At 31.5% G+C, this 117,293-nt stretch overlaps 10 protein-coding genes across 18 annotated transcripts in view; 4 read left to right on the top strand and 6 right to left on the bottom strand.

Annotated features, from left to right (window-relative positions):
* Nucleotides 1–5,983: 5,983 nt before the first annotated feature.
* Nucleotides 5,984–9,871, bottom strand: LOC100805128 (uncharacterized). Its single transcript, XM_003531120.5, has 6 exons — nucleotides 9,531–9,871; nucleotides 8,755–8,926; nucleotides 7,934–8,620; nucleotides 6,953–7,400; nucleotides 6,719–6,800; nucleotides 5,984–6,422 (listed from the first exon to the last, which is right to left on the bottom strand). Exons 1-6 carry the CDS (start codon nucleotides 9,558–9,560, stop codon nucleotides 6,219–6,221), a joined length of 1,623 nt encoding a protein of 540 aa, XP_003531168.1. The 5' UTR covers nucleotides 9,561–9,871; the 3' UTR covers nucleotides 5,984–6,218.
* Nucleotides 9,872–26,875: 17,004 nt separating this feature from the next.
* LOC100804600 (uncharacterized) lies at nucleotides 26,876–29,696 on the bottom strand. Its single transcript, XM_003531119.5, has 3 exons — nucleotides 29,403–29,696; nucleotides 28,566–28,631; nucleotides 26,876–27,485 (listed from the first exon to the last, which is right to left on the bottom strand). The coding sequence occupies exons 1-3, from the start codon at nucleotides 29,577–29,579 to the stop codon at nucleotides 26,985–26,987; spliced, it is 744 nt and encodes a 247-aa protein (XP_003531167.2). The 5' UTR covers nucleotides 29,580–29,696; the 3' UTR covers nucleotides 26,876–26,984.
* Nucleotides 29,697–32,774: 3,078 nt separating this feature from the next.
* Nucleotides 32,775–38,427, bottom strand: LOC100804070 (putative hydrolase C777.06c). Of its 2 annotated transcripts, XM_014778828.2 has the most exons (9): nucleotides 38,245–38,427; nucleotides 37,701–37,839; nucleotides 37,371–37,504; nucleotides 36,618–36,765; nucleotides 36,423–36,528; nucleotides 35,485–35,552; nucleotides 34,246–34,281; nucleotides 34,052–34,161; nucleotides 32,775–33,124 (listed from the first exon to the last, which is right to left on the bottom strand). In XM_014778828.2, the coding sequence occupies exons 1-9, from the start codon at nucleotides 38,385–38,387 to the stop codon at nucleotides 33,067–33,069; spliced, it is 942 nt and encodes a 313-aa protein (XP_014634314.1). In that variant the 5' UTR covers nucleotides 38,388–38,427; the 3' UTR covers nucleotides 32,775–33,066. The 2 variants fall into 2 exon arrangements, with proteins under 2 accessions (XP_014634314.1, XP_014634312.1); XM_014778826.3 differs by having other exon boundaries at nucleotides 34,052–34,281.
* Nucleotides 38,428–46,095: 7,668 nt separating this feature from the next.
* Nucleotides 46,096–49,737, top strand: LOC100804267 (uncharacterized). The gene is made up of 6 exons (XM_003532658.5): nucleotides 46,096–46,696; nucleotides 47,752–48,296; nucleotides 48,390–48,448; nucleotides 48,805–48,903; nucleotides 49,035–49,211; nucleotides 49,332–49,737. The coding sequence occupies exons 1-6, from the start codon at nucleotides 46,224–46,226 to the stop codon at nucleotides 49,371–49,373; spliced, it is 1,395 nt and encodes a 464-aa protein (XP_003532706.1). The 5' UTR covers nucleotides 46,096–46,223; the 3' UTR covers nucleotides 49,374–49,737.
* A 1,412-nt stretch (nucleotides 49,738–51,149) lies between these two features.
* On the bottom strand, nucleotides 51,150–60,259 carry LOC100803736 (uncharacterized). 5 transcript variants are annotated; one of them, XM_041018032.1, is made up of 8 exons: nucleotides 60,105–60,259; nucleotides 59,384–59,633; nucleotides 58,589–58,712; nucleotides 57,352–57,698; nucleotides 55,475–57,248; nucleotides 54,358–54,605; nucleotides 51,646–51,785; nucleotides 51,150–51,436 (listed from the first exon to the last, which is right to left on the bottom strand). In XM_041018032.1, exons 1-7 carry the CDS (start codon nucleotides 60,158–60,160, stop codon nucleotides 51,729–51,731), a joined length of 2,856 nt encoding a protein of 951 aa, XP_040873966.1. In that variant the 5' UTR covers nucleotides 60,161–60,259; the 3' UTR covers nucleotides 51,150–51,436; nucleotides 51,646–51,728. The 5 variants fall into 5 exon arrangements, with proteins under 5 accessions (XP_040873966.1, XP_040873965.1, XP_040873967.1 ...); XM_041018031.1 differs by having other exon boundaries at nucleotides 51,675–51,785; XM_041018033.1 differs by having other exon boundaries at nucleotides 51,675–51,782.
* A 673-nt stretch (nucleotides 60,260–60,932) lies between these two features.
* LOC102667541 (CBL-interacting protein kinase 23) lies at nucleotides 60,933–68,413 on the bottom strand. Its single transcript, XM_041018432.1, has 16 exons — nucleotides 68,159–68,413; nucleotides 67,451–67,516; nucleotides 67,250–67,324; nucleotides 67,038–67,145; nucleotides 66,820–66,900; nucleotides 66,656–66,709; nucleotides 66,420–66,551; nucleotides 66,037–66,126; nucleotides 65,796–65,888; nucleotides 65,552–65,686; nucleotides 64,802–64,921; nucleotides 64,628–64,687; nucleotides 64,464–64,538; nucleotides 64,294–64,372; nucleotides 61,044–61,105; nucleotides 60,933–60,947 (listed from the first exon to the last, which is right to left on the bottom strand). Exons 1-16 carry the CDS (start codon nucleotides 68,411–68,413, stop codon nucleotides 60,933–60,935), a joined length of 1,500 nt encoding a protein of 499 aa, XP_040874366.1.
* Nucleotides 68,414–70,109: 1,696 nt separating this feature from the next.
* On the top strand, nucleotides 70,110–72,011 carry LOC100803202 (DEAD-box ATP-dependent RNA helicase 1). Of its 2 annotated transcripts, none has more exons than XR_005892534.1 (3): nucleotides 70,110–70,276; nucleotides 70,353–71,052; nucleotides 71,579–72,011. XR_005892534.1 is itself a non-coding variant. In XM_006585028.4 (3 exons), exons 1-3 carry the CDS (start codon nucleotides 70,173–70,175, stop codon nucleotides 71,658–71,660), a joined length of 714 nt encoding a protein of 237 aa, XP_006585091.2. In that variant the 5' UTR covers nucleotides 70,110–70,172; the 3' UTR covers nucleotides 71,661–72,011. The 2 variants fall into 2 exon arrangements, 1 of the variants encoding a protein (XP_006585091.2); XM_006585028.4 differs by having other exon boundaries at nucleotides 70,353–70,880.
* Nucleotides 72,012–72,451: 440 nt separating this feature from the next.
* On the bottom strand, nucleotides 72,452–82,841 carry LOC100802682 (uncharacterized). The gene is made up of 10 exons (XM_003532655.5): nucleotides 82,520–82,841; nucleotides 80,772–82,347; nucleotides 79,101–80,495; nucleotides 78,514–78,893; nucleotides 75,589–77,348; nucleotides 74,505–74,946; nucleotides 73,851–74,010; nucleotides 73,089–73,198; nucleotides 72,704–72,795; nucleotides 72,452–72,629 (listed from the first exon to the last, which is right to left on the bottom strand). Exons 1-10 carry the CDS (start codon nucleotides 82,657–82,659, stop codon nucleotides 72,556–72,558), a joined length of 6,129 nt encoding a protein of 2,042 aa, XP_003532703.2. The 5' UTR covers nucleotides 82,660–82,841; the 3' UTR covers nucleotides 72,452–72,555.
* An 18,470-nt stretch (nucleotides 82,842–101,311) lies between these two features.
* On the top strand, nucleotides 101,312–107,574 carry LOC100802149 (probable dolichyl pyrophosphate Glc1Man9GlcNAc2 alpha-1,3-glucosyltransferase). Of its 2 annotated transcripts, none has more exons than XM_003532654.5 (5): nucleotides 101,312–101,593; nucleotides 103,014–103,925; nucleotides 104,573–104,779; nucleotides 105,419–105,656; nucleotides 107,164–107,574. In XM_003532654.5, exons 2-5 carry the CDS (start codon nucleotides 103,173–103,175, stop codon nucleotides 107,571–107,573), a joined length of 1,608 nt encoding a protein of 535 aa, XP_003532702.1. In that variant the 5' UTR covers nucleotides 101,312–101,593; nucleotides 103,014–103,172; the 3' UTR covers nucleotide 107,574. The 2 variants fall into 2 exon arrangements, with proteins under 2 accessions (XP_003532702.1, XP_014634302.1); XM_014778816.3 differs by having other exon boundaries at nucleotides 101,326–101,593; nucleotides 102,955–103,925.
* A 5,546-nt stretch (nucleotides 107,575–113,120) lies between these two features.
* The window catches only part of LOC100803185 (probable inositol transporter 2), a 4,843-nt gene continuing 670 nt past the window's right edge, over nucleotides 113,121–117,293 (top strand). The window contains exons 1-6 of one of the 2 annotated variants that reach the window (XM_003531116.5): nucleotides 113,124–113,476; nucleotides 113,554–113,624; nucleotides 115,034–115,369; nucleotides 115,945–116,052; nucleotides 116,160–116,756; nucleotides 117,201–117,293. The exon at nucleotides 117,201–117,293 is cut by the window's right edge and continues 670 nt beyond it. In XM_003531116.5, the coding sequence (XP_003531164.1) occupies nucleotides 113,344–113,476; nucleotides 113,554–113,624; nucleotides 115,034–115,369; nucleotides 115,945–116,052; nucleotides 116,160–116,756; nucleotides 117,201–117,293 (1,338 nt within the window). In that variant the 5' untranslated portion in view covers nucleotides 113,124–113,343. Of the gene's footprint in view, nucleotides 113,477–113,553; nucleotides 113,625–115,033; nucleotides 115,370–115,944; nucleotides 116,053–116,159; nucleotides 116,757–117,200 lie in introns of both variants that reach the window. The other variant, XM_041018054.1, reaches the window with a different exon arrangement.

The following is a 117,293-nucleotide window of genomic DNA, read 5'->3' as shown; positions in this document are numbered from 1 at the left end:
TGTTGATTTAAGACTAAGCTGTTGGTAAATACTGTCTTTGGTGTACTTTTAATGGAATGAGGTGTAAGGCCTTTAGAATTTGGTTGACACTTTGATGAGGTTGAGTCCGTGAAAAAAAAAAGGTACATGTAAAAGGTACTTCCACACTCAAGTTAATAAAAATTTCATAAAGTGACTATGTATATTAAATATTTACCTGATTCAGTGACATTGGTGTTATATATAGTGGATAAAGATGAGCTTAATTCTGGCAGAGAGTCCAAGGCTTCTCATGGACAATAATACCTGACTTGGTGTAGCAACAGAAACAAGTATACTTCAAGATGTGATATGACCCACACTATTCCTGAGTGCATGTTAAGATTCTTGTTCTTGGTGTTGACTTGGTTAACACAAGCGATTTTTATTTTATTTTCTTGTTGTTAACACTTGTGATTTTAGACTGATAGACAAAGATTAGTCATCATATAGATTGAGTCTAAGCCCAACACATAACATGAACAAATACATGTATAATTGATTTTTAAAACATTGCCTATAATTGTTGAAAGTGTTTAGAACCGGAATGTAACTTAAAGAAAGCTACTCGTTTATTGTAAGGGAAAATTAAAATGAAATAAAGTAAAATTATATTATATAGGCTAAATTATAAAAATCATGAAACATGACTAGACATGTTATTTCTAGTGACTAGGATCCAAATATGTTTTTTTTCCTGTTAATGTGAATCCAAGTATGTTTTGGAGCATTGCAAATGTTGCTATGTAGGACTAGACCCCAACGCCCTACACCATAGGCAATTCTAATGAGATCATGATGAGATAACAGAATTTATGTGCAATTATGTGTAATTATTATCCTGTATTATTAGCATGTGATCATGTAAATCAATTTGTTTAGTCTAGACGTAATTTTAGGAGTTTTATTTGGAGAATCAATCTTTATAGCTCAATCTTAGGAGATCTTGTTGTAACTCTCTTGTATATATTTATGCCTTAGTAAAGCATGAAATACAAAACAAAATTATTATGCCATAGAATCCTTTATGGTATTAGAGCCAACAAGTTTTGTTTGAAATTTAGTGGCAATGAGTCATCATAAAGAGGAGGTTCCTAAGAATGAGTCCATAAGCAAGAAGAACATAAGATGGTGAAGAAGACTTCATCACCGTATGAATTGAATTTGAACGACAACCCGAAAATTGGACGAGAAAAAGGAGGAACAGTGTGTGCAAATGTTGTGTATAGTGGTGGAACAACATTTGCACACTATAGAGCAATGGCAAACGCTAGTAGAATTACTAAATGCTCAAAAAACAAATTCTAATTACAAGATGACAGGTGAGCGTGATACCAATACATGGATAATTGATACAGGGACTTCCAACCACATGACTAGAAACCTAAATCATATGTATGAACTACGAGATATTCAAAGTTTTCCAGTTGGACTTCCTAATGGACAACATACAACAACGATTAAAGAAGGAAGCGTGGTGCTATATGTAGGCTTAAAACTTACTAATGTTCTCTATGTGCCTAAATTGAATTGTAATTTGATATCTGTTTCATAGATCATGGATGAATTGAAATGTGTTGTTCAATTCATAGATAAGTTGTGTGTTGTGCAGGACCGTATTTTGAGGACACTGATTAGAGCAGGTGAGTGGAAGGATGGACTCTATTTCTTCAGAGGAGTTCGAAATGTGAGAGCTTACAAAACTGATGGTTTGCATTCCATGGACTTGTGGCAAAAACGATTGGGACATCCTTCCTTGAAGATCACTCAATTGATTCCTAAGATTAGAAACCACAAAGATAACAATGTAGTGAATAAAACATGTGAAGTCTTTTTTAGAGCCAAACTGACTAGATAGAAGTTTCCTTTGAGTGAACATAAAGCCAGTAATGCATTTGAATTAATTCATTGTGATTTATGGGGACCATATAGAACTCATTTTACTTGTGGTGCTTTTTATTTGATGACAATAGTTGATGATTATTCACGTGTTGTATGGGTACACCTATTTGTTGATAAACGAGAAGTATTGACAATGCTTCACAATTTTTTTGCTCTGCTTGAGAGACAGTTTCATAAACAAGTCAAAATATTCAGAAGTGATAATGAGACAAAATTCACATGCATGAAAAGATATTTTCTTGATTGTGGAATAATTTTTCAAACATCTTGCACCGAAACACCCCAACAAAATGGGAGAGTGGAATGAAAACATAGACATATTTTGAATGTGGCTCGAGCACTGCGATTTCAAGGTAATCCTCCTATTAAGTTCTGAGAGGAATGTATTTTAATTGCAGCATATATGATTAACCGAACTTCTTCCACTGTTTTGAATGGAAAAACTCCATATGAGATGCTACATGGGAAGCAACTTGCATATGAACATTTGAGAATATTTGGCTCCTTATGTTATGCCCATAATCAAAGAAGGAATGATGATAAATTTGCAAGTAAGAGTAAGAAGTGTGTGTTTATTGGCTACCCATATGGTAAGAAAGGGTGGAAGTTGTTTGACTTAGAAACAAAAGAGATTTTATTCTCTCGAGATGTTGAATTCGTTGAGACCAAGTATCCTTTTTCTATTAATGTTACTACCAGAAAAGATGTTCCTCCTAAAAATTGGAACTGTGAAGAAATTGTTGATGATGTGACTGATGGTGTAGAAGAAACGAATCACACAGGAGGTACTGAAGAAAGTGGTGATATGACAATGGATGATAGAGAGAGTGAGCCAGATGCGGGGTTCGATGAACAAGATGTTACTCTACAAAATATGGACACACAAGATATAGTATTTCCATCTATATCACCAACATAGCCATTATTGGGTAGAGGACATAGAACTAAACAATCTTCTACTCGATTGCAAGATTATGTGACAAATACCACCAAAAGATTGAGCCCATCCAACTATTCACCCTCTCCAAAGGAAGACTCAAGTGCACCCTATCCCATAACTGATTATGTGAATTGTGACCACTTTTCTCTTACACGTCGTGCTTTTCTTGCATCCATTTCACAGAAAAAGGAGTCTGTCACTTATACTGACGTGGTGAAAGACAGTCGATGAAGAGATGCAATGAAAAGTGAAATACATGCACTTGAGACCAATGGAACTTGGACAGTCACACAATTGCCTCCTAGAAAGAAAGTACTTGGCTACAAGTGGGTGTACAAAATAAAACATAAATCTGATGGAAGTGTAGAACGGTTTGAAGCATGGTTAGTAATTTTTGGCAATCATCAAAAGGAGGGGATCGACTACACAGAGACTTTTGCACCCGTTGTAAAAATGATAACGATACACACAGTGCTAGCCGTAGCAGCCACACGAGCTTAGGAATTACATCAGATGGATGTGCACAATGCATTTTTACACTGGGACCTTAAGGAGGTTGTGCACGTGAAGCTGCCTCCTGGATTTCTTCCTCAACAATATGGCATGGTGTGTAAAATTAACAAGTCCTTATATGGACTCAAACAAGTACCTCGTTGTTGGTTTGCCAAGTTGTCCACTGCACTAAAATACTACGGATTTCAATAATCTCTTTCTGATTATTCTCTTTTCGTCTTGCAAAGACCGGAGGTACATATTACAGTGTTGGTGTATGTGGATGACCTAATCATTTCGGGTGATAATCATGAAGCTATCACCGAATTAAAGCCTATTTACACAATTGCTTTCACATGAAAGACTTGAGGATCCTCAAATATTTATTGGGCATTGAAGTGACACGATCTTCCACGAGTATCTTTCTTTGTCAACGCAAATATGCTTTGGACATTATAGTTGAAGCTGGACTTCTGGGAGCTAAGCCATTAAAGGTGCCAATTGAACAGAATCATCGTCTGGCACTTGCAATGGCACTTGCAACATACTTGCCTTTTCCTTATCTTGATCAGTATAAGCAGTTGGTAGATCATCTCATTTACCTTTGTTTTACTAGACCCGAGCTTTCATACTGTGTGCATGTGCTATCTCAATTTATGCAGGCACCTAAAAAGGCCCATTGGGAGACTACTCTCCGTGTTGTTCGATACCTGAAAAGGAATCTAGGACAAGGCGTTTTGTTGCGTAAGGATTGCGACCTACAACTATCTGGTTGGTGTGATTCTGATTGGGCTGGATGTTTTTTAATTCATAGGCCCCTTACCAGATGGTTTGTTCTACTTGAATCTTCTTCAATTTCATGAAAAACTAAGAAACAACAAACAATATATCGCTCCTGTGCTGAGGCTGAGTAACGATCCATGGCAGATGTAATAGGAGAATTGAAATGCTTAAAAGGTCTTCTCCATAGTCTTGGTATCTCTCATTCTCAGCCTATGCGACTTCATTGTGACAGTCAAACAGCGCTTCATATTGTCAGGAACCCGATTTTTCATGAGCGCACCAAGCACATCGAAGTGGACTACCACTTCATTCGCAACAAGTATCTCACTGGCAATATTTCACCTACTTATGTTCCTACACATGCACAATTAGCTAACATTTTTTCTAAGGCTTTTTGTCACACTCAATTCACCTCTTTGCTATGCAAGTTGGGGATATGTAATTTACACGCTCCAACTTGAGGGGGATAATGAGATCATAATGAGATAACAGAATATGTGTGCAATTATGTGCAATTATTATCCCATATTATTAGCTTGTGATCATGTAAATCAATTTGTTTAGTTTAGACTTAATCTTAGGAGTTTTATTTGGAGAATCAATTTGTATAGCTTAATCTTAGAAGATTTTGCTGTAACTCTCTTATATATATTTATACCTTAGTAAAATATGAAATACAGAACAAAATTATTTTGTCATAGAATTCTTTAGATTCCCTAAATTTTTCATGCAATTCTTAGCCAATTTAAAGTCCAAACCTAGCGAGCATGTGATTGGGGCGTGGTCCCCCTAATTGTTTCTCCATTTGGGCAAGTTATAAGAGGCAACAAGTTCACCTTTTCAGCCATGTGGAAACTTGTGTCATGCTCAATACCAAACTCAGCCCAAGGCATGCAATTGGCCCATTACATAGGTTTCTTGTGGTGGCTAGTGAAAGGGTCGAGTCAATAAATAGAAAAAAAAAATGAACTTGCTTACTAAACAAACTTGTGCACATCTTTTTTCAATCCATGCCTATTTTATTCATAGGTTATTCTTTTCAAAATATTTAAGGTCTTCCTCTAAATGTTGTCAGATTCATGAAAGTGGAGCGCAATAGCAAGTTCTTTATGGGATTTGAAAGAGCCAAAAGAAAAATTGACGTACATATTTGTATATATGACTCCATTGAATCTTAAACACAACTCAGAGATGGTAGAAGTTTTAAACTAGCTGAAATTGGTCAGTACTTATTTATTGCGTGTTATGATTTATGAAAAGTAGTTTTGTTTGTTATTTATGTATTTATTCATCTTAATATATAGTGTGGTTCGTACAAACTTGACATAGCCTACTTTATTTTATTTTCATGAGACAGCCTACTTTATTGTTTATATATCATGTTACACGCACGCAAGCAACCACTTCACATTTAACTCTTGGTTGCATTTTGTAATAAAGCTCACAAAAGGGTTCAAAACATGCTTTTGAACATCACAGAAAAAGAGCCAACAAACTTTTACTGGTCCAAGTCTAACTTCGGTAAAAGAAATTTTTTGTAATGGAACACAATAAAGTCACTGAATCATTTATTAGGTGCTAAAAAGAGCTTATTTTCTTTACAATGCTGTAATAGTCAAATTTAATCCTCTAGAAAGCATGTCAACAAATGAGTGTTAAGTGTCTTATAGCACCAATATTCAAAGTATATGTTGTGATAGATACCAAACTCCGGATCTTGTTGAGATTTTCATAAAAGTTTGCAACTTGTTAATAAAGGAATAGAATTTGTATCAAAAAAATATGATAAACTGAAAGCAAGATCACATGAAAATTTACATTAGAGCAAAATAAAAAAGGCCAGGTACATCACAACAAACATTTCTTTCCTTTTTTTTTTGAAAAAAAAGACAGTTTTGTGACTTGTAAACATCACTCAGCAATCAATTTAATGTAGCACTCAGGTGTTTGAAAATTACAAGGTTTCAAGTAACGTATAAGATGATATGCCAAGTTTTGATGACCCATATCATCCACGGTAAGAAAGATTAGCAATCTTGTAGTAAGGTGCATTTTCTTCTAAAAGCAGTGTTTAAGGTATATATCACAGCCAACCACAACAAATGTAATTGGAAGAGGGCAATCGTCCTGTTTGGCGAATGTATTCTGTTTGAGCCACAGTTCTTTCTGCTTCTCGATTTTTTCTAGCTTCAGCTGCTGCACGTTTTTCTTCCGATCTTTGCCTCGCCATAGCAATCTTTTTTACCATTTTTGCATGTGTCTGGGCTCTCATTTGCTCAACTTTGGCCTAAAATGCATTTAGTTTCAATCAAAGGTAAAATATTAGTAAAGACTTTAGCTAAAGTATTTCTAAGGCCAGATTGCAATTAGATAATGATCAAGCATTTCATGCACTATATTCAAGTAGTTATAAGTAATAATCATAACAAAATTTATCATGCCTCTCTCTCTCCTTCCCTCTCCATATACTTGGTTTAAAATCCTCTGTAAATTGTAATCTCTTCAAACTATATTTAGGTTTCAACTTTTAAGCATGCAGTAACTTTGTTTCCAATGAATATAAGTATGTGAACAAATAACTACCTCAATTCTTCTCATTTCTGCTTCTAATTTTGCCTTTTGCTGACTTTCCCATGCTTGAATTTTGATTTCCTCTCGCTTAAATCTGCAAATGTCATAAATTATAATCACATTAGAAAGGATGAACAAATTACACGGTTCGATTATTATTTTTCATATTAGAAAGGATGAACAAATTACACGGTTCGATTATCATGATTTACATTAGTCTTATAGAGATGTGAGTAAAAATAAAACCTTGCAGTATGTTTAGATTTCTCAGCTTCCTCCCACAGAGCTGCACGTTTTTCAAATTCAATTCTCTCCTGTTCTTGCACACTCATGTCCCGGGGAGAAGATTTGTTCTTTTCCTGCTCATCTTTGCTTGCCCATGCAGCAATATTCATCTTACCAAGCTGCACCCCAAGGGCTGCAATCTCTCTCCTTGTCTTGATCTTCATTTCTTCTTCAGACAAATGCCTTTTGCCATTTTCAACTGGAAACTGGGAATCCTCATTGGTCGTGTTGTCCAAAGGTGTCGGAGCAGGTGCACCTCTCCTAGGAGTCGACGGCATTGAGGAAACAGGGCTCCGTAGTGGTGTCGCAGACCCAACAGGAGTAGCAGTCCGCGAAGGTTCTTGACTTGGCACAGGGGTCATTTCAGTTCCCATGTCTCTCATGGCAACAGATCTTATCCCAGGCATCACTGTATCATGAAAAACAAGTTAATCTTACTATCTACACACTGAGTATGTCACCTATGGAAAGAATCCGGCTTATAATAAGAACATGCACCAGGAAATTCAAATTGCACTTTTTATGTTTCAGTGTTTCACTCAAAATCTCAGATCATCCATCTACTAAATTAGGCAATATATTTTCTAAGGAAATTAATCTTTGTATAGAATCTAGAGCATGGGAAACACATCCATATGAATAAAAATTCCCTTAGATCAGCGGCAGCCACACTGACCCAATGAGTTGGGGGACACACATGGTCTCTGACATAGGGCAAAATAATAAACACATCCACACTCCAGTGCCCAAATAAACAGGTGTGTATATAAAAAATTTCAGCTAGCCATAATTGGCTCATATTCTCATTCTCCAGTTATGCAATGAGGTTGCCTTAAAGTTGCACGAATAATAATTACGCAAATGATTTGTATACTTTTTAATCTTCCAAAAAGAGGATATAAGAAAACCTATGTCATCAATACTGGGGGTCGAATAACATACCTGACTGATCATCTGTACTTCTTGAGCAACATAAACCCAATTCATTGACATCCTTTAGATCTTTGCTTTGGGGAAGAGACTCCACAACTGGATTTCTTCCGTGTGCTTGACCTGAAACCGAATGAGCATCGGAGGGAACAAAAGAGAATTTCTCAAATCCCATATGTGACGTAGGCTGACAGATATCGACTCGCTTTGTTTCTGTGGCCTTGCCTATTGGGAGTTTATGATCATAATTACCAGACTCTGGTGCAACCCTGCCCATATTTGTTGGCATGCGATTTGCTTGGTTATGTGCAGTATTCTTTTTCGAGTGATTAGCCTGTATGTTTTGCCTATTCATTATCCATTTCTCGGCGTCGTTCCACTTAGAAGGAATAGGTCTGAATAGGGATCTAGTGGCAGGATTGTTCCCTGGTCTCTCCCCTTTATCAAACTCAAAACTGGACGAGCTAGCATTGCTGTCATAATCAAGATTTTCATCTTCTATTGCTCTCACCGCATGAATTGCGCTTGAACTTCCCGTGTCAACCTTCTGAAAATGCTGCATCTTTACACGCCCCGTGTCGCTGTTTTCCTTAGGCATTGTCTCCTTTGGTTCATAGGAAATCTGGCCATTTTGTCTCCGGTCCAGCACAGCATCACTCGACGGCTTTAATGACAGAACATCCAAGCTTGGAGATGTAACTGAGAGGAACAAGTTTCCAATTAGTCAATATATATGAAGCTTTATATTCAATAGAAAAATAAATAAATACTGACTAACACATGATAAAAAATGCACATGCAAAAATTGATAAATTGCAATTGAAATTGCAGACCTTCATCATCAAGGTTGTCATTTTTTGAGCCAAGTAAGCTATTCACAAATTCAGCATCCTCAATCCTTGAAGGGGAAGTTCTGGATGAGTTACTGTTGGATCCATCTTTCTTCCTATGATGGAGAGGTCCTAATAACTTCATCCTCAGTTTACTGGGGGAAATTATTCCAGCCTGCAGAAAAAATGGCATACTTTTTCCTCGTCAACAAAATTCTAGAAGAACTCAATTAGCAAATTTCTGAATGAATCCATATTGCAGCACACTTCATAAACAATTATACCCAATACATGACCACTTTCTTCTTTTCCACCAAAAGGCCCTCCCCACCGTTTCGACCCACACCCTTTATTTACTCAGGAGAAAAATAAGCGCAAATCAATTCTACCCTTCTTTTTTTTTTCTTTCCCTTTTCAGCCTTTTTTCCCCCTCTCTTCCTCACCCACCCACCCACCAAATAATAATGGCAAGCCCCATCCTTCCATTCATTACAAAAGTAGAAAAAGCAAAAGCATGATTTTTGAAACCATGTTAAAAATTCACTTGGAGGGAATCAATGAAACCAAGCCCACAAAAATTAAAAAACAGAAGGGGGTGTGACCAAGTGTATTCGGAACTCCAAGAACAGAAACCTTTGAATCATATGGACCATTTTTCCACCAACCCAGTTTAAGAAACAAAATAAAGATTTAATTTTGATGAAAAAAACAACAACTATGAGGTTGAATGGAAGAGGAGAGGAGAAAAGAGATGGCAGCAGTGCGGCTAAATGCCAAACCTGAACTTTCTCTATCCTCTCGTACTCCATTAGATCTCTGACTGTCTAAGTTGGAAGGTAGTTCATGCAGAAGTGGAAGGGGAAAAAGTTGAATTTTGCAGCTTGGCTTGGAAGAAGTAGTTATGAGTGGTGAGTTGTGATTGTGAATGAGAGATAACGATAACACATGAGAGAGAAAGGGAGAGTGAGATTATGAATGAATGTTGATGCAGCCAGAACAAGAGCAGAAACAGGTGTTTGCTTGCTCAAGAAAGTGTTCAAGTTGGGTTCCTCTGCAGTACGGGAGATATTGTATCTATCTATCATCTCGCCACGCCATCACAGTGGCCCCTCCTGCTACAAATTCAATTCGCATTTAAATAATCTTTTATGAAACCTCGTGTATTTTTATAGGAGTCCATGATTCTAGATTCGTGGGTTATAAGTTTTTTTAGAAATTAAATATATGTTTCTTTTAGAAGTCACATGTATTCTTCTTTTTTTTAGAAAAAAATATACACTAATTTTATATTATTTTTTAATTATATTTTATCATGTATTATAAATTTATTAATTTTTATTATAATTATTTGAAATTCATATTAATAATAAATTATATCTAAACAATAAACAAAAATATTTTATACCGTTAATAGATACCATTAAACTCTATCTTTTTTAGAAAGATAATTCTGTTTCAATTAAATTTTAAATCAAATGGATACTATGTAGGAACTAGTATGGTTGTTTTCTACTTTTACTTTGACTTATGCTTTTTCCCCTTCCACCCGAGGATTTACCCATTTTAGTTACAACTTACACAGTTACAGTAACTTAAAAAAAAAATGCAAGGTTAAAGTAGAAGACAGAAAAAGTAATATTTATTTATTTTACTTTACAGGGATTCCCGATCTTACGGATAATCAACTTACGTAACGACGTCAATTGAATTCGATTTGAGAGTTTATATTTCGTGTTTCAATGGAGAATTTAAAATATTTTAAAGATTAAAATGTAAGAAATTAACTTGTTATGATCAATTCTTTCGATGTTGTTTTTTATTCTAACTGTTGTTGAATAATTAAATTTTCTAATATGATTTTTTGTGTGTGCATAAAAAAAATTTGAGTATATAGTTAAAAATTAATAATATCTGTTGAAATAAATAAATCATCAAAATAAATATTTCTCAAATAATTTTTTCGTAAAACAAAAATATAAAAAAAAGGATAAGAAGAGGAGCATAACAAATTGAGTAAAACTGACTGATAATTAATAATATTGTATAATCATTTAACCATTTTTTTCTATAAACACTTTTAAAATTTAGAAAAGAAATAAAAAAAACTTTAGGCCAATCTTTTCTTTCAATTCTTTTGTCTGCGTGTCAATTAACTAGCTTCATGAATTTATATTTGTTTTTCCATTGCAATATCTTTTTAACACATGTCAGTAATTTTAGGTCGGTCTTCGAGATCGAAACAGTGGGCATGATCATAAATCAGAAGTTTGCATTATCAATTTTCTCTGTATAGTAACTGTTTATAGTTGTAGGTCATAGACTCATAGTTCATCAAGCACGAAAAATTACTACATACGGAAAAGTAATAAATTAGAAAGGAATTTATTTTCACCCAAGGGTAAGAATACATGTTCAAGTAAAATACCACTCATCTACTGATACCTTTTAGGTCACAATAATTAATTGCAATCATTAGAATGAGATTAGAATTTAATATAACTATTAAATTTTTAAAAAATTTATTAAATAAAGTACTTCATAGAATATTTCAATTATCATTAATTCATTATTATTACTATAACTGTCACCACTCTTATTAACATGATATTGTTACCACTATGACTCTTGTCGTTGTCATCGTTGTTACCACCACTCTCTCGTTAACAATTATGATGCCGATGAATTAATTGAGATATTTAAGGGAGTGATAATTAAAATCTTTGTAGATTTTTTTATTGTTTAGTCAATCTTTTAGAGATTTTATGATATATTAAATTTTAATTTAAAATTTTAAATATTTTAATCTCAATCATTTATTATTTTTAACTTTAATCCAATAGTTGTTATTAGTTATTTTCGTGTTCTTACATAAGATAATGTTCTCACTCATGTCGTGCATGTATATATATATATATACACATGGTTGAAATTAAAATATATAAAAATTGAAATTAAAATCTAATATAACATTTAAATCTTAAAAAGATTCATCAAACAAATCACATCATAAAAATGTAACCATTATTGTCATCACCACCTCCATCGCCATGATCATCATTGCTATCACTATTGTTGTTGCCACCATTGTTGACGTAGGTGGTGGTGATGACAACAACGGTCATGGCGGCAACGACGATGGCAGTTGATGACAATAGTTGTGATTGCAATAGTGATCATGGTGATGATAACGACGATGAAGGTTATGACAACAAAGGTGGTGTTGATTGATGACGGTGATGATAATAGTTGATGATGATGGAAATAACAACGACAATTAATATGGTGGCTATAACGATAGTCATGGTGGTGACAACGACAACTATGATGGTGATAGACTAATTGACAGGTTTTAAGGAGTGATAATTGAAATTTTTATACATTTGTTTGTTGTTGTTTGATTAATCTTTTAGAGATTTAATGATATATTAAATTTTAATTTCAAACATTTATTATTTTTAATCTTAATATGATAATTATTATTAATTATTCTCATATAAAATAATGTTCTCAGACAAGTCGTACTCCATATATATATATATGAAATTGATTTCAATATATGTTTTTTTTAAAGTAAAAATTTAGATTTGAATTTTGTTTACGTAAAAAAAAATCATTGAAACAACTAATTTCACTATGCTAAGTGTAATTTTTAAACCAAATAGTATCCTCTAATTTGTAGAAAATATATACTAATGATCTAAATATTAAAAAAACCCAAAAAACTTGTATATCATTGTACACAAAATCATAATTGTTTAGTTCTACCAAAAATCATAAATGTTTGGACAAAATTCTCCAATACCGAAGCAAACTCACCCCCTTTAACCTCGTTGACTTTAGTTTATATTGAAATTTAAAAAGTGATCATATGTTGGATTCTCTCTCCAGAGAGGAGGAATTTAGTTATTTCAACAATAACTCTTTTAGGGTTATTCTCTTATCTTCATCCTTTATTTTTATAAAATATAATGATTATAATAAGTAATTAATTTTAATTATTAAATTTTACGGAGATAAAAGATAAAGATAAAAAGTAACTCTAAAATTACTCATAAAATAAGTAGATTTCTTCTCATATATATATATGCACACATTAAGTTTATGTTTTAGATAATTATTTTATAAAAATTAGTCATGTAAAATAATTCGAAGTTCAAATAGTATAAGATGCATGAACACCAGCTTAAGATTTTTTATAGAAACGAAAAGTTAATCTCAAAGTATGCCCAAATTATATATTTTGCAAGCAACATTTTTTACTAACTAACATAAGTCCACATGTATTAAAAAAAGAACTCCACAACAACACTCAAAAGGTAAAATGAAGTTATGAAATTTAGTATTCAATTTCTATATCACACCGTATTATTCATGTAAAGGTGAAGCATATATCATAATATTAGAGTTTTTATTTTCCAATATGAAAACATTTTTTTATAAGCTAAATATTTCATTAATAAAAAACAATTAAATCGAGCACAAGATATGTCCAACTCAAGGTGTCAAAATGATACTAGTTAGGGAAAAAAAAAAGAAGCAAGTAGCATAGTGCCATTGTTTAGGACAAAAATCCAAAAGACACGCCCCAATTGAAAACTACAACGAAAACATTTTTTTTTTGTTTGTTATATTTTACGTCTCTGTGGCGTGCATATTCATTATTACTTAGCAATTTTTATATTTTAAAAAATTATTAATTATTTTATTAAAAAAACATGCTATTATTTTTCTTTAACTTTCAACTTTAACTACTTCTAAATGTTTGTATCGAAATATTTTTTTTTCATTTTTTTTCTTATTTCAAATCTCACTTAATTTTATTTTTAAAAGTAACTATTTTTAATTTTCAATTTTCAATTTATATTTTTATCTTAAATTAAATTTTGTATTTCTTATTTACTTGTTTGAATTAATTATATATTTATATCAAATAACTTTAAATTTTTGTTCTACATTTTAAAAAGTAAAAAAAATCATGCATTGATGTTTTTTAATTATAACATCTTTAATGAAATTCTTGAGTTTAAGAATCCTTATCCACCCATCTATTATTATTCTTGCTAAAAAAATTCTACACGGTGGACGTTGAGTTTCAAGGAAATAACTCTCAAAACTCTTTTTTTTTTCAAATAAAATTCAATAACTTAAAAATTTGATTCTACCATTAGAAAAAAATATAAAAATTCTAGGGTGAACCTTTTTTTTCCATATTTTTTTATGTTATATTTATAATATTAATAAATCATATTTTATTTGTTTGTTTCAACAAATTTAATTATAACAAATTTTTGGTTATAGTAAAACTGATTTTAAGAAATTAATTGGTAAGAAATAAGTGTAATTTATATTATTATAATAAATCTCTTTGAAAAATATTTTATTTTAGTTTATTTTAAAATATTATATTTATGATGTTAAATGAATCAATTTTATTATTTTTAGACATTTGATAATATTGTGTTGATTATATTGAATATTCAGATGAATTATGATATAAAATAATAGTTTTAAGAAAAAAAAATATATCAAATTTAAATGGATAATCTGGTTTGAATCGAAACAAATTATTTATGAATAAATTGAGTTGGGTTAGGTTTAAAAAAAATTATAAAAATTAAATCAAACTAAACTAAACTAATTAAATTTGATTAGATTAAATCTTAAATTTAATTAAAATTAATCTCAACAGGCTCATCAACAACCATGCTCCAGATAACTTGAACTTATTGCCAAGAGGGATATATATTTGCCCGTATGTGAATTACACAGAATTTTCTACTTGTAAGATCTAAATTTAATTGTTAATGATACTAATAAATTTTAAGTCATTTATCAGTATTAAATTTTGGTTGAGACTTGGAAATATAATGTCGTCTTAAAATGAGATAGCATATCATTTGGAAATTATTTAAAAAAATTACATTTGCTGAAAAATATTAGTCGGTGTTCAACGTTAACAGAACAAAACACACGTGAAGTGCCTCTCATCACCAATTATCAAACCCGTGGATGCCGACATAGTAGCTAACTAATTATTCCGATAATCTCGGCTCCGACTACCTTTCTTATCCTTAGTAGGAAAAAAATATTAGTACGAGAAAATATTAGTACAATAAAGAGAACGTGGTTTGAATTGAATTCCTCGAGGAGGAGCTAACAATTGTTCGGATACTTTTGATTGGATAGAAAATATTACCTTTTCTTTTCTCTTAAAAGTACGAGAAAAAAATATACACCAATGTAAAATTTTATACAAAACCATTTAGTTATAATTTATTGTATATAATAAATTTATTAACTTTAAAAATAATTATTTTAAACTGATTCAAATAGTAATTTGTAATTAAATAATAATATAAAATTATTTTATACTATAAGACATAATCAATAAATTCATTATTTTAAGGATTTCAACTTTTTTTATGTATACATTAAAAAACATACTCTCTTCAAGATTCAATTAACTAATTAATCAAGATAAAAAAAATAGCTAATGTTATTTAGATTATTAAATACATTTTAAATTGGTATTTTAAAAAATTATCCATGAGAATAAACTATCAAACATTAATAAATTGTACACCACTATAATACTTTTAATTACTAATATACCAATTAAATATCTATGATATCAATAAATCTTTGGTTCAAGTGGTATTTGACTTTCTCCTTTTAAGTAAAATCTTATATTTAAGTTTTGTTGATGAAAAAAATATAATTAAAAAAAAAGAGTCTCACAAAAAGTGGTAAGTTAAATTCTTTGATGAAGATTAATTCTCATCAAAATTAGTAGATACTTCGCATCAAGAATATTGTCATCCAAAAATACTTGTAATGAGTACTAATGTACCAATTATGTCTTTTTTCCCTACTCATAAAACCTTTTTTTTTATAATTTTATTTGTCTATTTTTATAAGATTATTTTCTAATTTTTAGATATATTAATTATTTTTCCTACATATTTTTACTTAATTTTTCTCTTTCCAAACATTGATGAAAAATAATTAAGTAAATAAAAATATAAGAAAAATTTATTTTAAAATGATGCTACAAATAATCAACAATTTTAATATGATTAACTAAATTAACTATTTTTTAAGGTATATGAATTAGTGGAAAGAATCATCATGTTAGTACTCTCTCAAATGTCAAGAACAGATATTCTAACACATTTTTTTATTGTTAAAATTTTATTAAAAATGAAAAAATATTATAAATCTCATCATTTTTAATAAATTTCTCTCTAATTTTATAGATTTTAATATATTTTAATCAACAAAAAATATTTACAGAAAAATATGTTAGAGAGGGTCATTCTAATTCATCGGTAATATTCATCTTCATAAATAAATACTTCTTTTGGTCTAGAATATAAAAAATCATCTTTTTTCTTAATTTTAAATATAAAAAAATTTAATTAACTTTATCTTATTTAATATAATTATTTTTAAAATACTTTTCATTTAATAAATATGTCAATTTTAATTATTTTATTTATCATTCATGTCAAATTTTAATAAATAATATAATTAACTAATTTTTTAAATTAATGTGTCATTTTTTTTTTCATTCTTATATTTAAGAACAATAGATGACAAAGAAAGCATGAATATATTCCCTGGTCGGTCAAAGATACTTCTGGGAACACATCCACGAACGCAGGCTCATAGTTACAGATTTTAATTTATTTGACAGAGGAATTAAATTAATTAGGGCGTCAGAAGACAGAAGCCCAAAGATCAGAGTTCGGAATTCTATAATGTGACTTCTCCTTTCACTCTGCCCTATCTCTATTTGACCACAGTCATCACCCTATCAATTCCACACGCCCACACCATTTCAACTTTCAAAAAACTCACGTTTTTGCTATGCTGCCAAAATTCTACAAATTTATTTTAGTGCTAGTACTTATCAAACAATACAAAATAAGAATTAAATTAAAGATTTAAAAATTTCATATATTTTTAAGAATTATTATTTTTTCCTAAGTCAAAAAGATCATTTTTCAATTTATTAAGTCGGAAATTAATGATACCTATGATACATAAAAATAACTGATTTAAATGAATTTTACACACAGTAATAATTAATTTAAAACACTTTTACATCTTCTGCTTTCAATAAATAATAAGTATAATATATTAATATTTTAAACTCTCTGGAGTTTAACTTTGTTTTGTAAAAAGAGTATTTAAAAAATTTGATTTGATTTGATTTTCCTTTTCTTTCTTTTTATTTTGAATATTTCCTTCTCCCCTTGCATCCATGCTCATATATTAGGCATAAAACTTGATTTTCAAATGCATTTACTCATTAACATTCTAAAATAATTAAGGATCTTGGGTAACAAAATCTTGTTTCAACACTTTCACAACACAACTTGAAAACTTATTTTTTAATTAGTTATTTTATAAAATAAGCATGGAACATATGAATTAGTTAGCACAAGATTATTTAATCAATTGTCTCAAGTTTAAGTCCTTAAAATGTAACTATAAAAGTATCTCTAACATAATATATATATATATATATATATATATATATATATATATATATATATATATATATATATATATATAAATCTTTTAATAAAACACTTCAATATAATATTATATATCTTGCATTTGTTTCACTTGATCGAAACTACTGTCAACTGAATAAAAAATTTAGACAGTAACTTTTGATGCTCATAACTTGATCCACAGATTCTTACTCAGAAGTTTCACACGTAAACTTCATGATCAATAATTAATACTCTGCACTCAAATAGCATAGTACTATACCATTCAATATAGGCCAATATTGTTTAGTTTAGTACATTAACAAACTTTTTTGTTACATCTTTATTAAAACTAATCTCTAATTGATACTACTTGGAAGCCAGGTCTTTTGAGCCTGCCAAACACTTTCTAAACAACCTTCTAAGCAACTCAATTCTTAACTTAATTAAGAATAAACACAAAAGGGCTTTTAGTTTTCAGGTTCGAAATTTTGTAAAGCTTGCAATTCAACGTCTCTTGTTGTGATTAAAATATTTTCTTTATTGATTTTTTATGCATTTCTTTATTGATTTTGTTGTGTCATGAATGTGACCTACAGGCTGCAACTCTATGGATGATTGATTCAATCCAAAATAGACTAGTTTCCATTTAACTCAGAATTTCCTCGCAAGTTGGTGTGTATTTTTAGGAGATTCTCCGTTCTTTTTGAAGATTAAAAAAGCAGTAGACAGATGATATCACAATCATAAAAAAAGTTCAATATCAATAAATGATAAAAACAACATGTGAATTAAAAGTGGTTGAAAGAGATTTTATCCAGTTGATACATGCGCTATAATCAAAAGTCATACAATTTTATTTTCATAATCAAAGCAGTATTGCAAATAGCCAAATAGCAAAGAGCATAGTATTTTATGAGTGGATGAAACATACTGAAAAACATTATTTATGCAACTTATATTCCTTCTCATATAGTCATTCTCAATTAGTTGATATCTTCTTCAAGACCTTAGACAAATTTGATATAGATATATACTGGAAAATTTGATAGATTGAAATATTAATTTCGTTTTATTATGCAATGTACTCTTGTATCAGTTGTGTGTGTGTCAGTGGGTGTGTGTTTTATAAATAAACTATATGTAACTTTTTGTGAAATATGTTTACAAAGTAATGTTATTTAAATTTATCAATCATTCATGTGTGTGCAAAACATATAAACAATTTTCTTTATATTTCTTTTTTAAATTATAAGCTTTTTGATGCAACAAACTAAGAAAGTTAGAAAAAGAGTAATGGTGGAATAAGTTGGAGTAATTTGTACACAATCTTATACTCAAATTTATTATCGTTACATAACAAAAAAGAAAAGAAATAGAACATGCAAACATACTTCAATGGAGGGGAAAAAGAAGAAGACAAAACTCATCTTGCATGTTATCAAGTCTAAATAAATAACTTAAAAAGGACGGATGGTAAAATAATAAAATAAAAAATTAAAATTTTAAATGAATATAAAGAACCATAAGTATAATTATACATTCAAAGATGTCGTTGAGATCTTATTTCAGATTGTCGACAAGCCGTAACTTCCTTTGACTAATTTGAAAGTGCAAATGAGCTACACTTAGTAGTCAAATAAGGAAGAGAAGTAGATATAAGTCCTTTTATGACGTACATGCACGATCCAAATCAGTTTTAGCTATCATTTTACAAATACTCTATCTATATTTTTAAGGTTCTGATAACATTTGATTAAGAAAAAACTGATTGATAAGGTGAAGAGTATTAATAATATTAACTACTTTTTTCACAATTTACTATTTATAATTTATTGATTAGAAAAACTGATTAGCCCTCTTTTTACCTCCTTAATAATCCCTCACTTCTATTCTTTGGCTCATTAATTAAGATGCCATTTAGAAACGTAGCTAGGAGACCGTTGCCAATGAATAATTGAATAGTAAGTACTCCTCATTCTTTTAACTCTATTTGCAAATATATTAACTTCCCGTATCGGTCTAAGAAAACATTATTTTAAAGGCGGTCTAAGAAAACATAATTAACATTATCCAAGATCTAAATAAAATTTTTAAAGCTCAAAACCCAATGGGAAAAGTAGGGAGGTTATACTACGCTTTTTGTTTGCCTTTCATTAAGGTATATGGTCCTATAAAATGCTTCTATTTAAGTAACGTTACACTTTTATATTGTTTACTCCTATTAGGAGCTCAAGAAACATTATTTTATTAGTGTTAATTTCATCAATTCATTAACCAAAAGTTAATGAAAGAAGAGAGAATTCCGGTCATAGACGCCTACTACTTCACACTTCACATGGTGTGTTCTCATTTTGTGTGGGGCCCATTCTCTTTTGAAGATTTTGGTATGAGGTGTATTATGGTTTTATGCCCTTCAAAGGGGCTTTGACCAATTTGTCTTATATATTTTGCATTCGTTTTGGTATGTGAACTCATTGATTCGCCTACACGTTTGACCACCTTCAAATTCCACACTTGAATTCAGGTACAGATCGAAAATGACTCCATAGTCCATACTAAATGTTTTATATATTTTTCTGCTCATTTTTTTTTTGTTGAAACATATTGGGATTAATAGAGGTGGGGAAGAAGTGAAGAGTATCTCTTTCACATTTTTCAAAAATAATTCTTATAACTTGTTAAAAAAAGGAATTTTAGATCGCAATATATTTTTAAATTGAAAAAATATAGCCACTTGTTTTATTTTATACTTTTATCACATAAGTATATCTTCGTAAAGTTTTGTAAGCTAATACAGTTCACCGCTGTATTGACTTTTTTAAATGGAAGAAAATCCACCAATGAAAAGGATGATAGATTTTTCAAAACTAGAGAAATATGCAGCGAAGCAAATAATAAATGTAGAAAAATAAGCCACAATGAAGAACAAAACAACCGATATGATGTGTCATAGTTAGCAAATAAGTTTGTCCTTGATTAGTAATTCAATCTTTAGATTCATGCATTGAAAACGTATTTGTTGTAAGATTCATTAAATGAATTTTAGAAATTAAAGGAATTAGTTTTTAACAGAGTTGACAAAATGAATTCGGTGAATTGGATAAACCCAAATCTGTCTGATAAGATAAAATGTAGAAGAACTTAAATTTTTTAGTCTAAATATATGATGACTTAATACGGGTTAAGCCACAAAAAGTCCATTAAAAGCCCAACAAAATAGACTTTTTATAAAGTTAAGTTTTATTTTTAGGCCTAAATTAAATTTGATCTTTTTTTACCCGACCCATTATAACATGCAACCTGCATTGGATTAACTTGTAATGAGTTGGATAACTTGTTTTACCACCTATAAGCTTTAATTATATCATGGATTTAAAAAAACGAATAAAATAAAATCAATGAAGATCAAGATACTAAAATTTTATGTGATTTACTCAATGTGCCACATCATGGGTACTACGAGAATATATAAAGATTAAGGCTCAACAAAAACCATCTCATAACTTTTTTCGGTAATAAAAGAAGAAATCCTATTTTTTATATTTTTTTAAGAAGATGACGCTAATGATTTTCTCCTCCTATCAAGTTAATTTATTTATTTTAGGTTAAACAACATAAATGTCTTCAATTAATTGGATCAGAGATTAATCCTGTTTGGAGTGTGTAATTATCGTTGACTCAAAAAAATTTCACACATAATAATAAAAAAAAATCTCCTACTAAATAAATTATTTTCACTTACGTAAATAAAATAGAATTTTACACTATTACATTAATCTTTTGAGTTTAAGTTAATTCATTTTGAAGTAAAGTATTCCTTTGAAATTTCATTCTCAAGTTTGGAAAGATCAAATCTTGTTTTAAGAAACCAGATGTTGATCCATATGCAATGTAAACCACTTTTGGTAATATGAACTCTTATTCCTTGTGAATTTTCAGGCCTAACATATTTGCGAATTTTCAATGTTGATATAACAGAAGTCCTTTTGAACTTTGAAGTGAAGGTATATTAATTATAACAATTAAAATTGTAAATTTAATTGCAAAATATTATCCAAAGGTAAAGGTCTATAAATTTGAAAAATAAATCTAATGAATATATTATCACATATAGCATAAAGGATCCTTTTAGTATCAGACTTTCAGTTGTCTTTCTAATTGAAGAACACTTCGCTTACAAGTTACATCCCAACTACGAACATTAAAATAGGTACAATTTCCTTTAAGAAGCTAGGAAAAACAAAGATGTTAACCTATTTTATTGTTTTCGTTGTTTTTTTTTCCTTGGCCCAAATTATTTTTTTGAAAGCACAAAAGCTTGACCAGAGACTCTAGTCAGAGTGTGTTTTGACTAAATTGTGTAAAATTAAATTTACTCACATGATTTATAACAATTTATGTTTTAAAAGCATACATTAATTGGATAAATTTGGATTTGGAAACAAAATCAACTTTAATACATTCCACCATGACATCAAGCAACACTTGTATTCCAAACTAAGCGACAAAAGCTACAGTCATATTTATTTCATCTTTAATGATAACTCTCTATCTTAGAGATAAAAGCAAACACTACATTAACAGACTTTTTAATGGCTTTATGAGGACAATGACCAATGATAGTATCAAAGCAACAATTAAACAAGGGAGGTAATGAGCAGAAGAAACACGAGTGGGTGGGAATCTACTGATAGTTTTATTTGTGTGGTCGCCATTCCAACATGCAGATAGAAATGGTTCCACTTCCAGCTCTTAGTCAAAACAAAAGAACCCTTTTAGTTATAGGGTCGCATTATCCCATCTTTATTAATGCTAAACTAAATCACTTATCTTATTTATTAACTATTTATTTAATTACTTTAGAAACTAATTTAATTAGTTAACTCTTTTTTTAATAATAAACATGTTTAAAACATTTGATAATCAGTTAAAAAAATATTTTTTTGATATATTAAATACTTTATTTTTTATTTAATATTTAATATTTTCAATTTGTTTAACAAGTTTCTTTAATTTTATTTTTTATGGCATTGATTAAAAATACCAAAATGCTTACAAGTAGGTTAGAATCTCCCGTACTCAGTATTCAGCTTGGACTGTACTTGCTTTGGAGAGAATCATTGAGTATCTTTCCAAATACTGTGTATCGATCTTATCGTGAAGCAATGCAAATTTGTCAGCACTATCATATAACCAATGGCAAGTCGTTTTCTCACATTAGATTCAGGCACATGGTCTGGGCATTTGCGTTGTTAGTTTGCAATATAACGTACCAAAACTATTGTTTTTTTTTTCTTTCTTTCTTTCTTTCTATTTTCTAGGTTAATTTATAATTACTAAGTATATTTCTGATTTCTCCAATCTCCATGGCATAATTTTAATGGCACAGGATAAATATCTTTTTGAAGTAAACACTCGATCAACTTGTTCTTAATTTTTTTTAATAAATTGATTTAGTTTCTGATTAAAAAAAATATTCTCATTATTATTTGAGGAATCAGTTTGAGTATTCGCCTAAAATAATAGAAACGGAACTTGGATCTCCTTTGTTTTACATATTATTTTACACGAAATAATTTAATAGAATAGTTATTTATATGGAATGTTTTACGGTCGGGTATACAATATATCATATTTAAAAAAAAATCGAATATCCATTATTTTTGTAAATCTAATGTAACATACAATACATGCTTTAATATACCTTTCTTCTAATACACAATCTATTATTGGTTAAAAATTGTTCACTATTACAATTTTTTTACTGCTATTACAGATTATAAATGAGACTATTTTTTTTAAAAAAAATTATAACTGAGACTCGTTAATTATGAAGTTGTTTTTTTTTTTTTCTGAATTCATTAATTAAAAGTAATATCTACAAATTTGTGTGATGTCTAATAAATTTAAGTCAATAATAGTAAGTATGTTCAAAATAGATTGTTAGAAAATACATTTCTTTACATTTAATTGTAGTAATATTTAATAATACCAATTTATTTAATTTTTTATTCCAATTTTTATCTAATTGAAAAGTTAAACACAAATTTAATAAATAAAATAAAATTTTAAGTTTAATATAAAATTACACCTTCATAAACTATGATAATATTAAATGTCTTAATTTATTTACTAATAAAGTCTATATAAGATGTTAACCTCAGGGGTCTAGTTGAGTGAATCAGTACAGTGTTTCATATCTCACAAGTTGTAAGTTTAAGCTCTCATTTATATCTTTGAGATTATGTATATGTAAGTATATATATACTATTTTTATAAGCACTCGAACCTAAAGATTTTTAATTTTTCTTGTCTTGAACTAATGCGTTATCCTCTTGTTCTTACTGAAGAAAAAGGTCTTTTAAGACTCTTAATTCAAAGATATGAGATTGAATCTCAATTTGAGGAAATTGTGTGTTTGTTGGGAACGGAGGGGGGTTAACCTATATTTTCTATTTTAAACTTGAAATGAGATGAAATAATAATCATGTATCTTTCATTCACTCTATATTTAATTTAACAATACACACAATTTAAATGTAAAAAATGTTTTAAAATGGGCCTCGAACTCATTTCCAATCTTTTTTTTTCTTCTTCTTCTTAAGTGATGCATGTAAAGACTAATAGTATTATAATTCACATTGTTATATGACCTTTAAATACGTATTTTTCTTTCAAGTCAATTTAATTCAATCAGCTTTTATTTGACAAAAAGTTTAAAGAAAGTTACTTCAGGACACTAATGTACCATGTCTCCCTCACTCTTCTATGCTTGTAATCGTAGGATCTAATATGGTAATTGAGCTTTCATAATTAACCTTTTGATATGCAGTACAAAATCTTTTATTGTTCCTTCAACTTTTCTTTGGGATGGAATTCAATCTTCAACGAAGTCATTTTTATAGCTTGGAATTATGAATATTAAGTGGAGGAAATAAATGAAGATTATACACCACACCGTCCAGTATGTGGTGTGGATGTATGCGGTGTGGATAAACTGGTGCGAAAATGTTTCAATTCAAATAATTATTTTGAATTTGAATCTCATTTAAATAGTTATGTTAAATATTAAAAGGGAAAAAGTTTTAGTCCATAATTGTGTTGCACTCTATCCAATTTAAAAAGAATTTTTTTCCTACAAATGATATATGTGATCTATTAATTAAAAAAATGAAGATTGTACTGCATCATCATCTGGTGGTTAGAAACTACAATTGTGGGCGATTATAAGTTGCTTTATTGTGTATTTGTGTAACTTTTGTATCAAAAGTTGACTTTGATTAACTTTCATAGATGCATTTGAGCTTAAAAAAGATAGACATATAGTGAATTAGGCTCAGACCCAAACCGTCACAAATGTCATGCAGAACGAGTCATTGTTATAATATACTAACAAGCAGTCAAGCATAATGAAGTATTGCACGATTGAACCAGATGCCGTCTACGTGGATTGAACCTTGGATAAAATTACAAATATGAGGTGAAGTCCTATATCGAATAGAAATGAAAAAGTTGAATACGAGAAAACTCATAAATTTGAATCTTAAAATTTTAGGTTAAAGTGTGATATTAATTTTTTTTTATGATTACTAATGCTATTTAACTTTTAACATATTCAAGTAGAATCAATTTTGCAAATAACTATTAAAATAATTGTTATAAAAATAATAATTTTACCATATATAACATTCCATAATTGAACGGAAGTTTTTTGTACATTGAATATGTTCTAATCAAATTCAAAACGAAATAGCATACTATTTGCCAACCAAAAAAAGAAATCATACTATTTGCTTAAGTAGCTAGTGGCATATTGCTGTCAAAATTAATACCCACAAAAAGAAAGAATTCACGTGGGACCTCTGCGGGAATAAAATTCGCAAGGCAGAATACTAAGTTTGTTGGGACCGTAATGAACTTTGACTGGGAAAAAGGAATTGCAGCTTTCTGATTTTGGGACCCTTTGATTGCTAATCTTTGAAAAATCTATCAAATATTCAAATATAGGTGGGGAAAGTCGCTTCCTCATGCTTTAACTAATTCCCCTTTTTTCAAGCAATGAGAAATTTGGCTTGCCTTGCCTTTAAAGTCAATAATGGTTTACAAACTTTTGGAAGCATTTAACGATATGGCAAATCTAAAGAAAATGAAGACCAACACTACCAACTAAAAGGTGCCCTTCAAAGTGTGGTATTTGATTATAATTCTTCAAGGAATCAAAGTAGCCATGGTTTAAAATGATTGAAAAGATCATTGTTTGCTTTGAATAATGTGTTCTAAGCTTCGAATGTGTATCCAAAATTAGCTTTTAGTCTAAACTCGATAAAGGCTAAAATCTTTTCTTTTAATGGGAAATATAGTTCTTTTAACTTTATTTATCCGAAAAGAAACTTTTTTTAAAAAAAAAAGGAATTTCAATGAAGCACAATAACGTTCAACGCATTTAATTTACCCTAAGTTCCTAATAACATTAGGCTTGCTTCTGCTGTTTACTTAGATTGGACGTATGTGTAGTGCTTCCTCTTCAAATGTTCTTTGAGGGCCATGGGTCGAGATGCAACTTGTAAATCAAAGGAGAATGCTTCTTGAGCACAAATTTAAGACGAGAAAAAGATGTTTCTTTAAATTTGAAGTGTATTTTTAAAATGCATATAGTTAAAAGAAAAATAAAATGCAAGTAAGAGATAGAAATAAGCATATATAGTACTTATATATGATGTTTACTTTTTATGTTTTAATAATAAAATTGGTGATTAAATGTAATAATTGTCACTTACCCAACAAAAGCAACTACAGGAAAAGCCACAATTTTCCGTTCAAATGTATCACAATGTTATATATTACTCTTTAAGTCAGCCCATGCTAATCTCTAGCCCAGCAAAGTATGCGTAGCCCAAACGAGCATCGTGACCACACGCTTGCTGGTTATTGCTTCCTGCACCTCCTTTATGACTTCGGGAGTCGTCAATCCAAATGCACCCCTTTTATGACCTCTGGAATGCTAAATCCAAAAGGTAAAAAAACATTCCAGAAAGGATGCAGAAAGCAACTTGGAGATGCAGGTCCCTCTATCTTCTATCACTTTCTTATCATAATAGGAAGTGTAAGTTCTTACTGTTCCGTACTTGTTATTTTCAAGATGAAACACGCATTCAACTGTGGCATAATATAGTCAGTGCATATCTTTGCACTAAGACCCTATGCAATAGTTATTGTGGACCCAAATCTAGATATAGCACCCAAAAGACAAGTTGTGTTTTTCATAATTAATTTTGTAGAAACTAAGCAATTAAGATTTAATCTAATTGAGAGTAACTGTGTTCAATTGTTCCTTTAGAAACCCCATATAATCCTCACCCTTGGCCTGAGTCAAGACATGTAACAAGAGATATAGAGCAGAAAGAACAGAAAATGTTAAATGTGACAAAAACGGTGTTCACTGTCAGCTTCAGAATTGATCACATATTTCCAGAAAAAAATAAAAATAAAATCAAATTCTGCTCTCATTCTAGTATCTTATCGCTTGCAAACAGAAGGATCATTAGTGCTTGTCTCTGCCCTTCTATTCAGAAAGAGTTAAATAGAGATAAAAATGGATTTAATATTCTAGCAAAAGTTTTAAAAAAAGGATTAGCAGTTATTTTTGGTTAAGATTTCAATATCCTTCAACTGATTTTACAAAAACACATTTACAACAATAAACTAATCTTTGCAACACATGTTGTGTTCTCAGTGGTGCATAAGTTGTCCTTGTGTGCTCTCTTCTTCATCTTCTAACATCCGATGAGGAGAATCGTAGGGAACATTCATCACATTTTCATCACTAACATAAACTACTCGAAAAATATCATGCTTCATCTCAGTGGAGAAGCGTTCAAGATAAGGCATCATCCACTTTCTATGGTCTGAGTTGAGAATCCATGAGTAACAAAATTGTAGGGACTGCCACACATGAATGCATACCACTCTTGGTAAGCATTGGCCTTTCATACAAAGGCCTGAAGTTATGCCTTCTGTTTTGGGAAAACGAGACCTAAAAATTGCTAGGACTGCATAGCACAGGTCATTAAGGTCCTTTGTAGTTGTGACTACTGAGTTCATGGAGATTATGTCACCAGTGCTGAACTTTACAGCCAAAGAGCCATCTCTTGATTCTCCAGCATATGCATCAAGGAAATTGTGTTCAACCAAGACTGCCATTCTTGTTACATTATTGGTTAGCATTGATTGCTGTAAAGGGAAAATTGCAAAAATAAATAAATAAATAATCAGAGGATAGCATGTTGGAGATGCCACGTTAACTAGTATATTAACAAAAAATTTGTGAGAGACAATTCTTATTCTACGAGCTAATTTTTGATGTTGGATTATGCTCCAATCTAAATTCTAAGACATGCGATCAATTAATCAGATTACAAAAATTAATCTAGGAAACTAAGTCTACCAAATTATTAATATATCTACATTTCTAGAATAATTATTCTCACGTGAATATTTAATGGTGAAGATCAATGCACATTGCAATCATGAAACATTGTCTTACTCCAGCTACTTTATAAGTTTTAGATATTGTCATATCAGGAAAGTAGAAAACTAGAGCTGGCTTCTAACATGAAATGTTCAATTATTTTCTTATGAAGAGGGTTAGTTTTCCTTGGCATGCCTCTTATATATGCATGGCATAATGTCTATAAAGACCTGCCAGTCAAATTCTAGAGTTCTTGTCCCACAAATAATATTTATTTAGTCAGAATTTGAAGACATGGATGTGAATGGGCCTTTGGCGCTTCATGATTATGCACTAGTAAAACTTTTTCTTCATCTATATTTTATTCCAGAATTATTCCTCATGAAGAGGGTGTGCCCATGTTGAATTTCATGTAATAATACTTTCTTAACTACTCTTTGAAATGTCCAGGTTTGGGAAAGTAGCACATAATGTGGTTAACATCATCAATTTGTTTCAACTGCATAAACCACATAAGCCTTTCTCTCCAGATGTTGGTGTTTGTGTTATATATAGTTTAGAAGCTGCTAGTCAACAGATTTTGCATTGTGATTCTGCTTGACAGCTGCAAATACATTTTTTTAGATTACATGGTGAGCATTGTTTTGTATTTCATTTCTCTTCTAATAATTCCTTCTTTTATCAAAACACAAACACTCATAATCGTGGTTCACAAAAAGGTTTCATCAGAATTGTCTTGTTTTTCTATATGGATGTCTAAATTTTATTAAGTTGCTGTCTTATTGAAGTACTTCAAAAAAGAAAACCAAGAAAGCAGTCCAATAGTTAGGGATCAAACTTACAAGATTTGCTGTCAGCTTATCTTTTTCATCACTAGACCGTTTCTGCCATGCTCCATACCATATGATCTGATTACAGGACATGAATTTTTTATAAAACAAAGTGCAAAAAAGAAAATAGTGAAGCGTGATATGCTCAGTGGGGGAAAAAGAACTAGCACTAAGTCACTAACACGTACCAACATATGTACCATGTAACGGAGTAATTTACAGTGACACATTTCACTAAAAAAAAAAAAAAGGAGAGTAGCCTGTTCATTAATCTTAATGATCTGAAAAACTATCAAGTGGGTTGGTCGTTTTGGTTCCAAGAAAAGTTTTCAGCTAAGTAATATTAGGAAATAGAATTTTTGTTTCTAATTTTAGGAAAATGCTTACTGTACGTTGATTAGCTACATGATGAAATACTTTAACACAACTGACTAGGAGTTGATGACATATTTAACCATCACTGATGCTAGACTATCATGGAGGTATGAAACAAAGAAATTCTCATTCACAAAATATTAGAAATATTACAAAAAAAATTACGTGGAATAGGAAAAACAAAGCTAAAAGCAATAATTGATGCTATATATTTTGTCCTTATGTTGTGTCTACTTTGAAGCCATTCATATAGGAAAATCATTACAAATTTTGTGTCTACCCCAGTCAAACAATACATGCATTACAATTTAACAGAATAAAAAAGGGGATTTCATAAGTTTATCAGCACAATTTCAACCATATAGAAGGAAAAGAAAGAACATACACTTGAGAATCGAGATTAGAAAAAATTTAAGAGAAAATTTTCAAAACTGAATTAACAAAATTTAAAATTAGAGAAAGGAAAGAACTTACCGTATTTCCATGTATGCTCCTAAATATAGAGCTTTGTACACAACCAAGATTCTGAGTGAGTAAGGAAAACTGTTGGAGTCCATGAACTAGATGATCAACAATTACTACAGTTGGCTTGAAAACATAGAAGCTTATGTCCAAATCTTTGTTGTTCAAATCCACGGAGCATGTCATCATCCTTTTCTTTATGACTCTAAATTCTCTTCTGCACTACAAACACATTTTATGTTTTATTGGAAAGGTTACAAATACTATTTTGTCTGTGATATTTGTCAAACGAGTCGTGAAGCACAACACACGCATTCTCAGAACTTAATCAATGCCAAGGTTGCTTCCTAGAATTTGTTCCAAATTTTGAATTTCGGTGTAGAGCAGTCCAGTTGGTTATTTCGTTTTCCTTGACCAGAAACGACCAAATATATTTAAATATAAGGTGACTTGGAACTTGGAATTCTACACATTCACAGGTGTTTGACTTATTCTAGATGCTTACATTATTGTACCAAAACTCAGATTTTTACCTATATTGTAGAATTTTTTAAGATTGCTGTCTTTAATGGGAGTTTAACTTTAATTTAAAGATGCATTATGAAATAAAAGAATAAAAAAATTTAACTTGAATTTGAATCTTCACTGTGTAATTACATTAAATATTTAAAAGAATAATTATCTCACCTATAGTGATCTTGCGCCTAGCTCAAATCTCTATCAATTTTTTTTAATGTATTAAACAGAATTTGATTAGTGTGCATCAAGGGTATTCATCACTTCACAGTAAAATACTAATTCCTTTTGAGTTAGAGAAAATGAGAAATAATTGAAATTAATACCACTTTCTCAATAAATATTGTATAGTTCTTTTTTATTCTATAATAAGTGGTCTATATTTATAATAACTAATGCTAAACATATGGCAATATATAATTTATAGATAGTGTACAATATTTTAAAAAACCAACACATATAAATGATATCTTTCTAATTTTCAACTTGAAAATGATCCTTTTTAATATCTGAAAAGCTAGAGTCAAGATGTTAATCAAGTCTTATAATTAATAAATGACCAATAACTTAGATTATATGACAAATAAATAATTATTTCGACTCGATAACTAGTGGTTTTTTATTTTTTTGTCGTTGAAAATAAAATATTTACCTTTTGACACGTTCAGGTCTACGTGAACGTCGGGCTATTTCATGTTCATGCTTTAACTATAAACATGTATATGGCAACCATCTAATTAAATGCTAGTGGGTCAAATCCATCTTCAATGCGTATTTTCTTTTCGGTTTTGAGTGAGTGAGACAAGATCACAAAGAAAAACATATTTTAATATATTCTAAAACAAATTTAATATTTCATAAAACTTATTAAATAAAAAATTAAATACATTTAGCATTTAAAATTTAATATTTGCTTAAATTTCACGAGTTGCTGTTCACTGTAGACCCACACCAGTTCCTCACGTGTAAACGTCATGGAGGAGTTAATACTTAATATAATAGGTCACACGCATGCCATCCAAAATCAGTCAACACGCCTAATAGACTACAAATATCTTGGCCACTAGATTTTAATATTGATTAAATTAGTTTTTTTTTCCTACTTTTAACGTATTATTTAGATTCACTTTTTTTTATTCATAAAAATTAAACATAATATGAAAAAATTTGTAACATTCACATGTTTTATTCAACCCAAAAACTAATTGAATCCGAAAAAATTAAAAGAGCAATTCAAATCCAAACACTAAATTAGAGGACAAAAATTAATTTAACCTTTAATATTTAATATATTTGACTTCATAACTTTTCCACCCACTTCGTTACTAGGCTGTTTAAACGTTTTACTGAATGGAATGGACGAATGAGTAACATAATTAACAACAAATTGTCTTTCCCCATCTTGATTAAGAACGGGAAATAATTTTATACGTAAATCTTCAATATAATTTTCAACAATTTTTATTTTATATAACCAAACCAAATTATAGGGTGAAATAATAATTGAAAAAATTAAATGAAATCAAAACCATTCTCCCTCGTTACACTCTTTAAGGCGAATAAAAATGAAGAGTTTGACAAAGAGCTATCCGCGCATTATTATGACCCCATTCCACTGCAGAAGTTAACAATAATTGAAATACCTCATCAGCTAGATAGGAGTATTTTCCTTTCTCCTCAACCATATTGCTGTTTAATTTGTTTCTTCGTATACAACTTCAAAAGATTTAATTAGAAAAATAGGCAATCCATCACAACAGGTAATCATCCTTTCTCTTGTATAGAACTAAACATGTCTTATTTTTTGGGTAACAATTTTGATTCCTCAGATTGTTGTAGGAGCACATGATAATCTTCAAAAACTATTTCAGTGTACTCCAACCTAACCAAGATCAACAGCATGGTAATATTCTCACGCTGATTACCCTGCAAGAACACGAGAGAAACAATTTTTCGTTGAAATACAAACGTGATCCACAGGAAAAGGTATTGGGGGATCTAGGAGACAATATGACTTAAGGTGAGCTTGCTTAAGGAGATCAGGAAAGTTTAGAATTGAAGTTGCTTCAAATATAACAAGTATAACAAAAATATGAGACTGTTGAATGGTAAGTGCAAGACATTTACTTCTACGAAAGTGAGCTGAAAGCAGATTTTTAACAATCAAATAATGAGTCTGTTTGAAACCACAAAATTAATTGGTAATGGATTTTGTTTATAAATGATTATTTTTTCTTGAGATGTAAAAATTTATGAATTGATAAATGATTTTTTTTTGGGGAAAGTTATAAAATATGAATTGATAAGATTTTGAAATCATTCTGATTTTAGCTGCAAACACATAGAAATTCACTCAAAGTTGGTTTGAGGTAATTGATTTCTAGATCAAATAAAATCAATTCCTATTTCAATAATTACAAATTCAGAGTAATTGAAAATTAAAAGCTTGCTTTTCCATTCTAATTTCACTTCCCATTTAAAATTCTAGCTAGCCATTTTTAGGGGGAGGGAGGAAGTATTTTTTAACGAGTCTTACAAAAATCGCTCACTTTTATAAGTATTTCCATAAATCTTTTTGGAGTAATCTATAATTTTATACTCTCAAATTGTGAAAGAATGTCATTGTAGTCATTGAAATTAAAAATGAATGTTAAATAAATTATTGAAATTAAATTTTTTTGGTCATATTAGTCCTAGGCACTAATTCGGTTAGAGACTGTAATGATAATAAATTGTCCATGTCACACATTAAAATGACAATAAATTTTAATTTTAGGAGTTTATTTGACATTCTCCTAATTCTGAGGATTATGGTAGTAGATTCAATCTTTTTTACTTAAAAAACTTTGCCTACTTAGACTTGGGGTATCATTCTGACTCCCTAAATTTTACTCTAAAAAACAAAAATGTAGAAACTTGATGTTTTTACTACTTGATAGAAAGTACTTATCAGTCCACAATTAACAATGCAAACTTTACAAAACAGAGAAGAAAACAAAAGGCAACAGTACTCAGGAATTTGATAATCTAGGAAGCGCGCCCTCCAAGAAGGGTGAGGCCTCGGACACATGCATGCTACTAATCATAGTGAAGACTTGATAGTTCTGGTACCACGTGTGCTACTCTTGATGAGAAAAAGGGAGATCCATGTCCACAATTACTATAAGTTTATGGGAACTCTCAAACCATCGTGAGCAAGCTGCACTGATAGTCCTTCCCTAAGCACAATTATAGAAGAATCAAGTATGTAATATTCTAAAATTCATAACATACCACTGAGTACAAACTACAAAAGTATCCTCTCATTATTTATCTATACATACATATTTACTATTTACTGTTCACAATGTAAATTTGGTTTGAGGGATCCAAATTTACATTATGTTTTTTATTTTTTTTTAAAACCTGTTGAGAATTCAAGTTCTCCTAGTTCAAATTCTCAACGTGAATTTTATTTTTTTTTAGATTTTTTTTTATTTTTTTTGAAAAATATAAATAAAAGAAATTAATTAAATTAGATCACTTAAACATTATTTAAAGCCTAAAAAACTACCCATATCATGTGCACATGTATGCACATCAATATAAATTACTTGCAATATATTAATCCAGTATATATATTGTACTACATGTCAAGTGTCTAGAAAGTCCTATGTCAAGTGTCTACAAAGTTCCGTTAGTAAAGGTCAACAAAAACATTGTTCAATCTGTATACTAATAGGTCATTCAAAAAAATTCTAGTCAAGCAAATTAATTTTTTTTTATTTACTATCAATGTATTTCATTTTACACTATATATAAATCCAAAAAAATTCTTCAATAGTAGTGTTTTAAACTAATTTTCTTTAACTTTATTATCTTCTCTAATTTAATTAATTTCCTTTATTTATATTTTTTAAAAATCTTTTTAAAAAATAAATTTTTCTAAAAAAAAATTTAAAAATCACGAAGAGAATTCAGGTTGTTTTGCAAATTTTTTTCAAAAAACACAATGTAAATTCGGGCCCCTCAATTAAATATGCATGTATTGGTAAATAGTGGAGGGAGTTGTTTGTTTTGGTAATTTTTTTTTTCTTGTATGTATGAAAAAAAATCTAGTTTTAGCCGTTAAAGTTTTTGACTTCTTTGAAATATGGGAAGTGTACCTTCTGGACCATTCCATTAAAAACTCATTGTCCTTGTGGTGATCAAACTTGTGATTCATTCCTATCAATAGGGTTTGCTTTGGACATAACCTCTTTACAGTTTCAAGAGTCTGTGAAATTACAAATAATGATATTTCACCATCAGGGACATAAATAAATAGTGTAAACATCATTTTGAAAAATGCAGAACTAACCTGTGGAAGACAAAAGTGAACGTTAGGTGATCCAGTCTGTTGTAACGTTAGATGAATATCAAGAAGTAAAGAACTATCTTTTTAGAAAATAAGAAAACTATAAAATGGAATTGACAAATATGTATCACTAAAGGCAAGACTGAGGATGATCAATCAAATAAGGTGAAGCTTCACAATCATGATTACAACAGTGATGATGCATCTTGCTAGAAACAAGTGCAGAAAAAATAAAAAAGAATTGTTTGTTGATGATCGAGAGCACAACAAACATGCAAAGCACAGTTGTCCATTGAGAAACTGATGAAAACAAGTTTCAACTTCAACTTGAAAAGCTGATAAAAGGAATGGTTTATGGGGAGAGAACATTGTTTCCAAATTATTCTGCTACAAATAATCGATTTGAATTTATTATGGCATGTCTTTTCTGCTGAAACTATCTTTTATCTAACTTAAAGAACACTAATAGGATACTATATTTTAATTGTTATATCCAATACATTTTATCTTACTACACAGAATTAGCAATGGAGGGAAATAGGAGTAGAGATATGTGTAGAGATATGTGTTTAATAATCGTTTATTGGCCTTCTATGATCAAGTTTGTTGAGACCTCACATCCAAGATATCACTAATGTAGTTCTTATATAGGGTTTAGTTAGATTCTAAGACTAAATTTTAAGATGGTATTAGAATCAATTATAAATCTATTATTAGAATATTCATATTTGTCTTTGTTCTAAACGTCTATTCCTAGGTGTGAGCGGGTATTATTGTTGGGCCACTCACATTTATTCTTACTCTAGATGACTAGTCCTGATTGAGAAGAGGTATGTTGAGATCTTATATCAATTAGAAATATAATATAATCCTTTCTTATAAGGCTTAGATATATCTCACCTTACAAATCGATTTTGTAGAGTTGAATTAGACTTTAAGCACAAATTCTAAAATAGTTATCTTACTTGTGAACAAGATGTTTTGTTTGTCTTATAATTGAAAATCAATGGAGAGGAACAGAGAAATTGGAAGGAAAAGAATGAAAGAAATAGTGCAACATAGTGAAGTCTTTTCTAAAAACTTTCCGAGATATTTCTACACGTGAGTGCAAGTGGCAAGTGCATTCTTCTAATCTTGTCCTTTGCAATTCAGTGGCAGAATTCACACATTCACATGTAAGACAATATTTACACCCCAAAAACCACACACCCTCTGACAACTAATGAAAATTGAAGTACTGACCTTTTCCAACGCATCCAATATAAGAAGATCCAACTGTCCTGCCTGTCCAGCCCCACTTTTCGAAATGACTGTAGAACATTTTGTTTTTAGATGTTAAAAACGTCTCATTATGCAAGCTACATTCCTATTGTTTCAATGAGTAAGACAAGGCTACAAATTCAAGCTATTCAGCAGCTATGGCTTTGTTTACAATTAAGTAAATGATGCTTACTGCTTCTTCTTGAAGATATAACATCCATGAGAATTGAGTTAATTTTTCAGGTCTGAAAACTAAATTCTAGGTGATCTTTGATGATAAGTTGCATAGATCAATACTGAAATACTTTTTTTACACAACTAATTTGTTTGTAATTTTCTTATAACATTGTGGTTACTATGTTCAATTGTGACTCTTACCATTTGAGTGATAAATGTTGGATAATATTTTATCCAAAATTTTTTCTTAAAAACTAATTCATAAAGAGATGGTCTATCCAGTTATATAAACACTTATGATGTTCGTTAATCACTCGATATGGGACTCGTAACATTAAGTTCCACAATGAAGGAAAGCCAAAAGCCTCCTCTTCAAGGAATAGCAGGGTAATACTCATCATGAGAAGTTGGAATCAAAGGTATTTCCCAATTGTCTTTACATGACTTAAATTATAATACCTTAATATTTTCTCTGACTATTATAGTCGTTTGTGCCATAAACTATGCAATTATGCCGCTCTTTTGTTTACAAAAACACATGACAATAACGTGCATTTCTGGGTGTAATTGTAATTTCATAACACCATCTCCCCCTCCCTCCAGATTAAAAAACCCATTTTCTCATCTCCTATATTCTTTCTTCACAAATTTTCTCCAACCAAATAAAGTTTAAATGTTATGAGAGATAACACTAATGCAGTAACACACATGTCTAAGTAGAAAGAAATGACTTTAAAACGCACCACACTCTGTACTAGCTGGAATCCGTGAAACATCTGATATATAAGCCACCCTATTTTTCTCACCAAAAAGAAATCCCAAACAGATATAATCCTCTCCATGCATTACCTACATCCATAAATGTAGCACTTAAGTCCTTATAATGTAAAAGGGGTATTGCATTCCTACCACCAATGACAAGGTTTGCAGTGATTAACTGGCAAAGGAATCAATTTTAAGCCTGATGCAAAAAATGGCCGATTACAATCATCAGCAATTATGTTCCAGCAAAGCAGAGCCACCCTTCTCATTTCTTGACCTTCTTTGTGTTTTTTCTGAACCAAATAAGGGAACCTCTTTTCGACGCTGTTGCAAATGTGTAAACAAGAAATCAGTTTTCTAAAGCAAAATGCATCGATAAAGGCAAGTGAAAGGGAAATAACGCTGACATAACATTTGCATTGTAATCAGAAATAATTTCTAAGCACACTAGCAGCCCACATTTGATGGTTAAGAAGAACACATAACACGCGCTTTCATCTTAATAACTCATGCACCTGCCACTACTCTCATTTTAGAGTATTTTCAGAAAGTGTAATTTAATTGAGTTCTTGAATATAACTGCACTGTGATAACATGAGTTGAATCATCAATGTTGAAACTGAAATTGAAGAGCCATGCAGATCAATATAGTACCTTTTAACTGATTGACCAAAAAGTGATACCATTTTTCGCTTATTAGAACTGATGAGATGTATCATGCGTCAATTGACTGTAGCAAGAAATAGTGTTTCACAATATTCTCTAAGAAAACTAAAAGTTCATCTAGTGTAAATGCTTCCTTAGAGCCCCTACTTTCACAAAGAAGAGCAACATATAATAAAACAGTGTTTCCTAAGCCAATTTTCCCACTAACCAAGGATATTTGAGCAGCAGACATCAAAGAAAAAGGGCAAGTTACTAGAGTTTACCTATCCATTGAATGCTGAGTTAAGTAAACGGGGATGGGATCAATATCATTTGTGGGACTAAACGGCTGCACAGCAAGCACATCATCCAATCCAAGGACAGCATCAGCATGTTCATGAGTCAAAACAATCTGCAACTAAAGAAAGAACAAACTAATTTATTACACTAAAGAACTATTACCAAATCAAGCTTCACCTGCAACAAAATAAGCCAATAAGGCACCTGACTGAACACATAGAAAGTTACATTCACATTGAATCTAAATTTGAAAAATTTAACCAAAAAATTAAAAAATAGAATCGTAAAGAAACAAGGGAAGTTGAGTGACTGACAGAATCTACTCTGGGAATGTGATGGAAAACAAACCACCTAAGTGCAGTCTCCCTGAAGGTCTTACCAGCATCAATCAGTATATATTTGTGAGTGGCATCGCTTCGACAGTAATAATCGATTAACAGAGAGCTATTGCACCTGTAAAGTTAAGTCCATAATATATATAATGTAAGACCTCTATTTAGTTCCTAAAATGAAAATTAGCACAAAATGTATAATGTGTTGAGATGTTAATCCCTGAAACTAAAGAAATTCCAAATAATTTTCTGAAATTTTTAATTGTTTCATCTGAGTTTCTAAACTTAATCACTTATTCTTATTATTGTTTTAGTTCATAAACATATGTTAATATTATCACTTAAGTCAAAAATAACATTTGTTGATAAAAAAAAAACCTTTTGAATATAGGAGTGTACACTTGGCATCTCTCTTCACACAAAACAACTCATTTTGAACTAATAAATTGATGGATAACATTTTGTGAATGATGGTTTGAGGAACTAACGTGACAACGCTATACACGACTTAAGAAGAAGAAGGAACCTGTAGTTAGGATTGAGGTGAGGTGGGAAGGAGAGAGAGTAAGCACATACAGGACATGGAGGATCCGAAGGGTCAATGAGACACCTCATGCAAGGAACCGACCCCGAACTTCCCGTTCCCAGAAATATCAATGCCGATTCCATGGTCACAACACAATACAAGCAGTTAAGTGAGTAAGGTAGGAGGGGAGGAAGACTTCAAGAGGACTCACTTTGAATACACAACCTTTCAATTCAAATATAGCAAGTCTAAATGCAAATATAACGTGGATTGGATGATTAAGGAAAAAAGAAGAAAAAAAATATCAGATCTTCTTTTTTAACAAAATTTTCATTCTAACAAATTAATATTTGTTATCAACAAATATATATATATATATATATATATATATATATATATATATATATATATATATATAGTAGTCTAAATTTGCCATCTCTCTTCACACGTGACATAGGATATACAAGACACAAGGCAATTCATTTACGAAATTAATGCATGGCATCGTCATGGGTGGTCTACATAAACGGCACCACATTTCTGTATAAAAAAACATAAATAAAAATATAAAATAACAAAGTGACGATTATTATTAATAACTAACGTTATAATTAAGTACAAGTTGATTAGCATTAGAGCCAAGTCAAAAACTGATGAAACAGCACGTTGATTGTTGAGCAAATAGAATTGGAACTAATCAGAGAAGCACATGGTAAAAACAAAAATTGAAGAAAACGTACGGAGGATTAAGGAGGAGGAAGAGAATAATAAAGGAGAAGCATATCTGGTAGAGATGAGCCTGGGGTTAAGGAAACGTGGCAGTAGATTGCGACTTGGGGGAGTTGCAAACAAAAGAAACAAGTTATATTAATGTTTGTAACGGGATTTTAAATATGTTTTCCAGTTAATTTAAAAGAAAAAAAATATAATTTTATGTCATTAAGGTAAAGTTTTTTTTTTAGAGGAAAGGTAAAGTTTGGAAAACATTAAAAAAATATACAATACAACATAAAATGAATTATATTTTGTTTTTGGCTTATTTGAAAACAGAACAAAATATTGCTCGAGACTTAGAAGTTTTCTTGGTACGAGAATTTTATTTATTTTTTGTACAAGGAGACTTAGAAGTTAGGTGGTATATTTGAGGTTTACTTTTAAAAAAAGAAGGTAAAATCAAAACAAAAAGAACAAAAACACATCATTCTTATTTTGTGTTGTCATCATGTGGCAAATATTAAGTTTGTATAAGGTGATTCCTAAAATACTCATGTGTTAAATAACATACATTTCCTAAAAAACATACATTTAAAACATTATATGGTATTTAATTTTATCTTAAGAGGATCTCATACAAATTTGGCAAATTAAAACGTCATTTAAAATTCTTTTTAGACTCTAATATCAATATCAATTAGTTAAAAAACTTTGAATTTTTTTATGTGATGCATAAGAATTAAAGACAAATACTAAAGAATTTAATTGAATTAGACCTCTCCATACAACTTTGAATTTTTTTGTACTTCTCTTTTACATTTCATTTACATTCACTTCTTCTTTTGTCTAGCTCTCCTTTTTCATAACATCACTAATTATATCACTCACTTTCTTGTATAAACCGTCACCTGACCGGGCAAAAGGGTAAATACGGGCGGGCTTGATTTTCATATGGACCATAGGTTTATTGGCCCAGCCTAACCTGTTAGCTAGGTCAGGTCAAATTTACTTGTTTTTCTTTCTTGTATTATATATGTGAATTTTATATAGAAAAAAGCACATTTATAAATAAACATTGAGTCGGTCTAAGGAGCGGTGCTCAAACTGTGGCTGTAAAATCAATATCTAAACTATTAATCATGCCGGTGGTGACCGGCCAGCTAATAGTAATCATTTATATAAAGCACATGCACTTCATGCCACAGTGAAGGAAAGACCACATTCTACTTGTAAGATTAACCAATAAGAAGCATTCTAAGGGAGGTATAGTGACATGGTATGATATAGGTATAAGATCCCTAAATGGATTAGCTTGAAGAATCTTGTAGGGCAAATGCTAGTGCATGTTCACTTTCCACTAGTATCACATGAGAAGATAGAAATGGGGCCAGGATCTAGCTTTTGGTGATTGAACAAGAATGGCATGCGCGAACCTTTGTACCAATCTGTAACATTGAATGTTAGCTAGGCTGGTGGGGATATATTTAGTTTTGAAGAGATCAATTCACAATGTGCTTTCCTACACCAAAGGTTTGGTTTGCCATTCGGTGGCTATTGTGATTACGTGTTACGTGCGACCATGTAGTAATTTCAACTAAAAAGATGAAAATAATCCAAGGGAAGAAGTGAAAGAATGGAAAGGTCTGGAAGACTAATGATTTGAGAGAAATGCATGCAAGCTTTGACTTGCTTTTTGCTATTTTGCACAGAGGACATGCATGATGAAGGTGGTTTTACTTTTCACATGCAAAGGCAACAAGAAACGGTTTGTGTTTGCTTAAGGGCTGAACTGCCAATGATTTTGCTTCTTTTTTTTTTTTTCTCTCTCACTCGTTTAATCATATAAGTAAGATGCTCTACCTAGTTTCATATATATCACTTAGGGGTTAACTAGCAAAATGAATTGAACGGAAATCATTTTCAAAATTTGCATAATTTCATCCGGTCATACACATTGATTGTTCTCATACTACTAAAGGGAAATATTAACTACTCGTCATTTAACATATTTATTAAAAACTATAAAATTTTACGAGTTGTATTTCATTTTTGATAAATTATATTCAAAGTTTATAATTTTTAATAAATTTTAATCAACAATAAACAATAAAAAAATATGTGAAGAGGAATTTGTTGCAATCATTTCTCATATATATAGTGCCAATGTTATACTAATTTGCTATATAATAGTGAAGTTAGGATGTGATATATACATAGTAAAGATTATATGAAATGAAAAGAAAAAGGAGACCCTCCAATCCTATATTTCTTGTTCTCAAATATATCCAGGAGGTCAAAGTAAAACACTACTTCACGTGAGTAACTATTAATTCTACTGTGAAACTTTTGTGATCAATGACAACTGATATCATACCTTATATCTCAAAATTGAAATCACTATACAAAATAAGAAATCGAAGTTTCATTATTGAGGAGGAAATTACTTTAAGATTAGCAAGCATCTCTTATAAAAAAATAATTTCTAATTTTATAGTTTTTAGCTATGCTAGCTGATCGGTGCTTGTAAATCAATTCACTTTATGAATGTATTATATACATATATATATATATATATATATATATATATATATATATATATATATATTAAGTAGTTAATCTTAATTATTAAATTTTAAAAATAATAATAATTAGAATGGAGATTAATTTTTTTAAAAGTAATTTGATCTTTTATATATATATATCATTAAACTTTTAAAAAATAAATGACAAAAATGATGAATAATTCTAAAAAAATTACTTTTGACATAAGTTGATTTATTCTTTTTCTCTGTGTATATATGTGAGCAAAAAAGTTACATACATAAATAAATAAACTGTCATAACAACTCATTATTATATATGATTACTTGGTTGACTTTTATAATAATCTATATTACATAAAAAGTCATGCATGCCCACTAATATTTATTATTGAATGAATAAAATATATTTTATAAGGTCAATGAGCATTAAGCTCTATACATGTACATAGATAGATGGTACTTCTCATGGATCAAACCCTACTCATCGAGCCCAAGAACCAAAATATCTCAAGTTAACTATTGGACCGCTGTTGGTTCTTGAATTGAAAAGTACTCGAAAATGAGGCATCAGCAACAAAATTCATCCTGAACAGTTCTCAATCTGTCGTATACGTACACCGATAGATCAGTTTTCTTGTCACTCATTTAAGTATTCGACTACAACATCTATATATAATACTATATATGTTCATATGTCCTCATCAGTTATCTCTTGAAATAGTTAAAGGCATAATGACACTCTCATTTGATGTTTGAATACGAGGAAGACATTGCAATATAGCATAGTAAAACATTGTGTTTAATCATAGCAATACTACAGTGTTCCTTTGGCATTTTCCTCATGCATTAGGGCATTGCCGTTTGGTTTCTGTCTATACATATCTCAATGTCTGAAAGTATCTGAAATATTTTATCATAAAAGAAAAAAAAACGTGCCGATCTTTTTAGCTAAATAATCTACACTTAATAAAAAGTTTGGCAGTGTCTATATATACTTATCTCAGTGTCTGAAATATCATATATAAAAAACAAGGTAAACGTGCAAATGTTTTAGCTAAATATCTACTACACTTATTTAAAAGTTTGGCTCTGTCTATAGCTTATCTCTGTCGGAAATATCTTATATATATAAAAAAGGATAAAGGTCCTGATTTTTTAGCTAAATCTACACTTTTTTGAAAGTTTGGTACTGTCAAAGCTTATATCAGTGTCTCTGGAGTGCTCATTTTTCAGTTAAATCTACAATTCTAATTTCTTTGGAAGTGTGGCACATGCCAGCTGATTTATATGCCCTGTGGATATGAGTATGGTGTGTGTATAATTGAATAGATGTGATTCAGTTAGAAATTCAAAAATGCACGGAAAAACTTAGAGAAAAAAGAAGCACTAATATTAACTGAACAAAAGTTTTTTTTTTAAAAAAATGATTTAGTTAGTACCCAAGAGGTACCCAGTCATATCTCAAATCATAACTAGTTTTATTATTAGTGTGTAACCCAATCGTGTATATCACTTTTTAAAAATAATTTAAATAAGTATCTAAGTGTATTTAACATGTACCAATAAGAATTGAGATTAGTTATTACCTGTCTCCAATTAAAACGCGTGATTTCAATTTAAAATTACATGTAGGATTTTGAATTTTCTCTATACTTCTTTTGATAAAAACGCACACACACGTACATTCTTCACCGTCTATTCCCTAGGTCAAAAAGCACCATCCATTACAATAAGAAGTCACACATCAACTAGTAATATAACAAGTTAAAGTATATAAATGGTAGGTAATTTTTTTTTGAAAGGCTAAGTGGAAAGTAATTCTTATATTATAAGTTGATTTTGTAAGATTAAGTTAAATTCAATCTATACTTTAAAATTATATTAGCATCAAATCATCCGTTATAGAGTGTTGTTGAACTGTTAATAAATTTTCAATTTTGCAAAACTTACACATGAGTTAGGTCAATTTAGTAGTGAGTCACTTCATGAGATTATTGTTAATTCCTGTCTCATTATCACCACCACGAGTGATCATCATGAGATTATTGCTAATTTCACATTTGATAATGATATTTTTTGTTGCTATCACTATCACCATCAATATTACCTCCGTCATTACCACTATCACTACACAACTGTTATTATCACCGTCATAACTAGCTACCACCATCATGTCTATCAACACTATCGTCATTGTTACCCTCATTGCTACCACCATCAACACTATCATTAGTGTCATAGCCATTGTCACCACCACCGTCACCGTCATTATTACCAGTAGAACCATCACTAATGTCGTTGCAAACACCATTAACACCATTGTTACTATCACTATCGTTGTCACTGACATCACCATCACTACTAATATTGTTACCACCACCACTATTAATGTCACTGTCACCGTTATCATTACTATCACCACTACTACCAACAACAACAATACCACTTTCGTCACCATCACCACCACTAACGTCACTGCAACCATCACCAACACTGCTACCACCACTACTCCACACCAACATCACCGACATTGCTATCACCACCACCATCACTAATACCACCTCCATTGGTTGTCACCACCACCACCACATCGTCACTATCACAACCACCAATGCCACCTTTACTGCATTATTATCGTGACCACTATTATTATCTCTGTTGTTGTCGTTGTTGTTAACATTATCACCCTTATCATTATCGTCGTAATCACACAAAAATACTATTAATACTAGTTTTAATATAATATGAAACTTTTAAAATAATTTATTTGAAACTAATTATATTTTAAAAATGGTTTAATTTTTTAAAAAAACTAAAGCTAAAAACTTGTTATTTTTAAAAAATTCAAAACTCAAAATTAAAAACCACCCCAAAAAGACCCTTATAATCCTAAAAATTGATTTTATTTTTTTTAAAAAAATCACAACTAAATAAAACTCACAATCATACTGAACAACACATTAATTATTAGATATGTCATACTTTTCAACATATTTTTTTTTAATTATTAATGTTGTTTGAAAGACAAAAATATCTTTATTGGAGAGCAAATGCAAGAAACACTAAAAAAAAAGACACATGAACTATTTCAAAGGTATAAGTCTTATCTTGCTTCCAATGAAATCCCAAAACTCAATTCACGTAAGCTTTTGTTATCTACCGAAAAAGTATTTTACTAATTCCTCTGTCACACTAAATAATGGGAAGTCAAGCCTACGTATCCTTCTTGCACGTCGATAATGCATTTAAACGGCCAATTACAATATAATGGATCAGAGAAAGAAAAAGGACACAATAAAAATTGAAAACCATAATCATTTAGGCCACTGGGTTAGTTGGTGAGTCTTACATCACCTCACCTAAAAATCAAAAGTATATTGATTATGATCTCTAAATGGAATAAGTGAAGGGTGAGGCTGATCTCAAATCAACTTAAGGCATGCATTGTCCCCTTTTGAGGCATCAATCATCCTTCCCCTAGTCCACTTTTTGTTTACTTTTTCTTCTTCAGCTATATACATAAATCCACACTTCTGACATTTTCAGCCAATCCCTCCAATTAAAAGCAATAATTAGTGACAACTATGTTCTAAGGGTACTAGCTTGTTTACTCATGTTTCTTTTTTTCTTTTTTTTTTCCTTGAATGATTTTTATCCGCATATTCTTTTCCTCAAGTTCAAAATTATACACTCCAAAATAATGGCTTGACAAACTCGATTGGGGCATGAAGACAACCGAAAGGGCAACGCAGAATTGCATGTCCCACACAAATAAAAGAAATTCAAAAGCATGGTGCGAAAAGGAGGAAAAGAAAACACAACTCTCATTATGATGTCTGTGGGGACTTCAATTTCCAGCATAAGCATCTTTCCAGGTAAGGAAAGCAATTCTATCCCACCATGCATTTTCCCTTCAATTATCACACACCATTTGAGAGAAAGCAAAAACAATCGTAGGATATAAACAGAATTAACTTTGAGTATTATTTACTTTTTTTTACAACTAATTTCTACCGTTCTTCTGTAAGTAAATTTTCAATTTATTTTTATTCACATTTGATATAAAAGATTTTTATATATTTATTTTTTTTATCCGTAAAAATGAAGATAATTACCTAAACTTTTACAACTAATTTACATCCTTCAGTTTTTGTTGAGTAAATTTTGAGTTTATTCATTTTGTCAACAACTCATGTACGAGTTAGACCTCTTCCATAGACATTTAACTAATTAGAAATCATATTAAATATCTTTTAAGTAAATTCAATATAAGTTTCTTATAAAAAAATAATTTAAAATGACACCACTCAAAGTAATTAACTAAATTCTTCAAAAAAAAATAGTTATGACAAATTTACATCTATAAAAACACACAAATATTTTTATATAAACTTAAATGAAGAATACCTAGTATGCCATACAATTACTTTTTAACATCTCTATAGATAATGTGAAAAGTATAAAAATGAAAATAAATTGAAAAAAATATATGGTAGTAGGAAAAAAAAGTGTAAAAGCCTATCAATGTCTTTTTCACAAATCACTTTATTTCTTCAAACTTTCTTTTTAAAAAAAATTGTGCGTGCATTGCTCTTTCAACTATCACTCTATATATTAGCTTCATACATCAAACAATAATAATAAGAAACAAAGCACACGCTCCACATTGTGTTTTCCGGTGAATATTCCGTCAACTGCATGCACCGGTGAACGTCGCTGGAAATGGAGGAATCACAGAGAATTGGCATCGACTTAATGCGTGGTTTCCCTCGCCGGAGATCGGTGGAAAACCGGTCATCTTCCCGGCGAAGACGCTCCATCTTCTCCGGCGCCGGCAATTCGGAATCTGTGGACGCCGACGACTTCGCCGACGTCTTTGGTGGCCCACCGCGAACTCTCCTTGCGCACAAATTCTCGAGCTCCGGTTCCTTTTACGAGGAAGTTTTCCGGCCGCCAGAGTTCACGTGTCCGGCACCGAAGGATGGCCGGAGCTTGCCGGTGTTCAGGATTCCGGCGAGGAATGAGGGATTTTACAGCGACATATTCGGGTCGGACGATGACCGGAGATCGAGAGACCGGTCAAGGTCACTTTCGAAAGAGAATTCGTCGTCTGCGATGAGTTCGGAGGAGTTAAGCCCTCGCCGGCCGGCGATTGCAGATGACGTGGCACTTTCTGGTTTTGCTTCAAAGCTAAGGTACTTTTAACAGTTGGGAGACCGAGAGAACAAAACTAAAAACTCAACTGTTTTTTTTTTTTTAATTTTACATCCATGCCCTTGGTTATTACAAAAATAAGTTAGTAATAAAATTTATACTTTTTGGATTCAATTCAAAAACTATTAAAGTTGTTTTTAACTTAAAATCAAGTTAATATGGAATCAAACATGAGAAAATCCACTAAAAATCATATTAATATATATTTTAACATGATTATAAAAAATCAAACGTTAAACAAAACACGAACTGAATACATGTTTGCTTTTTACAGAGATTAAAAGTATTTTTACTTTTTTTTTATTTACAAAAAGAGTATTTTTACCTATAAAGTAATTATTTTCCTATTTATTTTATATATTGAAATTAGCAATTGCATGTTGAAATTCATTAAAATACTTTTTTAATTTTAATCCAAACAGAATGGGATGAGAAGAATTTCTCTTATGTCCTGGTTTATTTTCAAAGCTGAATTTTTGGTTTTCTATTTTCATGTTTGAAGTGTTAGAATTTAATTTCGATACAGCCACAATTCAAAATTAGTTTAGATATGATATTAATTAAATTCTTATTTTTACTAATTTTTTAATAGATATCTTAAACTGTAAATAATTGTTTTTAAAAAATTGAATTATCCGAAAAAAAATACTAAACAAATGCTATTGATATGTTTTTTGTGCTTTTAATTGTTCAGTGGCTTGCCTTTTCTAAACTTGTAAAATACTAGTAAAATGAAGTGTTTTGTTTTTTCAGAATAAATTAACCGAATGTCTATACTGACATTCATTAGAGAAGATTTAAAGTAGTATTTGACTGAGCTGAGCTTGATGAAGTTGGTGGTTATAGGAAGTAAACCATTCATGGCAACCATTTCATTAGTCAATACTTGTATGTTACTTTAATCTTCAACTATATATGCTTTCTAGTTTCCACAATAATGTTAATTTTTTAGAATTAGATTAAAGAATAAAAATGATTTCCTGAAACTGTGGTAATGCAGTAATGGAATTCTGAGTGTTCCTAATGATTGCTACAGGCCAATCAATATTCCATGGAGATGGAATCCATCCACTGTGATGCCTGAGGCTGAGGAATACCCAAGTAAACTTGGGGTGCCCCTTTTTGCATGCAAGGATCAGTCATTTGAAATTCAGCATCAGGACAATGAGTACAAGGAGAACTTCAGAAGCCCCCATTTAGGATCCTCAAGAAGAGTCTCATCCCCAGAAACCATTAGTCTTGAATCCAATTCATATCAAAGCACCAAAGTGTTCACTGATGACTGGGAGCTCAATTCCCCATTTTCTGTCGTCTCTTCGCTTTATCAAGAACCTGAGGCAAAATTTTCTGTGCATGATCGAGTGCTTTCAGAGCAAATTATAGAAGGTGATGACAACGACGATGATGATGATATTATGAACTCCTATGTCATTGAACTCAACTCCAACCTCAGAAGGGAAGAGTGTGGAGAATCAGCCATTGATGAAGCAATTGCATGGGCCAAAGAGAAGTTTCAATCGCAAAGCTCTGATGAAGAATCAAGTATGAGAAACGATGGCAAAGAGCAAACTGTTGGAATAGGTGATTGTCTTGGCTAATAAAAAGTTTCATACAAAGTTAATGTATTCTGAAACAGTCAATAGCGGAAGCTTATATTTGTATTGTATGATGCAGGAAGCTCTGATGCAAGTGAATACCATGACAATGGAATTGGAATAGTTCAAACTCAGGAGGTAATGTATTGGATAAGCCTAAATAAGTATCAGCATATCATATCATATAACTGATACAAAGCTTAATCAGATCTTTTATGAAAATAAATGTTTGAAATATGATGTTGGGTTGTAAAATTGAAAAAAAGAGAGGCAACCATTTATTAAGAACGAAACTTTTTTCAAGTGATTTTGATTTAAACCATTCCATGCTCTGCCAATCGTTGAAGATTGATGACACAACCTCCAATTTCACAAGATCACTCTACTAGTTGATAAAAGATATTGTTCAAGAAATTACACATATTAGTGTTTCCTTTGTTTTGATTTCTATTTCCTCACAATAAAGCTTATTGATAGCTGTGCTTTTTCTGCAGAAGCGACAGACAGAAACAGAGAAGTTGGACAGTGATATAAGATTGTGGTCATCTGGCAAGGAAACAGATATTAGGCTACTACTTTCAACATTACATCATGTAAGATTTTCTTTGTTGATGATTTCTTATTACTGAAAATTTATGAAATCTTCTGTAGTTTTATACCCCATTTGAGTATACAGATAGATAACACAGGAGAATTGACCTGGTTATATTTTTTTCATTTCCAGATTCTAAGGCCTGAGAGTGGCTGGTATGCCATTCCTCTTAAGAGTCTATTAGAAAGCTCACAGGTGAAGAAGGCTTATCAGAAAGCAAGGTTATGCCTGCATCCAGACAAACTGCAGCAAAGAGGAGCGACACTCCTTCAGAAGTATGTAGCAGAGAAGGCTTTCTCAATTCTTCAGGTGTGTAAAATTTATAAACCATATATCAAAATTCTATTTCTACTTCTACCATTAAGTTTTTTTGAGGCAATAAAGAATGCTCTGAGAATCAATGCTGATTCCAAATTCACATTGAAACAGGATGCATGGGCTGCATTCATTTCCATAGATGTTTCCTTCTAACCAGTGGATGACTCTAATCTTGATAACTCAGTTTTGTCTTGAGATTTGTGGACAAACACCAAGCTTGACATTCGGAATGTCGGGAGTGTTTGTTGTTGACAAGCAGTATATATAGCTAAATACATGAAACTTGAACACATCAGCTCTTTTGTACAAATAGTTTACTGATGGATCTGCTGTTCTATTTATGTTTGTATCATAACTTCATAAGCTGTTTGTTGCTTTGGTAGGTATTGTTTCTGATGTAGTTAACATAAGGTAATTTGATTGGCCTTAGTATTTGATTTGTATATGATATGAAATGGAAGCAAGAGTTAGTTTGTATGTGATTCATATGGAAACCTATAACCCTATTGCAACTCCATCTCATTGACTACAGCTAAATTACATGTCATACTCAAGAGGTTTCAATCTCCTACATTTTATTAGGAAAAGAAAAATTATTCAATAACCAATATTAACACATGTAAATGCAATTACTATAAATTATTGAAAAAAAACTTATAACTACAATGTTTCAAATTCAATGCAATTATAAAATTAATTTGGATGCCTTTGGATTAAAGGAGATAATGGAAAGAATAGATTCCGCTGTAACTGCACAAAATTAGGGTTCTAGTACAGTGCTTTGCTTGCATCAAAATGCGTTATCTCCAGGCAATTTTTTCTATCTGTTTATATAATATATAAAGTGTGTGTTTGGACACACATAAAATGCATATGTTATACGATAAATAATGTCAAACAGGGAAAATAATGAATGTGGATTCTCTGCAATCCCTTTTGTAACTACATGATTACTTTAGAGTTTAATTTTAATATGCTATCAATATAAAATATTTACAATGTCAACTAATTAAAAATCTTTGTTACCAATTGGCAGAAAGGGATAAAAGAGAAGATTTTCATAACAAAGTGTGACTCATGCCAATTGGAGGACCTCTTACTCATCTCTTAGCAGTTCCAAATTATCAAACAGCTTTTATAATTAGAACGTTATGGTTGATCGCTACAAAAGTAATCCCTTTTTAACTTTTTATAATTTTCAACTTCCAGAAGTATCACAAATATACACATGCCCACAAGGGAACGATTATCCTGTGCTACGATGTCAGTCTGAATTTTACATTTTATTATAAAAGTGGTTCACTTTACAAAATTAAAAGGAAAGGCAAAGTTGGTTATCTTACATCTAATTGACTTTTATTTGAATTATTTCTCAATCAGCACAAGGTCTCGTAAAACTTTCAATTATAATGTCAAGGAATTTAACTTAATTGGTTAATTCAGTTGGTATTATAAATCCCCAACATTGTCTTTAATTCTCACATATTAAAAAAAAAAAAAAAAAAACTTTCAACTATAACTATATCTAGTTTAAATGGAGAAAAGAGTCCTGCAAGAGTTTCGGCATAAGTGCTGTGGCTTTCAATCAGGCTTTTGGGCTTATCAGTTGGCATCCCCAGGGGTGCAATTAAAAGTGAAGGATGGATAATGGGAAGAGAAGCCGAGAGAAAAGTCAGAAAAGAGTGTAAAAGCAACGAACGGCTCGTGCAACTGGCGTTGTAGACGGAAAATAGGAGTGATATGTCATGCCATTGCGGGATGACATGTTCATGTTTGTTTTGAATTTGACATATATGATCACCTCAGTAATGAAATGACGAAATTCACATTTATTCAGTAGTAAAAATGTACACCACTAGAAATTTAAACAGAACGAAATTTTTTTAAAGAAAATTCTAATTAACACGTTACAAAACCTAGACACAATTCTGCCATAAAAGGAATTTCCAGTATTTACAACTTTCAATTTAATGCTCAAATTACAGACAAGTTTTTGAAGTAAATAAATAGTTTGATAAAAACTATTATTGATTGGCAACACAGAATAATGCAAGATCCCCCGCTCTGCTGAACAACCGGTTTCCCTTGTGGCATTAGCATGTGCAAAAGCCGGGAGAAAAGTAACATTTCTGCTAAAATCTCACTGAGTTTTAGCAAGGGAAACTGAAAAATGCAAGAATACCACGTATAGCTTGGTCCAATACGCCTCTACAATCCTACATAAGTTAGGACAACAAAAGAGTTAGAGAAAGCAGGGCAATGCACAAGTTTGAGTAGAAAAAAGTAAAGAAGGGTTCTTCCACCTTCGATTTAAGGTGAGTAAAGTTTATGAGAAACTTTAATTTAAATTTCTGAGTGGATACATCCTTACTTTTCTCATTTCACATGCTTAGCCAAATCTATAATGTAAAGTAACAACACTCACTTGTTTAAGATATAACTTTAGCCACTTACAAGGAAATGGAAACTACCCAATACTCAAACAAAATCTTAGAGTTGATCATGGCTTCAGCTCATAGAGTGGTTGCGAAAGAGTTTTTGACCAGGTGCTTGCTGGTCATTCTGCTGCAACAGATTCAAGCCAGAGAAAATGTACACAAATTATTCGATGTAGGGTACAAACATTTATGGATTAATTTAATTACAGAAACAAACAACATATGAAGAATTTATTACAAACACAGGTGTCCGTGTCTACAAGGATCAATTATGCCATAAGGCTCTATCAAATCATCAATAAATTCTTTTAAAGCAAGATATTGTGTATTGTTTTCTCCAAAAGTTTTCTGTCTTCCTCAGGTCCTCTCCACTTTTGGTTGGGATGTCTTCCATTTTACCTTCTCCAAAAGACTGATTTTAACTTATACCTAAACTAATTTTAAATTATAGGCGAAACTTATTTCATTTTTTCTTCTTTTATAAGTGCTTACGGAAAAGCTTGTCCAAACAGGATCTTAATGCATATCATAAGAATAAAAAATACATACACATTTTTCGATAAACTGAGAGAGAACAGAGAAGAAAAAGAAGAAGAAAGCTGATATTATTATTGATCTGAAAAAGTTAGTTAGGGTTAGTTACAATTGAGGTATTTATAGACCTCTATACAGCTTAACTAACCATAACTAATTCTAACTAATAATCCTACCTAAATTCTAAATAACTGATCCTATTGAGATGCAATTAGAAAGGTCCTTGCACTCCCTGAATTACTGACTAACACTAGATGGGTGCTGTTAGCAAAAGCTAACAGCCCTTACTGTAGTTATTTATCACTGGATGGGTGCTGTTAGCTTGTCCTTACAATCAATATACAAAACTGTTTTCACAGTTATACATTTACATACACTGATAACTCAAACTTAAGGGGGAGAGTTTTCATTACACTCTTCACATTGAGTTTGCCTCTAAGAGCTTCAAATCTTGATGCAGACAGAGGTTTAGTTAGAACATCAGGTACACTGATCCAGAGCTGGAATATGAACAATTGAGAGCTGCTTGACCAAAATCTTTTCCCTCACAAAAAACATATCAATCTCCATATGTTTTGTTCGACTGTGAAAAACTGGATTGTGAGGAATAGAAACAACACTCTGAATATCACAGAATATTGCAGGAGTAGTGAAAGAAACTTGTAACTCTGTCAGCAAAGTATGAATCCAAGTCAATTCAGTAGAAGTCTGAGTTATGCTGTGATATTCAGCTTCGGTACTAGATCTGACAGTAACCTTTTGTTTGCGAGACTACCAAGAGACTAAGTTTGAGCCAAGAAAAATAGCAGTCCGGCAGTCCCTGAGGTAGAGCGCCTGTCATCCACATCAGATGCTCAATCAGGCATCATAGAGTGCTCGAATGGGATTTTAACAAAAGCAGGCTGCAGAAGAAGACCATGAAACAGAGTACCTATGAGATATCTTAGAATCCTTTGCACCACTGTTTCTGTACATTGTCCATATACTTCTTCTGCATCTATCACTCACCCTATGCAAACAAGGTCTAAATCTGGTATTCACAATCCTAGACTACACCCTTCACTTTTTCTCAATCATTCTGAGCCTAAAACTGTGAAACAAGCTCTGGCAAACAAAGATTGGCTCACTACTATGCAGCAAGAGCCTTGCTGAAAAATCATACTTGGGACTTAGTATCATTACCTCCCAAACCTGATACGAATGATTGGAACCTAGGACTCTTGACAACACGGACTTCGAAAGCGTAGACTGCAGCCAAACAAGAAGCGTTTGGTCTTGAACTTCCCAGGTTTCGTACTCTGGGTTGACGCGATCAGCAATGCGATCGTCCTCGGTGAAATAACGAGGTGGAACAACTAGATTAACAACAAATCGCTGCAACTTGTGCAATTTGATCACTGGTTCGACATGTTGTCGCCAGTGAAGATAATTCAAATCATCAAGGTTTTCTGCAATAGAGTTAGGAAACGACTGAGAAATCAGATTTGAAGGAGCGGAAGCCATGAAAGTACTGAACAGGACCTTGCGAAAATACAGCGATAACGAAAAAATGACTCTAGATACCATTTTTGATAAACTGAGAGAGAATAGAGAAGAAAAAGAAGAAGAAAGCTGATATTATTGATTTGAAAAAGTTAGTTAGAGTTACTTACAATTGAAGTATTTATAGACCTCTACACAGCTGTACTAACCATAACTGATTCTAACTAATCCTAACCGAATTCTAACTAACTGATCCTATTGAGATGCAGTTAGAAAGGTCCTTACACTCCCTGAATTACTGACTGACACTAGATGGGTGCTGTTAGCAAAAGCTAACAGCCCTTACAATCAATATACAAAATTGTTTTCACAGTTATACATTTACATACACTGATACACATGGAAGTTGGTAAAGAAAATCTCAGTTTGTCACCTAAAGGAACCTAAAAAAATCTTCACATCCATCAAACAAAGTGGGCATCCACAACATGGGCAAGAGAAATGTATTGGCCTAGTCTAGTCACATTGTATCAATAAAAAGCAGTTTGTAGAAGAAACTCAAACTTCCAAAAGAATAAAATGAAATAAATTCATGGCAATCTGCTCATGTCATGCATCTATCTAAACAAAATTTACAATAAGGCAAAAATGGAAAAAACAAATGTCGAGTGAGACAGACAAACCTTGTACAGGGATGCAGCAGATTCAGATGGTACTGTTGGAATTGCATTGTGCCCCAGCGACAAAGCATCCAAAGCATCTAACGTCAGCTGCCAACCACAAAGGGCAATTGCATCACTACTTGTGCTTGGAACAGAACTAGCACAGCCAGCAGCAGCAACATTGCCATTAACCCAAGGGCAACATTGATTGTGATGCACAATAGGATCAAACTCTGCAGCTTCATAATTACTCTCTCCTTTTGGAGGGCCTAAAGAATTGCTCAATGTCAGTAGCTATGCTCCAAAAATATGTACAACTAATGAATGAAGTGCAACAGGAGTATAGGACCATTGAAGAAATAGAATATCCATTTTCAGTTTGATGCTAGATGAAAAGTAGCAACAACAGTATATATATACTCCTATACTATAAATTAGAATAGATAATTGGAGAGTGATACTCTTGCTCTATCTACTCTCTCTCGCTTAGACACTTGACATTCCCATTCCCGCTCCTCTCTTTTGGAGGTGCATTTCACATACTATTTTGGCAACTAGCCAAAAAATTTGTTTCTCAACAACTCAGCTATCTAAAACTTCCCTCCTTTTATCTTATATATTTGGTTCTCAATGACAATGGTGAAATTTTTAAAAGCAACCTGGTTTTCACTTTTTCAAAGATTTGTAAAGGAAATGGTGGAGACCAAAACAATTGTGTTCACCATCTCCTATACAAATATTTGGGAATAGGAAATAAAAAAATAAAGTGGCATTTCACTAATTATTTCTGAAAACAGAAAATGTTTTCTCAAATAAACAGACCCTAAGTTTCATGGTAACATTTCAACAATAACAACAACAAAAAAAACTTTGCCCACTAGGTGAAGCTCACTACATGGATCATGCAACACAAATATATTCTGTCATGAACCAAGTCTTCAAAATTTATTTAGATCCAAGTCTTTTTATTTGTCTCACCCAGAGTTTTTTCTTAGTCTTTCTCACTTCTAATTATTGGACTGCCTCCATAATCCACTCTTTTTATTGGGATTTCCATTGATTTTCACTCACATGACCAAACCACTAAAGGGTAACAAGAAAAAAAAATTCAAGACCATTAAAAGTACAGAGGTAATACCTATCCCATTTGCAATGGCAAAATCTGATTCAGGGAGAGCACTATTGTTGGCAAATGATGATTTATCACGCTTCATGATCTCTTCCTTAGTATTTTCACAACCAGAGTAAATATTAGCATTACAAGAACGAGAAGGGTGACTACTATTAGCAGGTAGAAGATTGCAGTTTTGACTAATCTTTTCACCACTTTCAACAGATTCTGTAGAGCAGCCAATTTTTGACCCACTGTCTGTTCTTCCTGCAGAGTGAGACATCATCTCCTGGCTATCACCAATAGGATCTTCCCTGTTCATATCAGGGATAATCTCATCCATCAGACCTGGATCTGGAACAGACTCACCTGTCTGTCCCTGGTTTTCAGCATCTTCTACTCTCTGTTCCATTTCACCAACAACACTATCAGCTCTGTGCACATATATATCAGCCCCGTGGATTTCAGCTTCATGACTAGCACACATTCCAACACTCCCTCCACTGATGCCCAAACTGATTCCATCACGAGCCTGAGCAGTCACAGTTTCTGCATTGAAAAGTTCTTCCCCATAGTTTGTACTACTGACACCCACATCACCACGGGCAACTTCAGTAGCTGTTTGTAAGCAAGTGCTTTGCTGAGCTTGATTGCTGTTATTCAGTTCAGATGTTTCATTCATGTCCACATTGCCATACATGCTAGAGGAGGGGAAATGAACATCATCAAGGTCTCCAGGGTAGTTTTCAACACTTTCCATAGAATCACCATTCACACTATGACATATTGTGTCCATTGCAATGACAGATGATGCACGGGTTGAGTCTCTAGCTGATTGGATACCCATTGGGAGGTCACTACCTTGACGGTATGAAGAAACTCGATTTCCAGTAATGTAAGCCTCTAAACCCATTGAATGACTCGGACCGGCACCAGATGAGTCTCTTTGTTGAGGTGAACAATATGTGTCGAAAATATCAGAGTCACGTGCACGTTTTGAAGGACCAGCTGAATATTGTCCACCATCTGTAACTTCATCACCATCACGATCAATGACAGTTCCTTCAACACTATCAGCCTGCTGCTGCAGCCTAAGAACAGGCCGGTTATCTGAGCTTCCACCTTTTTCAAGATTTCTCTTACGAGAGCTTGGCCCACGTGATTCATATGAAGCTGCACGATCACCAATCTCGCTCCCTGAAGGCTGGCCAATCATTAAATCCCTTCCCATATCCTCATGAGTATATTCAGATGTTGCTGTCCTGCCCAAAGGAGTAAAAGGAAAACCCCCTGCCATGGAAAGATTTAAATCTAAATCTGTGTTCGCCAACAATTTCCCCTCATTCGTTGTTGCAACTTCGTCACGGTCTTCAGTCTGATCTTTCTCTGTATCATCAGCTGCAATCCAACCACTGATTCCACTAGCAGCACTCGCTCCACGAGTCAATCCTATTTTTTTACTAGTATCAGGAATATCTATACTGTTAGATGCAAAACGAGCAGGACGAGGAACTGTCAGAAAATCTGAAATTCTAACTGTAGCGCCACATAAGCTACAATCAAGCAAAGGTGACCTAGAGTCAAGTCTAGGCTCCTTAAGAGGCGCCTTGGCCTTTCTGGCATCCAATTTAGTAGAAGCAGAAACTGCCTTTGACCCGGGATCTTGAGTAAGATGAAGTTGAGTCTTGCTTGGGCCAAAAGAATATCCATTTCTTTCAGATTGGGCAGAGTGTTCTTCACAATCTTGAACATTTAAACGCCAGCTTGATTCCCACCCACAAAGGCTTATAAGCTTCTGTGCCTGCCAAAAGGAAGATACATTAATAGAAAATAAGCATGTAACAGAGTAGCAACAAAAGTATTAGCAAGACATTAAAAAGTAAAAAAAAAAAAAAAACACTTACGCGAGAGTATAAACAGTATGCCTCATCTTGAGCATTTTCAAGGTCAGATACAATGTCTGGTTTGATATCTACTTCTCCTGACATAAAATTCTGAGACTGTGATAGAAAGCGTTCAATTTGCGGGCCACGAGAAACAGACATCAACTCAATTGCAGAGATGGCTACCACAGGAAGGCTGTGAAATTGTACGAGTCCATCACATCTATCCTTGTAGCCCCCAATTAATGCAGATGGAGGAGTTGGAGGGAACTGCACTAAGCTTTCAGGACAGCTGTTTCCTTTCCAAAGGCAATTAACTTTATGACCCGAATCCAGCTGCCTGGCAAAGGATTCGTTGGCATTTTGAGCTTTGGACATGACAATAAGAAAACAAGTTAAAAACAACAGATGAATATAATCAGCAACAACAGAGAACTCCTTTAGCCTAGTTACTGGATACAGTTTGCTTGAAAGCAAGATCAAAATAAGATTATATTTTTCTAACTCTTTGAAGAAAAAATATATATAAAAAGATCTCAAATGATTTGAACAGAATAAGAGTTGCTTAGATATCAAGAGTAATAACTTATCTTGTATGCACAACTTACATACTGTCCCTTTATTTTTATTTTTTGTAAGCTCTTGCTATACAATACCCTATAGGAACCTTGAAACTAAGTGGTACAAGTAAAAATTGCATCCATTATTATTATACTTACATGCAAACTAGTCTTACATATAAAAAATAACACACATACCCTCCATGGCCCAGTAACAAACATGAGCTGGACACCCTAGAGAAATAAAAAATATAATATTTTCCCCATAAAATATTTCAGACGAATTGTCAAACTAATATGTATTAAATCTCATTTCATAGACAACAAATTATACAACATTTAGCTACACATTTTTAAACATATTAAACTTCACCTTGGCAGCATCATTGTTTTCTATACACTAAGTGAGGAAGGACTATATTTATGTTTGGGGATTTAAATGTTAACAATTGACAGTAGTTCTATTAAAGTAAAGCTACAATTGTGATTTTCATCCTATAATTTTCTCAAAAAAATCCCTCTTCTACATCTGCTCTGTATATAAGGTACCTCAATAAAGCACAACTTTTAACATCCATGATCCGCATGAAAGCATTGCCTGTTCTTATAATTTCTACCTCCAGTTATTAACATGCCACATTTTAGAGAAAACATAAAGTAGCCAAAAGTACTTAGATTACAAATTTGCAATCACCAACCTTCAGCTAATGTCCAAGATGGCAATGCTGTAAAACTCAGGCAAGAACCACATGACTCGCAAGCAATTTTGTCTACACCATTATTCATCCAGCCTTTCTGAGCACAAGCCAATGAACTGATGATCTGGAAGAAATTAAAGAGGACATGTGATCCCTGGAGACTGCATCATATCTACTTAGAAGATTTGGGGTGGCAAGTGTAACATATTAACTATACATACTCAATAGCTAAAGCTTATGCCCTAACAGATCAACATATCCTTGGACAACTACTTCATGCAAATGTAACAGATCCCAGATTTAAATGAATTCAGTAGAGAAATAAGTAGAAAATTCACATCACTGAACACATTCAGCTGGATCCACACTTAGTGTCAAAGCTTTGAGTGTTACTAACCACCCAAATGTACCAAAAATATAAATAACTGCACAATGCCTCCAAAGTTCAGCTGCCATTATTAGATAACAGGCTGTAAGTACTAAGTAGAACCAAGGTTTAAATTTATGGTCAAAAAGTGATACATGATACCGATTTTGTTTACATTGTATAACAATGGAAGTTCCTATCATAATCTATAAGGGTAATCATTACAAGTTTAAAACAAGCATATGCATTCTTGACTTCAGACATACAAGATGCAACTCTTTGTCATCTAGGCCTACAGGATATCATTATTAAGATATTGAAGCATAAGTGAATCAGTAACATACTACCCACAAGGAAAAGATGGACGAAAATGTAAATATACACATGTGGCTGTAATATAATTAGGGAAAACCATGGTCAGTTCAAACCTGAGGCTTCCCAAGCCAATTTGAAGGAATAAATGTAGCCAAACGTCTTAATAAATCTCCTCTTTCCCAAGGTCTACATGAAGATCTTGAAGAACCAAAAGCAGAACCACCAGCACTTGTGCTCAATGAAGTCCATGGTGGTTGTGAACCAACACATGAGAGAGAAGCCGCTTTAGAGACTTGTCCATGACTTGACCCATCTATGCTGCCAACATTCATTGGAACAGCTGGGGATGATGCCCCAGCAGAACTGATAAAATTATGAATAATTTGTCAATTGAAAGGGTCTAATAAACAACATAATAAATAGACAAAACAATTGAGTGTCTTATAAAAATATCACAATTTATCATACTGCTATACAACCAGCTACATACTGTGGTAGTGAATGCTAGGCTTTAGATGGACAAGAGAAAAACGTAGGAACAGCATAAATGAGTATATTAAGATGGAAGAGTGACCACAAAAAAAAAAGGACAGGATGTGAAATAATTGTATAGGGAGAGATATTAGTGTGACATCTATCAAGCACGACACCGCATTTTTTTTGTTAATTAGATCCAAATCTCGAGGTGCAGGAGCAACAACAGCAAATAGTATTGCGTTTTACTGATCAATTGAAGTTGAAATCGCAAGTACACGGCGAAACCCTAATTTGGGAAGAATTGAATTCAACGCTTGCGAGGAAGAGAGAGAGAGAGAAGAAAGCAGTAGTTAGTACCTGGCAGCAGGTGTTGGATCAACGGTGCCTCCGGAGCTGATAACCTCTTCTCTCATTCTCGAATTCCGAAGCAAATGAAAGTGAAAATGAGGAGTGACTGGGAAATGGGAATGCCAGCTTCGCGCATATAAGCAAGTGTCAGAGCGCGTGGACTCCACTGCGAATACGAATATTATTTTACGATGCCAATGCCTGCGCCTGCATTATTTTTATCAAACCAATGTAATAATGTTAAATCTTTCTCTAACAATTTTTTATTAACTTTTTTACTCCTTATTAAATAAAAATATTAAATACAATTGTATTTTAAAATTTAAAAATATAAATAAATAAAAATATTATCATTGTTAAATAGTGTTGAAATTACATATTTTAAGTATAATATAAAATGAATTATTTATTAATAATAAAAAATTAATTTTATTACAAGAAAATAAATTTTAAGAAAATATAGTCTATAAAATGAGTGAGTTTTGATTTTTAATTTTTTTATCTCTTTATAAAATGAGTAAATTTCTGTTTTTGGTTCCTATAAAAAAGTTATTTAATATTCATCCTCCAAAATTTGGAATGCTATTTTCCCCATAAAATTCATTTTAAGATATACTTCCCATCACACATACAGCATACAACATATTAGAGGTTTTGTTTTTTTCTTTCAATGATCACACATTCAGACTGAAGTTAAAACCTAGCTGACCCTAGTCCCTAGGAGCTAGAGCACATTAGAAGTTTAAATTAAGAGCACATAATACTTACCAAAAAGATAAAAACCATTGCACAGAAAAAAGTAAGATTCAGGACAACATATTATTTAATATTCATCCTCTAAATTTTGGAACGCTACAAGGAAAATCATTTATTACAAGAAAAACACAAGGGGAGAAAAGGATTCAGCATCAAAACATATCTTTGTTCATTAAGGTTTATAGAACTTACCTTGTCAAATTTCTCATTATCGCCACCGGCCTTTCGAATCTCAACCGCGTGAAAGGGAGGGTCTACCTCAGAGATCATTAGAAAGTAATAACTTAAATCTTCAAACTGAAAAACATGTACCTTAGTGGATATTTGCGTCTAGCCTTTTCCCCTTCAATCCTCAACTGAGATGCAGAATAAGAAATATTATCAGAAGTAGAAACTTAATTGATAGCAAGTTGTGATTATTACTGCTACAAATTAGGCACTGACAAGGGTTCTGGCTAAGTTACAGGTGCTAAAGGTCCTGCATCTTGTCCCTCCCCAACAAATTTATTTGAATCAAGCACATTGACATCAAGGATAGAACTCAAAGCTCTGCTAAGAAATATTTAACCAAGATCTAGCAGGTTGATGCTCATTCTTGAACCATTCATCCTTCCACGATCTCATCAATTGTAATCGATGTTTCATGCCATCAAAAAAGTGATAACATTGTAATCTTTATTTTCTTCTTTCTCAAATTTAAAAATCATCAAGAATGGAGATTAAATTAGAAATCACACGGCTTACAATCGTAACTTGTAAAGAAAGAGAAGAAAAATCATAACTTTTAATATCTAATTTTTCGACTCAACAATACTGTTCACTACCGCTTCCATATCAACATATTACAACACACATTTATCACATTTATCACATTTATACACCCAAGTTTTGTATTAATAATATAAACAAAAAAAAGTATAGAATATAGATGAATGAAATGAGAATAGAAAAGTGATCGAGCACACACAACACGTCTTCTTCAATTTTCTTTCTTCTTGATTGCAATCCTAATTAGCCTCATTCTTTGAAAACTTTCTTGCAAAGGTCAAGAATTAAAACAACAAAATCTTCTTGTTGATGGAAGTCAAGAATCAAATTAAGGATGCTATAGTTTTCGCAGGAAAGTGGATTCAATAGGAGAGGTTTGCACTGCACGCAGAATATATATAGACTTAAAATATCTATGGTTGTTAGTTAGTTATGATTGGTTATTACGTACAGACTAATTATCAAAATTATTAATTAATTACGACACTTTTTTTTAAAATAGAAAATAGCTAGCTATTAATTAATTATCAAAACTATTAACTAATTATCAGACTAATTAATTGCGTACAGACTATATAATGTGATGAATTACAATTCAAATTAGGGATAAGTATTACATTTAATGTTCAACTACTATGTCTCGAAGACTTGAGCTGAATTGTATTTCAAAGAGAAAAAACGTGCAATAAAAAGAGGATAAATTGTAATTTTGATTTTTTATAATTTTAATTAATTATATTAATATTATTTTATATGTATTATTAGTCAAGAAATGTAGTATCATTTTATAATAACTTTTATCTAAGAGAAAAAAGTGTATATAATAAAAATAAATATATAAAAATTAGTATATAAATAAAAATAAAATATTTATTGGTGGATATACCAATGCAGAGAAGTTATATTTTTTTTTGTAAGAGTTATATAATAAAAAAATTAAAATGGACTCAGAATTTTGCTAAAGAAACTAATTTTGTTATAAATATTAAAATATAAGTTGAAAAGTGACTTGAAATGTGATAACATTTATTATGTATAAGAGTAATATTTAATTTTTATATAATAATATTTACACATAAGTTAGTGATTCATGTTTAATAATTAACGAATGGAGCAACTAGTAATAATTAAATAATAAGATTAGTTATATATTTTTATCTCCCTGTAATTTTAATTTGGTTTCTTTTGTTTTATTGTATACATTTAGTCCCTTAAATTTTAAAATTAAGTCATTTGTATTGTGGTTATATTAGTTGACCATTTATTCACCATTTTTTTCCCTTAATAATGTTGATTATGATGTCGCGGAATATTGGTGCCGTGGCAAGTGACATGCGATTCTTGTATACTTTTTAATGTTGACTATATTAAAGTCATTTAATATATTTATGTAAAAATTAAAAAGAAGAAATGTATTTGAGAATCCCTGGCTGAAGAATAGAGAGGGTTTTCTTTTATGATTAAAAAGAAAAATTGACTATTAAATCTTATTATGAATTATTAATATTAAAATATGTTATTGATGTAAATTTTTTCATAAGTCACATAATTTTTTTTAAGTAGTCTTATATTTTAATCATTTATACATGATTGTATCGTCAGGTATATATACTTATCTCACCCTTAAATAAAAAAATTTATCTTACTAGATATGTCTCATGCGGATGTGTTATATTGAAATAATAATTTCAGAATTTAAAATATTGATATTATAATAAGTAAAATTTACTAGTCATGGTTGGATTGTACTTTCAAGGTGATTTTACTTCCAATCATCAAATCATTTGTTTATAATTACGATTCAATGAAAGGGGAGCTAAACAAATATAAGATCGATACAAAGTTGGTGTCTAAAAGCTAAATTTTAATAAAGCATAACAGATCGAGTCAATGATCCCAAAGGAATTCTGATAGTGTCAAGAGAATGTTCAAAAAGTAACCATAACAAAATCTCTCAGCAAACCTGCCTTAGGCGCAAATATATGTGACACACAATTACTTACGTCGCCTCGTATGAAGTTGTATTCTTGAAGTTAATGTTGATGTTGTTGTATTCGCACCTGCATCTAAAATTGAAACAAATTAAACAGCACATTAGAATTCCAAATAAAGAAAAAATAATAATTTTGAAATCAAGTATAGGAAATTAAGTCCTTAAAAAGAACTTAAAAGAAGGGACACTAGCTAAGAAAATAAAGAAACAAAAAAAGCCATCTTCATCTTTTAACCAACCAAAACAATTTCATAGCTCTTCTGCCACTTTCTACACTCCATGCATGTATAAAGGCAGATTCAGTACATTTTGAGCACCTAAAAACTATCTTTATAATCCTGCAAAGTAATTTTGTATTTTGTTCATTTGTATGATTAAACTTTGAGTATATACAGTTTTTTTATAATACCGATCGAACGTTTTCATGCAGCCAGCTTTAGTACCAAAACAATTTCATTCTACTCATCTGAGGGCATCAACAAAGGCCAGAGTAGCAGAAGAAAAGTATAAATGCATGTTTATTTGAATTTATTTTGAAGAAATAATTACCATTTTATATAACCTCAAAATACTTAAATGTAGAAACAGTTATTTAACTGAAAAAAATAAGGTTCAAAACAATACACTACCACCTAAACCACTTAAAGCACCATGACTTATATACCAAATTAAGTAACTAACCATCTGTTTCTGTATCTATAGGTTCTGCTCTCCCTTTCCAAATAAAATCTGACAACGCAGCATATATATGCTTGCAGAACTGTAAACACAATTTAAAAAAGCCTTAAATAGAAAATAGTTTGTTATAAGAAAAATGTATCCTAGTCCATTAAGGTTTATATAGAGCTCACGTTATGAAATTCCAGAACATCTCCTTCAGCCTTCCGAAGCTCAACCATGTGAAAGGGTTGTGCTATCTCGGAAATCTGAAAAACATAATTTAAAAAATCATTAATTAGAAAGTAGTAACATCCCTCACTAGTAACTTAAATCTTCAACTGAAAAACATATGTACCTTAATGAATATAGCAAGATGACCTTTGCGTCTAGCATTTGCCCCTCCTTCAATACTCATCTAAGATGTGCATAATATAAGAAATTAATACTGGCTATGTTGCAAGTAATGTTATTATTTTGAAATTTGGATGCATGCGTGTGCTAGAGACAAGAATAAGCATAATTCTTTTACCCGAAAACTGTTTATCCTCTTAACATCAAATCCCATAATCCCAGCAACACGCTCAATTCCATCAATTATCTCATCCACGGGATTTTGGGATATGAAGCTTGTTTCCCTTTTATGTTGTACCTAGGTGTCAAAAATCAACCAATCTTTAGCAAATGGTCTTGAACAAATTCCGTCACATAAAATTTGAGAGAAGATTTATTTATGTTCAATAGTGTCACAAATAAACAGAGTCTATTACAATAGTGTCAAAACTCAAAACTCAAAAGGAAAACTTGAATGAGAGTTTTTTCTTTTTCATGTGAATGACTTGAACTTTATTATAGTATACACAGTTATATCCATTTCAGGGATTGATTAAACTAAATACAGTAAAGTCTATAATCTGTTTTCCTGTTCTATTTACATAAGGTTTAATCAATTTAATTTAAGAAGTCTTTAAAAGATATTTAAATTTACTTTTTTCCATTATCCTTAATCCATTCAACATCAATTTATCATGCTATTACAAATTTAAGTACTTGGTCTTACTCTCTCCATGTGATTCTCTTAATGTGACACGTGTTAAATTCATATTTTTCTACTCTTTATTTAGTTATTTATATTAATTAATCAAAGGAGATTTTTACTTTCCTTTCTCTAGTATCTTTAGTCAACTCTTAAATTTTTTAAAATTTATATTTTAAAAACTGTATTTAACTATGTCAAGACTTTTGAAAGACTTCTAACTAAATTGAAGGACTCTCTGTATACCAGCTGGTTTAAAAGCTTTCCAATAATAAGGTAGTAGCCCAGAAATGTATTCAAAATCTCAAACGCATTCATGACTGGCACTGGTGGTGCTGAAGACCCTGCTCCATGCCCCTTAGCAACACGCTTTTGTGAATCCTGTGCACCAAATTAGGCACATTGACATCAAGGTTAGAATCATTAATCATATCCAAAGCTCTGATAAGCAATATTTAATCAGGATAAAAGTTAGAGCAAAAGTTCTTACATGACCAAAAGTAAAATTTTGCCTGTAAAATCTAGGAGGCTCATAATTCTCCATGAACCATTCATTCTCAAAGATCTCATTCATTGTAATCCGCTGTTTCATGCGATAAGAAAGGCGATATAGTAAGATATGTTAATTTCGTGAGATGAATTAGGGAAAGAAAGAATATTTGCCAAAAACCATATTACTAACATGGCTCAACCAAATTAGTAAACAATAATATAACATGTCAAGTACTTACTGTAGTAGGATTGGGATCAAGGATTCTCCTAATCAGTGCTACTAAACTTGCAGAGAAAAATGAGGGACAGATGAAGTCAGCCTGGAGAATCTACAAGTCACAGTAAATTTAGAAACATTATGAGGAAGGATTCAATTAGTTAAAAATGACAAGTCAGCAACAAAAGAAAGATAAATGAACCATTACAACTTAATAGGGAGAGTTCTTACTGAAATTGTTTCAATTTTATCTTGAGTTTTTTTATTGATTGTACTTACTTGTACATATATAAAGCACTATACATGCTCGTGATAGAATATATTACTTAGATATCATATGTTCCAGAACATATATATGTGTTATGGCAATCAACAGTAGCATCAAAAACATTTATTAAGAATCACCTGTCTAATTTTAGTATTGCGATCGTCATATACATTTGTGAAGGGCACATCACCAGCAACTAAATGAAACAGAATAGCACCACATGACCATATATCAGCCTTTTCACCCTCATAGCCCCGGTTCCTTATCACCTATATATATCACAAGAGAAATTAATTAAGCAGTAATCTTATTACAGAGAAACTGAATTTGTATTGAAGTTTAAGAAATAAATAAAAGGTAGTAATATATATACCTCTGGGGCTTTATAATCAAGCGCACCACATGCTGAGTGAAGCAGCCCATCTTGCTAATATTAATTTGTTAACAATAAGAGATAATAAATTACCAGCTGAACATATATATATAAATGCCCTTTTAATTTTTTGAAAGATTAGTCACCAATATAGTATAACTCACTCTAGCTTGTTGAGGCAGTGCAGTCATTCCAAAATCTGACACTTTAAGCACTCCATCAGCAGCAAGCAACAAATTTGACGGCTGTAATATATACAGTAATCAATAAAAGGCAGTAAAATTAATAATGTTAATTAACTTGCTCTCTCTTTTTGCCCAATGGGAAACAAAGGAAAGGAACAACATATTAATTAATGATACACCTCATATATATCACTCACATTCAGGTCTCTATGGATAACACCTCTACTGTGACAGTAATCCACAGCACATATAAGCTGATGAAAATACTGTCTAGCTTGGGTTTCTGACATTCCCGAAGTTCGTCCCTGTAGGGGTGAGGAGAAGTTTTGAAAATGTTGGGTTGTAAAGAGGCAATACTAATATTAATTCTGATCCCAATATTACAAAGGTAAAAGTAAAAGTGTCTTACAATTTTATCAAGCAGTGTTGCACCACCAACTACAAGTTCCATTACAATATACACCCTTGTCGTGGTAGCCATCACCTACACATGCAGGAATATTGCATGCATATATATATATATAAGGGAAATTTAAAGATTAGTAATAAATCATGCAAAGGTCAAAGGTAACTTATGCGTGGAAGCAATATAATCAATATTCCTTTTAACCTCAATTATACGCACGACATTAGGGTGTGATCTAAGCATTGTCATTGCTGATATTTCTCGTTCAAGCTGTATAACGGTGAACAACAAAAAATATTAGTATATGGTATGCTTCAAAGACTGAATAAAAATGTATTTTACATGGATTAGTTTAATTAATGTAAACGAGAAATGAATGTGCCTCTTAAACATTATTGATTATTCTAATTAATCACTCTTGGTATCACTAAGAAATTACAAGTATACTATTGTTTAACGGTTAATACTCATTATCAACTTTGTGAATAAATGGGTCATATTGACTTTCCATTTGATATCTTCATTATATTGATTATTTTCCAAATTTCAAAAGCAACAATTAATATAGAGACTAATAACTATAGAGATCATACACAGCTTACAATTGTAGTTTGTAAAGGAAGAGAAAACTAATCTTAATTTATCATATATATCTTCCACTCGTTAATTATATTTTCTACGCAATTTCTTTTTCTTTTGATCATTCTTCTCTGCCAAGGTATGAATATTAATACATATATATCACTTTCTTTTCCCACTCACCTATACATTAATTAACCTTACGTTACTAGCTTGAAGCATGAATACATCCCGCAAGATCGAGAGGTATGTACGAAATAATATATTAAAAATGAAGATGAAAGTTTTGTATGTATAAAAATGAAATGAGAGAAGAGAGAATTGTGAAGTGACCGCGATTTTCATTCGTTTCTTGACAGATTTTTTCTTTCCGTCAATGAATTCCTTGTCGAAAATTTTGATGGCCACGCCGTGTCCGGTGGTAACGTCACTTGCAAGCTTCACAATGGCGGAACTTCCGAAACCCAGCGCCCAGTATAAATGGTATTTTCTTCCCAGAATACGGGAATCATTAGGTCTAGGTTCAGGTTCAGCACTTCTGCTACAGCTACCATGTTCATAAACTGATGGAATTTTCTCGTTCTCCATCTTCTTCTTCTTCTTCTTCTTGCACTACTCTCTTTGTTTCTTGCAGAAAGAACGCCTTTCTTCTTTTTTCTCTGTAGTTTCTTTCTTTCACCACCTTGCACTACTCTCTTTGTTTCTTGCAGAAAGAACGCGGTTAAACTAACACCAACTTAACTCATCACAACTATAACTAACAATTAACGGAATCACACTGATTAAATAGCCGATTAACTACGGACTACGGCTCCATTAAATAAATGTACCGTGCACCCCATAAAAATTAAGTACAGCATAAATAAAAAAAAGCTAGTATTTATTTAATAGAACGCGAGATTAATTACATGTTATTTACATTATTATAAGGAGTAACTGTGATAATTAATTTCTTCACAAACGTGATTATTTTTTTTAAAATGACAATATATAAACCCAACATTATAGAGTCATTATGGTTAATCAATTCTTATTAGATGCATTAATATATATATATATATATATATATATATATATATATATATATATTCTTATTAAATATTAAATTGTTAATATCATTGATTTTACTAATATTTAAAAAATATTTAATTAAGTGATTGAGAATTAAATCTTGATTGATTCTTAAATATAAAATAAATCATGTTAAAAAGAGAATATTTTTTTATATGATATCAAAAAGTTATTTTGGGTATATTGAACTTACATATTACAACAAATTAAAAAATAATAGATGAACAGAGATAGGATAATACTTGAATAACGCATTTGTATATATAACTCATTCATTATGGTATTAGCTTAGAGAGTCAATTATGGTTAGGAAGTAGTTGATAATTGGTAATGGCTGTTAGTAGATAGTTAGTCTTGTAATAGATCTCTAGTTATACTTGTTAGTAGTTAGTTAGACTTGTAACTAACTTTCTGTATGTATAAAAAAGTTGTACTAGTAGCTAAACCAGATTGAAGCAATAATTTCATTGAAGTTAATTGTTTTTCTAAATTTCCTTTCTTCTTCCTCACAAAACTCTTTTATGTTTCGGCTCATTTTCTTCATGCTTCCATTCAATTTTATGGCATGGATTACTTGCTAAATTGTAAATGCATATAACATTGACCGTGTGGATCATTGACATTAATTAGTTTTATATTAATGAATGATCTTAAGTTTAAATATTCATTGAAGGGGGAATTATGTAATAGCCTTTGCTCTAGTAGAATTACACTTCGTAAGGGATATGTTAAAAAATAGTAAAAAAAAAAAAGAAAGAGAAAAAGGCAAAAAAAAGAAAGGAAAAGAGACAGAGTACCACGCTCTCAGCTAACACTACCACTTAAGTATATGTATATGACGAGTATTAAATTCATATTTTATAATTTGTGGAAGTAAATTTTCTATATTATTTTAAATTTTTAATATATTATTAATTATTTACTCTAGATTTTAATAAATATATGACAGTAAATGAAGCTATATCCATGCATTATTCATAATAATAATAATGTAAAGTTTTACATTATCATTTAATTAATTATTATCATTTGAATGATTTTAAAATAATTATTTTAAAAATAAACCAATATTTTAACACATACATTGCATAACTCTTTTTCTCTAGTAATAATCATCTGAGATGCATAATAAGAATTATTATTATTATTATTGGTAGAAATTAACATTGACAAGTATAAAAAAAAGAGATGATTTATGTGCGGCCCAACATCAAATAAAAGATTTGGTAATTGTTGGTTAGTTGCTAAACGAAAGGGTTTAGGGTTTTTGGAAAGAATGGAGCAGCCAAGTGTGGCGATTCTGCCATGGATGCATCACCCTGTCGACATCACTCGCTGTCAAGAACTCCCCGTCTGTAGTGTTCCTTTGATGGAACGCAGGTACTCCTCCACCCATTAATTTCAATTTCAATTTCGCTATCTCATCTCAAATTGATTAATTTCACTTCACAACTAGGTTACAGTCGGTACTGGAGGAGAACATGGGAATCTCGAAGCTATTCTCGGTTCAAGTCGCACTTTGGCAAGAAACGGTTGGATCAGATGACTTTGAGCGAGACCTTTGCATAAACTCGCCCACCGAAAGTGGCAAAACCTTGGCTTATGCTCTTCCCATCGTTCAAAACTTGTCCACCAACACCAGTGACCGCCTCTTTGCTTTGGTTGTAGTTCCCACTCGTGACCTTGCTTTGCAGGTTAAGCGCGTCTTCGATGCCCTTGCATCATCGCTGGGTCTCCACATTGGCTTGGCTGCTGGTCAATCTTCGCTTCGCCACGAGCTTTCTAGCCTCATTTATCTACCTGGAGAAGACGACGGTCCAGATCCTGGTTTTTTGTCTCCTTTGTGGTTCCAAAGCAAGGTCAACATATTGGTAGCGACCCCTGGAAGGCTAATGGACCATGTTAACAAGTTGTCGTTGAAGCATCTTCGTTATCTCGTGGTTGACGAAGCAGATCGATTGCTACGCGAGGACTACCAGTCCTGGTTACCTACTGTGCTTAAATTGACCCAGTTTAGGCTTGCAAAGATAGTTTTATCTGTTATATTAACTCTGGACCCAGGAAGACTTGCTTAACTTAATTTGCATCACCCTTTATTCCTGAGTGCTGGAAAAATGCGTTATCGGCTCCTAGAATATTTGGAATGTTTCAAACTGGTATATGACATTGCATAGGGTTTTTTGTTTCTTTTAATTTACAGATGGTGTGATTGGGATATGATTTTGAGCCTTTTTCACCGTAAATTTGTCATGCTATTATATAGCTAGCTAGTTTTATTTAATTCTTTATTAATTTGAAATTTTATAGTTTCTACCAAAAAAGTTCCTCGGTGCTATGCTATTTATAATTTTATTGTTTTATAGATCTGTGAAAGAAAGGTCAAACCCTTGTATTTGGTTACCCTTTTGAAATCCCTAGGAAAAGAAAAATGCATAGTTTTTACAAGATCTGTAGAATCAACACATCATCTCTGCAAATTGCTGAATTGTTTTGGTGATCTGAAAATAGGTATCAAGGAGTTTTCTGGTCTAAAACATCAGCTGGTAAAAATATACATTTTGATTCTCTCTAAACAAATAGTAAATGTTTTAAACTTTGTGTTGAATGCTCTCTCCTTGTAGACTTGACATTATGCAAAACTTGTTCTGAAAGAACTTTTTCATCTTTGTGTCTTTGCTCTAGGTTCAAATCTATTGTCCAAGATCCCGTGAAAGTGGTGAATAGGACGAAAGTGCGAGGTGTGGGCCGAGGAGCATGGATCTGAATGTGTTGGCCTAGGAGGGAGGTTCAATAATGTGGTGTGGGTCGATAAAGGCTAGGTTCGTGATGGTGGCACTACTTGGTGGAAGGGTTTCTCAGATTTGGTTCTATGGTGGAGAGGAGGGAAAGAAGGCCCTCTGATCTAGATTTGGAGTGAGCAAGACAATAAAGAGAGAGATAAAGAGTTGTGAAAGAATTATATTTTATTATTATCTAAATTATTTTAAAATATTTTGACAGTTTTTAATCCCTAACGAACAATAAGAAAATTTAATAACTTAATAATAAAACTAATGACACATCATCATTTAATGATGTAAATAGACCAAAGAGACTAAAACCGTAATAAAAAAAATAGTTAAGAACTTTGAGTAGTCAAAGTTTTGTTATCCAAAATTTAACAGTCCAAAGACTAAAAATTTAGTTAAGCCAAAAAGATAATGTTACTCCAAATTGAAATAAAAACTTAAACAGGTACTCAACGAAAGAACAAACACTAGAGCCTTTGCATTTATCTCTCCTCATTGAATAAGTAGGTATATGATAGTTTTTGCTTTCATCTGAATATTGCTAATGTTGTACTGTACTACAAACCGAATGCAAATGGTATTTACTGTTCCTGAAAAATGAATACATCTCACTACCATTAAGGTACCCATGACAAAGATACAAGTTCTTAAATATGAAGTAGGCATCTAAAAAAGAAGTTCCACTAAGAATGGAAGCTGCCGAAGATCTGATTTCATAACATATAGAATTTGCATAAACAAAGTTTTCCACGGGAGCAGTAATTGCTTTCTATGAATATTAGTCGACATTCTCATTATCAATCTCTGTTGCAGGTTCTACAGGGAAATAAAATGATTGCACAAAAAATTACCACCAACAGAATTTCAAGATCAAACTTTTCCTTTAAATTCGGTAAGTTTGCGATCACCCACAAGACTTAACAGGATATTTCTGCAAGGTCCTTCTACAAAAAGGAAACTTAAGTTAGATTCTTCCTTTAATTACTTTTGTAAAATCTATAGAGTCAAGATTACTTACCCCCAAATACAGTATGAAGATATTGAATATCATCACGTGAGCAAGCATCTATTAAAGCATCGACACCCGGTCTTAGAGATTCATCCACTTCTCTGCAAATAATGATGCAATAATTAATATAATTATTTGTTAATGGTTATGATCACTGGCAACACTTTTCTGAAGAAGTCTGCTCATCCTACCAAATTTTATCTCTATTGATATTTTCTAGTTATTATTCGGTTCAAAATATGAGCAAGAGAGGCTTTATATAGATGAATTGACCAAAGCTTAATGAAAGTCAGAAACAGAAAAGGGGACTCTGCAGTGTGATGGAAATGTAATCTTACAACTGGTAAACTTTGACAGAAAAAGAAATGAGTAAACAATGAGAGTTGTATATAACCTTCTTCTGATGCCACTTCTCTTGGGATCACCATATCCTGAATAAACCCATATGTAATTGGATAAAAACAGAGAACATTGACGACCAAAGATATGTTTTTGCTTGTTTATCTGCATCATGATTATAAAAACAAACTGGATAAGCAAAAGGAAATTAAAAAGGATAAGCTTTCAAAAGTAAGAAATAAAGATAAAGATATGATTTGTTAAATTAAGGCCGTATTTTTTTTTCTTCAACCAAAAAAAGTTTAATTTCTTGAATTTTATCACAAGCAATCAATCTACTCACTACATCTTCTACAAAAGGCAGCAAAATGTCCTTAACAATTACATGATCAAATTCAAACTTTTTAAAATTAAAATAGACTAAAGTATACAAAATTCATGTTAAGATCCCAATTGCAAATGGGACTTAGTCCGACTTGGGAAGTATGGGACTCTTCTGGTATGTGGTTTATAAGGCTTCGGGCTCTGCAACTACAGTGGCTAACTTTTGTGTAGTTCTCCCAAGAATTTTATCATATATATGGACAAAAATCAAATTTGACCCCCTGAAATCTTGCTACCTCTGTCCTTCGTCAATATTAATATCAACAGAAAGCAGGATGTAAAAGCAATTTATGCATAAAAAAATGACTTTCAAAAGGCAGGGCAAGTGTAATTTAGAGGAAGAAAATTACTAATATGCTGTACAGGAAATGCTAATTATGTCTTCATGTTTAGAGTTGGAAGGTATAGACAGACTTATATGGATGTCACAAACCTCTTCATAAATTCTTCGAAGAGAAGAAGCACATGCAACTCCCTCTTCTGAAGAAAAGAAAACTTTATTCATCATTGATTCATCATCTAAAACTTTCTCCAAGCAATTAAGAAGAACAGCAACAGAAGCTTCAAGATGAGCAACACACTGTTTGCACTCACTGGGAAGATTGTAAAACAAGCAGAATGCACAAAATGTGGTGAGAGATCAGGCATAGGAACATCTAATTGTCAGGATCATAATAAAAAGGTATTAAATTGCACATAGAAGCTATCAAAATACATAAAATATATGTTTAAATGCCTTTATAGTCCCTGCAACTTAGTGTTTTTTTTTGTTTTTCGTCCTTGCAAATTATATTTGTTTGGTTTTTCATCCTTTAAGTGGTTTAGATAGTGCTTTTTTCACTTATTCAAAGTTCTATCTAAATCAGTTTAAGGAAGAAAAACAAAACAAACATAATTTGCAAGGAATAAAATAAAAAAAAAATATTTTGCAAGGATGAAAAGCAAAAAAACGCTAAATTGCAAGGACTAAAAAGATATTTAAGCCTTAAATATATATTCCATAGCAAATTTGTCATCTCTAGCCATTTAATAATATGGGAAGTTGTACTTTGTTCAGTGACTTGAAAGATAAAAAAACAAAGCATACCTTGGACGATGCATAATAGTGGTATACAATAGTTCACAACACACTTCAAATAGGTTAACTAAGAACTGGTGATCTACGTGACAGAAATCCACTCTCTTTACTTGATCACAAATATGCTCATCTGAAATCATCAATGTTTCTGATGGACCAGAAGCTTTAGTAACTCTAAGCTGATAGAAGTTCTGAAAGAGTGCTGCAGGGATATGTAACAAGTGACCCACATGCCACACATCCATTGGGAATAGAGTATGTTTTCTTGAAACTGTAACCAGTACTTCAACACCCAAGAGAATGGCTGACCCAGGATCAGGGGTACTGGCAACTTTTCCAGATGCCAAGTTATCATAAAAAATAGGCAGACTCTGTAAATGTACAATAATGTTGAAAACAGAAGCTACAAAACTCTGACAGTGTCTTTTAATCATCTTCAAGCCTTTCCGACCTTAAAAAGGAGAAGAAAGTCGTCATTGAATAATTATAATACGTATGCATTGTCCTATTCAACATTTTGCATTGATTTGATCAAACATGTAATATGTTGATAGAATAGTAGCGAACAATCAAATGTAATCAGTCTCAATTTGATAATCCAAGTACTTGTCAATTTAGGTTTGCTTAAGGATTATCACATAGGAAATGTGGCCAGCATAATATGGAGTAACAGACAATGTTATGATTCCCAAAAAATAATGTCAAGATAACGTTACATATCAGTGAGTATTTATGACAAAATTACAAGTCAAGTTAATTTATGAAGGGCCTGAGTCTCTCAGCTTTGTTTTTGAAAGCAACATAAGGACAAAGCATGTTACCCATTATCCCACAAATGAATGTCATAAGCAAAAGTGTGTAGAGTTTTTTCTGAATAAAAACTAATAAAACTGTAACAACTTTTTTAGTTAATATTTATTGCAATTTCCAAAATACTGGAAGTGAATCAGAATATAATAATGATGTACTGACTTTAAGTACGACTAAAAGGATACAAAAGAAAAGATGTAATTTGCAGATTTTAAATACTGATGAAATGAAATGTTAGTTCAAAATTGCCATGATATGTGCTCTCAGCAGATGTTCTTATTACCTGAAACAAATTCAAGAATCATGACAAAGCATTCAATGCCAGCTGTTACAAATGATGAAATTCCCCCCCCATCTTTACTTGTTGTTATATCATAAATCACAGTACATCCTTCATGAATACCAACTAGAGATCTCTCAATGGCCTGTATAGTAGACAAAAGATGCAATTCAGATGGCCTCTCTATATATGCTTTGAATGAATTGCGCAGCCCAATTTTAAATTCATCCAAGGAAAAGCAGTGCAATTCAGTAAAAGAATAAGCTTCAACTGATCCTTTATGAAGTGACTTGGTACTTGACTGTCTTTCATGAAAGGTTAGTGTTGCCCTTTTTCCTTGCAACGAAATGGTCTTGCCTATTGCCCTCATGTGAATCTGTATCAATTTTGTGTAAACTTTTCTAGAGGAGGTAGGATCAGTGAAAGGAAAATAACCCGCTAATTCTCTCAAATAGTTGCAAGCACCATCTAACAAAAGCAAAGCAGAATATTGTGGGACCACAACCATCTCTGTAAATTCTAATAACAGGACTTGTGAAATTTCAATGAAAGTAGGTACAAAACTAGAAGGTAAGAAACCATCATCTTTCAGCAAATTTAACCTCAAAAGAGATGAGAAAACAATTAACAATTGTCTCAGCAAAAAAGCTATTTCAGGGTGATCACCTTTTACCAAGCTTTGCAACAAAGGCTTATTCAAACCCTGTAGCTCAGTGGATTCCACCCTGGCCAAAACCCTGGCAACAGAGTTTTCACCATTTGGATTCAACATTCTCCCATGATTACTGACACTTTTGGAGACATTATCAACAGCTGATGAAGTAAAGCAACTAGCTGCAGCTGTAGATTCATTTTGTGTACCAACTAAGGCATTAGCCTTAGAAACTAAACTTTTAGATGACAAATAATTGGTACTTGACAAGGATAACTTCACGGCTGGATCTTCAAAATGTTGTGTATTGTGTGAACTTTTGGAAAGTTGATTACTCTCGATAAGCAATTTGTTTACAAAAACATTGGTAAGTTCCACAAGAGAAGATATACAACTGTCCAGTTCAGAGGCATGCTCACTTTTCCACATCAACACTTTTTCTTTTTCATCACTATCTTTAGCATCTGTTTGGCCCGTGGAAGATGTGAGTAGGCCCCACAAAAGTCTACTAAAGCAACAAGCTGAAGAGGACAATCTATTAATGCTTTCATAAGTAAGACCAAATCCCACATTGACATTGCAAGGGGTATTGTGAACAGAAACAAGCAAGCTCTGTATCTGCTCTCTCAAATTCTCAGCCATAAAGGTTAAACATTTCAATGCCTCAAGCTTGGGGGAGTCCTGAGAACATGGAAGCAAATGATTCTCCTCATGGCTAATCTTATGATTAGAGATCTCTTCACAAGGCATCTCAGCTTCTTTACTAATGGAAAAAGCGTGAACAATTTGATATTTTCCTATGCCGAACAAGACATTTGATGTGTAATGCATTAAGGAAAACATCATAGATTTACAGAGAATAATATTTTTGGTTGAGTGTGCCTCTTTAATCCCAACAACTACAGATAATGACTTTGAAAGCCACAATACAGGTAGCGAACTTCCAGAAATAATCGAGTTTGGCGAGAATGGGATAGTGTTTGCCTTATCATAAAATCCAATTAATATATGCCATAATGTCTTCCGACAAGAGACAAATAATCTTAAATACTCAAAAAAATAATCCCAGTGCATTGTACTCTGAAAATACAGCAAGGCACCAACAAGAAGCCTGCAAAGTTTAAGTAGGCGAAAACTTGAGAATGAATCATTTTGTTTCACAAATTATGCTTCAAACAAATCTTTGCAGTAAACAACTAAAGAATGTGTCCAAGACATTTTATCATGGGTTCACAACTATTTGAATTTCTTTTTCTTCAGCAAGGATAAAGGAATGTGTAACCAAAAAAAAGGTCAAGGAATGTATCAAACAAATTTGAAAATTTCAATGCAAAGAGAGATGATTTTATACTTTCGTCCAATTACTTTCTTGCTTTTGAATATATAAGCAAATAGTGACTAATAAAAAAAAATATAAACAAATAGTCTTGCATAAATATAAATAGGAAAAGAATATTAGTTAGTTAGTTAGTCAGTTGTTAGATGGATAGAGTAAGCTGCCTATAAATAAAGTAGGGTTGAATTTTAGACAAACTAAGTCTAAATGTTAATCAATAAGTGCAGTGCACAATTTCCCAGGACTCTGTTTCTCTTCCCTCTCTATCCTCTCTGTTATTCTTCTCTCTTCCCCTCTTTTTTTTCTCGTTCTGTTCCTTTCTCTTTCCTACCTAAATTCTATATCATATAGCTGCACTGGTTTAATGTCCTCTAGGCTCTTATTGCCAAAGTAAAATTATTTGGAAACAGTAACAAGTCTAGTTTTGAAGTGCTATTAGAATATAAGCAACAGATCAAAGTGAAAAGACTCTCAAGACCGCATGTATGCCAATTATTAAGGCATAGGGTTGTGTTTGGAATTGGGACAGAAGGGAAGGTAATATTTGTTTGGAATAGCTAGAGTAGTTAGTAAGTTAGCTAGTTATAAAGGGTTATTTAGAAAAATAAATAGAAGGATGTGAGGGGCAAAACACATTCTGAATTGTTAGCAATGGGGAATAGAACAAGTACTAAGTTATAAGAGGGGAAACCATTTCGAGGATAGATTTTTTTCCTGGTATTGTTCATTTTCAATCAAGAAATAAAATCTTCCATTTCTTTTCTTGCATTTTTACACTTTTGAGCTCTTTGACACTCTGTTTCCCTTTAGTTTGTGTCTTTTATGAATACCCTAGGTCAGCATTAGTTGAAATGTTTATCTTCTCTATAATATAAGTTCTTTTTTATCTGCAAACAGACAAAAAACCATAAAGTAGTATCCAACAGAGAGATGAGTGTACCGTTCAAGGTTGAAAATACAAGTCAGAAGATGTGAAAATGATCTCGCATTTTTATCTTGCATCCGACATAAGAGATCAAGCAAATGGTGGCAATCTCTAAAAATTTTGTCAGTGACAGGGAAAGTCTTGTCTTTTCTGCTGATATCTGCAGGAAGTTTGTCACATGAATGAGTGGTTGAACTTTCCACTGCAGAAGAATCGACCAGAATTTCTTTATTTTTATCAACAAGCATTGCTGAGTTGTCAAGGGAACTTAAAAACTCTGGCCAATTAGGCAATGACTGAAGATTGACATCAGTACATGGAATGTTACTAAATAATGGGAGCACAGATTTCTCTAAAGCATGGCAAAACATCGAGGCCAGACTCCTGTAAACAAACTGAAACAACAGTATGAAATGAATTAACCTTTTCTTGCTCAAAATATCACACCCGAGCATTAAATAAAAAACAAATTAAAGATTTCTACAGAAAACTGAAATAAGCTAAAAAAAACACTGGCAAAGATTAATATGCAACTCTATTATTATGTGTGTTTGTGTGTGAGGGGTAAAAATGAATTGTGTATAACCAAGGGAGGGTCTTACTTTTTGTTCGTAAAAAAGGGAATCATTCAGAAGTTCTGATGATATTTGTGACAAAGTGACCATCTTGAGCAGCTTACACTTGTCAATTTCTTGCACACCTGGCTCTTGAAAACTACTTGTTACACTGTGAAGGTAAGCATGGAGTAAATGTGAGAAGAATGTTTTCAATTGCTTCTTTGAAGCATGGTTGCTCCAAATATTAACATTTTTGCAAAGCTTTGACCAAATGAGTGTTGGCAATGATTTTTTGTTAGCAGCATACACTCCTAGATCCCAATCCCATTGGTTGCATCTTTCTTTTATGTGGTCTTGGATGCTTTGAGTGACCACAGAAACTACATCTTCACAAGTTACATAATCAGAAACAAAGATTGGGGATTGATACACACACGATAAATACTCCAAAATAAAATTAGTAAGGCCAGCCGCCTCTTCTTTCAGTGTCTTGATTTGAGATCTATAAGACTTCTTTTGCAAATAATGTTTCTTTTTTAAATACTTGAACAATTTAATCTGCTTATTCAAGTAAACAAGCCTTCGAAGAGCCATAGACTGAAATATATAGATCAAAGGGGAAAAATCATCTGAGCCAAGTTTAAGATATATGTCAGAAATAAATTGCATAACAACAAGGAGGGAAGAAGAGGGTTGAACAATCCAAGAAAAATAACCAAAGTCTATCTCATCAATCCTCTCCATCAACTCAGAGGCAGAATATGTTGTGTAATCCTCCACCTCTGCAGACATCTTTGGCATATCAGGAGGCCTAAGGCTTGCTTGCCTATATAAGCTTTGACAGGACACAAACAACTGAAAGAAGAACACAAGGACCCATTGACTGGACCTACCAAATTTCTTTAAAACTTTTCCCTTTCTAACCACCTGATCAACAGTTTCTCCTATGACAGAAGAAAAGAACTTGCAGATTGTATCTGGTTGTTGCCCAACTAGAATACTCAAGTAGGGACGCACTAATGCCATAAGTTCATTTACAGCAACCCCAAGAAGATTGCGGTTGCTGTTGGTGATAATAACCGAACCAAGAACTAAACAATACAGTCTAGACAGCCCTCTACCCAGCAGTTCCCCTTGCAGATTAAAAATTTGCAATTTCTTGCCATCAACCAATGGACAGAAATCTTTCATCCACCTGAGAGATTCTGAAATATCTTCTGTTATTTGTCTAATACAACCACATACTTGCCCTTCGGGAATAGATTCAACAGCTTTATAAATGGCATTGATGAACTTCTCTGAAGATAACAGCCTTTCAACTGCTTCAGAATGAAATTCATTCGACAGAAATACCAAGAACCTGGAAGAACCCTCAGTATTACCCTCGTGAGATATAACAAGCCTTATTGCTTTGCACAATGCTAAAATAGCAATTTCCACCTACATCATTTCAAACATGTAAATACAACATAAGCTGAATCAAAACCAAGAATATAACAATTTTAAAAATATTTCCCCTCACCCAAAATATCATTCCCCTCTCCTTTGCCAAACAATCATACCTAGAATTACACCAAGTGACTAGGACATGAAGTAATAAAACCACCAACAAGGCAGAACCCATGCAAAACCTCTAAAACATAACACTTACTGCAGTCTGGGATATGGGATAAAAATACAGTATAAATAAACAGTAATCAGAATTTTGATACGAACCTGGCGAAGTTGACTGTAGAGATAAATTGTTTGGCATCCCAGGGCAGGTATAGTGGAAGGTAATGGGCATTGGTCAGGAACATTCACCAAATTGCAATTGATGGCAGAGCATGACAACATGAGAAGCCACAGATTTACCAAGTCTTCTCCAATAACCTCATATTCAATTTGCAAAAGATATCCCATAGCAACTAGAATCTCGTTAGCAGGCAAAGTACTAGATATCTCCGTCCTGTTGGTTGTATCATAGTTGGAGAAGTGAAGTACACTAGTGAAACTAGTCATCAGTGTATTAAATATTTTCTTCAAGAAATTAAGACAAGCTCCTCCAGATGTGTCCTCGGTTCTCACATAAACTTTGTCTTGCATAAAACTAGCAAGTAATTTACCAATAGACTTGAGTAAAGCATGAAAATCCAACAACAGGGGATTAGCATCTACTTCAACTTGAATATAGGCATTAATCTTCAGCAAAAGGGGTTCCATAATCAGTACAAAAAAATTGAAAAGTGAGTTTTGAAGGTCTGCAGAAATATTATTTGAGCTACAGTGTTTTCCTGGCACTGGTTGCCTTGAACCATCTATATTCTCCACTGTCTGGTGCCCTTCATCCAGTTTGAATTTTCTTGCTGAATTAACATACAAGTGAAATAACAAGCCTAAGCTACCCATTGCCATATCATTCTTCTTAGCTATAATTTTGTTCAGTACATCAAATAAATGTCTAGTATAACTCTTAATAGTTGCCTTTGAGTCATTTGACTTATCATCACATGAAGCATCATCGTTTTCTGAAACATGCAAGCTTAAAAACTCAGGAATATGCATGTGATGAAACAGTCCATGAGAAAGAACTTCTTCCACCGCCTCCATTAATCTCGACGCCCAAATGGGATTACTTTCATTAACCTGAAGATGCAACTCTCCTGATAAATGCAACAGTGGCTCAAGAAGTTTATCCACAAAGTTATGAAATCCTTTCTTAGCTAGATGGACCCTCAACTTAGAGAATGGCTGAAGCACCGACCACAGAAAGCGTAGTGCATAAGCACCCACGTCGCTGCCATCAAGTTTATTGCTATACATTTTAAGCACAAGTTCAAGCAACACCCTGGCTGTTTCAACCCACAAGTCCAAGTTTTTATTTGACAACCCACCATGAGACGAGAAAACCAATGAAACACAGTCAAGAGTGGTATCACACAGTTTATACCTTTCATCAGATATAAAAAGTTCTCCTGAACTGATAGAGGAATCCTCTAGCAGTGACAGAACATTTCTGGCAACGAACTGAACCGTTTGTAGGAGGTTCCGGGGAATACTCAAAGAGACGTGGAACTTCAAAGACTCCTGCAAACAGAACTTGAATATCTCCCAACAACGAAGATCCATATATGCATCAATTCCCTCAAACTGCGGCGGTGTCTGTCCATCGCCCCAGTTTTTCTTCCCATTTGGAGGGAATAGCAATGTCAATATCCAATCATTAAGATAACACAGTAGTCTTGGCAGTTCTATGGTTTTACGATCCTCACCATTATAGGACTGCACAAAATTGAAGGCTTGATTGACCTTGCTGCATTTTCACACATGGAAGAAGAATAAAATTTATCTCAGTATCCATTTGAATAGCTTACAAGGAGAGATCAAAACACTGTTCAAAGATTACTAGATTTTAACCAAATTGTAACTGCTTTTTCACACACATTGTTCAAAGCAATTCATTTGATTAGAAAACAGAAAATAACCTGGAGAGATCATGGTGTTTGTCTTGGATGCAGAGTATAAGATTAAGGTTGTTCCAGGGACTGTGACGTTCCAAACGGTGCCGTTTAGGAGTTTCTCGAGGTTGGGCGTCGAATATGTATTTTCGCTTACGATTTTGCATCTTTGCTTTAGCTGGGAGAGTTTTGTTCTGTGTAAGAAGGGTTCTTGAGATGTTAATAAACCCTAAACCCTATTCTATAAATTATTGAACATAGGACCGTGCAGCGGCGGCAACGCTACTCCCACGTTAATCGTGGTGGCACGCGTTCAGGGAAGCCGTGGATTAAATTTTATATATTATGAACGGCTCACATATATTAACAGAACCTCTCCTCTCCTGTTTAAAGTAAAATGGAGAGGACCCAAATCCCTAATTCTAATATCTAAATATCTATATCTTCTGATTCTAAATTTAAGGGATAAATTTTCTATAAAAAAAAAAAAAAAGTATTTACAATCTACTCAATGTTCATAATGTATTTTTTATTGTATTTCTAGAAAGAAATTATTTCAAACTAGGAATGGGTCCGTGTTGTTACACAAATTTAAAAAAAATCAGGCTGAGAATTTTTTATAAGAAAAAAGTGAAAAACAAATTATTAGATGTGACAAAATGTTGGACAGTTTTTATAAATATATTGATAGTATACCTGAGTAATTATGCATATAAATATTTAGAAAATAATTATGAATATCAAAATATATATATATATATATATATATATTAATAAATTATTAGTTTAAATATTATTAGATCTGATTTTTTAAAAATAAGATCTATGTCGAGTTTTATGCATAAAAAAATATGATTTGTTAGAAAGAATTTATGATTAGTTTTGCAGAATATGCTCTAAAAAAATATAAGAAGATTTTGTGAATGAAATGTTCGGTATATTTTATTTATGGATTTTTGTAGTTTTTACCGTTAACTAAAATCCAGAAAGATTGCATGCATGAAAGAGGATCAACATTATAATTCTTTGCTTTCGGCTGATAGTTTTTTATACCAACTTTGTAAGGTATTTCATCGATTTGCACAATTTTGATCTGTGATTATGAGTTACTATGAGTTACCTTTCTTAATTTTAAGAAGCTAGGTTGGTTCCTATTATATATGGAAACAAAAATTTCATTGAAAATAAATATTATTCACACGTGTCAAAATCTAGTTCATATGAATAATCGAACGGTTCAAATTATCCAAATGACATGTTTCACGTTAACCTAAAGAAATCTAAATCCATTCCAATGAAATCTTATTCTTATTTGGAGTAATGATTTTGCTAACTCATAACCTATCAAGAATTCATATATACATCTATTAAATATCACTCTTAATTATTTAATCATTTAAAAACCGACTAATTTAATAGATTTTCTTTTCTTCTGTTTCTTCTTACCGCTACTCCTAGTCATTCTATAAATCAATTAGTGGGAACTGAAAAAAGTAATTTATTTATTTAACTTGGCAGCGGGGTGCATGTAAATTAAATCTGAGATTTTCAACAAAAATGTATCAATTTTCATTTTTTAAATGCTTGAAAATACTTCTAGAAACAAGAATGTTAAAAGTTGGTGGCTAAAATTTGGAGAGGAAAAAAAGTTGACCAAACATATTGAATTAATTAACCACTAGGTACAAGATTTGAATTTGACCATGTCATTTACTTTTTGTTCTTACCAAAGATACTAGAGCATTTTACCAAGATTAATCTATTAATTAAGGAAGAATAAAAGGAGAAGTTTAAATCTTTTCTGCTAATAAAAATTAATAATAATGATAATTAATATTTATCAATAAGAAAAACTCATGACAAAATAAAAAACAGTTTTAAGTTTATTCGATAGAAAAATATGAACCTGTACAACAAAATTCAAGGTGCAAGAATTCCCAATCCATGAGCCTCTTTACACTCCCAAGTCCCAAACTATTATTGTTCATCAAACCCATTGAAAGGATATAATAATTACCTAAACAAGAGGGACAATACATGAACAAAAAGATACTAGCTTGCAGCTTTACATGACTCAAAAAAAAAAAAAAAAAACCCCACCAAGGTCCAAGGTTGCATGTTGTTTCATTGCCCTGCCTCAAGCTTTGCCTTCACTGATTCAAAATTGAAAGGGATCTATGAACTTCCTTAAGAAAATGCCTCCCCTTAACATTGGTAACAGAAGCAGCAGATGAAGCTGAAGAAGCTGCAACTGCCACTGTTGATTTGGTTTTAGGAGGTAACATGACAGAATCATTGGTACTAATCTCCCTCTCATCTTCAGTAATAGTGTCCAACATCTTCGATGTTCTGTGCCTCATCACAGTAACATACTGTGGTGGTGCTACTTCCATGAAGAACCTAGCAATGCGAGAATTTGCCATTTTTGTGAAAGTGTTTTTTGGGAACAAACAGAAAGCTAAATAGATAGAAAAGTACTAGGATTTCTTTCAAGTTGTGCTGAAATTGGTTTGATTGTTGATGATGGGAATGAACTACAAATGGGTTCAATTTATAAGAAGGGGACTAACTGACTAAGCCTAAGTGTTAGAACTTAACTAGGCTAAAATTGAGTCAAGGGTCTTAATCCATGAAGGTTAAATCAAATTTTTATTGGCTAGTGCCGCCTCTAGCTTTTGATATTAATTGCAATGCAACCTACTTTCAGACCCTTTCCTTGCAATAACCTTCTTGTAGGACCAACTTTGGTATGTGTCAACACGTGGGTGGAAAAATTTGATATCCATAGAGATATGGTTTCTGTTGGGAACAGTGCTTCCAAATATACACTTTTTGGGGCTTAGTGAAGGGGTGTGTTAGTCTGCCACGTTGCTTGTGACCGGGACATGACTTGGACTTTGGTGGTCATGGGTTTAATTGGATAAATTTTAATCATACATTTGTTTATTTTATGGTGGTTGGTTTTGCCTTCCATGTTTCAGTGACACTGATTATTGGTTATTGAGTTGCATTGATATTGGAGAAGTTTTTGGTTGAACGTAGAAAATGGATGCCAAGTGTAGCATCATGGTTATTTGGCGGTGAGATTTCAGACAACATTAATGGGAGGCAGGGACAGGAGCAGGAACAATGTTCTTAAAATGTTGTATCAGTCTAAGATATTGATTCAGTGTTCTGCTTTGATTTTTAGGGAGCAACTTTAGTAGTATAGTAAGAGAAGATTATACTAGTAAGTGTTTACAAGAGTTATTACGTTTTAATTAACATTATCGATTATTGATAATTTGTCAGTTTTCAGTATTAGTTTTTACTATTTTACGTTATTAATTAAGATAATATGTTAATTCTAATTAAAAAAATATTATTAAAAATACTTATAATATTAGATTTAATCCAAGTAATTGTGAAATTATAACTTATTTAAGAGTTTGGAGTACTTTTAATAGAAAAGTTTTCTCTTACTTTATTTTTTTAATAAGGATTTGGTATGGCTTAATGTAAACTAAGTCATATGTTCCTCTCAAAATAATCTCTCCTATTTTGTATCTCGTTTCTAATCCACCAATTAATGAGAGACTTGTTCTCCAACACATATTATACTAACTTATATGTAAATTTTCTTTTTATTCAATTTAAGAGTTACTTTTAATAATGTTAAACATACATGATTTTTTTTTATACTAAAAATAGGGTAAGGCTAAAAATATTTCTAAAAGAATAAAAACTTTATATAAAACATGAACATTTGTATTTTATTTTTTTTGCGTGTTTGAATAAATGACCATTTGTATTAAACCTAGTAGCCGTGCATTGAGAATATGATCAGAGGCAAAAGAAAATATCTCGCAAGCTGTTCAGATTGTGGCTTTAATTAGCACAAGTTTTACGTTGTGTATGCATAGTCCACGACTTCAAGGGACTAACGTCAAATTATAAAATGGCGAGTGAAGATAATATGGTGGTTCAACTTGTGGACACATTTTCTTCATTATACTTTAACAAATACACACGTTCATCAAAGATTGGCTCAACCATTTTTATTTCGTCTCTATATTTGTTATCCTATATCTATCACCGAAAAATTGAGCATTCCAAACAGGTAATGAATCTTAATAAAGTGTTTATGGATCAAAGTAAGTGTCACTAAAAGAAGAGATAAGAGAAGACATCACCAACTTGTGAATTGCACCTTGTTCTGTTCTTTTTGGTTATATACTAATGCTGCGTAATTCTGACATATATATCATTATATAACATATTTTGCTTTGGGCATTTGCTTATATATCCGTTGATAGTTATTGTATCCGTTCTTAATTAAATTAATTGGTATGTTTTGTTTATGATTTGATAGTTGTACGTTCATAAATCATAATGATTAATGTTCAATGAAACAAACTGAATGAAGCAACAATTAAGGGTAGAGAACTACTATAAACTGGGTAGTCCTGACCAATTTAAAACATAATCTAATGTAGTTTTTGATTGAAAGAAGTTGAAGTTGTTGCAGTATTTGTATATATTAATGAATGAAGACAAATATTCTGCAACTTCGAAGGGTTTTAGTTAAATTAAAAATGTAATGAAAAAGTCTGATATGATTAATGTTTGACAATAACTGCAGATGATGTTATGCATGATTTTTTTTCTTCTTACCAACCATATACCACGGTATATTACTGGTATGAAGTATTAAGAGTAAGAAGTTGTGATTAATTTTTCACCGGAATCGTAAGCACAGGTGAATAATCTTAATTATAGGATTCAAATATTAAACATTATCATTTAATTATAGGATTATAAATTTATAATTATAGGATTATGATTGAATCAAGATGAAAAACTGTTTATATTATGATACATAATTTTTTTTTATCTAGCTTTATCAATAGTCTTAAATTGATCATATTTATGTATCATATTTTTAGTGAAAATAATTAATGAGATATATAAAATTAATGATAATTATAGAAAAATTAAATATTAAATAAAATGAATATTTATAATCATTAAATTTTATTATTATAGAATTAAAAATTTATATAAAATAGGATTGTTTCGGTTTGGATTATTAAAAAAAAACTCAAACCAAACTAATATAATGAAATTTGATTAGTTCGGATTTGATTATTTTTATGCAAACCTAAAACCATGAAAAAGAAACAGAAAGCAAATCTTTGGAAAAAAAATTCAAGACTTTGCTTTTATTCTGGCTTCTCCTTCTCTTATACAAATATTTGATAACAAAAAATATATTTAACTATTTAAGACTGTTTTTTTAATTTTGGGTTTCTCCTTCTTTTTCTATCTCAAATTTTAAGATTTCTAGAATGCACTATTTAAAAATAACTATATGGCAAAAAAGAAAACTTTTAAATTTAAAGATTATATTACAAAGTACCTTTAACTTATTTTTTTTAATGTCAACTTAAAAAAAGTTTTTCAACCAAAAAATCAAGTTAAATACTACTTAAATCCTCAAATAATTAACGAGGGTTTCAAAAATTATATTCCAATAATTTAATTGTTATGCGAAATATCAATTATATGAGTCAACTTTCATTCATTTTAGATTTTAATTTATAAAGAATTTTAAGTTTTAACCTCTTTTTTTGTGAACATGTTAAGTTTAACTAAAGTATTATCAAGTTTTTTTTTCTCTCTCTCTCAAATTCTATTTATTTCAAAATAAATATTAGCTTATTAATTAATTCAATTTTTTAGCCAAACTTCAAACATTTCATTTTTTAATCACACGCCTCATTTGTAATGTCTTAAGATAGACATATTATTCATATTTATTTTATTTATTTTGGGTAGGGGATGCTGAACAGTTCCTCGTGGAAGGACCCAATATGGCAATATGCCACATGCATGCAAGATGAAGATGTTAAGGATTACGCAACATCTAAATCACTTCCATCACCATCATAACTAGCTTCCATGGCTTCCTTTCCATTTTTATTCCAATGGCGTGTCTTCCAGGGCAGTTACAATCACTGAATCACCATCATATAATACATTGTGGTAATTAAATTTTTTAATCTAATAATATATCAATAATAATCCTTCACACAAAACAATTCATTTTTATATTATTGTTTATTCACTAATTTATATTGAACCACATTAAATGTATATTTTGCATGCAGGATATATAATTTTATTGTGTCATATATATCATTCCTACTCAAAATTATACATGCTTATACCACGTATTCGAACAAACTCGTAAGCACTTTTATAGAATTAACCTAATATTATAAGAATTTTAATTGCATTTTTTTTCTTTCTTCCACTAGCTTCTCTCATATCACATGGAGACGAATACTCAGAAAAGGATCGACGTTAACGTACGTGGTGGACCATAACTCTTGGTTAATTTGGAACGGAAGTGGCACTATATTGTAAGAAATATAAGTACGTACTTATTCTGGATAAGGATGCAGAATACCCCAACATGCTTATTCTGGTAAAAAAAAAAAAAAGCTCTTTCATTTGATAAAATTTATAATCCTTACGTATGCTTATCCATATGCATGTAATTAACAGCTCAAAACTAGCAAACTACTTCGGACGGGAAATTAAAAGCTGCAGGCAGAACTTGTTATTAGAATTATTAATTAATGAACTTTTGACTTGAATATGACCTGTTTGTCTAAAAATATCTTAGCATTTTGAATTCTTGACCTGTTACTCATATATTATTTTTTACTTTCTAAGCAAATAATGTAGCTAGGGCTTTCTCTAACTCCTTGAGTTTAACTAAAAATGATGTATATATGTAAATGTGATTTATCTTCAAATTTTTTCGTGAACTTGTAGTTTCAATTTTGGGTCTTAGAAGCCATAAGTCATGTTTTCACATGATGTTTTCCCAAGGAGTTAGGTTATTTCGTATGAATCATTTTTAGTGCAAATTATCATATCGGATTAGGCCGGAAGGATTTACAAAGGAGAAAATTAAATGCCTAATAAGAGTAACTAGAAGCACGCTATTTGATTTAGGGTAAAAATATGTATATGTTTATTTATTTATAATTCATGAAGAGTAGGCAACTCATTCCTATCCAATTTCGTAAAGAAAAATTTGACGAGCATTTCGCTTTCTCAAATATTGAGTGCATGAGTCGCGCGTCTTCGAAGTTCAAAGAAATTTTATATTTTTCTTTAAAGTGAGCAATGCCGAAAGAAGCTTTTTCTCCACAGGCTTTTTCATAAATGTAAATTGTTCGTATTCAATTCAGCGGTGAAGGAGATGCTATATGTAGTCAAAGTCCAACAAAATCATTCCCACACACCATCATTCTACAGTACCAAATCCACACGTATACACTTTAAAGAGGTTTTATTTAATTAATTAAAACCACCAATAATGTCAGCTGCTTCCAGGAAAGAGCATATAACAGGCATAAACTTGCTTGCTATATAGTACCTGACCCTTCAACCATGACTCCCATAAACATCACATATGCCGTATCAAGCAGGGTATATACAATAAGAGAGAAAAAAGACTACATCACAAGTTGAAGAAAAAATTGTATTATTGTAAGCAATAGTTGCAATCAGTGTAGAGAAATGGAGTGATCCCCACTAAATTTGAAATGTTTGATTAATAAGTAAAAGGGAACAAGCAACCCTAAGAATAATGCCAAACATTACATTTAATTCATGAAGCAAGTTCGGCTGTGCAGCGGCTTTATCTTGTGTCATGTCTCCAACCCTGATCCAATACAACAACTATGTATTGGAAGGACAAAAGGCCTTAGTTTTCTTGCACATCATCAACTAGTAATCATGCATGTATTCCAGTTCTAAGTGTAGCTAGGAGGACATCACTGCAGAAAGAAATATGCATGCTAATTATGCTATGCCACTTTAATTTGTATCCTTAGTCTTTATTAATTTGATATTGTGGAAAAAACTCAAGTTTATGTTGATTAGACATAAGGTCAAAATAATATATATAAATATATAAATTATAGATCAGACAAGTTTTACCTTAATTATCAATTCGCTTTTGGAATTAAGTTGAATTTATATATCTATATTGATAAAAAAAATGTTAGGTTTGAATCTAATTAAATTCTAATATGATATACATATATTGTGCATTTGGAAACTTATCATGTTATTCTTGCATTGATGAATTCCAATAGTATTGGATATGAAAAGATGTATTAGAAAATATTATTCAAGTCTTAATTAGAAATGATGTAAAAAATAATTTGTATGAATGAGGAAAATCTCTTCATATATATATATATATATATATATATATATATATACTTTTAGAATTGATTCAAATTTTAATAGTTGGTAACACAATTAAATCATCTTCTTGTCTTTAAAATCATACAAATATCTGTTATTAATTTTATAAAATTTTCACTTTAATTAAAATCTATGATTTTATAAAATATTATAAAACATTATTAAGAAAATTGTCATATGCTAATATTGAGACAACATTGTATTACCTTCATTAATATAGCATTTGTCCAAAGAAAAAATATTTTTTAACATAGATTAATTTATATAGATGGTGTATCAAGTGAAAACAGATCATTTTAAGAATATGAGGATTTTAAGTTTGGACCTACAACCATACGGGTTATCAAGATTAAAAATAAATCTTTAAATAATTTTTTTTTGTTATCTCTATGAATAAAAAAATCCTTACATATTTACAGATCTTGGTTTTAGCCTTTCCTTTTACTACATTTTTATTCATGGCATTAAGAATTAAAACGAACGAATTGAATGGCATTTTATAAAGTTAGGAATTAAAATAAAAGTTTTGTAAAGTAAAAAATTAAAACAATTAACGCTTATAATCACAAGAATAAAGTGAAGGTTTTTTTTAACTCATATTGTATTATATATAGGATGGTTGGTCAACTTTATATATAGCTAGTTAATTAAATACCGAGTGAAATTGTGTGCGAAAGAAGATTAACTAGACTTTATTCTATAAATGAAATTTATAGGTGTTCTCGATCGTTATTTGTTTTGAAAGATACAAGAATCTCTTTAGCTCATTCTGTAACAATGCCAGCAAAGTGTGAGAGAAACAATTTCATTTTATTATTCAAAAGTTAATTGCACAATAAGTCAATGACGTTTTTTGAACATCATTCTTACGTCATTTTTTAAGAAAAAGACACATTCTACACCTTCTCTCATTCTATTTTTTATTTTCAATAAAAATGTTGTACGTACCAATATTAATCATGCAAATAATGTTAATTGATTGAGATATGATGAGAATTATCTGTCCAAATTAACCTTTGTTTATATGTAGGTTGGTTATATTCCTCTTTCTTGAAATTTAGTTAAATCATAATACTTTTATATTTATTTTTGAAAAAAATATTATCTTCTAATTGTGTGTTTAAAACCTTGTAAGTTGTAAAGTTTAAAAATTAGGTATGCACGGAGTTTAAAATTGTCAAATACTACTACTATTAACCATAGAGAGGAAAATGATTTTAAAAATACTCGTTTATACTAACTTACAATAATTATAAAATTCATTTATTTTAAAGTAAGTTAAAATACTCAGTAACATTCAATCCGCGCTCGTTCTAGATTCTTTTTGCCGTCAAGATTTGGTTTTGTTCTGTTTATCATTGATGACGACATTCGCCACCACATTCACCACCACCGTAACCATTACCGCCACCCGTCTTTAACACCTTCCTTGATTGTTCCACGACGTGGATCATAAACCCAATCCTCTCCTTGGCAGTTGAATTCTGTGATGCGAGTCACACACATCACTTATTCATTCATACATTATTATTGTTAGGCTCAAACCAACCCACAAACAAAATAATTTCACTAACATACCTTTTGTTTTCTAAACTCACCCGTTTTAGCTTGTTTTTATTGTCCAACCTTAGAAGTAAGGTTGGTTTTCCAGTGGTGGGTATTGATAGCAACAACAACCCACCACAAACCACAACAAACACCAAACCAGCCTACACCCATACCATACTAACATACCTAAATGATTATGTGTGAAGGGATCCAGCAGTAATACCTAATTCCGTTATCATTGTTGTTTGTTAGGGGACAACTTCAAATCACAATCCAATTCTGTTACAACAAAATTGACATCATTATAGTATTAAACATTGTAAACAATATAAAAAGAAATGCAATGAATGAAATAAACAAGAAATAATTATGAATTACCTTTTATTATAGTTAACATAGCATAGTGCAGTCCTCTATTCCTGTCAGGTACCTATTCTTAATAAAATGTTTCTTTTTTGCTGATAAAAAAACTATAATATTTTTAAGGAATGAAAACATATAATATTCTAAAATAAAAAATATAACTTAAACCTAATTTTCCATTATATACTCCTATTAGCTAGACAACTGTTAATATGTCTGAAAATCCTATATATAGCCATGTTAAAGAGGTGTACGCTGTTCTTGTATTAGTTATGGTTGCTCTATTTACTAAAGAAGATATATCTCTTTCTCTCACTGCTCGTGTCAGATACACAATTATAGTCTTAATTTCCTTTTTTAATTATATGAATTAAGGTACGTTATAATAATAATAATATAATCTATATCAGTAACTACATATATAAACTCTTTTATTTAATTAATTAAATTAAATGATCTAATCATATTATTAATTTATTTATTTATTTTACAAAAGACTGATATTTAATGATAAATATATATCTATCAAACTTACAAAATTTATATTACACAGATATGAACATGCAACTCCTCATCATCCATGGATGGAAATGAAAGTGAGGGGTAAGCATTACTCGCCCCCTACTCCAATTCTCCAATTTATGAACTTACTAAGGCATCATAGCCAACTCTCTTATCCCGAACAAGTCATTATATTATATACTACCATATCTTATATATCATCACACCCCGACGTGCAACGTACGTATTCGAAATTTAATCTAAATTAAGGTAGGATTTGCACCCCAAAAGTATGTAGGGTCATCCCCTTGAAATAATAATAGTTAAGAATCAACATCAGTCGCAAAGTTAAAAGTGGAATAACAGAAAAAGGATGGGAGGTATACTATCACATCCACTTTTGGGGAGAATAAAACACAAAAGCTTATGACACGCATTAACATCATCATATTAATTAACAAAATTATCTTCATAAAACTTTGGTTTATAATTGAATCCCAGATTATTAGCGTTACATATGATAGGTCTAATCACCATGAAACTAATATACGAATAAAAATAGACAAATTATTATTTATTTTAAATATTTTATTAACATTTCACATTTTTCTTTTTTTTATTAGTTGTAAATCTTATCATACCTATCATTTCTTCTCTCTAAATTAGAAGTCTGACAACTAGCATGATTGATATCAATGTTCTTCCACCCATAAAAATATGTGTCCATTAAACACTGAAATTTCACGGGTGTTGTTAGATGTATCTAGTATTATTGTTGGTGTACCCAACACTTAAGGAAAAAAAATTGAAATATCCTTAATCCGTAAACCTTTTAAATTGATCCGTAAAAGGCTTATGAATCAAGTTGATCCGTAAGTCTTTTATAGATCAACTTGATCCGTAGAAGCCTTACAAATCAACTTGATTCGTAATGCGCTTAATATTAACTTGATCCGTAGAAGCTTTACGGATCAACTTGGTCCGTAAACCTTTTATGAATTAAGTTGATCCGTATGCACTTAATATCAACCTACGGATCAAGTTGATCCGTATCAACCTTACGGATCAACTTGATCCGTAAACCTTTTATGAATTAAGTTGATCTGTATGCACTTAATATCAACCTACGGATCAAGTTGATCTGTATCAACCTTACGAATCAACTTAATCCGTACAATTTATGAACTATCCTCACGCACACACATTACAAATGCGAAGAAAGCGCATAGACAATTTTGACATTTTAAAAAAATGCTTGATACACCTAGCAATCTCATACTTCAACACTAACACCATTTTCTACAGTTGCTCCGAATTCTTTGGTCCCATTTTCGAAGATACAAATCAAAATAACATTGGAAACCATCTACGAAAAAGAAGAAGAGGAGGAGGATGAAATGGAGAAAAGTTCTGAGACGCATGCGTCCTCTTCACCACCAATATTCTTCCCAACTATTCAAGCTGTAGCGACATGTTCGTTTGAAATCACAGCGTTTTTTCATTTTTTGGTGTCGTTCGGTCATAACTACCAGCATGCATAGACCGTAGTAGTATAAAGTTTTTTTTATTTTTTTTATCGATATATTCATTTTTTATTAACAGAAAAAATTAAATTCATGATTTTTTTTTCTCTTTTTCGTCTTTTCTAACCACTCACTCAACCTTAATTATTTATCCGTAGTAGTATCTAATGTAATCCATCATGATCGAGCATGAATATTTTTGAAATTTCATGGTTTATGTAGAACTTTAAGTGTGACTTCCAAGGTAATCAAGTGTGCAAGGTAATTTGTCTTCTTTTTTACATTTGGTTTTGGTAGCTAGGTTGCATTCAAAGTTCAAAAAATAAAAAAATGGAAATAGTACTCCTTTAATGTTTTAATTAAATTTCGAGGAAACACTAAATATAAGAAAAATAATTAGTTTAAAATAATGATATCTAAAAAAATATTATTTTAAAATTTAAAACAGTGATGGATCATTAACATTTTTTATGGAAAAGAAAATAAATGGTCAAAATAAAATTTTTAAAAACATAAAAGATTAAAATAAATTTTTTTAAATTTAATATGTCTTAAAGTAAAAAAATACTAAATTAAAATGAATCAAAAGTAACATTTAGCCAGAGAAAACAAACACCAAAAAAAAATTATTCCTTTAAATAAATTTACTTAAGTTTAACTTACCTCGGATTAATTAAAAAAAAGGCGATATATAAGAGTAAAAAATAAAAACGCGTAGATTTTTTTCTTCTTCTTTTTGATATCACATCTAGACATCTATGACCAATAATTAAACCTGGATTGCAAGTCACAACTGTAAAATCTACAAAATTGTAGACCACTAATAATCTCCAATTCTAGAGCGCGGTTGTGTGCACGTCATTTTGCTATTTTTAATACAGCTTCTAGAATGGAAAAAACGCTTCGCTGTGAAATCTACTATTGTGAAGCAAATTAAGACTTTTTCAGGCATTAATGAGTTGTCACGAATTAATTTCCACCAATAATTCTAACACCTTGGCCATCTCCACCTCCTTCGTTAGTTAATTTTGACTCCCTAGGCCTCAACGTATATATGGTTGCACACCCCCATTCTCCCAAACCGAACCCCCAACCTATTCTCATCATCTTCTAAAAGGTTGAGTTTCTTTGATCAAAAAGAAAAGGTCAAGGAAATCAAAGGGTTAATTTGGTTATAACAATTATTATTATTTCTCATCAAATTAAAGTGTTGATTTGAAGAAGGATATGGTGAAGGAAGTGAGAGGCATCCAAAAGTACTGTGGAGAGGTTGCACCGGCTCTCCTCATAACTCCTCATAAAAAATATTCCCTTCGTTTTCCAAGGTTGGAGCCAATCATTGAAGAAGGGTCTGATAATATTCAAGGCCTCCAGATTATGCCTAAGAGGATGCTGTTTCTTGTTCCTGCATTGATTTCTTTTGGTACATACTACTTCTTGTTGTACAGCAACGTTAATAATTAATAATTAGTGCCGGAAAAAAGAAGAAGAAAAAAAGTTGATGAAAGCATGTTAATTAATTAATTAATTTTAGTGATTTGCACACCGGGAGGGGATGTGTAAATAATATTTATTTTATATTATTATTATTATTATTATTATTATTATTATAGACTGATTGATTTTCAAGATCAACTTTCTGCTAGGCATCATGCACCAAATATTAATAACAAGTGGTTTTTTAATTTGTATTTTTTGTTTTGGATTTATTAATTCATTGTCAATCCCCCTGGCCTCCCCCATAAAAAAAAAGAGAGAGAAATGCAAGGAGAACAAATTAACCTTGACAATATTAATGCAAACTTTATTTACAAATTAATCCTCTCTCTCTCACAGATCGACTATATGTTTATCATCGTAATATTTTCTGGAGATGAATTAAACTTTATGTGGATCCAGATACACTCAATTGAATTGATAGGAATCGTTATTACGCATCAAGTTTACTAAGTCAAGCCTTGAGAAGTTTCCAAACTAAAGTTGCAAAGATAAGTTTGTTTCTATCGCTTCATTGATCATGCACGCATTAGCAAAGTACTTTCTACCTTTGAAAAAGTAATTAAGTATAGTTTAAAAAAAATAATGCAACTGCATAGATTAAACGAAAAAATTAAATATTAAGATCTTAATATATATTTGAGTTATTTTATATATAACTTAATTGGTCATTAAGATGTAACAGAAGTGACAAGTAACATGAATCATCTAAGCCCGCATATGTTAAGGATTCAATATATGACTATTTGAATAGAATAACACATGTGAGTACATCTCTGTATATTCGGTGTGAGTGTTTACAAGAATTGTTTGTTTGATACTAGGTGTCATGAAATTGTTAGTATTTTTCATTGGTTGTGTTGTGTGAATTTTTTTTTATATAAGATTTTTTGTTCTTCTCGGTAGAGATTGTTGAGCTAGGTTATGTGGTTCGCTTTTGATGATTATGATCTGTTAATATGGGGGACAGAAGTGCTTGGTGTGCACATAAAGAAACCGAAAGTGAGAGGAGAAGAAGAGATGGATTATGAAAAGATATTGTAGTGGCAACGGTACTAATTAAATAATTAACTAGTTAACTATTGTGTTACGTGCTTGGTTTGGAAAGGTTGCCTAGGGGGCTGGTATATGGATGTTAAATAATTATGTGTTTGGAGGGGGTTTGAAATTGTATGGAGATTGGTTTAATTAGGACACAGTTTTTACATGTAAGTGGGCTAAAAATTCATTAATTGTTACGTTTGAGTTTAATTTGTTTTATGCATGGGGCCAGCTGGGAATGATTTGTCTCTTATTGCATTGTTTTATTTTAGTTTGTGATTGATTTTTTTTTCTTTCCGAAGTTATTTCTGGTAGTTAAAAATTATCAAAAAATTATTTAGTACATGTTTCCATCAAGTAATTTTTATTAATTTTTAATAGCAGGAAAAAGCTGACATAAAATGACTGCCACATCACAATATAATAGAAATATTTAATGGAAGAGACTAAAACATTAAACAATTTTTTTTAAAGAGATTCAGACCTATCAAATATTAATTGAGAGATTAAAAATAAAAAGCAACATACTTTATCCTTAAAATAAGTATGTTTTGAATTTTTAGCATTTTAACATAACTTATTTGTCAATTTTCTCATTAAGTATTGACAAAAATTATCATGAAGTGACATACATCCAACTTATCTTATCCTCAAATTATCCTATTACTCACACATTCACTGCTTTCTCGATGGTTCATCAGTTTTCACCACCAATGTTCCCTAATATCTAATATACCCTTATCTTAGTTAACCTATTAATACTATTCTCCTGATACTTCATTATCGTCTTCATCATTAATTTTTCACTTAATCCTAAATGAGTAAATGTTAGCAGCCTACATCAAACACTGCGCATTTGCAGAAATGTCACCATTGTCAACAGACACTTAAGCTTCAGAGAGTGCTAATCTAAAACTTTAGTTTCTACCAATATCGCGCGTTTAAGTATTTTAAATTTGCATGTTTTCATAATGAACTAAACTAATTAAAATGTTTGAGTTAATACTTTATTATAAAAATCCACTTATCATTATTTAATTTTGAAAATTTATCATCTCTATATTTATAATTAAAATATAGGTTTATCTAAAAGCAAAAATAGAGTAAATGAGATCATACTTAAGTCTAATATGATCTGTTTTATATTTTTATAGTCTAATTCCAAATACATCGTGAATATATTTTTAGGCTTGAGTCTCATCTTATAAAAGTCTCTCTAACCTATTAATCCATTTAAAGGTTAGTTTCATATTAAGAAATGTAAAAAATATTATTTTTTAAACAAAATCAAAAATTTTCATTAGAAATAATAAGACAATTTTAAACCATAATATATTAACAACATTTTTCTACAAATATTACATATGAGATATTACCAAAGTTTTTTACATCTTACCAAAAAAAAAAGTTTATATTCTTGTTATCCATCTACTTTATACGAATTAACCTATTTCAAACATAAATTAAAATTATTTGAATAAAATAATTATAATATTATATATCATCATAATAATAATTTTATTATAAAATATTATTGTTAAATGAATCATCCCATTAAGTTTAATATATATTTTTTAAAGCATGTAGTCCAACCTCTTTAACTAAATATGTTTTTTAAAAAGTTTGAATTTGATTTTTGTATTAAATAAGTCGAATCAGACCAAACTTTAAACGGATTGAATCACAAGTTTCCAACATATTATTTGATTGTATTTAATTTCATTCCTAGATTTATGGTCTATATTGGTTTTATTTATAATTTACTTAATATTTTATCCTTATTTGTTGACATAGTGTATATGTCTAATTTGTAATTACATACTTTATTTTTATATTCAATATATGAATTAGAAAATTTCAAGATGTTTATATAAAATTTAAAGAGAAATATATAACGAAATCGAGTATTTATAGCATGCTTGGTATCACATCATACAACTCAAAACACACGTCCAATTCTCATCATCTCATGTTAACATAAAAGCTATTTTGGATAGCTTTCAGTTTTCACGTTTTCTATCCATTTTTTTCTTCTTTCTGACGCTGAACTAAACACATTTAATCGATTGATTTGAGGAAATTGTCATGGGTTGAATTGGTTCAAGTTTGCAAGCTATGACTGAATATGGACACTGATATTTCTTATTATGAGTTTCCCCCTGTTTGCTCATTACAACTTTTAGCTAATGTCTCAAGGGTTTATTTCCCTCGTTGTAATGCTTACCACTATGTTTTGTTTTAAATTTGACTTTTAAATATTAATCCATAATAAAAAAGGACTAGTTCAGGTTCATGGTATTGTTCACCCCTAAAATGTAATCAATGTAAAAAAATATTTAATTGTGACAGTTGCTAGAAGTATATTTTTTGTCTATGAATCTTAGCTGACGTGTATCTCTTAAATACATTTTGAGAGAAGACAACCAATGTGCTAGTTAGTGTTTCTTGTTTTTGGTTTTATTTTTGTCCAACTATAAATTTCTTAAATATTTAATTTTTTTCATATGTATATTTAATATTTTACTTTTTAATATATTATATTTTCAACTCATTAGCAAGTAATTTCAATATAAAGACCATTACTTTGGAAAATGATCTATGAAATTTACTAATTATATTAATTGTTTTTTACTTATTTATACCTAATAACATCCCTTAACCAATATTTTGCTTGGCTCTAAGTGCAATTTTAACAATTTCCTCTTATTGATATGTTATTAAATATTAATTACATATGTATAACTTGCAACGTGAAAGGGTAGAGTAGAGTGATGACAATCAGAGCAATATACTAAAACGGACCCCCTTCCCATAACTAAAAAGAATACTAGTTAATATTTGTATGAAATATTTTGTTTTGATTGAAGTTTTTTTGAGAGGAACAAACTTACTTCATATCATTAATAACAAGTGAAGAAATACAAAGAAACATAATCAAAGTTGCGGATGCTAGCATAAGATCTTGTAATCCTAGTTAAGGTGTGGATTACATGATTGACATGCCTCCTAGAGAAACTCACCATTGAATTTTGTAACTAAGGCATCATGGTTTTGCACTTAGATAAAATGCAATTAAAATGTGACAGTCCAGTTTTTGAAGAATTCATGTTATCAGACACCGTTTTGCAGTCTATCTCAAATGATTGAAGTTCACTGACATATAAGCTTAAGAAAGGAAATTTAATTATTTATACTTTTATTGGTACACATAAAGTAAGCAAAATTTCCCCATAACATGCCAAATCAAAACAATCCTCTGTATAAGAAAATGTACAAGAAGCCAGAGAGTAACAAAGGGAAAGAAACAACACCCTTGTACAATGATAACCTGGACCCTTGAGGTTCTTCTTCGATGATAGTTTCTAATTTGAATGAATTTGAGGATCTTCGACTCCGAGAATGAGAAATGAGGAGGGCTGGTGCAACTTCACCCCAATAGTGGACAGATTTCATCTTTCTCACCATTTGAAAACCCTTTGTTCTTTGGCAGAATGAGATTAGATACAATAACAAGTGAGAAAACTTGAGTCATTTATAGATAGTTAAAAAGAATTTAACGAGGTTTCAAACCAAAAATAGTTACAGGACAGAAGGTCCAGCAATGTTAGTTAGGAACCTTGATAATCTAGTTTGCATATATTTTCCTTGACAACTAGAATTTGGTGGCAATTTTGTTTTTGGTACATATTTGGTGGTGATTTTTTTTCTTTTACTTATTTGGGATTCCTTTTACAGATTGGTGAATAAATTCTGTTACAGTTGCTATATTTTTTTCTGGTTGAATTACTCTATATAAGTTTTTATAATTTTTAGAAAACTTATTGAGTTTATCTCTTTTAACATGGAGAAATATGTAGCCTAATAAAGTAAAAAATACATTCAGTAAAAAATATATCGAGCATTGGTTATAGTTAATTAAGCTTATGAGATATACTTTATTAAAATAATTAATAGTTATACAATACCTTTAATTTATTTATACATTTCCACAATTGAAAACACTTAAATCCAAAATTCTTATAATATGCTCTTTTGTCAATATATTTAAAGATCAATTTAGATATTGACTAAATTCAAGTCGAGTTAAGTAAACACTTAGAAAAAAAGTTTTCAAATTACTTGAAGATGAATAAGTCATCTAATTTCTTGAAGAAGATGAATAAGTTTTTAATAAAATAGTATTATTATCTGTTTATTTTCGTATTACTTATTTTCTTCTAAATTCGCTCTTGCAGTCTTGTGTCGCGAGTCGCAATCCCATTCGATCTTGAAGTCTGCAACCGCCGGACACCGTCGATCTACAACCGCCGGACGTCGACGTCGTTGCGGCTCTGTGTTCGAGCATTCAATTTCATTGGTATATCCTCCCTCATTCAAACCGGGTTTTTTTTGCTGCTTCTTCTTTCCTCATCTCAGAATTCAATTTCAGATTTCTTGTTTCCCCCATGCTGTCGTGTGAATTGTGTTGTGCTTCTGTCATTTACTTTATGTCGGTGTGCGAAGGCCACTTCATTTTAGCTATACTTCAATGGTTTATCTCATTTCATGGTATTGCTATTGTGTAAAATCAGCCCTGGTTGTCAAATAAATCTGGCACATCATATCTGAATTTGTAACTCACAGTGCTCTGCTATAAAATTCTACTAGGGAGAATTTTAATTTTTTAAATATTCAATTTGCTGCAAAATTGGAGAGGTGGATTGTGCTCAAGATCTTACCATGCCCTGTTTCTGATGATTTTTTGGGATCTCCAGCTCGGTAGGTGAACTGTTATTAGAATATGTGTATTCGGCATCTTCTTTTTTGGAGAGCTGGGAAGGTTTTTAATTCATGAGAAAGTTACTCAAGGGGAGGTTGAAAAATTGGAGTTACTATAAAATGTAGGTATTTAGTTGATGAGAATTATCCAAGTTTTATATGATTTAAGGAATGGAGACACTGCTTCTAGGCTTTTGCATTGAGTAAAAATAGGTAGGAGCCTAGGAGGTATAAAAATCTTTTGAAAGAGTTTGAGTCGGAATGTTTCTTGCCACATCTTGCTCTGGTATGTGCTATGCGTAGAGCTAGTTCAGAAAGTGACCAATTTACTTTCTATGCTTTCATACACTTACTTATGCATGGAATAATTTGTTTGCTAACTTTGGGCGGTTGTACCACTTTGTAACAGTTTCTTTTAACTTGATTTTATGGCTCTTTTAAGGATAAGGAAACTAAAATTGCAGATTGCAAGTTTTACAGATCTATGGTGAATTTCGTTTGAGTGGATTCCCTCACTTTCAAGGGAGCCTCTTTTCCCCTTAGTCTACTGTCAAACAGGATTATTTTATTTGCTTCTATTTTTGGTGCCTTGCTCATTGATTTTTATAGAGGTGTCTTCACCTCCATTATGTGGAGAGCTATACGTATTTAACAGCCTTGCTGCTCTCTTGAGTCTTAACTTTATTGTTATTTCAGTTTTTAAACTAGTTTTTCCTGTTCTGGAGGATTTCTTATCCTTCCCACTATTTCTTTATCTTCCTTCTCCTAATAGTTCTTTTACAAAAGAATCAAAACTTGTCATGGATTGCATATTTGTTACCATCTCTTCTTCAAATATTTTACCTTCCATAAATGCTACAAACCTAATCATCGGTCTGTATTCTTTACTTGTTACTAGAAGATATGTGCATGAAGTTGATTATAGATTCCTAACTGTTTTGCGCAAATATCCTTTTGCAGCTTTCACATATTGGCTATCAAGGATACTCAGATAAACTTTCTTGCTAACTTTTATGCAGGAAGTTCAAAAGGACATGATTTCCATCAATACAGCCTCCATATTGGGTTGAAAATTGAGCAAATTCTGTTTGAGTGTACAAAACCAGCCTTGTTGGGTTTCAGCATTAAATACAGCATCTACATTCCTTTTATTTCTTCTATCACTCCCAAATTCTGGCATGGGAAAAGAGAAACTAAGCTTCAAAGAAGTTCACCATTCTCATAGTCCCAAAACTACTCTATGGTGGTTCTTTCTTGTAGCTACCTGCATAAAAGTTCTCCTTTTCCCATCCTATCGTAGTACAGATTTTGAAGTGCACCGCAACTGGCTGGCTTTGACTCACTCCCTCCCTCTTTCCCAGTGGTACTTTGATGAGACAAGTCCATGGACTCTTGATTACCCACCATTCTTTGCCTATTTTGAACGATTTCTATCCATTTTTGCTCACCTCATTGATCCCCAAATAGTGCACCTTCAGAATGGCCTTAATTATAGCTCCAACAAGGTGGTTTATTTCCAAAGAGTTACTGTAATACTTTCGGATTTGTCTCTTCTTTATGGGGTTTACAGACTTACTCGGAATCTGGATTCAAGAAAGCAGCAGTTGATCTGGTCATTGGTTATTTGGTCACCTATGCTTTTTATAGTGGACCATGTGCATTTCCAGTACAATGGATTTCTCATTGGGATTTTGTTGATCTCACTTTCATATTTGGAGGAAGGAAGGGATTTGTTAGGTGGTTTTGTTTTTGCTGTTCTCTTGTGCTTTAAGCATTTATTTGCAGTGGCAGCACCCATATATTTTGTTTATTTGTTGAGACACTATTGTTGGGGTGGAATGGTAAGAGGCTTCAGGCGACTTTTGATTATGGGAGGAGTGGTTACAGCAGTGTTTGCATCTGCATTTGGACCATTTTTCCACCTTGGACAGGTAAATATAATTTTTGTATCTTGAATTCATATTTGGTCATCATTTCTCCCATATGTCATGCTGTTTTCCCCTTGTTTCTGATAAATCATCACATTTAACTAATTTGAAATTGATTACTATTTGTTGAAAAAGGTCAGGAATTTTAGGTGTCTTGTTGATTTTCAGAAATGTGTAATGATAAATTGATATGTTTTGTTTCCAACTTATTGAATAATGGAGAACAAATTGGATGCTTGGTATAACCATGAAAATCATATGGGAAGAAGAGTTCTTTTATATGTCAAGGTTGTGTCATGCTGCATGGTTTCTAATGTAGATGACCAGATGTACTGAGTTTTGATCAGGTTGTATAAGAAAACATTTTATTTTTTATAATCCTTCCACAGCACCAGAACAAGAAAGAAGCAATAAATTAAATCCAAAGTAACCACCTGAACTATGTAGTATCCAAATGAGACTACTGCATGAATAGAGCAATCTTACCAAATTATAAATGGCCAACTTTGCATGCTCAAGTGAATGGGAACAGCTTTAATCACCCTTTACTGAATTATTGTATTCATTTTCCTGCGTAAAAGTGAAGATATATCAAATGCACTCTTTGCATTATTGATTTGCTTATTGATTGTTCAAATTATAAATTGCAGATACAACAAGTCATTCAACGGTTGTTTCCATTTGGCAGGGGGCTTTGCCATGCATACTGGGCCCCAAATTTTTGGGTATTCTATATCATGTCAGACAAAGGGCTTGCTTTCATATTCAGAAAACTTGGCTTTAACGTCCAGACACCAACAGGTTCATTCACTGCTGGTCTAGTAGGGGATTCCTCACCATTTTCTGTACTACCTCAGGTAAGATTTACTTTTGTATTTTTATCCTCTGAATAACTTGTTTGTTGTTAAACCAAAAAAAACACAGTGGACTGGATGTTATGACTCTGGTTAAGCTGATCACATGCTTTTGTGGTTATGTCAAAACAGATGACTGAAGTGAAGTTCCTTATTTGCTGTATACATTTCATTAGTATGAGGAGATGGAGGATGATGTTATATCATTTCTTCAAACTAGTTATCATGCACCATGACCTAGCCACTGATAGATTGTAAATTTACTTTTAATCTTGTTGAAAATATATAGCTGATTCACTGGATGATCCTTATCCCATTTTCTAAGAATAAAAATATAATGTTCACATGGAAACCACGACTTGGTGACTCAAAATCAGCACCTGTTCGACATCAATAAATGATACTTGTGAAACTCTATAATTGGTGAGAGAATGCATAATACTAGCTTTTACATTTCACACCTCAGGCTAGCTATTTCAACTTCCAAGGTGCTACCGTTCAAGTGACATCTACAATTGAGCTTGATAACTGGTTATTTGAAATCTATATCAGAAAGTTTATCAGCATTTAGTTATACAACTTTACTTTCCATTATTCAAAAGTTTCGTCAAAGCATTCATTTTTCTATTTACTAATATGCAGATCAAACCATCTGTGACCTTCATAATGGTTCTTCTTGCCTTATCTCCTTGCCTTTTCAAGGCTTGGAAGAATCCACAGCCACAGATGATTAGTAGATGGATAGCCTATGCTTATACATGTGGCTTTCTTTTTGGGTGGCATGTACATGAGAAGGCATCACTCCATTTTGTAATACCACTTGCAATTGTTGCGGCACAAACTCTGGAGGATGCAAGACATTACTTTTTGCTGTCAATAGGTGCGCATTTAATGTTAATTCATTTGTTTTCCAGCTTCTAATGCTTTTATTTTTTTTTCTTTTTTTTTCTTTTTTTTTCCTTCATTTTTTTAATGATTTAAAAATTGAAGGAAAAAAATTGATATATAAGTAAAATGAAATAAAATATTATGAAAAATGTGTGTATACTTAATTACATGTGATTTTTATATAACTAGTGGAAAACACAAGTGATGCATGTACCCCTTTGATGACAATTTCACTAAATGTGATAAAAAAAAATTTCAATAATAGTTTGCCAATTGCTTTAAGTTTTTGCAAATATGGTCCTTCCTATCCTATTGTCATCTATGCCCTAGGTGTATATAGATTTGTCAGATGCTAGTTTCATACATTTTATTTCCCTTTAAAATGAACGAGAAGCCTTTTTCCATTTGGTTATGTGTAAGACTGAATGAACACATGAAGTTACTCGAGCATACTTAAGGTTTTTGGTTAGTTGTCAATACAAAGGGGGGAAATGAAAAGATAAGCAGATTTTTCGTTCATATCATAGAACCTTGTACAATATTTTATAAATTAGGAGATATGAGTTTGTGATATTTAAGAAAGTGAGAGAATGTCATAGAAAATACAGAGTGAAAAAAGAGTAGTTTCTCTGAAAATGAGATTCTAACAGGTAATGAAACTTGTGATGGGCTCTGGTGCCTATAGGATATGTGACAAATAGGGAATGATGCAATACAAGTGTACATGGATTTTGCACAACTGAATAAACCATGAAAAAATTCTACATCAGCTTTATCTTTTGCAGGTAATCTTGCTTTTTTTAAATATCATCTACAATCCACCAAGCAAAACTTTGTGGTTTGAAAACTTTTGACAATTAGTATAACCACAACTACTACTGCAATTGTCACATAAATCTTCATACACCCTTTATAAGCTGGTAATTCTTAGCCTTGCATCTGTTTGTTAGTGTGTTTTGGTGCCTTCTATTATTTGAGTACCCTCTGTTAGTACAGCTGGGTTGCAGCTGTCAGTTTTGTTAGTTTTTGATGCTGCTGGGGTTACAAGGTTGTGTTAACTCTTGTCTGTGTATATAAAGAACCCAGGGTTCTCTCTTTGCAAGTAATAATATTAGTTCAGATTCAGTTTCTCTCAGTTTTCTTTCTCTACTTCTCTGTAATACAGTTTTCTTTATACTGTTGAGATTTATATTTTCGTAACCCAACTACTGCTGAGAATCTAAGATTAAGTATACTTGTGAGACAAGCAACTATTCCAATGTTGCACAACATTAATCAAGCAGAATAAAAGACAAAAGCAAATCTATAGCAACAATTATTCTATCCAGTTCCTCCTTTAGCTTGGCTATATTGTTTGCCTTAAAAAACTTGCTTTTAATGACCGAGACTGCTTTTGGATGCCAAAGAAAACAAGTTGCAAGTCTCACCATTTTGGTATCAGTGCTATTCTTTTCATATTTTTGTTTCTTTGAATTTACCCATGTTACTTGTGTGTGCAGTATCTTGCTATTCAATTTTTCCACTACTATTTGAGGCACGAGAGTATCCGATCAAAGTATTGTTGCTGCTTCTGCACTCCATTTTAATGTGGTCAGGATTTTCAGCACAATTTTATGATGGGGCTGAAGCTACAAGAGTGCCAACTGCTAATTCAAAGAAAAAAGCTGATCAATTTGGATCTGAAGGTAATTCGGGTGCAACTGTGAAGAAAGGTTTTGCTATTGGCTGGATTGAGAGGATTTATCTGATAGGTCTTGTAGTTGTAGAGATATGGGGCCAAATTTTACACCCTCTACTTTTTGGTGATAAGTTTGCATTTGCACCCCTCATGTTGATCTCCATATACTGTGCTTTTGGGATCATGTACTCTTGGATTTGGCAGTTGATATCCATAGTTAAATGTCGTTGAATTTTGGACTGTCTGCAGTTGATATTTGATTTTCTTTTTATGAATTTTATATGCGGAATTTGAAGAGTCAACATTTGATTTAATTTTGTAGTTAAATCAAGTCACTGTTTGACATGATCCCAAAACAATTATTAATCCATAGTTAAACAATTATTTGATCTTGCCTTTGCTGCCTCAATAGGCACATAATTAGGTACTGTCCAGATTCATCTTTTTCTTATGTAGGGTGGCTTAACTGGCATGAGTAGTTTCTGAGGAGAAAAATAACTTTAAAAGTGACCCAATTTAAACATATGCATTAATCTTGATAGATCTCTCTGCTAATAGCACCACAAAATATGAATAAAAAAAAATGCAATTTTTTATCTGCTAGATAATATTTGAATTGTCTATCTGTTCTACCATTTTTATGAATAAAAAAAGTTAAAATATATTTTTTATCCTTTATAAAATAAAAATAAAAATTAATTTTTATTCCTACAATTTTTTTTCTTTTTCAGTATGTCTTTCGTCTTTAGCAGAATGTCCACTTAAGGATTGAACATCTTAAATATAAGGATTGAAAACGTAAAAAAAAAATTCATAAGAACAAAAATCAAACTTTTTAATTTTACAAGAATGAAAAATATATTTTAAAAAAAAAATTGAACAAGTTCTGTTAATTGCATAAATTCCCGGGTAGAATATTTAGTTTTAAACAATCTATGTCTAAAATAAAAATAGCAAAATATTACAACTTTAAACATTTCAATATATGTCATATGTGCTACATATATACAAACAGAGAAAGAAAAAAAAAAGTAATCAAATACACCAAAACTTAAAGGAGCTAGCAATGACATAAAGCCCTAAAATAGTACTTCCTTTATGGCAATGAACGAATACTCCCCAACATGTGATTCAGAAACTGGTAAATTGGGGCAAGACAAGCCCTGAATGGGTTTGCATGATCTGAAACCCTCCATCTTGAATAGGAAGCAGCCCTGTTCTTTAGCCTTTCCCAGAAAGTCACAAAGCAGTTTTCGTTTTTGGTAATCAACAACGCGGCAGATTGTAGGTAAACCGAAGCTGCTCGCTTCACCAACTCGTTTCTGATAGCAAGGGTCGAGTTAAAGTCATTTTCCTCATACAAGGTTAAATAATAGCTTGTTGGTGTGTTACATATGATGTCCTTCAGGCTCGTGTATTGCAGAGTTTCAATGATATCTGAGTCTCTAGCAACTGAAGAGATTCTGGGGATTCTCAATGAACGTGTGCTCTGAATCTCTTCTCTTTGTGTTTCCATTGTTAACAAAAAGCCATGTGACGTTGAATTGCATGCAAATGAGGCCATGCTGATCAAGTATACGAATTGTTGTTTTTTTGCAAATATTTGAAGTTTTAACTTTGGTATATTGTTGGGGGAAAGAAGAAAAGGGATGTGCATGCATTATTAATTTCTATATTTGGTGCAATAAGATCACCTTTGAGGCATGGAAAGGTAGAGAGAAAGAGAGACAGTCAGAGTTTGGGGGAATTACTCACTATATATGGTTTCCTAACTTTCCTTTGATGTAGGGAAATATTCTCCAAATAGAGGGTTAAATTGCAGGCTTATTAGCATTTATATTGGGAAAATTAAAGAAAACAGCCATATTTCTATCACAACCTTAATACTTGCATTATGATTTACGTGATACTTACAAATCATATATAGAATATCAACAGTGTTAACTAGTTATGATTCATATTTAAGAAAAGGACATTTCTGAACTGCCAATTTTGATATTCTGACTTTTCTTTCTTACATTTTTTTTTTATAAAAATTATCTCTTTTTTTTAACATCATTCATTACATTTCTTACTTCTCATTTTTCCTTTTCTACCATTGAGGTGTATACATGCCAACGGGTGTGAAAAAAACCTTTCTTTCTAATCTTGACAAATACATAATGATATCATGTCTTTTGCCTGAACATTAATTAATTGATAGCCTTGTCTTTCGCAACAAAGTTTGAGAAAAATGAAAGCCGTGAATCTCATCTCATAGGCTAAAAATCTGGTTTGTTGATCAGATTGGGCTGCAAGAGAATCTTATAGCAATATGGCCCACTTTCTCATTATATTGGGTTTAGTATGACTCTCAAATAAGAATGACAATGGATAGGATGGGTACGGAAGAAATGATTCTTATCCACATTGAAAAAAAAACTTACCCCTTATTCACTCTTTATTTGTTGAGTATTCATTGGAAAAATACTCATGAATTTTCTTGATATCATGGAAATTTCAAATTTAAATAAATAATTTTTTCGCATAAAAAAGGTTGTGGTTCGTGCTTCCTATCGTGGTTGAAGAAGAGAGGAACAAAATAGAGGGTGAGATGTTGTTGACTGCTGAGAAGGTGAAGGACAGGGGGCTAAGGGTGTGATTTAGGGTGTTACTTAGATTTATTAACTAGAATTATTTCTTTAAATAATATATATATATATATATATATATATATATATATATATATATATATGTAAGGATTTTTTTTTTTAATTTCATGGGTATAACAGTTATCCACGAACATAGATATATTATGATATTCATATCTTATCTATTAACATACTCGTTGGTGACGAATATTCATTTAAAGTATTTTTTATTTATTCATGATGGATTTTATTTACAGATATCTAGGAATATAAATTTTTTTGTGATCCCTACTCTCAAACATGAAAAAATTAAAATAATTTTAATAACTTTAATAAAAAAAATATAAAACATATTAAAATTGTCTTAAAACTCACTTGAACCTTCACAACATCCGTATGCGTGGAAACTCAATTCCTCCTTACATATTTTATTATTAAAAAAGAGTAATAAATAAACTTTTTATGGGATAAATCCCCTTGAGCTTGAATATCCTACTTATTAGATAATTCAATAAACTCGGTCAAAACAAACACTAGGCTTCAAAGACGTGGCTCCACGACACACATGTCCAGCCAAAAATAGTTTTTAAGGATTTCCTCTGTTTCTGTTTGGGTAGAATCCACAATTCCACATGCTTGCTTTGCTCTTGCATTTGAATTTTAAGATGAATGGGACCTGTGAGTGTCTAATTGGACTCTAAAAGCCCAAGAATGACGTTAGTGTTAGTGTTAGTGATATGTAATTTGTCATTTAAATATTTGATTTATCAAATTGTGTCCCATACATTGGACTTTTGTGATTTCATCTTTCTTTCCAAGTTCGTTCTCTTCATTTTATATGCACATTTTACTCTAATACACACTGCTTTAGTCAGCTAACTTGTCTATCGCGACTCTTTTCTTGACTTGTACAGATATGTTTAAGCCATTGATTTGGATGATGCATTAATATTATTGGATATATTATACATAAGAATTAAATAAACTACTCGATCTACTATCGTATATAATAGTGCAAATGAGACACAGATCAGACAATATTATTCCAATAATTGTATTAATTTAATCAACAATTTACGGTTTTATATATATATATATATATAAGAAGAATAGTAGACTATTAAAATAAATAAATGGTAGTTGAATGTTTTGTTTTAAAAGAATGAGATTATCTTCACAAAGAAAACTACAAAAGGAGGAATATAATATTTTATAAAAAAAAATGAAACTTAAATGATATTATCTTAACAAAAGATATTTATGTTCTAGAAAGAAAAGGAGTTGTATTCTATTTTTAATCTCTATATATATCCTTCAAAAAAACTCCAACCTGGATGTAGTGTTGTCCGTTGTTATATAGGGAAGGCACTCCAAGTCTCCAAGCTGGTGCTCTGTTTTCAAATTATTGCATTGGGAATATCAATCCATAGTATATTAGTGTTGTCTTTGTTTTCGTAGAATATCATAATTTTTTTTGTCTATCTAGTCGTCCATGAGTGATGACATGCAAACCTAAAAGGTCCAGAGCTTCAGTAGTTTTTTTGGATATAAACTAAGTATCACAACTCATATTTACAAACAAATATCATATATTATTATAATTTAATATTTAGATGAATAAAAATCGTTTCATATATATAAAATTACTTAACAACTTTAATTTTTTTTAAAAATACCTCAAATCCAAACGATGCACCCAAAGCAGTACATTATCTTTTAATAGAAACATTACTATCAAACAAAACCAATCTTAAGTATTGTAATAACAATATAATATATTTGAAGTTTAGTTGCCAAGACAGAAATTGCATTTGTTTAAGAGTTGTATTATCACAAATTTGATGTTCTGATAAACTCTATATGTAAAATATTGAATTTATAACATTATATATTAATAATTTTAATATTAAATGATAAATATATTTTCTTGCAATGTAAAATTTGTATAAATCCGAATTCAACTTTTTTAATGGTCTAAAATTGGTAGTACGATGAATTGTATTTCAAAAAAATCAAGAAAGTATGTGGTGTCAATGCTCGATGCTAGCTTAGGTCCCCGCCGTCTACGATAAGAATGCATAAGATAGTAGGGGTAGACTTTGACTTATCACTGGTAATTTCCACATAAATTATTCTAATTTGTTTTATCCTCTTTTTAACTCAATTTTAATATCCCTTTTATAATTTTTTAGATTTATTAAGGATGGTTAAGAAACAAAAATAAATATTTTAGAAAATACGTTATAATATTTTAAAAAATTAAAAACATTTAATTCTCAAATAAATGATAATCAATACATCGATTTAAAAGAAATAATAAATACATTTTATTGAATGCTTGTAAAATGATTAAATATTTTATTAGCATGTGTGGTTTGAGTAAATCAACTTACATCTTTTAAGTCTAAAATTTAAGTCTATGAATAAAAAAATGTGATTAAAAATAGAAATCTTACCATTAATAATAGATGGGATATATCAATAAAGATCCATGATCAACAAAACACTTGAATACTTTACATAAATATTATATTATGATGACTCAAAAATAATATTTTTGGATTATCATATCATGCAAAGTATGCATCAACATTGAATTCAAAGTTTAAATAAAAGATTAGAACTCAGCTTTATAGCTTCATTCACACCAACCATTTGCTAATAAAGTTTTAATATTTTCAACCTCTAGTAAAATAAATGTTTTCTTATTAAATGTATCTTTGTTCCTATTTATAAGAAATAATTAATTTATCAAGACCAATAAAACTAATTAAGTTAACTATTTTTAATTAATCATATCATTACTTTAAATTTTATTTCAAAAATACTCATTAAATTAATTGATTTACGATCATATTTAATAATTTATTCATTTTGTAAGGAATAACTTTTTTCACTATTAAATATGACTTATTTCATTAATAATCTTTACAATAAATAAGTGTATGAAAAAAAATAACAATTAATATACTTAAAGTGAGCATATGTTTTTAATATTCAAGAAAAAAATGTACTTATCTTTGAACATATAATAACAGAGGTAGTATTTTAATTATTGTAAATACTTTTATTTTTCTAATGAAAACTTTTTAAGTTTTATTTTCTTGACCAATACTTATTGACCTTTTAAATTTGCCAATGATTCCATAGTCATCCTAATCATTTTCCTCTATAAATTCAGCTCCCATCACAGATAGCTTGACTTCTCCCATGACGCATTCGCTAATTTCACCAATTTATATTTTCTTTTGACAATTTTCTCTGCAGTCTCTTCACCTTTTTGCTAATGATATTGTGTGTTTGGAGTGAAAGAGAACAAGCATAGTTGAGCTTGATTGTGTTGTTCAACATTAGAACAAGAAGAAGACAAAATGGAAGGAGGAGGAGTAGAAGTTGATGTCTCTGCTTTCAGAGAATGCTTGTCTCTGTCATGGAAAAATCCTTACGTTCTTCGCCTTGCTTTTTCTGCTGGAATTGGTGGCCTTCTCTTTGGCTATGACACTGGTAACTTTCATAACCTCTATCACCTTCTAACCACTCTCTGCTTTCAATTCACATATAAAACACCCATTTATGTGTAGGAGTGATATCTGGGGCTCTTTTATATATCAGAGATGATTTCAAAGAAGTGGATAGCAAGACTTGGCTTCAGGTACTGTTCATTTCCAAGGATATGCCAATAACCTCTACCATCCTTCAATTCTATTTTTTTCACAAGTAACTTGACAGTAATGCCCCTTACCTTGGCCAGGAGCCCAGCACCAAATGCCTCTACTTGTGTACAAAAAATAGGGTCCATTCTGAAACTGAAAGAATTATTTTTTAAGTAATTATTTGGTTTTTATGCAAACTCTTCACATCTTGGCGATAACGATGTTTCCTATGAAATAAAAAAAAATACTAGCTATGTTTGAATATTGTGTTCAGGTGTCACCTAATTACATACAATTATTTAGATAACAAAGGGTTTTTTTTTTTGTGTCTGGTAAAAAAGATAACAATCATATAAATATTCCTAGTAATATTGAAAGTAAAAAATTTCTTCTTGAATTGTTAAAAAATGAAATGCTTTTATTATTCATTTGATATTTTTAATTTTCTTAAAGATATGCTATAGCAATTAACGACACACATTAAAATATATAAAGAAAGAAAGTTACTCGCGGAGTCACAATTTGTATGTATAGTAACATAACATCGTGTGTGTATCTATATCTATATTGTATGAGCATAATTTCTCATGTATTGTTTAAGGTTCAGAAGTTATATATGATTTTTAAAAAAAAACTTTTATATGAATTATTTTCCTTTTATGTAAACAAATCATAGTTGCTTTCATGTTTACCATCTCGGCTGGTATTAGTTATGGAAGTTTAGGCCTCTATCAGGCTCTACTCTAATGTTCTAAACATTAAGTCGGTGTACCAAAGGTATGGTCCAGGCAGTTCCAAAGTAGGCACAATTTTTTCCACCCTAAAACGTGCCAATTTCGATCTCTATCATATACTCTATGTTGTTCTGATATTATGGAATACTATAAGGGTAGTTATGAAAGAGAACAACTATGATTTAGAGTTAATACTAATAGTTTATCTAATTTTTTTAAGAAAAAAAAATAGGGCTATACAGTGTAAAGTAATTTTATATTATCACTTAATCATAATATATAAAAAATATTTTTATTGATTTTTATAATAAATTTTCTCATAAATCAAACTATTTGTTTTAATTTCTAACATATGACTATTAGTTGTAATGATTAAGGAGGTCTTTGATTCAATGTAACCGACACTTATCTCAATAAAACCATAGTGAGTATGGCAATTGGCAAAGCACTGAAAATCTGGTGCCCTGAAAATGTGTTTCTCCATTTAACAAGCTTTAAACTGCATAGACACACTAAATGGCAAAGCATCTTTTTACTAATCTTCCTATACAGTATATTAATAATAAAAAATTACATAGAAATATATAATGTTACTCGATTCAATAATTTTAAATTACTTTTGTTAAGACCACAGAAAAAAGTAAACTAAAGAAAAATGATGTTTAATAATATAGGAAGCCATAGTGAGCATGGCTCTTGCTGGAGCAATCATAGGAGCTGCAGTTGGTGGATGGATCAACGATCGATTTGGAAGGAGAAAAGCTATCCTTCTTGCAGACACACTCTTCTTTATTGGTTCTGCTGTCATGGCTGCCGCTACCAATCCATCTATTCTCATTGTTGGTCGAGTTTTCGTTGGCCTTGGTGTTGGAATGGCTTCAATGGCATCCCCCTTATACATCTCTGAAGCTTCTCCAACCAGAGTTCGAGGAGCTTTAGTTAGCCTCAATGGCTTTCTCATTACTGGAGGGCAATTCCTCTCCAACCTCATCAACTTGGCCTTCACAAAAGTGAGAAACTATGCCTCATCTCTTCACTGCTTTTGTTGTTAACATTGTGATATATACTATATAGTATGTTTAACTTCGCATGCATGCATGCACACACATTTAAGTATAAAGATGTATCTATTGAAAAGAATTTGAGCCATATAACCATGTATGAATGGTTATGATTAAAATATTTTGACCATTAACTACAAGAACTAATGATTAATATCTATTTGAGAAAAAGACTATGCACTAGTTTTGCATTGTTATCCGGTCATAAACCATCCTTTACAATAATTTTGTTGATTTTTATTAAATTACCTTAAAATTCACGTTAATAATTATTTGTGATTGTATTACAATGTAAAATTAAGCGCATCACCAATTCAGCATTAAACTCTTTTTATTTCTCAGTCTCACATAAAAAAGGTTCTCTCATTTGATACATCTTGAATGTATGTATCTATATACGATTCATTCATATTCTTTTGAGATGATTACACTTATTTCAACTTTTAAATACATTATTATATAGAATAGATTATTGGTCCAAACTAATGTCGTATACCTTAATCGTTTGATGATCATTATTTCAGGCACCAGGAACATGGAGATGGATGCTAGGAGTAGCAGCAGTACCAGCCCTGATACAAATCGTATTAATGATGATGCTGCCAGAATCACCGCGTTGGCTGTTCCGAAAGGTACCACCATCTATCATAATTCATAATTGTATGCAGTCAATTTTTTTTTTCATACAATAGCTGTATCATTTCTTGCCTTTCTTTTTTGGCTTTCTATTGAATAATAGGGAAGAGAAGAAGAGGGTAAAGCAATTTTAAGGAAGATTTATCCACCCCAAGAAGTTGAAGCAGAAATTAATACTTTGAAGGAATCAGTTGAAATAGAAATCAAGGAAGCAGAGGCCTCAGATAAGGTCAGCATAGTCAAAATGCTGAAAACTAAAACTGTGAGAAGAGGTTTGTATGCAGGAATGGGCCTTCAAATTTTCCAGCAGTTTGTGGGGATCAACACTGTGATGTACTACAGCCCCACCATAGTTCAGTTAGCTGGTTTTGCATCAAATAGAACAGCACTTCTTCTGTCACTAATCACATCTGGTCTTAATGCATTTGGTTCTATTTTGAGTATATACTTCATAGACAGAACAGGAAGGAAAAAGCTTGTGTTGTTCAGTTTGTGTGGTGTTGTGTTTTCCCTTGTTGTTCTAACAGTTGTGTTCCATCAGAGTACAACACACTCCCCAATGGTTAGTGCACTTGAAACCTCTCACTTCAATAACACTTGCCCGGATTACCATTCAGCTGTGAACCCAGGTGGATGGGATTGCATGAAGTGCCTAAAGGCTTCTCCAGGTTGTGGCTTTTGTGCTTCTGGAGCCAATAAGGTAAACTTGTCCTGTTATTATATGAATTTGTTTATCGTATTGGCGAATAAGCTAATTAGATCATGAAATTATTCTCCCTTGCAACTTATTACTTGAATTTATTTATTCATTATGAGTTAGTCACCAATATTACAAAACTTATATCAAAATGCACCCACTAGGATCAGCCTAATGACAGAGGTCTGAATAGTATACATGAGGTAATAAGTTTTAAGTTAAATGCGATTTTGTACACTTAAAAAACTTGTATCAACTTAGTCATTTTTTTTGGTCTCATTTTAATCCCTAAGAAGGATTAAATTAATTTAAAGTTGGGTAAATTCAAGACAGAAAAAAACTCATATAGTTATATAGGTGAATTCTAGGAACTAGGTTGTTTATTTATCCAAAAAAATGCTATAATCTTTATTATTGAGTTGCAACACTTGGACCTATTGTGTGCAGCTCTTACCTGGGGCATGTTTGATCTCCGGTGACACCACAAAAGATCAGTGCCATAAAGAAGATAGACTATGGTACACCAGGGGATGTCCTAGT

Source organism: Glycine max, chromosome 8 (assembly GCF_000004515.6).
Source record: "Glycine max cultivar Williams 82 chromosome 8, Glycine_max_v4.0, whole genome shotgun sequence".
NCBI lineage: Eukaryota > Viridiplantae > Streptophyta > Magnoliopsida > Fabales > Fabaceae > Glycine > Glycine max.
The sequence above is the reverse complement of the archived record's forward strand: the minus strand, read 5'-3'. Positions and strand labels throughout refer to the sequence as shown.

Bases quoted from the DNA above. Each gene is read 5' to 3' on its own strand.
- LOC102667541 (XM_041018432.1), bottom strand. From the start codon at position 68,413: ATGGAGAACGAGAAAATTCCATCAGTTTATGAACATGGTAGCTGTAGC. The intron at 67,517-68,158 runs GTCACTTCACAA...ACCGTTATACAG, and splicing joins AGAAACGAATGAAAATCGCG to CTTGAACGAGAAATATCAGC. The intron at 65,889-66,036 runs GTAAGTACTTGA...CGCATGAAACAG, and splicing joins TTGATCCCAATCCTACTACA to CGGATTACAATGAATGAGAT.
- LOC100802682 (XM_003532655.5), bottom strand. From the start codon at position 82,659: ATGCAAAATCGTAAGCGAAAATACATATTCGACGCCCAACCTCGAGAA. The intron at 80,496-80,771 runs GTTCGTATCAAA...GAAATGATGTAG, and splicing joins TCTACAGTCAACTTCGCCAG to GTGGAAATTGCTATTTTAGC. The intron at 74,011-74,504 runs GTATGCTTTGTT...CAATCTTCCCAG, and splicing joins ACTATTATGCATCGTCCAAG to TGAGTGCAAACAGTGTGTTG.
- LOC100804070 (XM_014778826.3), bottom strand. From the start codon at position 38,387: ATGGAATCGGCATTGATATTTCTGGGAACGGGAAGTTCGGGGTCGGTT. The intron at 36,766-37,370 runs GTAAACTCTAGT...CATTTGCAACAG, and splicing joins ACTCAGCATTCAATGGATAG to CGTCGAAAAGAGGTTCCCTT. The intron at 35,553-36,422 runs GTGCGTTTTAAA...AATGTTCTACAG, and splicing joins TCCAGCTAGTACAGAGTGTG to TCATTTCGAAAAGTGGGGCT.
- LOC100802149 (XM_003532654.5), top strand. From the start codon at position 103,173: ATGGGAAAAGAGAAACTAAGCTTCAAAGAAGTTCACCATTCTCATAGT. The intron at 103,926-104,572 runs GTAAATATAATT...TATAAATTGCAG, and splicing joins CATTTTTCCACCTTGGACAG to ATACAACAAGTCATTCAACG. The intron at 105,657-107,163 runs GTGCGCATTTAA...TTGTGTGTGCAG, and splicing joins TTACTTTTTGCTGTCAATAG to TATCTTGCTATTCAATTTTT.
- LOC100804600 (XM_003531119.5), bottom strand. From the start codon at position 29,579: ATGATGACATGCTCCGTGGATTTGAACAACAAAGATTTGGACATAAGC. The intron at 28,632-29,402 runs GTAAGTTCTTTC...TCCTGTAATCAG, and splicing joins GGAGCATACATGGAAATACG to ATCATATGGTATGGAGCATG. The intron at 27,486-28,565 runs GTAAGTTTGATC...TTCCCTTTACAG, and splicing joins ATAAGCTGACAGCAAATCTT to CAATCAATGCTAACCAATAA.
- LOC100804267 (XM_003532658.5), top strand. From the start codon at position 46,224: ATGGAGGAATCACAGAGAATTGGCATCGACTTAATGCGTGGTTTCCCT. The intron at 48,904-49,034 runs GTAAGATTTTCT...TTTCATTTCCAG, and splicing joins TACTTTCAACATTACATCAT to ATTCTAAGGCCTGAGAGTGG. The intron at 49,212-49,331 runs GTGTGTAAAATT...ACATTGAAACAG, and splicing joins AGGCTTTCTCAATTCTTCAG to GATGCATGGGCTGCATTCAT.
- LOC100803736 (XM_041018032.1), bottom strand. From the start codon at position 60,160: ATGAGAGAAGAGGTTATCAGCTCCGGAGGCACCGTTGATCCAACACCT. The intron at 59,634-60,104 runs GTACTAACTACT...TAATTTTATCAG, and splicing joins GATCCAACACCTGCTGCCAG to TTCTGCTGGGGCATCATCCC. The intron at 51,786-54,357 runs GTTTGTCTGTCT...AATCTGTTGCAG, and splicing joins CTGCTGCATCCCTGTACAAG to CAGAATGACCAGCAAGCACC.
- LOC100805128 (XM_003531120.5), bottom strand. From the start codon at position 9,560: ATGGAGTACGAGAGGATAGAGAAAGTTCAG. The intron at 8,621-8,754 runs GTCTGCAATTTC...TGTTCCTCTCAG, and splicing joins TGACAACCTTGATGATGAAG to TTACATCTCCAAGCTTGGAT. The intron at 6,423-6,718 runs GTAGTTATTTGT...AATGCATTTTAG, and splicing joins CAGAAATGAGAAGAATTGAG to GCCAAAGTTGAGCAAATGAG.
- LOC100803202 (XM_006585028.4), top strand. From the start codon at position 70,173: ATGGAGCAGCCAAGTGTGGCGATTCTGCCATGGATGCATCACCCTGTC. The intron at 70,277-70,352 runs GTACTCCTCCAC...CTTCACAACTAG, and splicing joins GTTCCTTTGATGGAACGCAG to GTTACAGTCGGTACTGGAGG. The intron at 70,881-71,578 runs GTTACCTACTGT...TCTTTGCTCTAG, and splicing joins CGCGAGGACTACCAGTCCTG to GTTCAAATCTATTGTCCAAG.